The sequence below is a fragment of the Scleropages formosus genome, chromosome 10 (genome assembly GCF_900964775.1).
Source record: "Scleropages formosus chromosome 10, fSclFor1.1, whole genome shotgun sequence".
Classification (NCBI taxonomy): domain Eukaryota; kingdom Metazoa; phylum Chordata; class Actinopteri; order Osteoglossiformes; family Osteoglossidae; genus Scleropages; species Scleropages formosus.
Window position 1 is genome coordinate 14,868,342 of NC_041815.1, and position 101,326 is coordinate 14,969,667.

General features: G+C 42.6%; 5 protein-coding genes across 10 annotated transcripts; 4 read left to right on the forward strand and 1 right to left on the reverse strand.

Moving 5' to 3' along the window:
• Window positions 1-318: 318 nt before the first annotated feature.
• aifm4 (apoptosis inducing factor mitochondria associated 4) lies at window positions 319-8,224 on the reverse strand. Its single transcript, XM_029255671.1, has 19 exons — window positions 7,790-8,224; window positions 6,943-7,021; window positions 6,144-6,253; window positions 5,622-5,731; window positions 5,354-5,398; window positions 5,181-5,262; window positions 4,632-4,744; window positions 4,435-4,521; window positions 4,166-4,257; window positions 3,817-3,947; window positions 2,232-2,347; window positions 2,030-2,101; window positions 1,872-1,935; window positions 1,641-1,717; window positions 1,384-1,501; window positions 1,164-1,262; window positions 996-1,071; window positions 772-876; window positions 319-561 (listed from the first exon to the last, which is right to left on the reverse strand). Exons 1-19 carry the CDS (start codon window positions 7,806-7,808, stop codon window positions 528-530), a joined length of 1,629 nt encoding a protein of 542 aa, XP_029111504.1. The 5' UTR covers window positions 7,809-8,224; the 3' UTR covers window positions 319-527.
• Window positions 8,225-15,720: 7,496 nt separating this feature from the next.
• Window positions 15,721-31,759, forward strand: tlcd2 (TLC domain containing 2). The gene is made up of 4 exons (XM_018732472.2): window positions 15,721-16,286; window positions 16,644-16,726; window positions 20,069-20,151; window positions 29,196-31,759. The coding sequence occupies exons 1-4, from the start codon at window positions 16,108-16,110 to the stop codon at window positions 29,571-29,573; spliced, it is 723 nt and encodes a 240-aa protein (XP_018587988.1). The 5' UTR covers window positions 15,721-16,107; the 3' UTR covers window positions 29,574-31,759.
• A 10,834-nt stretch (window positions 31,760-42,593) lies between these two features.
• On the forward strand, window positions 42,594-53,347 carry ccdc92ba (coiled-coil domain containing 92Ba). 3 transcript variants are annotated; one of them, XM_029255291.1, is made up of 5 exons: window positions 42,594-42,614; window positions 43,606-43,733; window positions 45,180-45,322; window positions 46,904-46,951; window positions 49,982-53,347. In XM_029255291.1, exons 3-5 carry the CDS (start codon window positions 45,193-45,195, stop codon window positions 50,704-50,706), a joined length of 903 nt encoding a protein of 300 aa, XP_029111124.1. In that variant the 5' UTR covers window positions 42,594-42,614; window positions 43,606-43,733; window positions 45,180-45,192; the 3' UTR covers window positions 50,707-53,347. The 3 variants fall into 3 exon arrangements, with proteins under 3 accessions (XP_029111124.1, XP_029111123.1, XP_029111125.1); XM_029255290.1 differs by lacking the exon at window positions 42,594-42,614 and adding an exon at window positions 43,204-43,262; XM_029255292.1 differs by lacking the exons at window positions 42,594-42,614; window positions 46,904-46,951 and having other exon boundaries at window positions 43,236-43,733.
• An 859-nt stretch (window positions 53,348-54,206) lies between these two features.
• Window positions 54,207-72,958, forward strand: cluha (clustered mitochondria (cluA/CLU1) homolog a). 4 transcript variants are annotated; one of them, XM_018732637.2, is made up of 26 exons: window positions 54,207-54,494; window positions 60,661-60,854; window positions 60,947-61,118; window positions 61,205-61,348; window positions 61,444-61,571; window positions 61,922-62,076; window positions 62,261-62,386; window positions 62,629-62,776; window positions 62,895-62,987; window positions 63,125-63,819; window positions 63,921-64,222; window positions 65,063-65,164; window positions 65,247-65,347; window positions 65,472-65,624; window positions 66,301-66,363; window positions 66,628-66,872; window positions 67,074-67,158; window positions 67,309-67,462; window positions 67,562-67,701; window positions 67,863-67,943; window positions 68,039-68,164; window positions 68,452-68,573; window positions 68,683-68,776; window positions 69,034-69,168; window positions 69,256-69,329; window positions 69,531-72,958. In XM_018732637.2, exons 1-26 carry the CDS (start codon window positions 54,365-54,367, stop codon window positions 69,655-69,657), a joined length of 4,089 nt encoding a protein of 1,362 aa, XP_018588153.1. In that variant the 5' UTR covers window positions 54,207-54,364; the 3' UTR covers window positions 69,658-72,958. The 4 variants fall into 4 exon arrangements, with proteins under 4 accessions (XP_018588153.1, XP_018588156.1, XP_018588154.1 ...); XM_018732640.2 differs by having other exon boundaries at window positions 63,921-64,135; XM_018732638.2 differs by having other exon boundaries at window positions 60,661-60,782.
• An 801-nt stretch (window positions 72,959-73,759) lies between these two features.
• LOC108922369 (platelet-activating factor acetylhydrolase IB subunit alpha) lies at window positions 73,760-99,234 on the forward strand. Its single transcript, XM_018732470.2, has 11 exons — window positions 73,760-73,917; window positions 79,910-80,152; window positions 88,754-88,838; window positions 90,694-90,768; window positions 91,194-91,400; window positions 93,288-93,456; window positions 95,396-95,498; window positions 95,813-96,041; window positions 97,010-97,111; window positions 97,283-97,439; window positions 98,118-99,234. Exons 2-11 carry the CDS (start codon window positions 80,121-80,123, stop codon window positions 98,189-98,191), a joined length of 1,233 nt encoding a protein of 410 aa, XP_018587986.1. The 5' UTR covers window positions 73,760-73,917; window positions 79,910-80,120; the 3' UTR covers window positions 98,192-99,234.
• The last annotated feature ends 2,092 nt before the right edge of the window (window positions 99,235-101,326 follow it).

Sequence of the window (101,326 nt, forward strand, 5' to 3'; positions counted from 1 at the left end):
CCCCCACTAACAAGAGTAATGCAAAACAAAACAATTACAACTAATAGTCAGGTTTTTAGCCGTCTTATTAATATGTCAGTGTGTTTCAGGAAATGTCACAAACCCTACAATCAGCCAGTAAATATCAGGCATCTCAAAGCACAATACAATATAGATCCTAGCGTGTGTTCCCTGGAAGGTCCAGGTCAGGTCACATTAAAGGAGGACAAGATTTATTGAAAAGTAGATCACTCAGTGTTACCTACACATTTATATTTGTTGTAATATACACAACTGTTGCCTTCACATTTTATTATTCCTCTTTCCAAAAAAAAAAAAAAAAAAAATCTATAGTACTTTTACACGTTCTATGTACGCAAGACTGAATTTAGAAGTCTTAGAGATGAAAGATAAATCATATTAAGTGTGTCATACTATTAATTCCATGATCCAAAATGATACAAATGTAGGTCATACAAATGCATCTGAATGGAGACAGCCTCTGTACTTTGGGATGAAGCACAGCCATTTCCCCACGACAGCAGGAATCATGGTAGTTTAAGCCAGCTGAGGTCTTCAGATCTTCAAGGGCATTGAAAAACATAATCATAATGTGCAGCATTTCACATACTGTATCTGCCACATTATCCACATGACATTGCCATTGAGTAAAACATGTACTGCGAAATTATACTGTGGCCAGAAGCGCGCGCACGCGCACACACACACACACACACACACACACACACACACGTAACAAGAACATCCCCCAGCTATGCCCAAACCACTCACTCAGCTTGCTCCTTGGTGGTTTGCTTCCCTGCTGCGATCCTTTCTGCAAACTGGGAAACTGCGGGGTCAGAGTTCAAGCTGGCTGCAGCCACCACTTCATCGTCCCTGAAGGTGTTAAAGTGAGTGCGATATGCAATATTAACGCTCATGCTTTTGTATCATGATATCTGAGTGAAGTCTTTAGATATTGGAAGTAATGGTTTAATAAAATGTGCCTTATTTACTTGACATAAAATGCAAGAAACTTCAATTCCTCCACTTTGCCTTTCAGTATAACTTGAGTATATCCTTCCCCATAACCTGAATAAAACAAATGCACAATAAAGTGACTGTTAAAGTGCAAATAATTGCTGAGGTGACATTTCATTTTGCCTGGTGGATCAAAGACTTACCTGCATATCTGATGCTCTTCCCTGCCAAAACAGTCCAGTAGAAAGGAACAGATTTCATTTCTGCTGGTTTGTTCAGCATGTTTAAGGCTGCCACTCTTCCTGAATGACACAAAACAAGGAAAAAAAAAAAAAAAAACCCACTCACTCTGTTCATTTGAGCCTCCACATGTACAGCGATTCTGTAGTTAGTCATTAAGAGTACAGATTTTTGAGTAAGTACCTTGAGTTTGTGCCAGATGCCAGTGGCCCAGACTAACTCTCTGGTTCTCATAGGCAGCCAAGGGGAAGGATGTAACATCTCCAGCAGAGAAGACATCTGGGACGTTGGTCTTCATGAACTACATGAGAATAAAGAAAAAGGGCGATGTTTGTCACTCATAACTTAAATTGCAGGACCTGCAGAAGTGAGAAATATGCCAGTGCAGCACAAAAAACACTGGCAAACACAAGAGATACCAGTTTGTTTGCTGACTTTACCTTGTCTACAATGACCATGTTCCTGGAGTCCAGATTTACAGAGCTCCCAAACAGGAACTCAGAATTCGGGATTACTCCTTAAAAGATGTGTAGTTCAATTAAAAAAAAAAAAATCTAAAGTTAATACAGCTAATGTACTGGTATTTAAAACAAAAATTCACCATAGTAAAGTTATAACCTGAGCAGAGCTGAAATATTTCTCACTCAGAATATGTCACAGTTAGTACATACCTATTCCTGCAATCACAATGTCAGCTGGCAGGACTACACCACTTTTTAGAATGACCTCTTTAACCTGCAGAAAGCAGTGTTCAATAGGTATATACTTTGTAAATGCTTTTACTTTACAAGTGTGCATGTATATAATATATTATATATAAAATCGTTACCTTTCCATTTTCTCCCTTGATCTCAGTGACACAGTCTTTCATGTAGAACTTTACTTTCTTCTCTTGCAAGATCTGCAACAGAGAAGGACCAACATATCTGGCATTATATAATCGATTGTGGGAAATGACACAAGGAGGATCAATCTGAAGACACAAACTCAGGCATTAAGACTGAAAATATGAATGGAGTCAGTTTACTGACCTGCATGGTAATCATCCCAACTTCTGGGCCCAGTATTCTTTCATAAGGGAACTTACTACTACCAATTACTGTGACACTGGCAGCTTTATCTGCCAGGTAGGATGCCACCTCCATACCTGGCAGGAAAAAAGAAAAATTCTCTTTTCTGGCATTTGCAAAATTATGACTCAGATTTGAAATGTTTATTCCCATCAATAGGAAGAAAAAGAAAAAAAAAAAGTTGTAGAACCCAAAATAACTAAACTCTAACTTAAGCCTCTAAACCCAACATATTTAACATGTAATTGAACAACAAATCTGCATTAGTAAAATGCTTTTAAAAGCTAATCTTTAATCACCACAACAAAATACACTAGGAAACAATTTTTACATTAATATTTATTAGAAGCACCAAAATCTAGCATAAATCTTAATTGGAGTTAACAGTATTAGGATTTACAGGGAATATAAGAAATTAAGATGGCCAACATATTTTCTCTATTTTACACATCTCTTCTTTTATCATTTACCTGTTATTTAAAAGAATTCAAAATGTTCATGGAAACATTCTCAAACACCAGTTCTGATATCATCATGTACCATCTGATACAACCAGATCTCGAAAACACTATATCTAAACCTTCTCTTAGATTATTTGACATGTAATAGGATAGGACAGGATACAATAAGTACTTCTTTAATCCCTACAGGAAAATTCACACAAACAGCAGTTTACCACATGACATTCAACAGGGTGCATAGTTATACCCAAACAAAATAAACAGCAAATAATAATTAAAAAAAATAAAATAGAATATGCACTACAGAATTAAACAAATGCAACACCCTCAAGGTCACAAGGCTCTCTTATGCTTCTCTGTATCAAGGAGCTAATAGGTTCTTGAGTGGCATTACAGAGGTGAATGGCTGTTTATAAGATCCCCAAAATCACTTCTTTGTACAGGTAGCCCCCAACTTACGATGGTTTGACTTACGATTTTTCTCAACGTTTCGATGGTGAGCTGGCAATAGACCTAGATAGAAACCGTACTTCGAATTTTGATTTTTTTCCTGGGCAAGGGGATATGCGATGCAATACTCTCTTGCGATGCTGGACAGCGGCAGCGATCCGCATCTCAGTCTGTCACGCAGAGGTGTGTATTAAATGCATTTTCGAATTACAATATTTTCGACTTAAGTTGGGTTTTGTGGAACGTAATCCCATCGCAAGTCAGGGACCACCTGTACTCTGTAGTTGAGCAATTCGGTGGCTAAAGAAGTTCATGGCCTTAATGACCAAAAAAATAATGGTCTTATTTATAGTAGTTTCCTCCCCATTTATATTTAGCTGAAACTTTACTCCAAAGCAACTTACAATGTTATTATAATTATAAGCTTACAGTTATTTACCCATTTATACAGGTAGGTAATTGTACTAGAGCAATTTAGGGTAAGTATTATGGTCAAGGGTACTACAGCCAGAGGTGGGGCTCAAACCTGTAACCTTTAGAGCCAAAGGCAGTAGCTCTAACCACTATGCAACCAGCTGTCCATAACATTTATTTGTTATGGTTTCAGAATTATTAATAGGTGCCAGCAATGTTACCTATAAAGGAAGACCCGATGATGACCGCTCTGCAGTTTATGCTGCCGTGGTGGATTTTTCTGGCATCCTCAGGAACACGCAGCAAGGTCACGTTCTCCAAGTCGGCGCCGGGGCACTCTAGGTCCCGGGCCCTAGATGACCATGTGGTTCAAGGGAAAAACAAGTTTAGTCAGTTTTGGCAACAAGAACAAACATGTTCTTAGTTGCATGTCAAAAGGGGAAAAGTGAAATTATCCAAATTACCCAAGAGGCAATATCCTGTAAACAATTCAAAGGCACAACCAGTTCCATGAAAGTGTTTTCTTTGTTGGGGAATTAATAACTGGAAGCCTGAATGCAAGACACTGACCTGCTGCCTGTGGCAATTAACAACTGGTCATAGTGATGCTGAGAGCTGTCATTCAGCATCACTGTCTTCTTGTCTGTGTTCACAAATTTGACCTTAAAAGAAGGGGGGGGGGGAGAAGAAAAAAAAAATTAAATTTACATGGTGGAAAATACTGTATTTTCCACCTTGTGCCTCAAAGCTTAATGAGTCCCAGGGTAAAACAGCACCCGTCTACAAAAGGTTGCGCAACATGTTTTCAGCTGACACAGCTCTCTAAAGACTGTCTTTACCTCTTTGTTCATCCACACCTCAATGTCATACTCATGGAAAAACTCCATCCGTCGAAGGAGGATACTGTCATTTTCTGTATTCATTGCCTGGGGAGGAGTGATTACTGTTACAATCCAAGTAAAACACATCTGTAACATTACTGTTTGTTGTCTGACACTAAAAACCAGCAGCCTTGCCCCTCTTTTTTGGAACGCGCCTTGCTCAGCTTGGTCCTGTCGTAAGGCGGTAAGTCATCTTTGGTTATCATGATGATTCTGCCTCCATAGTTTTCCTGGCGAAGGGTCTCAGCACAGACCAAAGCAGCAGGTCCTGTAAGTATGAAAGCACGGTTATTTATCCTCAACACCACTAAAGACAGAAAAGCGTCACAATTTACATACACACCTCTCAACTTATGCAAATAGACCGTTCTTCAACCTCTTACGTAAATCAAAAGTTACATGTCAGATTCCCCCTCCAATCAACATCACCACGTGCTCCTTTATATACGCAGCATCCTTCACTATCATACTCACACTCGATATGGCTAAACCCCCTTCCTGTGCTATAGACGATAATCTCTGTCCACCTTCGTACTCCCTTATTATTTTCAGTTTCATCTCCAAATCGATAGCCGTACGCTTGCGAGACGGTTCTCGGTTTCCTTCAAGTGCACGTTTACCACCAAGCATTATGAATAATGAAATGGGTTTTAAAAAAGAAGCACTACACCATTGAAAGGAGAAGAGATGCGTTCACGGCTCACCTCCTCCCACCAGCAGCACTGTGTGGGTTATTGCTGGTACTCTGCGGCCCATCGCCTTCACCCGTTTGGGCTGCTTCAGCGACTGCAAGAACACAGGATCTCGCCATGACTTACGCAAGCACAAACTGACACCGATACACAAACACGCACATGCAGAAGGACCAGCAACTCACCTTTATCTTTGCAGATACATACACTTTATTGTTCTCAATTGTTACCTTTTAAAAATAGAGAAAAAGAGTTTAATAGGAATCTTGAATAAGAGGGAAATGACAACATCCCCAAAAGTCCTGCACATACCGTCTTTCCGGACAGAATTTTTGTCAAAGATGGACAGACAGCTGCAAATAGAGTTCCTTCCCATACACATCTTGATAGAGGTCATTTCCCTCATTAGTGATGCTGTAGGAATCTGCAGATGATAGAGGGGCTTCAACTTACCTTGTGATGTGCTACACAGTCCAGGCCAGGATACTCCTCTATATCACCAGTCTTGACGTTGAAGCAGGCCCCGTGCCAGGGGCAGCGCACTCTGCCTCCAGAAAGTGCCCCTGCCATCAAAAATCTTTTGACCCCCTTTATTATACCCCATATGAAAATATGTACGCTTGCCCTCCTTAACTCCAAGTGCCATGTGCTATGCATACGTTTGTGCTTCATCAAACACTGTTCATTGTTATTTGTGGCTCCGTGTTCCTCACTATAACAACTACTTAAAGGGACTTAACCATAACTATATGGCTGCATGAATGCAGGAGAAGGATTCTGTCATGAATCAAGTTGCTGCTGAAGGATCAAGAGGAGGCACTTCAGCGAGCATTGTACACAGTTCTCAACGTGCGAATGTGTTACATTATTGTTGCTATGAAATGTTTGAAAACCTTGCTCAGAATGAGCACGCCAAGAGCACGTGGGATACCGGGCCATCCCCTGCATGGATCATGGCATACTGTTAACTCTTACCTTTGCTGAGCGGAGCACCATAGTGTGTGCAGCTGTTTCCTATAGCGCTGTACACCCCACCACTGCGCACCAAGAGGACTTTGTGTTGCCCAACCTCCACTTCCATCATCCTGAAGGTGAGAAGACATGAGTATATACCACATTCCTAATGAATGAACGAACGAACGAACGAACAAGTGGAGGTATATTTGGAAGTGTCCATAACAAATACAGAACTGCCCTTCCACTACCTCTCTCCTCTGAGGCTGGGAAGAGCTTAATGTGTGCAGCTGGTGAAACACAACAATTGTTCCCCACCCTGGTCCTGGCATACCACTATACATGCTAGTTAAGCATGACTAAGCTGAAATCCAACACCAGGGTTTGGAACAGAGTGGCCGTTAAAGAAATGTACATGTGATCAAAGTATAACTCCTCATAGGGAAACTATTGTTGTACCCTCACGCAAGCTGCCGAGCCTTATACTTCTGTAAAATGTTGCAATTTGAATAATAAAGGCATCCTATGAGAAAATACAATAGATAACATAAGGCAACATAGCCTGATATCAGTAAAGAGTTGATAAAAATGCTGTTTCTTCTTCTTTTCCTAGATCAGGAGCTGCATGCTGAAGTTTTCTACTAATGTGGCTGCTTCAAGAAAACAGCATGTCCTTAAAGTGCGAGTAAATACCCGTCGGGCAACTCCTGTGAGCAATTCCCCCGATACCCATTACCTGATGTACAGTACACAAACAACAGAGGTGGCTTACACTGACAGTCGATACAAGATAGAAACGGAAGAGCACACTCGATCTTACTGTCCCTCCTGCAGATCAGACTCATGGCACACCTCCTCCGTGAGCACCTCTTCGGTGTGGGGCTCAACATCGTCCACAGCTGAGGGACACACGTCAAAACCAGTCAAAGCCCATCCATTTTTATCGCTACTGCAAATACAGACATCTTTTCTCTGTGCTGGCTCTGCAGCCTGTTTGAATTTCCAGTAGTACTGCAATTCTTTATAGCTTTTCCTTTAAAACCAGAATATTCACTTACTCACTTAGCTGACAAACTTCTCCAAAACAACTTACGATGTTCAGCAACTCACTTATTTATACAGCTGGTAGCAGTGGTTGGAACTGCTCTCTGGACCCAATGGTTACAGGTTTGATTCCCACCACCAGCTGTACTCTTGAGCAAGGTACTTACCTTAAAATTGCTCCACTAAAATTACCCAGCTGTGTAAATAATTGTAAGTGGCTTTGGAGAAAGAAGTGTCAGCTAAGTTAATGTAAGTTTACTAGAGTAATTTAGGGTAAGCACCCTACTACAACAGTACGCGAGATTTGAAGTGGCAACCTTAAGGCTTAGATCGGAAGGCAGCAGCTGTAACGGCAAGGCTGTCAGCTGCCTATTCCTGAAATTGTGCCCTATGCTTCCGGAATAGGCTCCGGACCACCGCGACCCCGTACTGGACAGGCAGTAACGTAACGAGGAACACGCGAATGGGGTGTGTTTGTTTGTTTGTTTGTTTGTTTGTTTGTTTGTTTTTGAGCGGCACTCTCGGACCGCACGGTGCGCAGGTGTCACCGAACTGCTGAGTTTCACTTTCAGTAAGAAACGTGTGAATAAAAAGTCAAGTGTGTATAATTCCGCTTCACTTACTCGTTCGCCGCTCAGCCATCGCAGCAGCAAGGACGCCGGGCACCGACCGTGTACCTGCCTGGCAGGTTGGCGGAGACGAAGGCAGTTTATATCATGGGAGCAGGTGGGGAGGAGCCGAGCCGAGCCGAGCCGAGCCGATCGAGTCGCGTGCGGCGACACTCCAGAGCCCGTCGTTCCGGACACAGGGAGGGGAAGGGGGGGCAGCGCTGGGAAGGCGCCTCCCCGGCGAAACCGGCGGCGCGGAGCGCTCTCTAGTCCGCAGATTAGATCATAGACTATATAATCCGACGTGACCGGTACGAGTGAAAAAAGTCACTCCCGTCTCGGTTGGCTGAGCTACACTAAGACTTAGTACTAGTAGTAAGTAAAACGCAAACGCGCCCCGTTTTTTGCTCCAGCTTGTGACAGATCATACGACGAGCGAACGACGGAGAAGCGGAGCTTCCTGGTCGGCGAGGAGGCGGGCTTTACACGGGGCGATCACACCTCGTGGGCAGTACACAGGACAGGGCAGCGGGGATTACTGTGTCACAATGGATTATAACACGGTGGCGCAGCGGGTAGCGCTGATGCCTCATTGCTCCTGCCTGGCCTTTGGGTTCTGACATGGTATGCAGCTCATTCCGTGTGGAGTTTACACGTCCTGCTCGTTTTTGCTCCGGTTTCCTCCCACAGCCCAGACACACGTTTCGGGTGCACTGTCGATTCTAAAATTGCCCTCGGTGTGAATCTGTGTGTGATTGAGATTGATCGATGTCCCATTTTGCGTGTCTTTACATTATGGCCTGCTCTTCCAGGATGGGCTCGGAACCACTGCGACCCTCCATTAGACAGATGGATTTTTTTTTCATTGCCTGGAAACGTATAAATTCTTATCACAACAGCACTGTCCGACTGACCGACTTTCATATTTACACTGGCTCTTTAACTCATGAACAACTTACGATTGGGACCAGAAATCATTTTGTAACATAGTATATACATTATAATTATAATGATAATTTATAACTTCACAAATGATAACATTTACATTTCCCATTTACATTTATTCATTTAGCAGATGCTTTTTCCAAAGCGACGTACATCTCAGAGAACAATGGAAAGAGTGCATTACATCAACAGAAAGAGAGATCTGGATGCAGGCACGTGATTTTAGAGTTCAGTTCATTTGTCACATTCCACCATATAAATCAGCGCACATCACACGAGTAGCTGCATATAAGCTTTTCCATCATTAAACAAATTGTTGTTCAGATTTTTTAAACATAACACGCACATACATATTCACTGAGAGCTTAGGAGGTCAATGGAAAACCGAGTGTGAAAGAGTTAACTTTTGAGACCCTTCTTAAACGTAGAGAGATTTGGCAGTTCTCAGTGAAACTACGTAAAATTACTGAAAAAGGAATCAGTCATTTCCACAACCTCATTTTAGTCCCAGCAATTCACTGATTCATCCCAGTAGTGTCTACAATGTTCAGCAGCTTCTGGTCACTTTCAGCTTTATTATCTACACAATCACTCACTTCCAATAACCATTTGTCCTCATCAGGATTACTGTAATTTGGGCTTATCCCAAAACCACTGGGAAAAAAGCCAGGATGGATACCCCATACACAGGACACCAGTCCGTCGCAGTGTAGTCTCACATACATACACTCACTCACCCACTCATACACTGCAGCATCGCCAATTCACCTGAACTCCATGTCTTCACTGAATTCCACTCCATTTCCTGTCCAGTCTTTGGAGACTGTGCATGGGAGGAAACCAGAGTACCTGGAGGAAACCCACACGGACACAGAGCAAACATGAACTTCACAGGTACTCTGAGGTGGCAGTGTTACCTGCCCTGCCATAGTGCCACCCTCTACACAGTCAAAAGGTTAATAATAGTTACCTCTTGATTTATTTACAGGTTTAGTTGTGCAAAAGCTTCAGATGAAAGCATAACATACAAAAATACTTTGATATTTTACTTTAAAATTTGTATCAGCTTTGAACTACTTTAAAATTAAAACCAATATTTTAATTTTACATTTATTCCTTCAGTTGATGCTTTTCTCCACAGTGACTCATAATGTCAAGCTATATACAAAGGTGGATAATTTTTAGGGTAAGTACCTTGCTGAAGGGCACTTCAGCAGATGGAATTTGAACCTACAACCTTCAGAGCCAAGGCAGTGCTTCTAACCACAATGAAATACTGTCCGGATCAGCGCTACGCTTTCCAGCTCACTCGCTGTTCCAGCCGCCTCTGTAATGCCTATATTTCACTCCTAATGCCCTGGGCTCTCCATGCTTGCTTGTCCTTGGTGTATCCTGATATAATTGCCTTCTCCTCTGTGCCAAACATCTCTGCAGCCAAACTAATGACCACGGTTGTTATCGTTAGAAGACTATTATCTACATCACCCTCCGCATCTTATCTGTGTCTTCATAAAATCAGCACCGCTCTTTCCTCTCGCTGGCTCATGGTCACCAGATACAGCACCTTTCTAGCACCTTTCACTTACGGATCAGGCTTGTGGAGGTTCTCAGCACTTTGATTTACCTCCATGTCCCAGTGTCTGAGCCTTTTTCTACTTCCTTTTTTTCTGAGGCTGTGAGTCATTCAGCCCCCCGAAGGCTGTACTGGGGCTTATTTAAAGTGACTGAAAAATAATTTCCACAAACTGCTATTTCATGGTGGGTGGCGCAATGAGTTGGACCGGGTCCTGCTCTCTGGTGGGTCTGGGGTTCAAGCCCTGCTTGGGGTGCCTTGCGACGGACTGGCGTCCTGTCCTGGGTGTGTTCCCTCCCCCTCCGGCCTTATGCCCCGCGCTGCCGGGTTGGACTCTGGCTCCCCCCCCCGACCCCATATGGGACAAGTGGTTCAGAAAGTGTGTGTGTGTGTGTGTTGACTGGTTGTTCCCATTAACACGTGTAGAGTTCATCACCTAATTATCACTGATACTTCATTAATTTATTCAATTCCCTTCCACAGTATTTACTGCACCAGACATGAGCTGTAACGCGGTGCAAGGTGTGGTGGAAGAATTGAATTGTGTATCTATTTCAACTATGGAGAAGTAAACCATGAGAAGTGCATGTGTCTACAGAAAATTGTGCTGAGCAAAATAATTGCAGGGCAGGATGTTGTTACTCAGGAAGTTGTAAAATCAAGGTATATAACTGCCTGCAAGATAAAGGCCAGAAGAGTGGCTTAGCAGAATAGGGAAAGGGCCTCAGGGTTCGGAGATGAGAGCAGTCCTTACGAGATAAGACCATTCCTTCGGAAAAGACAGCTTCCATTGCCAGAACTGCCTGTGTAACTTAAATGTAACCAATGGGAAATAGGAAAAACAACCTTCTAGCCAATGGAATGTATGAGTTGATAATTTTACAAGAATAGCTTTGATATTACCTATATAAAAATTGATTTCTTCATTTTCACTTGATTGTCTATAAAGCATTTAACAGTCCTTGTGAGTTTTCAAAATTATCCAGATGTGGTCAGTTCTGTAGCTTCTTCCATCTGAACACATATATTACTTTGAGACTTTCAGTAAAGACTAAAGATGATCTTATCCTAAAGATTATCTTTTAATACATTTTGATTTTAATTAATTTTGTTCATACGGGAATGTGGCAGGTCTGGGGTTCGAGTCCTGCTTAGGGTGCGGTGGCCCTGTCTTTCTCCCTGTGTTTGCCTCCCCCGCCATGCAGAGGAAGGACCTGGCAACCCACCTCTGTTTCCTCCCTTGACATGCCATGAAAACCACGCGAGTGGTCGCTATGGGTCGGCTTCGACTCGGCACTTACCGTACCATACCATACTGGAACTAGCCAAAATACTTCCTTTACATTTATTCATTTAGCAGATATTTTTCTTCATAACAATATTGAATAACTAATATGTAGTATTTAGCTGAGTCTTTTGTCCAAGGTGACTTACAGTGTTAGATTGACTGCAGTGAACTCCCTAGATTCATTCACCCAACTATACAACACACACACACACATACCTTCACACACAAAGGGCAATTTAGAGTCCCCAGTTAACCTGATACACATCTCTGGACTGTGGGAGGAAACCAGAGCGCTTAGAGGAAGCACATGTAAACTTCATACAGACTGAGCAGGGATCAACCCAGAACCAGACGCAGCATCCAGGTATTGTGAATAACCAGGAACGGTGAGAAACTATCCGCTACACTGCTGTGTTGCCCTTTAACCAGCATGTGAAAATACTGTATCTGACAGAGTGGGAGGCAGGAGCCTGAGCATACCGTCCCTGTATGACCACGCCGACTCCATGCATGACCACACCCACTACTCCGTCCATGATCAGGCACAGTCCGTGCATGGCCACACCCATTCCCTTGCCTAACCATGCCCATTAGCTGCCTAACCAGACTTGTCACCCCTGGAAGGGACTCTATAACAAAGGACAAGCAACAGGTGTGGCCAGCTGAGAGTTCTGTTAAAGACAGAATACCAAAAGGAGAGTGTTGAGGGGTTGTGAGGACTGGTTTTGAGTTCTGTAGAGCCTTTGTTGAGATAGAAGTTGTGGTAATGGTCTGTTTTTTTGATGGTATTGTTTGTTCCTTAATTTGAGCCAAAAGGCTCTTTTGTTTGGTTGTGTTTCTATAATAATGATACCACTGCATAGAGTTCATTGGAAGTTGCTTTGGAGAAAAGTGTCTGCTAAATAAATAAATGCAAATGTATGAATGCATAACTTTAGAAAAAAGCATTTGTTTTTCTGACAGTGTTATAATGTGGGGGAGGAATAAAAACAGCAGATCATTGTACCATTGTTTCCTTGCCAAGTCGCTCAGAGAAACTAACATGTCCTGTTGTGCCACAATTACTACTGTTGATTGTCTGATAAAATACCCTCGCTTATTCTTTTACAGTAACAAAATCTATAAGCTTTCAAATTCTGCAGAATTATTTGAAAACAAATTTTCTGTGAAAGACTAATAGACTGAATATAAATTTTCTGGGAAGAGTTTCAAACATTCTTTATAAAGTTTATTGTATTACAGATTAAACCTGTATGATGGGACACATTTCATACAAGTAACTAGAATGACTACTTATGGAAATTGATGGAATTTTGTCAAAATGACATTCATGAAAAAAGGGAGTGGTGCTAACCACAAAAAATTGGGATTAAACATCCAAAACTTATAGCTGTAACCCTTAGTCTAGCTAATTTTTTAAAAGGTTTAAAAATTAAGCACATTGAAGTCTCTGTGGTAAAGGTGTCAAGGATTAAAAAAGGCTGAAAATGCCTGTTTCAAAGATTTAGTGATACGTTATTGTGTTATTTGTAATTTGACACAGGAAGGTTCGAATTGAGCCATTGAGGAATATGAAGACCTTTAAGCGTTAATGAGATTACAGTAATTCATTTCAATTCAATTTATTTTTATAGAGCACTCTTCTCACGCAGTGACACACAGCGCTTTAACACAGGCATAAGGCAAGAAAAATAATTAGAAAAATAATTTAAAAAATGTCTGGCTAGCTGACTAACAGCAGTAGGTCAGCCACTGGTTTCCCTGTTAATTTGTCATCATTTAGGTAGATATCAATACCTTATGAAAAAATTCAGTAGTTAATAATTACATTAAATGCCTAAACCATTAATGGACATTTGGTGTTTTTTAGTGTATTAAGTATATATAACTACATGGAGTACTGTGCATAATATTCAGTCCCCCCAAAACCTCTCAAGTTGTTTCTAGGTGACAGAATACCGTAGAACACCTGCTAATTTACTCATCTTTGATCGTGATGATTCTGTTACATTAAAGTCCATTGAAATTCTCTCCTCGGTCCAGAAATTCTCTTCTCGGTCTCCTGAAATTCTACCCTCGATCCTCAACCTCCTTGACCTGTCTGCAGCATTTGGCATTGTCAACCACCGGATTCTGCTCTCCTCTTAGTCAACTTGGGATGAAAGGAGCGGCACTAAGATGGTCTGAGTCCTACCTATCTGACAGATCCTATCAGGTGGTCTGGCGGAGCTCTCGTTCTTCTCCTCTGCCTCTCTCAACCAGCATCCTGCAGGGCTCGGTACTAGGTCCTCTTCTCTTCTCAATCTACACCTCCACCCTTGGCCCGGTCATAGCCTCCCATGGATTCAATTACCACTGTTATGCTGATGATACCCAACGCTTCCTATCCTTTACCTGGAGCATCAGACATTTCTGCACACATTGCTGCCTGCCTGTCAGACATCTCTGCATGGATGTCTGATCATCACCTGCGACTCAACCTCTCCAAAACAGAGATTCTTCACCTCCCAGCTGACCTGTCCTCCTGTCGCAATCTATCGATCAAACTGGACAACCCACTCATGCCTACCTCCTCAGCTAAGAGTCCGGGAGTGACGATTGACTCAAGTCTTTCTCTCGGCACATTGAAGCCACAATCCGGTCCTGCAGATACAGAGAAAAGCTTGGAGAAAAGCATCTGCTAAGTGAATAAATGTAAATGTAAATTCAGGGTCTGAAATGCATTTATGACTTTTTTCAAATTCTAACCCTATTCAGTTTCACTCAGGAGAAATGTTCACAATAGAAGTGAGCATCAAAATGTTTTTACTCTCTGCAAAGTTTTTTATTTTTTTAAAGTAGTATCTTTCCTTTTGAAATGGACGGTAGCAGGAAGGCAATTTTTTTCTTTTAGGCAATTTTTCTATAATTTGAAAGATTAATTTGAGAATAGTTCTGGTTTCAACATTGCTTCAAGTAAAAACGGTTTTGTTTTCATTTTATTTCTTCTTAATATGAGAAAATATTTGTTAGTGTGTGTGTACTGTTCAATAGTTTAAGGCTTAGTTCTCTAATGTGCTTTAATAGTTTTATTTTGAATTTATCATGTCAGTGAAATTTATATCTGCTGTGTAAAATACACAAAAAAAATGTAAGTATCAAGTATACTGTAATCTACTGATCATTTAGTTTCAGTTATCAAACATTTATGACATAATATTGAAAAAGGCTTAAATTTCTGTATTGGTTCCAGTGTTTTCCCAACGTTTTCCATTTATTGAATCATCTACGGGTATTTATACACTTTGGATGAAGCAGCTTTTGTTTTTCTACTCGTATATCACACAGTAACATCCTTTGAAAACATTTTCGCACAAAAGAGTGTCAAATATAATTAATTACGGAGGCCAGGCCACTAATACATTATTCCTGCAGCACTGTGACACATCGTTTCCTCTATGTTTGTCGCGGTGTTTCGTAAGTCATTGAATTAGTTATGAAATAATTTACATGGCGCCAGTTCCACTTATTCCCACACGGTGTCGCTTATTTCTGCCTGAAACACAAACAGGTGTGTGGTTCTTGTCGTTAACTGACAAACTGACTTAAAAAATGAAAAAGTCGTTAACTGGCATGTATTGTAATGTAAAAGGTCGCAGGGCTGATTTTCCGGACACGCGTTATGGAAAATATTGGACTATTAACGTCAGAGTTTTTTTTTTTTTTTTTTTAACAGTCTATGAGTCGACTTCATTTGTATGTGGAAGCAGGTTTTAAAATTGTTTCGAAACTGCTGAAGCAGATTTATAATTACTGCGATGGACTGGCTTCCCGGCCAGAGTTAACGCTACTGCTGAGCTCCGTGCTTCAGGAACTGAGATTTCTAAGTTGTATAATTTATGTTGCAAAGCGCATACATGCAACATGGAGCTTACAATTTGTATCAGGCACCTCTCTCACACACACACATTTTTTTCTAAACATAAATGTATATATAGTTTTATCACTAGTCGTCTAGACAAATATACTGTATTTCTATATTTGTGAGACGTTTGAATAAGTTGAACTACATTTCCCATAATGCCGAGCAGCGCGCTTAAAGGGGGTGGTCAGTCATCAATGAGCTTCACCCGCGCCTCTTGGTAGTAAGGCGGAGATTTGTGTTGTCAAGTTACAGTAAAGGCAGAAAGTTACACAATGTAGCAGCAGCAGCTTTTATAATGCGCTCTCAGCAGACACGTGTGCTTCTGATCCTCGGCCACTCGTCGTTGTTTCCTTAGAAGGAAAATTTGATTTCAGTGGAGGCAAAATCGTTTAATTGGTCTTTTTTTATCCGGACAGAAGTCACTATGTAACGTCGGGTAAACAGAGTTTGCTGTGAATGGTTTCTCAATGAGTTGCTGCTCGGAATAGCGTAAAAATCGAGGTTGAACCAGGATGGCGTTTTTAACGGTAGACATTCAGGGGTAAACGTCGAGGGTTGTTAGCGCGCGAATTTCAGAAATTTTATCATAATCATCTCAGGAGAAGACATCGAGGACTGCGGGGATGGATGTTCATTCGGTCTTCTTGACCACAGGAGGCTCCGTGCTTCTTTTCCGACTGCTGAACAGCGGGTTGAACAGGCTCTACATACCAGAGTCCGCCCGGAGAAACCCGTGGAAATGGAGAAACATCTTGACTTCGTTCTTCCACAGCCTTCTCACAGGAATGTGGTCTGTCCTTTGGTGAGTCACCGTGCACATCTTTACCATTGTTACTGCTGTACAGAGTATATATACACTTCGAGGTGTACAGAAGTGCCGATCGATCCCCTAGTTTGACAAGTCGTGGGAAAAAGCACGAGTTCGCGGGGTGTTTTTTCCCTTCTCCATTTGATAACAGTAGCGCTTTGTAAGCGCGATGAAATGAGTATTTAACTGCACTTTCCAAGTGATACCTGCCTTGAGCTGCGCGATCGGGCACTTCACTTTTTTTTTTTTTTTTTTTCTTTTTTTGCGCAAACGAACCTCAGCGAATGTACGACGATGCGCTTTTTTGTTTTGTTTCCATCATCATTCTTTTTTCTACCTGCTTTCCCGCAGTTTCTACTTGCATCCGCAAATGGCAGAAGACCTGATCTCCACGCACTCGGTGTTCTCCCACGCGCTGGTCAGCGTGTCTATCGGTGAGTGTCACGGGGGCAGCAGCGCGAGGCCGCCTGGACGTCGCGCTCCCTTTGCACGAGTGATGCGCGTGTCACGCTGCGCATGTCATGCTGTCGCACTACACGCTCTTGTAGTATGGAAGCTCCAGCAGAGCCCACACTCGCTGTCAATTGGGTATCATTTTAAACTGCTCCTACTAGTTATCTGACACCTCTGTGCAAAAAAAACTGAGTATGTTTATCAGTTTTGCAAAGATTTCCTGGGTTTATATAGGCAGCTGTTCTTACTGGGTAAGTACATTGCTGAAGGGCACAGCAGCTGGAGATGGGATTCGAACCTGTGACCTCTGGGTCTAAGGTAGCAGTTTAGCCACTGCACTACCAGCTGTCCCTATTATTCCACCTGCTGCTTGTTTTCTGATCGAGTCACGTGGAGAGCAAGATTTTTGCTGAGTTGCTGTTGAGGTTTAGACAGGTTTCCCCGTCAGAGTTATAATTTAGGGCAAACTGAGTTATGAAGTGTAATGTCAGGGGCGGCTGATAGTGTGGTTACAGCTGCTGCCCTTGGACCCAAAGGTCACAGGTTCAGATCCCACCTCTAGCTGTAGCACTTGCCCTGAATTGCTCCAGTTAAATTGCCCAGCTGTGTAAATTGGTAAATAATTCTAAGAAACATTGTATGTTGCTTTGGAGAAAAGTGTCAGCTAAATGAATAAATGTATTGTGTACATATATTTTTTTGTCGTTCAAAAGTTCACACATCCACTGGTCAGCGTGTTCAGTCTCTAAAATAATTCCGATGCAGAATGGTTCTAGTAAAAGCTGTAGTTTACTTTGTACAATTTGTTCACGAAATTTTACAAGTTCTTGTAAAAAGTAGTTGTGTTACAAGTACTGTACAGTTCCAGCACGGGACTGTAAAAGCTGCATTTTAGCTTGTCCCTGTCAGTTAAATGTTACAGATGTCAAGAAGTCCCTTCGTTACAATACACACAGACACATCATCTGAGACGCTTATGCCATACGGGGTCGCGGGGAGCCAGAGCCTAACCCGGCAACACAGGGCGTAAGGCTGGATGGGGAGGAGACACACCCAGGACGGGACGCCAGTCTGTCACAAGGCACCCCAAGCGGGACTTGAACCCCAGACCCACCAGAGAGCAGGACCCGGTCCAACCCGGAGAATCGCCGCGCCCCCCCGTTACAATACAAAGAATTTTTTTTCCTCTGCCTAGCTGGAAGACCGGTACTGTTAGAAATACGAGTAAAACAAATGGGAAAGTACCACTTGTCCCATAGTTCTACTCACGCCTCATGTCATCATTGTCACAGTTTTTCAGTGAGTCGTTTTAAAAGGAAAAGGTTATGGTTAGTAATAGTTATATGTATTGACAGTATGGTGAAGCTTAACCTAATTCATGTAACATTTTTGATCAAAATTGCCTGCTGGTAGTGTAGTGGTTAGAGTTACTGCCTTTGGATCCAAAGGTTGCAGGTTTGATCTCCACCTCCAGTACCCTTGAGAAAGGTACTTACCCTAAAATTGCTCCAGTAAAAAAAGTACCCAGCTGTATAAATGGTTGTTTCGTAACTGAAACCTTAACGCTGTAAGTTGCTTTGGAGAAAAGTGTCAGCTAAAAGAATAAATGTAAAATAATCTTTAAATCAAGAATATTCTCCTCCGTGGAACAGTAAACTTCCACTCAATTTTTAGACTTTTTTTTTTTTTAAACTTGTTAAATTGAGTCAAGCCTCAGAATAGTCAGCCTGTTTGAGCCCACGTGAACCGTTCAGCTGCCGCACTGTCAAAGTGTAGTGTTGTGTTAGTGCTAAACAGCCCCTTTACTGCTTTGTGGGCTTGCAGCAAGGCCCACTGAATTCCCAGGATTGCTCAAATTCTTGGAAGAATCCCACTCCTCGAGTTGGCAGAGCTGTCGGCTGGGGCTGGGGAATGAATGGGGGGCTTTATGATCCGTCCCAGGCACCGCATTTAACCCTGCGTTTCATGTGACCTCCTCAAGAAGGATGCTGCGGCTCCCAACGGGATCATTTATTATTTTTCCCCTTCAGTTAAAATGCCTTTTCCTAACAGGCTGTGAAGTCTCAGTAAGGAGGTTAGATCCTACATAAGACTTTTTGCTAAAGTCGATCCATCTGAAGTCCTCTGTCAGAACTATTGTTGGAGATGTCATGGATGGAGACTTGGTTTAGTCCAGACACCTGGAAACATGCCAGTTTATTTTAGATTTACTCAGGATGTCGCTGCTTTCTTTTATCATTTTCCATCTGTGTTAATACTTATATCGCTAGTATATATCATATGGTTATGTCACAAATAAGTGTTGAAGTCTCTCAGCTTCCTGTTTCCACTGTTATACATAACTTCTGAAATGTTTACCGGGGTGTGGTTTTAAGATCCATTATAGTGATAACTGTTGAGTGCAGTGAATTACCTCACCCTGCATGTGAGCTTTCTGCTGATTTGATTGTGAATAATCTAATAATGAAAATGTCTGGTACCTGGTCATCAGACCTTCTGATAGGCTGCAAGCAGTCTTGGGCCGGCCTAGTCCCGCATTCATCATTTTGCTACGAGAAAACTACAGACCACACTAAAGACCATGATGGCTGAATCTAACCTTGTCAGAGCTGAAGAGCCTGGAGCAACATTTTATCGCTCGCCACTATATGGCTGCTGAGTTGAATATCTGTGTCTCATGTGTCTGACTCTGTTCTCCAAAAATGAATAGTCCTGAGCCAGTCAACAACCATCAGAAATCTTGTTGTGATGCTGGACTTTGTTTTGTTTTCTGTAACAGAATATATGGGGCTTACAAAACATCTAGCAGACTCTTGGAAAGATGATGAGAGCACCTGAGTGTAATTTGGCCCAAAAAAATTGAGATGAGTAGTTTTGGATGTGGTTCTCACTACCTTCTACCAAAGTTTTACATGATAGAATAGACATTAGGCCTAATTTTCCCATAAGGTGACTGAATATTCCTGACTCAACGGTAACTGAACATGGACAGTGTGAACTATGGAGATGCATGCTATGCTTCCACCTTCAGCCCAACAATATTGTAGTAGAATATGGACCATGACCTGATCCTCTTGTGTCAACTGAGGAGCCACAGATGAAATCAGTATTTCATAAGTCTTTGGCAGTCAGGGATGTGGAATAGTTTATTTTGTGGAAGAATTTTCCAGTTGAATGCTCTGCTATCCAAAAAATGACATGTTTGTACAAGGTCAGTGTGGTGTCAAATATCTTGGTAACTTTTGACAAAGTTCATGTAGGTGATTCATATGCTCAAGAACTTTCTTACATACAAATCATAATGCCTCCTTTTTTCTTCCAAGGGTACTTCATTTACGACTTCTTTGACATGGTCCTCAGCCAGAAAATCAGCCAGTCCTGGGAACTCCTTTTTCACCACATGGTGGTAAGTACTCATGCAAGACCTTGTTGTGCACTGTGAGTTGTGCATGTGAACTGCCTGGGCCTCTCTTCTGAGACATGTTACTGAAACCACCTGTATGGTTGAGCTTTTTATTCACCTCCTTGTCTTGCTCAGTGCTGTATTGCGAAGAGGTCAAAGATCTTAGCTATTCAGGAGGTCTGAGATGTTCTGAAATGTCTCTCTGAGAACTAGTTTTCTGTTGTGTGGTGAACTGTTCACTTTGCGTGTAACTGACTGAGGGAGAACGCGACTCGTGTCCTAATGTATGGCTGCAGCCAGCTGGAGTTCCAGCCCGAGATGCACATTCATACCAGTACGTTCTTGGCTGTGCTTCCACTCGCATTGCGTCATCTCTTGCTCTTCTCTCTTCAAGGAAAGTAGGTCATTTTTTTTTTTTCTGTTTTCTTCCCCCCCGTTTTTGTTGTTCTTTCCTCATTGCTAAAACTTTGAAAAAGTGCCTCCATGGTGTCAGTAAGCACGCATGCACACACACGCTGTCTGAAACTGCTTGTCCCATACGGGGTGGCGGGGAGCCGGACCCTAACCTGGCAACGTAGGGCGTAAGGCTGGAGGGGGAGGGGACGCACCCCGGACAGGACGCCAGTCCGTCGCAAGGTACCCCTAGCGGGACTCGAACCCCAGACCCACCAGCAAGCAGGACTCGGCCAAACCCGCTGCGCCACCGCACCCCCTCAGTAAGCACGATAAATGGATATTTTCTCTTGCTATTACTCCTTATCTTTACCTGACACCCTCACGCACACACACTCTACCTGCTCTTTCACTATCGCGGCCAGACACGACCGACAGAATGAGATGGTACGTTTTAGGAAGAGTAAGAGCGGAATGCTCTCTTGATCGACATGCTGCGCATTCCTCACCAAACTGGCCGTGCTTTATCATAAACATTTCTAGGTTGCGTCACTGAATGTTTGCTTTTCTGCGGAGCAAAGTGTTTGTGCTCAGAATGCATTGTTCAGGGACGTCGGCGTCCACGCTACACATCGTAGTAGCGTCTGGTGGAAGCGGAACGGCCGGTCAGACGTTCCATGGGAACAGTCAGTCGTTCCTCAGAAACTCCGGTGGTGTGGATTTTGCCAACGAGGCTCCAGCTCTCTGCCAGCAATGACTTATGGGTACTGGCAGGCGACCAAACGCCACTGAAACCCTTCTAGACCCCAAGTCCTGACAACCTGCTTGCTTTGGGAAATGGGAAGTCCTGTTATCTGTGCCAGAGTGGGGGCTTGTTCCTTAACCAAGTTCAGAGTTCATCCTTATTAGTTTACTGCTCGTACTTCTCTGGGAGAAATTGTTCTCCACTCCTTGGGTAACAGCAGTTCTTCAGTTTATATATCCATAATTTTTTTTTTTTTTTTTTTTTTTTTTTTTTCCTCCCCCCCACCCTCCTCCTACATGCTCTGGGTGGAATAGCAGATTTTTACAGCCTCTGGAAAATGTTTTCATTAAGGTTGTACGAGTTGCCATGAGTTTTTGTAAAAGTTCTAGGAAGGGGTACCGACGTGGACCATAGTACTCTGTTAATGAGCAGTGTAATGGCTTCTTTGGAAACGCACTCTGATCAGATTCAGGGGTTTATATGAGTCGTAAAAAACTCAATGCACACTTTGTTTAGGGATGTATGGCAGGTACTGACCTGTGAAAATCCATTCAGTAAGGTTAAGTGCTGAAGACTATATGAATGCTTGAACCTGGTATCAACATATACTGCACTCTCCACTAATTGTTCTTGAATGTGTGTCTGTCCTCGCTAATCCAAAATCACAGTGGCATTCAGGACAAACTATACAGTCTGAGAAACATCATTTTATGTCCGACACACCAAAATACACTTAACTTTGCTGAAATTGCTCAAAGTCTCAATAGCGTAAAGCTCAAAGCAATTATTTGGTGAACTTCATGAAAGAGTGTATCTGTGATACACGGCCACATTGTCCGAATGAAAGAACTGAAAGGGGTGTGTTTTCTTTATCACAAATCCTCTCGGCAAAAACCGCAAGCAAAATAATGTTCAGATAAAAAACATACCGTATCTGTCATTTGGAATAGGTGGATTGATCCTTTATGCCATCTTATTGAAATTAAGTTTTTTTTTTTTTTTTTTTAAATATGTAAAGAATTTATTTGGAATCTAGGATTGGAATGAAATCTTTAAAATGGACAAAATATTTCTGCATGCAAGTCCCATGGATGAACATTTTATAAAAAAAAAAAAAAAAAGCTTTCTTTGAAAAGAGTGGTCCTGTAGGGTATGCAATTACCATGTTCCTTTCTTACTTTCTGTATCTTGACTCCTGGAATCCAGTGGTTAATTTTGCTTTATTGCTCTGAACATTTTGACCCATTTTTCAGATGGAATTCAGCCTGGTAAACAGATCTGTCACGAGGGACAGGGACATCTGGTTATTCACCATCCGTCACCAGCTCAATCTTTTACGTGCTTGTGGTTTTCAGTTGGCATTCTGGTCTTTACTAAAATAGCTCTCATCCGTTTCTCATTTAACACAACTGAGCTTGTCGGTTAGACTGGGATGTCTCCACGTGCAACAGAGGGGTCATGTTGTTGTTGTGTGACAGTGACCCCCCCCCCGTCAAAAAGGCAGTAAGATTTTATCTTAGACATTTGACCGAGATGCTGTGGTTTGTTCAGAGGTGAGACTGTTTGATTTTAGGAACAAAGCAGGGACTCGGGTTCAGGTCTCTGGATATGCTCATAGCTGGGACAGCTGGTAGCGTAGTGGTTAGCGGCTGCAGCCTTTGGAACTGAAGGTTGTGGCTTTGAACCTCACTTTTGGCTGTTGTACCCTTGAGCAGGGTACTTTACCTTAAATTCCTGGGTGCCCGGCGCTTTCGTGCTGCGTCACTTGATGTGCTGTACTTTCTCTACGAGATGTATGTTGCTTTGGAGAAAAGCATCTGCTAAATGAATAAATATAAACGTAAACAGTCTGACTTTCAGTATAAAGGTCCATATATAATATAATTTTAATACATGAAGCACCTGCATATAATAATATATGCAGATAATGAATGACACAACTGCGATGTTCTGTATGTTGTCACAGAGGCCGCATCCCTGACCCAGCTCAGCTCAAACTGCGGGACCAGAGCTGCTGCTTCTGGTGCAGGACTGACGTGCCCAACGCCGCTGAACGAGACTGGGAATGGCATGTGGCACGTGAGGGTGGCAGCTGTGTGCCCACAGAGTGCGCTGCTGGCTTCCTCTGCTGTAGCTGTGTCATTGTTTCCTCTCCTGGCTCCAGTGCCACTGCCACACTGCAGCATCCTGTGTCACCCTGTGGAAAGTGGCTGTCTTATATGGGTGATGCGAGGTGACCGGGGCAAGACCCTTACATTGATTTCCAACGTACGATCAGAAAACTCCCACTGGCTCGGTATTAATTTAACTTTTTAGTCCTCAAAAAGGGAGATGCGCGGCGAGGAACGTTCCGGATGACAGTTGCAGTATCTTGGAGTCCAGCTGTGCCCTCAGTGGTTGTGGCGCTTTATGTCACACTGATGACACACTTGACCAGCAGCATGAGTGAGAGGTATTTAGACACCACCATTGATGTTTTGTTCCGTTTGTTGCGGTGTTGTTGTGTGTCAGTGATGCAGTTCGCTTAGGAAAACGCAATATGTGTAGCTCTGTGTCACAAGCAGTTCCAGATTTGGTGTTGCTGGGTGATGAATCACTGGAAAATGTGTAAAACATACTGTTCACTTCCACAGTATTTCTGTGCACGTTGCCTGGCAACAATAGGCTTCGGAACACATGATAAATTCTGTCTCATCTCTGGAGTCTTATTTCTTTGTCCATGGACTTACCTGGAGGAGTATCTGTAGTTTTACATCTATTCCTCCGACACACTTTTAGTCAGAGTGTTCAAAAATGCAGTGAACAATAAACCATAAGCTGTAGCTATAAACACCCAGGTATCATGCTCCTGCCATTTCGCTTGTACACGCCACTCAAGAAGGTGTATACAGAAGTGAAATTCAAATGGGGAAATTTGTCAATGATTGTAGCAGATGCTACTGGATAAGTTTAAGTGAGAAGTGATGCTGCAAGGCATTGGTTTTCAGACCTTTCTTGAAAGTTAGGAGGGATTCAGCAGTTCTGAGGGACCGACTGAGTTTGTTTCATCACTTCGGGGTCTAAACCAAAAACGGGTGGGCTTTTGTTTTTGGATCACTTGTGGCTGGGACAAGTCAGTGCCCAATGGTGGAGGACCACACGGCTTTTGTTGGGGTTTGGATCCAGCCGCAGTTATTTTTGTGTCAGAACACTTCTTATTTTAGTGTTCTACTGGGGCAGCTGGTAGCGTAATGGCTAGAGCTGCTGCCTTTTGACCCAAAGGTTATAGCTATGAATCCCACATCCAGCTGTAGTACCCTTGAGCATAGTACTTAACCTGAGTTGCCCCAGTAAAATTACCCGGTTGCATAAACGGGTAAATAATTGTCAATACCTTAATATCGTAAGTCACTTTGGGGGGGGGGGGGAAAGCGTCAGCTAAATGAATAAATGTAAATGCATTATTATGGCTATAGTTAGAGATTAGCAGCAGATTAATTTACCATCATATCTGATTTGGGGGGGAAACTCACTTATTTCTCATAGTTGGGATGAGTTGTTGCTTTGTGCTGTCTTAGGGGTGATTTGCAAAGTGTTGACCTCTCTGCCCTCCATGTGTTACCTGACAGGCCTGATGCATGGTTGCTATGTCATTCTTGAGTGTTTTATGGACCATTTGTGGCTTTGTCTTTCACGTGTGGACTTTGCCCAAACCCACCCGCCGAGGACGTGCGCACACAAAAGCCTGTAGCCTAATGCTTTATCTTGTGGAAACCTGTTGCAAGTTGAAATAGATATTGTGATATTTTTCCCCTTTCACCCCTCCTCTTGCCCGGATCTCCAAGCCTCATGATTACAGCGTTAGATGGAATGTAGAATGAGCCTCTATGGGGTTGCAGGATTCCATAGTGTGGTTTTCATCGCCGACTTATTCGTGTTCCTCCTCAGCAGACAAGGAGATGGAGAAGGATGTGTCCTCAGCTCATCGGACAGGTTGTGCAACCGCTGTTGTCTCGTCTTCAGTTCCGGAGTCCATTGTTAAACAGGGAAGCAAATGATAGTTGTCCAATGTTTTAAATCCCTCAAACTCCTTTTTGTTTTCTTTAGGAAAAAAAATGCATCTCGAGTGATGTCACACTGTACAGGTTGCCCTTATGTGGAATTTAAAGTAAGGAGATGCCATGTTGTCCGTAGTGTGTTATTTTTGGAGTGAGTCTTTTTTTTTTTTTTTTTTTTTTTTGGGGTCCTTCTTACTGAAACACACGTGGGGAGATGCGGTAGCACAATGGGTTTGACCGGGTCCTGCTCTCCGATGGGTCTGGAGTTCAAGTTCTGCTTGGGGTGCCTTGCGATGGACTGGTGCCCCGTCCTGGGTGTGTCCCCTCCCCCTCCGGCCTTGCGCCCTGTGTTGCCGGGTTGGACTCCGGCTCTCCGCGACTCTGCATGGGACAAGCGGTTTCAGACAATACGTGTGCGTGCGAGACTGAGAAGTGCACATATTTATGTCCACCAGGACTTCACCCTTTTGTTGTGGGTGCACGTTCTGTTTCAAAGCCAGTAGTTTTGGGGGGGGTCCACAGTGTGGACTCCCTCTGCCCCCTCCCACCACACATATCACAGAAGTCCAGGGTCACAAGGACAGAGTGTGTCCCAGCATGCGACCCTGGGACGGGGGTGAAGACTCTGGTGTCTGATACTCGCTCTTCAAAATGTTCTTCCCCATACACCATTTTACTTTCCCCACACACACACACACACACGTGCGCGCACATACGTTCTCCCAGTGCTTACTGCATCTCCAGAGTGCTGCTTTTATACACAGCACACCTCAGGACGTGTCCTAAATTTTCCAAGGGAACGGGAGGACAGCTTCCCCACGCTGCCCTCGGTGCATCTTGCCGAATAACACTGGCTCAGCTTCACCATCTGAAGATGTAACGTGGTGCAGTTGGGTTGCGGCAGTGGCTGGAGCAGGAAGAGGGAGTCTGCAGGGCCACGCAGTACTGCTGTGGGATGTAGTAATTGGCCCTGCAGGGACATCATAATGGGGTGCAAATAAGTCCAACAGTGCTCTACTTCTGCTTCTGCTCCCAAGTGAGCTAATGGTCTTCTGGGGGTTGGAAGGGGGTCTCTTTTAAATAAGAATTTCCATCCTTAGACTCAGAACACGTGTCTGTGAAGAAAACGGTCCAACATAAGGACCTGTGTTCTTAACCATGGCGGTGTTGGTGTGAATCCCATATTTCAGCTGGAAAATTACATAAGGGTTAGTAGTTGGTGTGGTTAAGGATCTACTTTTCTCACGAAAGCATGGGAGGTCTTCCTGTGTTGTGTTGCGTGGATCTACATCAGAGTGTGAGGAGGACAAACGTCCACGGCTAGCTCCTGCGTACGAGACCATCTAGTCAGAACTTGGGAAGTCGTGGAAGCGGTGATGCATCATGGGAAATAAATGTGATTGCGCAAGATACTAATTCTGTGCACTTGATTAATCGTGTGTCCTGATGGAGAGAGTGGACCACAGCCATTCTCTCCTGGGTTCTTAATGGACTTGCACAACATTAATGGAATGGTTAAGAGCATCCTGGATGTCTCCTCAACTATCTCTGTTGCCTGTGGCCCTTGCAGCAGTCGAACTGACAGCGTATTGCTTTCGAGAGTGTTGTCGAAAGACCCGTAACTTAACGTCTGTGGTTTTCATCGATCTCGTCAGTCCAGGATGCTGTCTGGGTGCTGTTAGTCACACCGTTGCTAGGGTGGTAAACAGTCACATTTTCACTTATTTTCCTCTTCCTACATTGACGTTTTCTGTGAACTTTGGCACAGAAGCTTCTGCCAGCCAAACATCTGCTCTTCCGCTCTGTTCAGGAGCCCCTGCGTTCTGCACCGGTGGTCTTTGCCACCGAGCAACAAGTGGTTTGCATGCCGAAGGTCTCCTTGTCCAGGACCTCGTATCTGCAATAACAGGAAGCGACGGGAGTGTTTTTCCTAAATGAGCAATAGAGGCGTCCGGTTAGACTCTCGTACGGTGGCCTCGCCAGTGTAGAGTTTTGTCTTGGGGTCGTGATATGCTGCGTTGAAGATTAGAAGATGGCACAGATCCCCGCTGGTGTCAGCCATTGAGGGCACCGGGGCCTCCTTTACGGAGCCTTTCCTTCTGCGAAAAGTGGTCGAGTGCCAGGCAGCCTTGACTGGAGCACCGCTGAGGATGTACGCTGTCTTTGTTTCGCTTGCGTTTGCTCGTTTAGCAGACGCTCGTCTCCGAAGAGCTGTACGACTCGGGGAGTGCTGAAGTCGTCCCGGTACGCTTTACTTGAGTAGCTGAAAACATCATGTATCCCATGCTGGGAAGATTCAAATATTATATTACATTTATTTATTTAGCTTATGCATTTATCTAAATTGACTTAGAATGTTGATTTATTTACAGTTATTTACCAGTTTATAGAGCTGCTGATTTATTGGAGTAATTTAGGGTAAGTACCTTGCTTAAGGGTACTACAGCTGGAGGTGTGAGTCAAACCTGTAGCCTTTGGGGCCAAAGAGAGCAGCTCTAACCACTACGCTACCAGCTGCCCCATATACATTGGCAGTGTTACCAAGTGGCATTGAACAAATGTAAGTTGCTGTCAGGACACATGGAGAGAAAGGGGACCTTCTGCACCGTCTTACCGGCTACACCGTCGTTTTTCCTGCATAACCTTTGTTGTAACCTCCAGCCCTAAAGGTCGGCACGGCGACATCCGAGCGAAGGTGTTTTTCATGTTGCCCCGGCGACCTCCTGCTGGGAATTTTTTCTGTGAAATTCCCTAGTGGGACTGTTTACATGTTTGAGACCGAGTCATGCTCATAAAAGGTTATTATCCGGTCTGCTGTGTGTGCATATGATACAAACCTGAGCCAAATTATCTGATTAGATGAAGGGCTAGAGATTCTGGGCTGCATTAAGGTGATGGAGCTGTGCCTAAAACCAAAGACCCCCTTTTTTTTTTTTAAATATTTAACTCATTCTCTTATTACATTTGTAGCTGACTACACTTACAACAAAGAGGGTGTGGTGGCGCAGCAGGTTTGACCTGTGCCTGCTCTCTGGTGGGTCTGGGGTTCGAGTCCTTCTTGGGGTGCCTTGCAATGGACTGGCGTCCTGTCCTGTCCTGGGTGTGTCCCCTCCCTCCCTGTGTTGCTGGGTTAGACTCCAGGTTGCTGCGACCCCGCTTGGGACAAGTGGTTTCAGTGTGTGTGTACAGTTGCAACATCCCACTGAAGCGATGGCAAGTGGAAAGTATATTAAAGTAAAATCTGTTGTGGCCCCTTGTGCCTGTCATGGATTTGCCATCTGCCGTCTCTTCCTCAAACTGCAAGTTTTGTGACTCCTCCACCCCCCTGGTAAAAATCACTTTTTACCCCGTTCCTTCATTCTACCCTTCCAGTATAACATTGCACTGACCTCCTCATTAGTTGCAGTCTGATAATTTATTAAGTAATATTTCCAATTCGCAGATGTGACATATTTTTGCGTTTGCCTTACAAAGAAGGGAGTGTGCAGATTCTGTGCCAAGATCACGCGAAGCACCATATCTTGTTTGGTCGGACTCCACGTGATGCCAGTCATGAGATTTTTGAGAATTTTGTGATTTCAGCTTTGAGTGAAGTTTTATTCAGTTAAAATAAATTGAAAGAGTTGTCAGTTGGTGTAGCTTCAGAGCTATAGGACCCCATGGTATTCCTTTTCTTCACTACTCTTAATTTTTTTGGGTTTGACTTTTTTGGAGATTAACTGTGCGTGTGTGTGTGTGTGTGTGTGTGTGTGTGTGTGTGTGTGTGTGTGTGCGCGCGCGCAGGTAGGTCAGTCAGTTCTATGTGAAATGTTCTTGCTATGAAGGCCCCATTTTCTGTGTGCTCATCTTCTTTCTCTTCTCTTTGTGTCCAGGTCATTACGTGTTTCAGTATCTCGGTGCTCACCGGCCGCTATGTGGGCTTTGCTGTGGTCGCATTGCTGGTTGAGATCAATTCCATCTTCCTGCACTTGCGCCAGGTTCTCCGCATGGCCGGCCTGGCCAAGAGCACCATGTACCGGCTCAATAGCATGGTGAACCTGGGCACCTACGTGGTGTTCCGCATAAGCACCCTCGCCTGGATGACCCGCTGGCTGGTGTTGAACCGAGACCACATCCCACTCATCAGCTACACAGTGGGGAGCGTGGGCATGGCCATCATGACTGCCATGAACATCGTTCTCTTCTACCGACTGCTACGCAGTGATTTCCTCAAGAGCAGTCGCGAAGGGTGGAAGGAGAAGGATACGTAGTAGAAGGAATCAAGTCCCTCGGCCACCAAATTTCTGCCCCATTTCTCGCATCTGGACCACAAAACTCAGCACCATGGGATGCCTTATTTTGTCAAACTGCAAAAAGTGTCAAGTGGTTGAACATGATTTTTTTTTTCCCCCCCTCTGTTTTCTATCACTATTAATCTTCTTCTAGTAAGATAACAATCACAAAACGGGGCATTAAGCCGCATCAGATTTGACTATTGGCACGGATGAGTTTGAGGAGCAAGTGCCTTCCAGTTGAAGTAAATGACATGTACTGTCCATGTTTCAGAAGCAGCTTTTAAAATGAATAAAAATGACAAACCTGCCAATAGCTGAAGTTTAATTATACTGGATGCACACTGTAAAAAATTACAATATCAAAATACACCAAAATTCCTGATACGTTGTATGCCGAAAAAGGCCAATATAACCAATAAACAAAGTGATGCTTTGTGTAAATCTTAAGTCGAATGGCATCGAAGGCTTTCCAGATTGAACCATGTGTATTTAAAGCACTGACTGCTGCAGTTAATGTAGGAAACCCTTCAGACCAGACCTTTCTAAGTGTCCGTGCTGGGAGAATGTTAATTGAAAGTAGCACTGAGTGTTCCTGTTGGTCTGCTAAAAAGCCTCATAAAGCATGAATCTGCTACCTCAGAGACATGTAGCTGCTGCGTGGGTTTTCTAATATAAGCTTTATTAGCTCCAGGACTATGTCTTGTGCCTCCCGTGAGGCAACGATGTGGGTATACATTTTGCGTTTGCGTTGGAAGCAGTGCTTGACTGTTTGTGGCACAGAATAAAACTGCGGAGCAACTATGGTATGGAATCAAAAGAAAGGTTTCACTCGGTCCTTTCAAGATGTGAACCAGTCACACTGCGGGTGCACAGCAAGTTGACGTGATGACTGGAAAGCAAAGATTCTGTTTTTCCTCACTTTGTTGGCGCTCGAGAGCAAAAGGCCGCACGTCCGGCAGCCGTTGCTGTTCCAGTAACTGTTGCCATGGTTACCAAGATGTCGTAATGGGATGCTCGCTCATGCTGATATTCGGTACGATGGATCAATCAGCTGATGTGAAGGAACACCGCTAGAAGTTAAGGGCACCTGAATTGCATGAGACATTTTTATGAAATATGCTGCATGCAAACGGCAAATATTACAGGCAAAGCTGTTTATTCAGGAACAAATGTTAGCAAAAAAGAATAACTTTAGAACATGCTGTACAGTATGTTTATAACAGTGAAATTTTTAATGGTTTTGTTTTACTTTTTGTTCATCGTAATTTATTAATTTTATACATTTTCTGGTTTGAACTGAACTGTTTGATACAATTTCAGGACATTTTCAGTTTGAAGTTTGGCAGAGTGACTTAGGGGTCTTGTATGTGGTCATGCAACTGTAGACAAAAAAATGTTTTCAGGGTTAACATTTAGATTATCTTAGAAACGGTTTTAAAACTCAGTCCACAGAGGGCTGCACAACTGCCTTTTTCAGTCCTTAAGTGCTCTGTTAAAGCAAACAGTTGTAATATTTTATTTTTGCATAAATGACCTTTGAGTATTGCACCACTTGTATCTCATATTAAATATTGTATTCAGCTTACCTGATGTATGAGTTATGCTGAAATGTAAAATGGTACTGAAGCTCTTTGACTTATAATGGATCACACAGCATTGTGATTCATAATCTGAGAGTAACTGAGACGTCTCTTGTACTGGTTGTACATCTGATGCAGTTCTTAAAGTTGGCCTACTGAGTGTAATTAGTTTGCTTTTAACATGGATCTCTCAATTTTAATCTCCTGTTTAAAAGGTTATTTAACGTGTGTTAAGCTACTTTTGAAAAACTTGTAGGTATTAGAACATTTGACATCATAATATTGTATTTTGTTCAGTCATTATGAATGTAGCATACAGCTCAGCCTTGGTTAAGAAGGGAGCAGTAAGCTTGTAATTACATCATGATTGTCTGCAACTAAAATGAAGAAAATTTCTAATCAGTTGGTTAGTAACGGGTTAATAACTGGACTGCAATTGCGATCTATGACCACAAGGGGGTGCACTGGTACGTTGGACGAGTCCCAACAATATTACCATGTAGCCAATAGACGTACATTTTCATTTGATAATCCTTCTGTGTCACTGGTTTAAAAACTATCTGGATACTTATATTTTTATAGTTCAACCACAATTTAAAATGGATTTTTTTGTTCAATATTATTAACTTGAATTGTGAATGAATAAAATTTCTTACATTTTCAAATGATTATGAATGTATCTAGTTAAAAACATAGCAAAAGAAGTCTTGCCTTCATGCGTAATATATCATGTGATATGAAAAATTTAACAGGATCTTGTTTAAGCCTAAAATAAAATTTTTATTCACTTTTAATAACACTTTATAATGAATAAAGCTTGTATATTGTATAATGTATGTTTCCTTGTAATTGTAACATAATGGTTTACTATTAAAGAATGTATAAGTTATTGTCCCCATGTTTTATTGTTTAGATTCAATGCTCTTTAAATACTAAGGTTTTTCTTGCAAATAATTATTAGATATTCTTTCCCCACCTTATGAAGGTAATTTATTGAAAACCTTTGTAAGGTCAATTCTCATAACTGAAATAGTATTTACCATTAGGGGGTGCGGTGGTGCAGTGAGTTTGGCTGGGTCCCACTCTCTGGTGGGCTTGGGGTTCAAGTCCTACTTGGGGTGCCTTGCGATGGAATGGCGTCCCATCCGGGGTGTCCCCCCCGAGCCTTGCGCCCTGCGTTGCCAGGTTAGGCTCCGGTTCGCTGCGACCCTGCTCGGAACAAATGGTTTCAGACTGCGTGTGTGTGTATTTACCATTAGTTTCAATGGTAGAAAAAGCACTGCTGAGTCCCCAAATCGATACCCATTTTTGCTAGAATATCATGAAATCCCATCAAAATAGACACTGTTAATTCAGTAGTTATTACCTACAACATAGACAAACTTGGTAGCTGATATCATAGTGGTTAGAGCTGCTGCCGTTGGACCCAAAGATTACAGGTTTGCGTCTCGCCTCCAGCTGCGGTACCCTTAAGCAAGGCACTTGCCCTGAATTGCTAAAGTAAAATTGCCCACCTGTATAAATTAGTAAATAATTGTATCGGTATATTAATTTATACTGTATATATATTTAAATTTATATTATTTATATTTGTTTTCCTTTGAATGAAAAAAAAACAAATGTATCCAGTAATTCTTTCTTTCATCCATCCATCCAACCTTTCATTCATCCAGTTTCAATAACTGCATGTCCTGAGCAGGTCTGTCTTCTGTTGCCAATACAGGCCCCCTTCTCAATGGAAGTAAATGGTTTTATGTATTTTAGACATCTATAGCAGAATCTAAAGCATTTAAAAAAAGCTGCCCTAGAAATATGATGACAGGAAATTTTAAGTTAATGGAAAATGTATTTGAGTTAAGCTGTTTGATGGAATAAACAGTGTTTGGCATGTAGTCTTATTTGCCTACTTATGATATGTTTTGGCTTGTATTTAAGAGGTCAGAGTCTGCTCCACATATTTTAACACTATTATATCCAGTGTTACTGGCCAAGTGGCGTATTTGGTTATTCAGATATGTTTTGGGTCAGCAAACCTGTTGTGAAAAGTAGGGAGTGAAAAATAGTGGTTTTTTTATACAGCAGGACATGGCAAAACCACACTTGATTTGACTGGAATACCCTACTCATTAATTAGAATACCTGGCTCCACTTAACCTCTTTTCAAAATGTTATTTTCCAAGCGGTCGACATTCTTTTTTTCGTCAATGTCCTTGTTTGTTTAAAACATTTGTTCAATAAAGATATGGCAATGTAAAATATTTTGTGTGTTGGTTAAATTATACAGTTTATTATTATGATTTAGATGAAGGTTAGATTACTTTTAAATTATTTTTAGGTGCCATTGATGCAGAAATATATATAATTCCAAAGGATCACAAACTGTATATAAAAACAAAAAAAACTGAGTTTAGTCTCGAACATTCGGGTATTGACACAGCATGCCAAAGACTCTGATGACCTCAAGGATGCAATTGTTTCTGCTCATCAGCCTGCAAATGGTTGTTAAGTCATTTTTAAATAATGGGGAATCTATCACTCTACAGTGACAAAGATTTACAAATGGAGTACATGCAAGATTGCTACCAATTTGGTCAGAAGTGGGCTGCAAGTTCACACCAACATCAGACTGTAAGGTGCACAGAGGAATTTCGAAGCACCTAAATGTTAAATCTAGGGAGTTAGAGGCTTTGTGATAAATTAATGTTGAATTTCATGAAAGAATGAAAAAGTATGGTTTTCATGAAAACAGTAGCTATGAGAAAACCCAATCTCTCCACATAGACCATTGCAGTATGGCTTAGCAAAAATGCTCTTGAATGAACCACAACCCTTCTGGGACACTGTCCTCTGGACAGATGAAACCAAAGTGAAGCTATTAAGCTGAAATGCAGACTCAAACACTGTATATTACCCCAAGAACCGTGAAGTACAGTGGTGGATATGATATCAAGCGATTGTTGTCGCATCAAGCTTTTTTCCTTCAAATTGAATACGTCAAATAGATTGAAAAACATTTATTTAGTGGAAAGGATAATTAGGCCTAACCCAAATCCCATGTGGTCCTGCGTTAACCTGTGAACATGCAAATTTGTCTTTTTTCTTGTCCAACAATACATAGTTTTTTTGGTGACCTGAAAAATATTTGGGGGCTAATTCATCTGAAACAAAGAGGTGTAGTCTACAGGTGATTTTAGATAAATGGGCTAACATGGACTCCATCACTGGAACGTCATTTCGTAGAATCCAGCACATAATTTTACCCCCCACTGAAGTCTCACCGTCGGGGTGCGGTGGTGCAGTGGGTTGGACTGGGTCCTGCTCTCCAGTGGGTCTGGGGTTCAAGTCCTGCTTGGGGTGCCTTGCGGCGGACTGGCGTCCCATCCTGGGTGTGTCCCCTCCCCCTCTGGCCTTACGCCCTGTGTTGCCGGGTAGGCTCCGGTTCCCCGCGACCCCATATGGGACAAGCGGTTCAGAAAATGTGTGTGTGTGAAGTCTCATCATGTCCCACTTGCTGCCTCATCTCCTTCAATGTTCCCAAATTACATACTTTTTCTGGCAAATCTTGACTACCAAAAGCATCTCTAGTACACACACACTGACTGAAACTGCTTGTCCCAAGTAGGGTTACACCAAGCTGGAGCCTAACCCAGCAACATAGTGTGCAAAGCTTGAGGGGGAAGGGGACACACCCAGGACAGGGTACCAGTCCATTGCAGGGCACCCCAAGCAAGACTCGAACCCCAGACCCACCAGAGAGCAGGCACAGGCCAGACCTACTGTGCCACCATGCCCCCACACTCTCCTGCATCTCTAGTATCAAAACAAAATTGTACTCGGTAGCTTAAAAATTCAAGTCCCAGATGTGATAACTATTTGCTTAAGTTTTAATACCTTATGTTCAGTTTATTCAAAATATCTGTCTTCAGTAAGGAAAAATCTGGAGACCTGTGTTTCTGTCAGCCTATGAGAAATATGTTTCCTGAAGATCTGTCTACCTCATAAAAGGCTTAAGATATCTTACTACATCACTATAAGTTCCATATGTGTTGTGAATCCCATCATTTCTTACTGTTTTGCTGGGACCGCTGTTAAGGTACACAATCTAAATGGATCAATGAACAAAGTTTTCATGTCGTGTAGGATTTTAGTCAAAACATCAAGTGCCTCGGAATTCGATTTATAGCACGGGGTAGTGGTGCCGCAGTAGGCTTGGCCGAATTCTGCTTAATTTCACAGATTCCACGATCTCCTGCTTGTTTCTTGAATTACGGCTTTTGGATTTCCCTTTTGGTTTCATTTGTACATTGGCGACCCTTGGCTTGTTTTTGAGTACGGTTTTTTTGGATTTCCCTGTTAAATTCTGACACTCTGCACGTGGGTCTAACAGCTTCCTTCCGGTGTGCCAGCGTGACAGAAGGTTCCACCTTTCACCCAGTGGAGTAAGAGCGCTTCCAGCAAGCGCTGTCTCGCCAGGGATCGCTGCAAGGAGCGTATGAACAGACGCTCAACGGTCTGATCACTGCATTTCAGAATCTGGTAAGCGCTCTGCAGGCTACAGGGCAGCTCACTCCTACTGATCCAGGTGAGAAGACGACTACCCTAGCAACTCTTACCACGCCACCCGAACATAACCCATGGCTGGCATTGCCTATCAGGTATGATGGCTCTCCGTCTCGGTGCTTGGGCTTCCTGCTGCAGCTCGAGCTAGTTTTTGCAACTCTGCCCCAATTTTTTGGAAGGCACATAGCCGGATTGAATTTTTAATCTCTCTCCTGACCGGCAAAGCGCTCGACTGGGCCGCTGCCTCCTGGAAGAGCAGTGCCCAGTGCATGTACCAGGAATTTAAAGCTCATTTCACTGCTATGTTTGATGTCACCTCCGCCAACCAGGTCCTCGATGAGCTACTTCTGGAGATTGAGCAAGACGACCGCCCCACCGCGGAGCATACAGTTCCAGATCCTAGCTGAGCGCAGCGGCTGGGATAAGAACGCTCTGCTGGCTTGTTTCAGGCATGGACTGAACCCTCGGCTGAGAAAGGAACTGCCGTTCCGGGCCAAAAAGTGGACACTCAATCAGTTTATCAAGACCGCCGTTACTCTTGACAACCAAGCCCGGGACCATGAGCTCTGCCCGAGACCCATTCCGACGACATGTTCCCTGTCGTGGAAAGTTTCAGAACCCCTGCAGCTAGGGCATGGCCGCCTCACTACAGAGGAACGACAGCAGAGATTCCACGGCCCTCTATGTCTCTTTTGTGGAGACCCAGGGCATCTCCGTGATGACTGCCCAGTCTGTACGGAGCCCCAGGTGAGTGGAACCCTTACATGCAACAGACTCATGGTCACCATTGTTCTGTCCTGGGGCACTACCACGGTGGAAACACAAGCATTAGTGGGATATGGGGCTGCCGGTTGCTTCATGGACACCATGTTTGCAAGGAACCACCAGGTTCCCCGGCATGTGTGTGAGTTCCGGATGAGGGTGAACACCGTAGACGGTCAGCCGTTGGGAAAGGGATTTGTGAACACCCAGACCAGGCCTCGACGCTTGGAGGTGGGGGCTTGTCACAAAGAACAGTTACAGTTCTACTTGATTCCTTCGCCCGAGGCCCCAGTCATTCTCAGTTTCCTGTGGCTCTCCCTGCATGACCCGGTGTTCCAATGGAGCACAGGAGAACTGGTGTCATGGGGGCCACAATGTCAAGGGACATGTTTGTGGCTTCCCTGCCACTTCTGTCGAGTGCTCTGACTCTACCCGCAGGTCGATATCCTCCCAGAATATCAGGACCTGGCAGAGGTATTCAGCAAAGAGCAAGCAGCAGTACTTCCTCCACATTGGTCCTGGGACTGCTCTATCGATCTCCTCCCTGGGGCAACACCTCCCCGAGGCCGGGTATACCCTTTCACCATTCAGGAACAGCAGACCATGCAGCGTTACATCACCGAGCCCTTTCGGCAGGTATCAGCCATCCCTCCTCCTCTCTGGCTTCGGCCAGATTTTTCTTCGTAGAAAAAAAGGACAGGGGCCTCCGCAGAGTCACGGTGAAGTACCCTCACCTCTTACCTCTTATCTCAGCTGCCCTGGAACACGTCCACTAGGCCCAGTGGTTTACAAAGCTAAATTTGCGCAGCACATATAACCTCATCCGTATCTGCGAGGGTGACAAATGGAAGACTGCATTTGGCACCTCCCTGGGTCATTATGAATATTTGGTTATGCTGTTTGGGCTTGCTAACGCTCCCAAGGTTTTTCAGGCTTTTGTAAACCACGTCCTAGGAGACCTCATCAGCAATGGCGTTTTGGTTTACTTCGACGACATCCTCTTCTACTCCTTCTCCCAGGAACAACAGGTGGAGTTGGTCGATCAGGTGCTGCATTGATTGCTGAAGCATCGCCTCTTTGTTAAGGCAGAGAAGTGCCTTTTCCACCAAACGCAGGTCTCTTTCTTGGGGTTTGTTTTCAGTAAAAATGGCCTCACCATGGATCCGGACAAGGTCCGGGCTGTCCTTCAATGGCCAAAACCCACCACCGTAAAAACCCTCCAACGCTTTCTCGGGTTTGCTAACTTTCACTGACATTTTATTAGGGCTTTCAGCACTCTGGCTTCCCCGTTGACGACCTTAACCTCCACCAAGACGGCACGGCTCCCCAAGACTGAGGAACCACAACAAGACTTTGAGGCCCTAAAACACTGGTTCACAGTGGCCCCTATCCTCTGACACCTGGATCTGGACAAACCTTTCATGATGGAAGTGGACGCCTCTGAGACAGGGGTCGAGGCCGTGCTTTTCTAATGTCAGGGAAATCCTCCCAAGCTGTATCTGTGTGCCTTTTTCTCCAGGAAAATGTCCCAGGTGGAAAGAAACTACGACATCGGGAACCGGGAGCTCTTGGCTGTGAAGTTAGCCTTGAAGGAGTAGAGACACTGGCTTGAGGGGGCCCAACACCCATTCGTCGCTCTCACAGATCATAAGAATCTGGAAAATCTGCAGATGGCTAGATGACTTAACCCCCGACAAGCCAGGTGGGCCCTCTTCTTTACTCGGTTTAACTTCATGGTAACCTACCTGCCCGGCAGTAAGAATTCCAAGGCTGACGCTTTATCCCGCATATACAAGCGGGAACCCACAGAACGAGACCCAGGCTTTATCCTGCCCCAGACCTGCTTCGTGGCTCCCATCCAATGGGACTTTGCACAAGACCTCACCCGGGTCCAGACAACTGAGCCTGAATCCCCAGGTAACCCCACCGGGAAGCAATATGTGCCTCCACAGATGAGAGACACTGTCCTGAAGTGGATCCACGATCATCCCGCATCAGGCCACCCAGGAATCAGTAAGACTCAGATGCTCCTGCAGAAATACTTCTGGTGGCCGTCGTTTGCAGAGGACACACAAGACTACATCCGGGCATGTCAGGTCTGCACCCAACCCAAGCTTTCAAACCAGTGACCCCGCTGGACTACTAGAACCCCTACCGGTTCCAAACCGCCCCTGGTCTCACATCGCACTGGACTTCTTGGTGGATCTTCCTAATTCAGATGGTAAGACAACCTTCCTGACTGTGGTTGACAGGGTTTCAAAGGCCTGCCGGTTGGTGCCCCTCCCTAAACTCCCAACTGCTCTGAAGACAGCAGAACTCCTGTTCCTCCACATGTTTTGTCTCTTCGGACTACCAGAAGATATTGTTTCTGAGTGAGGACCACAGTTCACATCCCGACTATGGAAAACCTTTTGGGGAAAGTTGGGAGTGTCCGTCAGTTTGACCTCGGGGTACCATCCACAGGCGAATGGACAGGTCGAATGACTGCAGCAGGACATCAGCCGGTTCCTGCACAGTTATTGCTCAGCTCAACCACAAACTTGGGTAGAGTACTTACCATGAGCCGAGTATGCCCATAACTCATTGCCTCATGTGTCCACAGGATATTCCCCGTTCCAATGTATGCTGGGTTACCAGCCCCCTTTGTTTCCCTGGCAACTCGGCCCCAGTGACATTCCAGCCATCGACATCTGGTATCGGGACAGTGCAAAAGTATGTCAAACTGTTCAACAACACCTCCTACACAGCCAGGCCCAAGCGAAGCGACAGGCGGACCGCCAGAGGCATCCGCTCTCCTTCTTGCCCGGGCAACAGGTCTGGCTCTCCACCAGAGGTCTCCGGGGATCATACATGTCAAAGAAACTCAGCCCCCGATACATCGGTATATTCAAAATCCTGCGTTGCGTTACTCCAGTCTCTTACTGCCTCCAGCTGCCGCAGCACCTGAGGATCCAGCCGACCTTTCACGCATCCTTTCTCAAGCCCTACGCCGTATCCCTGCACCAACCGCAGCTGGACTCTCCTCCTCCGCTTCCCCTGCAGGATGGCGGAGCCGCCGCCTTTGCAGTCTGGGCACTGCTAGACTCCATCGGCGGGGTGGTGTCCTGAGTACCTGGTAGACTGGCAGGGCTATGGACCTGAGGAACGCTGCTGGGTGGCAGCTCGCGATGTACTAGACCCGGACCTCATCAGAGCTTTCCATAGGGACCACCCGGACCGTCCCGCACCCAGACCCTGCAGCCGTCCGCCTGGTCGCTGCCGAGCGGCTGGGGCTGCTCATGGAAGGGGGGGGTTACTATCACACCCCCCTCGGCGCAACAAGGATCACCTGCGGCGGATCAGGGAACAGGCACATAAAAGGGAGGCTCAGAGCGCATGCAGAGGCGTAACCTTGTTTCAGTCTTGCTCATTGCTCTTTGTATGTGCTCATTGTCTTACCTACCTTCCTCGTTCCACTCGTTCCCTTGCCTGTTCTCCCGTCTCCTCTCCTGCCCTTCTCTTGATTTCACGGATTCCATTCTCCTGCTTGTTTCTCGTATTACGGCTTTTGGATTTCCCCTTTTGTTTCGTTTGTCCATTGGTGACTCTTGACTTGTTTTTGACTACGGTTTTTTGGATTTCCCCGTTAAACTCTGACGCTCTGCACTTGGGTCTGACAGCTTCCTTCCGGTGCACCAGCATGACAGTTCCACTGTAGTTGTTATATACTGTACTGTATATTGTAAACTATACTGCAATGTATACACATTTAACTACTTAGAAAAATGAAAATTTTTTTAAAAATTCTATTTATATCACAGGGGTTTGGTGCAGCAGCAGGCTTGGCCGGGTCCTGCTCGCTGGCGCGTCTGGGGTTTGAGTCCCACTTGGGGTGCCCTGTGACGGACTGGCATCCTGTCCTGGGTGCGTTTCTTCCCCCTCCAGCCGTACGCCCTGTGTTGTCGGGTTAGGCTCCGGCTCCCCGCAACCGTGTATGGGACAAGCGGTTTCAGATAGATAGATATACTTTATTGATCCCACAAGGGAAATTATTATGTTACTCTCTCTCTCTCTCTGTGTGTGTGTGTGTGTGTGTGTGTGTGTGTGTGTGTGTGTGTGTGTGTGTGTGTGTGTGTGTCCGACAGGTTTTAGCCTGAAAGGTTCATCGGTTCGATTTCCGAAACATTTCTTTCTGGAACAACTCGTTTGAGTTCCGAATTGTATGAGTTCAAAAGCGTTCGAGTTACATGGTTCCACTATCCACAGTCAGATGCTGGATTAGCCAGCCCATCAGCTCAGGTTCCATAAAATCAATGTAAAAAAATGCCAGTTGGAATCCAGATTGGTCTGAGATCAACAACAAATGTTTGCCAATGTCAAGTGAAAGAAACCCGTCTTCTGTCAGAGAATAAAGTGATAGAAAATATAGCCCAGGATAAATTTTGTACCTAAAATGGTTGGTTGATTGCTGGTGAAGCTTTAATCCAAGGGTCTCAAACTGATGGCCCACGGGCCAATACTGGCCCACAAGATGTTGTAATACAGCGCTCATTATGTTGCACAGAGTCAATGCAATCCAGCCCACGAGTAAACTCAATTACTGTGAAACCACAAAAAGACTGAAAAAAGCACTTTGCTGTGTCTGCTTTGAGTACCAGTTATTGTTTTTATTATTATACCGTAAGTCGCTTTGGAGAAAAATGTCAGCTAAATGAATAAATGTAATGGCAGTTTATCTTCATTAATTACTCTGCAATGCTCTCTGGCTGTTTACCTGTGTGCCTCCTTTCCTAGCTATGATGTACCCATACACTTAAACAGAGTTGTACATACATATCATATCCAGCATTTATGTAGCAATTCAACCTTTAATCCAAAAGACTCAAAAATCTATGAAAACAACGTACACTCACAGAACAAGCTGAAATTGCTTGGATTTCCCAAATGGGGGAAATTACTATATCAGACTAAAGCAAGCAAGACCTAATGGAGGCTAAGATCTTAATAGAGCTGGAGCCAAAATGTTAAATGAATAAATGTAAATGTACATGTCTTGGGCAGCTCAGCTGTCAAGTAGCACCCAAAATCTATAGTTAGTCCTCATAAATGGACAGAAATGCCCGATAAATGGCCCCGTGGTTACAACTGTTACCTTCCAGTCTGACCACATTGTGCTTTATTTGCTGTATAAACTTCACTCCACCTGCACTGGTCTGATACTGGAGCCACCTCTCTCCTTCAGCACTGACAGATTTCCTGAAACACCAGGATAGCATGGATACGACTCATAAGGTTGTTTATGTCTTTATTCATTCTTTAAATCCCCAGGAGTGTTACAGAAAGAAATAAGAAAAAATGTAAATAATGACTGGCAGCAATACACCGAGTTTATTGGAAAAAAAGGTTGTAGAATAATTTTGATAACTTTTCCTATTTGTGCCAGTTAAAAAAATCCCTGTAAATAAATGTACACAGTATTACAGTATGTACAGGTACTGTATTCAGGTAGCAGGCAGTCTGCATTAGTGCTGCCACTTTGGAAGCAGACAGTTCCTGTTTAGAATGCTGTTCCTGCTGAAATACCCTTGATCAAGGTCCCCTGAACTTGTGATACAGGAAGAATATGCTGCTGTATAAATGGGTAAATCATTGTAAGTGTATTAGCTAAATGAGAATCGTATTGGACAAGGCAGTCCGATTAGTAATCAAAAGTAAGGAGCGTGTACGTACACACACACACAGAGACTACAAGGCCCCAAGTTAAAACACACGTTATACACACACGTTCCTTCCTGCCACGTGACCTTCACCGTCAGTCAATCAATACGGGCAATACTATCCCCAGATCAGATGCGCTCACGTGTCACACATCTGCCTGCCGAAGGAAGCAAAAAATGAACAGGCGAAATAAAAAGCAACGTGCGTATGAGACACAGATTTAACCGACTAAGGGGGTTTCGGACAATGAAACGAAATAGCCGTGCGGATTTATCTGCTTCTTATTATCTGAGACGTGAGGTGCGGCGACGTTGACTCGTCGCGATACTCGCACGTGCACGTGACCCTTGACTCAGAGAAGTCGCCTCACAGAGTTTGAGCTCACTGGACGAAAAAGGAGCGATCAAAATTTGCTAATGTAAAAAAAAACCTATATTTTCTGTTTTTTTTAAAGAGGTTAAGCAGCACATAAACACTATCGAGGAGTGTGATAATAAGAAGGCCATTAAGTTAAGACTGTTTATTATTCTTGTAATATTTAAGGTCTTGATGTATGGTATATTGGAGTGTTTTGTAATTTTTAGGTGTTTTTTTTCCCCCTCTGCTAGATTGACTGTTCTGAATTAACCGTAACGTTCTTGTATTGTGTGTGATTTGTTCAATAATATATAAAAAAGATAATACTCATTCGAAAAAAAAAACAGCCGATGTGATGTCGTTTACCTCAGAAATAATAGCAGGTACCGGGACAGTTACGGTCAGTGAGGGTGTCTGAAAACATGAAACGTCGCGCACACCAGACAATGCAGAACATGTTCTCATGCTACTGCAGCTGTTTACAATAATGGGGATGGCGAGCATTCATTTTCTGTAAAGGAGACACACAAACGCTCTTTGTAAAGTGAATCCAGCTGCGCTGGCGCGAGGAGGGCAAGGTGGCGCGCGCCAATGAGCTGCACTGTCGTTACGCGTCCGCAGCGCGTGTTCCGGTCACGATGCCTTGTTTTCATCGCGGTCCGCATCTTCCGGCTCCCGCTCCAAGGGCGAATGGTGCTACATTCCAGCTGTAGGTGTCTCGGTCGTCCTGCGGCGAGAAGCCCGCTTTTGCGCATCGAAGAGGCGGCGCCAGTCGCGGTGTGGCGCAGCGATATGTGAAGGGCTATCGCGATAAGCGGTGATACGCTGTGACCCGGGATGCGCGCGGGTTGGATGTGCGCGTCGCACGAGCTCGACAGATGCTGCGCGCTGTTTCGGTGCTGTTCTGACACGTCCTGGATTTAACGCATCATTCCGTGGCTGCGCGTTCCACTTGTTTCCTGCGTCAACATCCTGAAGTGGAAATATCGCGTGTGTGTCGTGTCCGACAGAGGAGTTAGCTGCCGCGGAACTTACTGCGCTGTCTCTCTTAGGATGAAAGAGAACAACTGAGGACGCAGGCTAAGGTTTGGGCTCAAGGACTGTTCTCCATGAGGCAGAAGAGCGCGTCGTCCTGAATTCGGCGCTGCTGCTGTGTCGCTCGTCCACCCCAACTGACGAGGTAGGCTAGCGAGGAAACCGCGCGGCGTTCATTCTACCACAGGAACGCGGGGGTGTTGGGATCATCATGTTGTTGTGTTGTGTTGTTTGCTGGGTTCGGACAGTTGTGCTCACGCGGACCGTCCGTGTCCACTGCCGCCGCTGCGCATCTCCGCCGGCGAGTCGCGTAACGGTAACGCAGCGAACACTGAGACAGTGTAACATTCATCACATGTCGCCCCGTCACATCTCTCTCTGTTCTCCTAGCCTAATGTAATGGCAGAGAACATGATACACATGATTCTCCGAAGATAACATTTTGGCTGGTGGTGGTGGTGTAAAAACAGGTTGGAGTGTTACATAATCATCTCCTCAACGATTTACTCATTAGTTCAAGCCTTGAATCAAGGTAGTATGAGTTCACGGTAAGTAGTAAAGCGAGAGTGGGCTTCACAGAGAACTTTCCGACATGATCCCAGGCTTTCCAACCTGGGGCGGGAAAGGGATATCCAGTTCTGTATTCAAAAGTAAAGTAAAGTGCTATAATATTTACTGGGCTGATAGCTGGAGTTGGCAGCCAAGACACATAGCACAGAGCCTCCTCTACCTTGATTATTTGCAGCAAAGCCTTAGCAAGTATGTCAATTTTATCCATGTATTAGAGATGGGGGGGGGGAAAACAAACCCATTCATCGTTCAAGCCAAGGCCGCATCATTTTTTTTCTTGTGAATTCTGAACCATGACAACTTGTCATAGGTCCCTGCAGTTCATATAGATATACACAGTGCTTATTTTGGAGCGCAATCAGAAAAGGCTAACGAAATGTAATCATAAGTTTTAAGCTCCATATTATATAATAATCTTCTTAGAGTAAAACTCAGGGGTGGCCTTGGATATGTCCAAATGAATTTTGTCAGCATCTCTTAAAACAGGTTAAAATAAGACATTTTCTTATACTAAGTAATGTACTTTAAGCATGTTAAAAATGTATCGAATACTTACCATAATGCTTTTGCATCAGATGGCTTATGCATATTTAAAGCAGTGAAGATGTACCATGTAGTCTAGCAGCTGAACTGCAGTAGTCTAAACTCTCATCTAAATCTGATCGTTAGCAAAATTCCCTTTTTTTTTTTGAAAAACTGTAGCAGTGAGGTTGTGGTTGGAATTGAAGACGGTCCAGATTTTCATTGTTGAACCCAAGCTGCTAGTGTTATATCGGGTTTTTCATTGTGGAACAGCTGGTTCTGACAATGATACCGGTTAGAACATCAAAGTGTTCGTGATTTGAAGGCTTTCGGAAACCCTGTCAAAAACTCCAACTGAATGGCCTGCCTGGAATTCACAGGACAATCTGAAGTTGGCTATTCTTAAATAATTGATGAAATCGCATTTACGAGTGCCATGCACTTGCAGGGTTGCAGGGTTTTGTAGTCACTGACCCCAGAGTTGCTCTCTGATGGACAGGGTGTGGGTCACCATGGAAACAAGCTCCTTGGCACGGCAGGTGGAAAGTGTGGAGAGGAGTGTGGCATTCCTGCGGAGGGAGCAGCTGGCCTTGCTGCATGGTCTGCACCTGGAGATCCTGTCTTTACAGAAGCGCTGTGCTGGTCAGTATGTCACATGTTCCTGCCACTTGAACCATCACATGACCTGCTGCTTCCTCCTATTCATTTATCGACAGGCCATCATACACAGCCATACACAGGTACATAGTCGCAACACTGCAGAACAACTTAGTAATGCAGTGAGTCATTCATGTACCATCTTAAAAAAATATATATTTTTTATATATATAATAATATAGTAAACATGCTAGTCAGCATATAATTGCATGCAGTCATACACACAGGTCTAGGAAGGGAGGTAAGATGACAGGATATATAGAAGGTTGACAGATGTGTTTGACATCAAACCACAGAGTGAGCTGAGACTCAGAGGCCCCATTAAGACTTAATGGAGTCAGTCTGCAGCAGAATAAAATCTCAGATGCAGAACACACCATTTGTATGATTCCTGTCTTCCTCTGCATTGTGTACAATTCAACTCCAGAGGAACCTCTCCACTCCTTCCTTGCCTTTGTCCCTTCTTGTTAAGTCACTTGATGTGTCGTATGTGACAGCTCTCCAGTAGCTTTGTAACATGTAGTGTAGTAGGTGACTGTTAAGGCAAAAAAAAATCCCCTTTAATCTATTTTTTTTCTTAAATTCGCCTAATGAAAGAATTCGGCATAAAGTGTGCTTTTGTCTTCTGCAAAAGATGAAATTTAAGGTAAACTGCAGAAATCTAGATTGCAGTTAGGGAATAAAAGTAAGGCTGTAATCATTAAAAATAATAAATGTTTGAAAAATATTGAGTCTTTAATAAACCATAAATGGAAAATATAAAACAAGCATGCATTGTTTGGAAAACTTAAACAGTGCTATATTGAAATAGAAACTAAAATATCCCTGCACTGTGGTAATCAGACTCGGGAACTTTTAAAAACATGGTGTGAAATATTCTATAATCTCTGTCTCACTGGTACTGGTCCTGATAACTTATCCTGTAGTCTGCCTTTGGATATCATGTCAAAGACTTTGGATGAAGTAGGTGAAGGGCTGTTTATTTATTTATTTTTTTTTTAAAAATTCAGTAGCGAGATTCCTGAAAGAGCCCTGAAGTCAATATCTTCCTGGCAGTCCAGGAGTCCTATTCTCCCCCTTGAGTAATTCAGTAAGCGGCTTGTCCATCCATCCTACTACCCCCACCCCACCCTTTTTTTTTTTTTTCCCCCCAGCGGATATGCTGAGCTGGCTGGGTAGATGGAGAGTGGGTGAGGGGGCTGTCAGTCTGCTGGCGAGGTTTGTTTTGAGGGGGTGGGCTCTCATTTTGCCTTGCCCTTCAGTCTAAGCTGAGTGCAGCTCAAACTGAGGGTTGTGTTTGCTGATAGATCATTTGCACAGCACTGGAAAATGAACCAGCCAGGCGCCACTTAACATTACATCTCATGAAACCATCACTTCAGTCAGCTGTGGGTGGAACTCAGAGTGAATGCAACAGAAGATTAAAATAAAAAATCTTCCCATAGGTTTGCTAAATAAATCTAATTCCCTTGCCTCATAGCTGGCATGAAACTTGTTTGCTCAACAAAATAATTAGCTGGCTGGATGATGCTTATTTTAGTTCTAATCTCTTTGCTGGTTCCTCAGAACTGACCTGTGAGCTGAATGTGAAGCCCCCAGGAAGGACCCAAGCAGGTGAGCCCTTAAATCTTTCTCTTCCTCCTTGGGTCATGATCCTTCCTTGATTTAGTCTGAGGCTCTGCTTATTTGACAGTGCTGAAGGGCTGACTAGTTTTTTCATAGTATTGTAAACATCTGTAGAATATCTGAAAAAAACATTGCAGCTGGAAAACACTAGAATTTTGGAGGCTATGTTCACAGACTGCAACAGGGCAGCCTACTGTGTTCATAGGCCCTGGAAGTAGCTGCGAGGTCTTTTAGCATGTACTGTATCAGATGAAATTGGTACTGCTGGTCAGCAGGCTACAGCTGACCATGTGAGCTGGTCCTATAGTCCGTGACTGTTCCTTCCACCAGATATTTTGCAATTGATCTGTCTGTCTCTCCTCTCAGTCCATTGCCTGTGCTTGTGTGTTTTTCTGTCTGTGTGTCCTGGAGGAGGGGTTTCCATTACTGCTCATGTGCAGGCAAGAGATCAAGATGTAGGAGTGGCTGATTTGAGAGGTCACTAGAGAGTGGTTGCACAGACCTACACAAAGAGGGAATGAGAGAAAGAGCGAGGAAGACAGGAAGGTCAAATTACACAGCATTTTCTATTTTTGCAGCATGACTTCACATGGGAAGGTGGGAGGCACTGTCTGTGACTGGGGATAAAACAGTGGGTGGGGGCAGGATGGGGAATGTTGCATTAATTGATCCAGAAGGAGCAAGAGTTACCCACCCTGAGAGAGCGGGGCTGAAAAGCACTTTGTATTGTATTACTTTTAAGCCACGCCAACAAGGATCTGTGTAGCACTTGATGCAATGGTGGCCTTAAAACATCGAAAACAGCTGTGCTGCCATTAATTGTTGACAAATTAGACAATATAATCCTGCATTGGCTCTTTCATGATGCTGCTGGGAGGTCAGAAGTCACACATGGCTAATGAAACAGCATGGCAAAATTCCCCCAAGTCTAAATTCCATGGTGACAGATGGCATGGCCTGTCAGTAGCCCCTTTTATTGGGGATTGAGAAGGCTGGGATCTGCTTGGCAGACAAAATGCCCTCTAATCTGTGTCCATATGCACCCTGTCTGCAGTCTCTGTCCATGACTGATCTAGGATCCTCTCAGTTAAGTTAGTGGTTTTTGAGCTTTTGAGGAAGATTGATAAAAATAGACTATAGTCTTTCCAAGTCTTTCAATATATTCTTTCATATTTCATAATTTTTCATTTTTCACAATTTGGAGGAATGCAATTAGGAAGTTTGCCCCTCACTCCATTTATTCAAAACATCAAGCTCATTTTTCTTGCTTAATCACAATCAATAACAGACACATAATACAGGTGTCTCTCCATTTATTCATAGGCTAGCTTCTGTAAAAATGTCAGGTAATGCTAAAATAAATGGAAATGTTACAGGATGTTTTCCATCTATCCTTTTTGAATAACTGCTTGTGCAGTACAGGGTTGCTGAGGTTTCGAGCCTATTCTAAAAGCATAGGATGCAAAGCAGGGCACAGTCATTACAGTGTAACATTTTTATTTTCATTAACTTAAAATTAAAATACATGTAAAATTAAAATAAAAATGAAAAAATGAATTATCCTTGCAAGTTCCTATTCAGTCCTGGTTTCTGATTGATGCAGGTGTAACATTCATCAGCTTTAGTCTTTCCTCTTTATTATCAGCACAATCCAAAAAATTTAATAACAGATGGTACAACTTAATAACAAGCACAGCTGGTAGTGTAGTGGTTAGAGCTGCTGTCTTTGGACCCAAAGGTTGCAGGTTTGATTCCCACTATCAGCTGTAGTATGCTTGATAAAGGTAATTACTCTATTCTATTTAAATGAGTAAATAATTGTAAGTACCTTAATACTGTAAGACCCTTTGGAGAAAGTGTTAGCAAAATGAATAATTCTAATAATATGGATGTCTATTTACAGGTTAGAATCTGTAAAAATCTTAGCTATAATAAAAATACTTTGACTTCTGATTTTATCATTTTTATTAACTTCGAGCTGTAATCAGTTATCATTGAGAAATTCATCCCTTGAACATTCAACATTCCTCATAGTTACTGGTTATCAACTCTCAGTAACATCAAGCACGAGCTGTAAACACTGGGTTGAAAGAAGGCAGTCTCACTCACATCTTACTGCCAACTCTCAGCTGAGTGTAGACATGCATGTTTGTGACTCTAATATTACAAATAACACAGGGAAGTATTATGTAGTTATAAATAACAGAATAACATCCAAATTCAGAGATACTTAAGGTGTTGGATATATATATTTTTTAAATGGGAAATAATTTAATTCATAACATCAAATTGTGGAACATGATGTACATGAATGAATTCAAAATTAAATCTATGAAAGTATCAATGTGTTTACAAATCTCATTTTATATTTACATTTATTCATTCAGCAGATGCTTTTCTCCAAAGTTGATGTATATCTCACAGAAAAGTATGAGTGCATTACATCAACAGAAAGAGACTTTATATGGTTTTAAAGTCACTGGTTAGCATGTATAAATCTTCTGTAAGTCAAAATAAGTCTCCTATAAAATTTACCTGGCCAGGGAGAAAAATTAACCAGTGAAAATTGCAAATTTTGCCAGGAAGAGCCAAAATTATGCCATTTACCCAATGAGCCAAAAAGGCTTGTAAAACAGGAGTATGCCAAGACTTTATACCCAGCACACCACAGATATTGATGAGGAGAAACTGATGCAGCTCAGCTTAGCAGTCTCTGCAGGAAATGCACACAATATGACATGACAATGAAATCAATGAAAGATGATACACAAAAATCAGTAAGTAAACCAAAGCAAACCATTTTACATAAATGCAAAACAGAAATTCAAAAATTCTCATTACAAGTAATAGTCTCGCATCGGTACTTTGATGCTACAGAATTCCTCCTGGTTTGGTCTATGAACACAACAGTCTCATCAAAAGACATCCTTAAAAAAAACCTAGTTTGTCTTTCAGAGGAAGGTAATGTTTGCAACACGAAAATGCCTCACAAGCACTTATCCTACATGTGCCCCTCAGAGGTGGAGGAGGAGGAAAAGCTGCTGGAGACCAGGTGTCAAGAGGTGGAGGCCCAGCTCAGGGAGCAGCAGCGTACTTTGGATGAGCTGCGCACAGAACTGAGCCACAAGGGGGCACTCGTGGGGGCACTGCGGGCCAGCCTGAAGGACAAAGAGAGGTGCTTTCTAGAGGAGTTGAAACGGCGAAGCCACCGGAGCACGGTGCTCAACACAGAGCTGCAGAAGCAAACGGAGGTGGCAGCCTACCTCTCCTTTCAGCTGCACACCACCAGGCAGAAGCTGCACCAGCAGCAGCAGTTGCAGAAGCAACAGCAACTGCAGCAGCAGCAGCAGCAGCTACCGCACCAGCAGAAGACACACCCCCGAGCTGCAGAACGGCTTCCCTCAGCCGCTCTGCTGCCTGCTGCGTCGGCCCGACCCAAACGCCGTGGCCACAAGCTAGCGGCGCAACTGCGGGCAGAGCGGGCCAGAGAGTGTGTCCCCCGCGAGAGGGTGACGGGCCCTGAGGAGCCCACCGCCATGCCGGACCCCGCTCTCTTCCTCTACCCTCGCAGGCATAGGCCCCACCTCCGCCTGACCACAGCACACAGACAGCAGCAGCCGCAAGCAACAGAGGAGGCTAGAGATCAGCCAGAGACTCTGGAAGAACTGGAGGAGGTAGAGGACCAGGCGGCATGCCTGATGACCACAGCCCCTACCGCTGCTACCGAAACACAGGCTGAATAGCCACATTGTGGCTGTATCCACCCCAAGGCCCTGTCTTCATTATGATCACATTCACCATTATCACTGTTAATGGTGATGTGAAAGTCATTTTAGAATACCTATCAGCAACCATTGTTATCAAACCGTCATAAATAATCAGGTGGTAACCTTTCAAGTCTATAGATGTCATTATACTGTAATTCTGTGTAAAAAGGAAGTGGAGAAAAAGGAAATGGAGTGTCTGTAGTTGGTTCCTGCTCTGATTTCTCCAAGTTTTTGTGCCTCTTTCCCTATAGAATTTCTAGGTTTACCATGTTGTTCTGCAGTTTACTGTGAGGTCCCTCTGTATGGACCCTTCACAATGACCTACAGTTGCTCTCGGGAGCAGTAAAATTCGAAAACTCTAGATGGTCCGCATTCCCTGTTACAATGAAACACATTTCCTGTTATCACAATGATTATGTGTCTATTTAATCTGCTGAGGGAGGGCTGGTAGGGATGAGCTGTTTTATGAACAGGCTGGCTGACTTGTTAATCCTGCTCGTCGCTAACCCCTGTATATTCAATTAACTCACATTAATTGGCTTTATTTAATAAGTGGTTCACAAACTCAATTTAAATTTATCATTAGTTAACACTGTAGGAGGAGAGAATGCTCAGGAGGTTAGAATTCTGCAGTACTTAGTACATATGCTTACAGCCCTACTCCATTATGAGCTGTGTCTAACCTGCCAGGCCCTATGAATAGCATTGACCTGACGCCACTCAGTGGTGACATGTGGGCATTGCACCCTGAAGACTAAGGCCAGCAGTATGACCAACAGTGTTTTAGATGTCTTGGGTTTGTTGATGTAAAGATGTTTTGCTGTAGAAAATGAATCTTGTATCTTTTTAGCAGGTAAACTAAAATAGCTGAAATATCACAAGTAATCAATAATATTGGAAATAGCTTTTTATAACTATATTTAATGCATTGTATTATAGTTGAAGTGGATTAACTCAACTTAATTTTATTTACAGTGTATAAGTTGGGGCATCTCAAGGATATGTGCAATCTGGAATGGCAACCAACTTTTAATTTTTAGCAGGATGAACTTCACTACTGTGTGGCTAAATAAACCTGTAATAACATGATTTAACTTAAATTAGAAGGGCAATTTGGACTTGAAAAAGACTACAATTTTTTTGTAAAACTTGTATCATCAATAATGATAAATTTTCAAATTTTGTGCCTATTATTATTTTCTTGTTTTGTTGAAACTTTCCTATACCTTCATGTGACTTGAGTAAGATAAACAGGCAACGAGACACTGTAATATTCACATTTTTCTTTGAGAATTGTAACGTTGCATGCCTTTTCCCTGCAGAGCAAGACTGTTGAAATGTCTTGTAAAAGAGCTGGCATTGGCTGCTGCTCCTTTATCTCAGAAGCAGAAGGAAGGGGAGAGGTGCAGATGGCCTACTGGCCAACATCTCACATGTGGTGCCAGGGATCCTGGAAATGCTTTATTGCACTTCAGAAGTGAGGCAAACCTTGAGGCTGCAGTGGAGCCTGTGTTCAAGGCCTGCCGCATGCTGAACTTCAGTCCTATGTTTTACACTAGTATGTTTGTGGCAGTGCACTGCTTTTGAAGAAACCGGTGGGCGTTGGTTTCTCACTCCGTCCTGTCCACCATGCTGCACGTGTTCTGGGCTTTTTGAGCTCTCGCTCTGGCTTGAAAATGGCTGGCCATTTCCTGGCTCTGCAGAGAGCTTCTCACTGTGATGTCACACAATTGAAAATAAGCATTGTACAAAAATTTTAAAGTTACTGCAGTTTATCTGTTGTCATATGACTTGTTCCTTTGTTCATTATTAATCCCTGACTAGTATTTATCTAAGTAATCTACAGTCTTATGTTTTTGATGAATATAAGCAGAGGTCACTCTAAAGGAACATGTTCCCAGAGACTATGAGCTGGACTTCCAGATGAAAGGAGTAATCTGACATGATAAAGTTTTGTACTTGTCATTTTCAATAGGGTAATTTCGCTTAACACGTTCTATTTAATCTTTGGATTTATATTACACAAATACAATAATTTTATTTAAAAGTCATTTCAGATGTTTTGTTTTGGTTATTACTGCTGCACAATTTCTATAAAGTAGCAAATTTAGCAATGGAACATTGTCATGTCATATTTGAACAAAAATCTTATTTTTCCATTTTAAATGTTTGAAACTGCACATTCAAAAACTACTTATTTCTTCATGTACGGTATACATTATGATATTTATTATCATGGAATTTGTTTGATAATTCCTTGTTAAGTTTTTCTTCACAAGTTGCAGCTACTCCAGACTAACATAGAGGCAATGATTTGAAAAGTTTTTTTATTTGAATAATATGCGATTTTCTTTCAGACGTAAGCCTTTATACATTCTAACTTACCCAGTAACTTGCCCACAAAATAAATAAAAGCAGTTCTACTCATTGCTTATTTTATTTGTTAGCAGTTTCTAGCAATAATACATAGCATCCTTTCTGCCGTACGAGGTATATTGAAAAAGATTAGCTCCCAGGATGCATCCGCTGGAAAAGCTGAAATTCAGTGGTGTCCTTACTGGCTGAGATTCCTCTGATTTGTCTTTACCGCACATACTGTGGTTGATTTACAGAGAGCTTACAGCTGTACACTTATTTTAATAAAATTCTGAATTGACAAAAAATGGTCAAGGGTATGGGGTTTATTTGCTGTCTAAACTTTGTTCACTATACACTGGTCTGATAGTGGAGCTGCATGTGTTAAAAAAGTGATACATTTTGGATGGAGCAGACTGTCAACAGCAAGACTTTATTCATTTTTACAATCTTCTACAATGTATGTGTATAACTGAATTAAATAAGCAATAGAATGAAAATGTGATTCATAGTAGTATTGCAGATTTGCGACGGACAAGTGTCCCATCCAAGGTCTGCCCCCACCCCCCAGCCTTGCGCCCAGTGATTCTGGAACAGGCTCCAGACCAGGATGAGGGTTTAATACAAATCAGTGAGTACACTGGGATTAAATTTACTGGCAACTGGTTATTTAATCAGCTTTATAATTCATTAAATATTATTTATTTGGGCCAACTAACAATTAAAGGCCAATGCAGTTAATAAATACACAGTGTCTACATGTACTGTAGTATGGGCAAAAGCTAGTGTTCTTTTACAGCACTTATCTTGCAGTCTGAAGGTCTCAAGTTTTCAATCATTCCCTCCTCCTGTGCCCTTGGACCAGATACTTACCTTAAATTGCTCCACTACAAATATGCTAGTGCACAAAAAGGGTAAAACATTGTAAAGCTTATTATCTAACACTGTCTGTCGCCTGGGAAATAAATAAACGTTGATAAACAATATGTTTATTTTCAAGAACCTATTTCCTTCAGCAGCATAATAGTAAAACGCGGATTCTGGCAATGTCCCAGTAGGCTCCCCGTAGGCGAACTTCCGGGGGCGGGACTCACCAAAGGCAAAAGGGTCAGAAGGAGGACGGACCACGTGGGACTGGCAAGTTCAGTTCTGTCCTTCTTGGCTACTTGTTTTTGTGCGGTCGTTTCCTGTTCATGTGGGCAGGTAGTTTGGTGTAAGAAAGCAAATTGTAATTTTCGCGCGGACTGAAAAGTAACTTAAAGACTGCGACTCGGGAATCATGGTGAGCAAGACAGATGACATCCCGGCGACGGTGCCCAGCAGCACAGAGAAGACGAAGCCGGGGGATCATGAAGAAAGAAAGGCTGACAGCAGAGAGGCAGTCACTGCATTGCCCGGGGATCCTTCTGGTATCACCTTGTCCTTAAACTCTATCATTTTACAGTTTTATTACCTGTTTTAAACTACACACTGTACGGACATGATGATTCATTCATGACATGTCTTTTTTCACTCAGTCTGTGTGTGTGCGCTGTTGTTACCTCTGAATACCAATGAATGGACTTGGAGTTCAGTTCACTAGCGTCATTTATTGAAACCTAACCTTGAAACCTTAACACCTCTCTTTGGTGTATTAAAATCGGACCTTGTGGCTTGTTAGTTACGGAAACCTTCGCTTCGCAGAGACTGTCTTTACCAAGTTACCCGTGACGTGGGACAAGAATGAACCGATTCATCACACATGAAAAAATGTACGACATAATTATATCCGCCTTTCTAATTTCAGTATTGCAGTAGGAATACTTTCTACTTACATGTTATTAGCATGAAGACTTATGGAAAGATCAGGTGCTTGAGTGAGTGTGGAGTCAGTGCTGGAGGCTGAATTAGCGATAATATTTACATAGATTCAGCTGCTAGAAAGCATGAGATAATGCAAATTGTCACCGAATGCTAGTACTGAGTGTAATAAGTGGACGGGTAATACCAATTATTCTGCAGAAAATGTATTCCAGACTAGGCTAGGCGCACAATACGGCACTAGCAACAGCCACATATTGCAGCCCGTTAACCAGCCAGGAGCTACACATGTGCGGAGCGGAACGCATGAATGAACTGAAGGTCACCTTCATTCGAGCCGAACTATTCCAGTTAGAATGGGGGGTGCGAGGTAACCAAATGCCTTTAATATTTATTTAGTATAAGCTCAGTTTCAATTGAAATCGTTATATTCTCCGTTACTGATTCAAACACTCTTATTATAATGTTTCGAGCCAGAGTAGCAACAGTAGTCCAGGTAGACTAGAGTGTATTTTTTTGTATTCCCCCTCACATTTGGAACTGAGGAGGTGGTGCGCTCTGCGACCGGAAGCGGAAGTAGTACCTCCGTTATAAAGTCATGGTGCATGTATTATTGGAAGGTTACTGTGAACATACACACAGCGGGTCCTGAAGTGGGTAGGTCTCATTTTATAAAGTTATTGGCTCACTTTCTGGGGTCACGTAGCTTGTAGTCTGTCACAGCGAAGCACCCTCCCTGCCTTTTTTTTTTTTTTTTTTTTGCGGTTTTAGTGCGGTGTTATTCCAAGTGCGAGCTGGCTCAATGTTTTGGGCCGCTAGACTAGTGAAGTTACACAACTTCGTCTGGCATGATCTCTAGTCTGCAGCGATGCCGGTCTGCTCGCTTTTGACCGTCCTTCTCCCATTTCAATACAGTTGTCTCAAGCTTTCTGTACCGTTTCAACACGATGCCTTAACTACCCTGAAAATTATAGCATTTTTTAATGCAAATATGGAGTTTGTATTTGTTGAGGGGTGTGTTGTTCGAATATCTACTTCAAGTTCTTCAGAACATGATCTAGTTTGTTTACGCCGGTGCAGCCCTCAGACCCCACGACCCCGTCCGCCGCTCTGAGAGTCGAGCCGTTGCCCCGGATGCTCGGCGATGCGCACTCAGTCAGTGTGGGCCCGCAGTGTTACACGTGCTCCATCATCATCATCATCATCATCATCATCATCCCCCTGCTGCTCTTCGCATGTTATGTTTGGTCAACGTGTTTTCCCCCGTGAGAATCTTAGAACAATCTATCTATGTTCTGTAGCAAGGCACAGGATTTTTTCTTTTTCTCCCCATAACTTTTTTGATTACATGATGATTATTTTAAGTGTTTTGCAGTGAGTCTCAGTGTGAGCTAATGGAGAATCTCATCTGGCTCTGAAACTCTGGACCACCAGTATGTATCCTGCTCTTTCTTGGAAAGAGTGTACAAGATTTGACAAATTTGTACACATTTGTGCTGGTTGGTGTATGATTGTTTATTAACATTCTTACACTGGACACTCATTCATGAGTTCTGTTACGCATCACGTGGCGTAATGTCTAACTGGTGCCTTATGAAGGTTCCTGGTTTGCATCCCTCTCTGGCCGTTGTACCCTTGATCAGGGTCCATACTCTTGAGTTGATATGTTAAGAGTAACATGCTGTGTAAATATCTATACAGTTGTGAAGTTGATTATCTAACCTTGTCAGTTGCCTTAGACAAAGGTGTCACTTTTCACTGAAATGTCTCCTGCATTCAGTTTGCTTCCTGGTTAATGCGGTGGCTCCTATGTGATCAGTCCTGCAGCAGAAATTCTAGTAGGTTCAGACTCAGTGTAGCATTGAGTTGCATGCACTTCGTCCACATGTGTTGAACCCTTGCAGTCCTGGTATTATCTGTCTAAGACCCAGTATTGGGGTGCAAGTGAGCTCTGGGTGAAAAGCTTTTCTTCTGCCGAAAGGTTTGTTGGTCCCAGCTGATGTTCGGATCGCTCTCTGGTCTTTCTTGCTCACATCTCTTGTCCTGTACTTCACTGCCACACCAGATTTTTTTCTCTGGTTGCAATAAGTGCTGTAATATTACAGCCACATGCAGTTTTTTTTTTTTTTTTTTTTTTTTTTTTAAAAGGCAACCAGAGGCATAGTGGTTAAAGATGTGGGTTTGCAGCAAAAAATTTTTAGCCAGTTAAGTTTCAGGATGGACCTGGCTTTAAACCTTTAAAAATGAGTTCTCTAAATAACTCCGATGTAAGCAACACTTCGTAACTGGCCCCTCCCTATTCCACGGCAAGTAAATAATGCAATGTCATGCAGTAAGAAAAACAATTAGGGCTCATTGTTTGACAGAGTGAAAGATTTCGGTGTTACCTTGTGTTTCCCTGTGGTGTAGTGTTGCATGGAATAACATGAGGTCAGATGACTGCAAACTGGATTTCATTTACAGAGATACGTTGCACACAAACTTGTGTGCCATCGGCCACCCCAAACCTCTTTTAAATGTTCCTATTTTACTATGAAGGAATTCTTCAATAATTAATTAGCAGTCAAAGCAAATGCATTCTGTTATGAGTAAACCATGCAGAGTTCCAACCATAAGTTAAATTCAAAAGGCTCATGATGCAGCTGATGCTTTTTTTTTTTTTTTTTTTTTTTTTTTTTTTAACTTAAACGTCACTCTTTTATGCATAAGTAATGGTGATAAATGGTTGTACAAAAGATGTAGCTGGTGGGTATAATGAATAGTCAGATGTAAGTGTTAATATTTTTAGATTAGATTTTCTGTTTAAAAGCACTTAAATATTGTTTGATTTATTTTGGAATTAGTGCTTGAAAGTTTGACTCATTTGGGTATGTGTTGTGTAATTTCTGTGGGATGGAGTAAAAATGATTTCCTAGCCACTGTTGAGCTTTATGCAGGACATTAAGCAACAGTTTTGGGTCTACTTACTGTAGGGAAGACTTAGATTTTTATGGTTTATGTATGAAGACTACAGAAAGTTTCGTTGTGGGCTTATACACCATGCCTGTCGTCATGTCTGGACAGACAGGCGGATACATGTCTACAGTCACTTCACTTGTTTTAACTCTTATCTAGAAACTTTACATTTTTTCATATTTTGCTACTTTTATATTCATCTGTCACATATCAGTATCTTTAGAAAGCTCTGCAGAGGCAAGGGAAGCAAGGTGGAGAGGACTGAAGTTTCTGCACTTTGTAAGTGCTCAGTCTGTTCCTCCCCTCCACATAGTTGCTACAACTACATCCAGTCCTAGTGTTTGGGTCTCTCTTGCTTTCATGGTTTGAACCAACAGCTACCTTTTTGTTTCCGTTTTCAGCCTCACTTGTGGGAGGTGTGTGCACTTTCCCTAGTGCTTATTTTGGTCGCCTACAGTGGCTCCATACCTTCACGTGGGAAGTGGGTGGAAGTGTGCAGACATGTCATAGACACAATTCTTGATGCTCCTTCCCATGCATTTTTTTTTTTTCCCCCCCTCCCCTCCTTCCAGGTTTCTGAGTGGTTTGAGAGTCTCACTTGGTATACCAAGAGTGGTGAATACTGAAGGACAAGAGTCCAGGAATGGAGGTTTTGTAACATGCAGTCTGCTGGCCTCATGCCCCATTCTCTTGTGTTTTATTTACTGTAAAGTTTGCTTTTGCAACACTTTGCTGAGGTGCACCAGAAACTTTGTCCTTTTTAGGTCCCTTTGGCCTGATGCCTTATACAGGGGATATTCACTTATGCATTTATTACTGCATTTTTTTTTTCTTCTTCCGGCTGCAGTATAAAAGCTTTGTATTATTGTTCCTCCCAAAGCAACCTGATGGTACTTTTTAGGTTTTACCTTCAGTGTAAAGTACCTTTAATCAAACTGAGAAGAAAGCTTGTATGATTATTTTCTATTTTTTTTATTTTTTTAGGGCATGGGCCGCCTTAGAAATAATTGACTAAATGGATTTTGTGCTTTGTGTTTCTGTTGGGAGGGAAAGTGACCCTAGTCAGTGATGGAGGAATCTGACTCGGCAGAACTAGGACGCAGAGAGCCAAGGTCCATGTAAGCTCTTGAAATCCTCTCTTTCTGTCTGAGGAGGTTAGGGAAACTTGAGGACACCTTTGTAGACAGTTCCAAAGCTCGATCGTTTCCTTAAACCCTCTAATTGTTTAACATAATCCAGGTGTAACATGCAGTGGCCAATGTTAACAGTACCTTTCAATTTGTGTCTATTGAAATGCATTTGGACTTTTGTTTTTTGTGTGGTGCTGAGGAAGTGTTAGCTGTTCAATCCATTAGACACAGTCTGCTTGAGGAAGTCAGAATTTACCTCCCTGCCAACCCTGATACCTCATGCCATTGGCAGTAAACAAGGACAGCCAGTGCTGGCCTGAAAGCCAGCAGCTGGTTGTAGCAGGTTTGCCAAGTAACCCTAAATGTGAAGCAAGAAAGTAGGAAGAGCACATTCTGTTAAATCAGACTTTCGTTATATTTTCACTACTTAACAGCTGAAGGACACCAAGATGTTCAGGAAGTCCCCCCTCTTTCCCCATTCCCTCCACCTTCAGCCTTTGTTAAATAAGGAGTATCTGTTCAGTCTGGTTCTTGTGGTGACTGGAGGGCACAGTCCTCCAAACACACTAGTTGACAGAGTGACCACGGTGAACCCCTGTGTACACTGTGCTGGACCACGGATATACAGGTGCTCCTTGATTTACAATTGGCTTACATTCTCCGAAACCCATCAGAAGTTGAAAATGCATTTAATACACACCTCTGCATGACAGACTGGGAGATGTGGATCGCTGCTGTTGCCCAGAATTGCGAGACAGTATCGCTCCGCATATCGCTTTCCCGGGAAAAAAAATCAAAATTCAAAATCTGAAGTACGGTTTCTACTGAATGTCTATCGCCAGCTCACCATCGTAAAGTCAAAAAAATTGTTGAACCATCGTAAATCAGGAACTACCTGTAGTTTGCTCTAAATGAGGGATGAAGATTGTCTGGGACACTCGCTGGAACGTGCCGAATAACAGAGACCCCCCCTCCCCACCAACTTTTACTGTTGTTACATACGTATGACAGAGCAATAAGAAATAATGGTTTGTGAGGTGGGTGTGGCTAGAGAATTTTAGTTTTGTTTCCTTGGGGTTACAGTGAAGGATCCGCCCCCTCCGTCCATGCAATTTACCTGACACTCAAGGTGACAGTGCAGTTGAAAGAGTCTGTGGAGGCTGGGCAGATGATGCTGTTTGTGGTGGGAAGGCTATTTCCAGCTTTGTCCAGACATAAGTGGGCACTACACTGCTTTTCAGCACAGCTTTGTGTTTGTTTACAGAGGAGTTGAGCTGTTTTTGGTTGCTTATCTAACCTAGTCCTGTGAAAGGTTAGTAAAACAGACTGCAGCCATGGCACAAGGAAGGTCTTTCGTGTTGTCAGAATGGCCTTGTGTAAACATGGTCATAAGTCTTAAATTTTGTGTCTGTTTGACATGGTCATGTAAGGTAATTTTAATGTTTCCTTGCTGTGTCTGTTACTGTTTTTGTTTTGTTCTCCCTGATGTTCATTTAAAGATTGGTTGTCCACCTTTTGAATCATTATTTCACATAGTGTTATGCAGGACATGGTTATCAAGCATGTGTCTGTATGAATGAGCATCTAAACAGTGCTTGATCTTGATTGTTCATTATCTTGCCAAAACTGGCTGCTTGACATATGGATTGGTGTGACATTGCTGTACTATCTTCTGTCCTCCCCATCACAGGTTACAGTACAGACAGGGCAGTGATGAACGGGGATGGGGAGCACAGTCAGACTGAGCAAACTGAGTCCAAACAGGATGGTGGTGGGGACACGGAGCAAGGGGAGGACCCTAATGAACAGGAGGTGATTGTAATTCAGGACACAGGATTTACCGTCAAAATCCAGGCTCCTGGAACAGACACCTTTGACCTGCAGGTACTGACTAGCCGTCATAGGTCATATATGATGCTTTGTGCATGGTTGTGACTTGGTACCTGACTGTCACTTTTCTTCCTTACCTTCTGCAGGTGTCACCCCAGGAAATGGTGCAAGAGATCCACCAGGTTCTAATGGATCGTGAGGACACCTGCCATCGCACGTGTTTCTCCCTTCAGTTGGATGGCAATGTGTTGGACAACTTTGCAGAGCTCAAGTCTATTGAAGGTCTTCAGGAAGGCTCTTTACTAAAAGTGGTAGAAGGTGAGCTTGGTCAGATCCAGTACTGCATTTAACATGTGCTTCTGGGGGGTTCTGGGTTGTTGACCAGTGTTACTGCTGTCCTTTAGAGCCCTACACAGTTCGTGAGGCTCGCATCCATGTACGCCACATTCGAGATCTGCTCAAGAGCCTTGATCCCTCAGATGCGTATAATGGGGTTGACTGCAACTCCCTCTCCTTCCTGAGTGTTTTCACTGATGGGGACCTGGGAGGTAAGTTTGAGTGGGTTAAGGTCTGCGAGCTGGAAGACAGTCATGCTGTTAATAACACAGCAGTGACAACCGACCTCTCTGCTGCTCCACCCCAGAGAGTGAGAAGCGCAAGAAGAAAGGCAGTGAGCTAGAGCAGATTGACTGTACCCCACCTGAGCACATTCTGCCTGGCAGCAAAGAGCACCCATTGGTGCCACTTCAACCTCAAAACAAAGATTGGAAGGTATTTTGCACTTCTCAGGGTATCAAATCTCCAAGTGAAAGTTTTTGTTAAGGCCATCAGCTGTCGCTCTAATAATTAATACTATCTGCTGGCAAGAAGTAGGTTTCCAGTGACCACATGGTAGTTTATTTGCACTCGTGAGCTTTTGGAACATTCATTTGATTCAGTCTTCAAGTTCTTAGTGCTGTCTTACAGTAAGGCTTTATGATTTTTATTAATGGTTCTATTAAGTCTAACTTGATGCATCACCCCCCACCGCTTTTGTGGTCTGGCCATCCGGTGAGAGTTGCGGCCATTCATGTTGTTTTGTAAGTTGATGGATTTTACTCTGAAATTTTCTCCTGGGGCAGCCCTTGCAGTGCCTGAAGGTCCTGACGATGAGTGGCTGGAACCCTCCTCCAGGCAACAGAAAAATGCATGGTGACCTCATGTATCTGTACATAGTGACTGTGGAGGAACGTCATGTCAGCATCACCGCCTCCACTCGTGGATTCTACCTCAATCAGTGAGTGACTTCTGATCCCAGTATAGCTCAAAAGGTCCCGTTGAATGAACTATAGCTACTAGCTATCTTGCTTGTTAGCTCATCATAAACCCTTTAGTTGCTAGGACTATAGGGTATGACTTGATGGATGCCAGGGTGCAGTCATACTCCCAGAAAACCAAACTTCCTCTGTCTTCCCTTGAAGGTCCACCACCTATATGTTCAACCCCAAGCCAGCCAACCCCAGTTTCCTGAGTCACTCGCTGGTGGAGCTTCTGAGCCAGATCAGTCCAGCTTTCAAGAGGAACTTTACTGCCCTCCAGAAGAAGAGGCAAGTTCTGCCTGCTACTGTCATGTTTCTGCATTTGATTTCTTTTGCCTTCTGAAGATCTTTCTGTGATGAAATTAAAAAAAAAAAAAACCTGACACACACTTTTTAAAACATTGAGCAAAAATAATGATGGGTGTATTAATCTATAAATGAAACTGGTCTTGAAGTCCAGCACCCTTGTAATGATGCTATATATAGGAGTATTTTGCAGTAACTTGAAAAGACTTTTTCATCTACTTCAGAGTTCAGAGGCATCCATTTGAGAGAATAGCCACACCCTTCCAGGTATACAGCTGGACTGCACCTCAGGTGGATCATGCCATGGATTGCGTGAGAGCAGAGGATGCTTACACCTCCCGTCTGGGCTATGAGGAGCACATACCTGGACAGGTATGTTGGTGCCACTATCGAAGTTGCCATAGAGAATTTCATCCTCTTAATCTCTCTCAGCTAAATATCAGGGCTAAATGCTTTTGGGATAGCTGGTCAATTCTATCCATCTCTGTAGACACGAGACTGGAATGAAGAGCTCCAAACAACTCGGGAGCTGGGTCGCAAGAACTTACCTGAGCGCCTGCTCAGGGAGCGGGCAATCTTCAAGGTGAGGCTGCCTAGAACTTGGGTGTCAGATGTTAGGTATGTGAGTATGGGTGTCATTGATACTTTATAGATGAGTCAGAAGTATAGCTGATTTCACATCTGTCTGCTGTGGATACTAAATGCTCAAACTCAATTCAGGTGCACAGCGACTTTGCTGCAGCAGCCACTCGTGGGGCAATGGCTGTGATTGATGGCAATGTGATGGCCATCAACCCAGGTGAAGAGACCCGTATGCAGATGTTCATCTGGAACAACATCTTCTTCAGTTTGGGCTTTGATGTTCGGGACCATTACCGCGAGCTGGGAGGGGACAGTGCTGCACACGCTGCACCCACTAACGACTTGAACGGTGTCCGGGCCTATGGAGCTGTGGATGTAGAGGGTCTGTACACACTGGGCACTGTGGTTGTGGACTATCGGGGCTACCGTGTCACTGCCCAGTCCATCATCCCTGGTATCCTTGAGCGCGAGCAGGAGCAGAGTGTTATCTATGGCTCCATTGATTTTGGCAAAACTGTGGTGTCTCACCCCAAGTATTTGGAGCTACTGGAAAAGACCAGCCGACCGCTCAAGGTGCACCGTCATGCTGTGCTCAATGAAAAGGATGAGCCTGTGGAGCTCTGCTCCTCTGTGGAGTGCAAGGGCATTATTGGTAATGATGGACGACACTACATCCTAGACCTTCTGCGCACCTTTCCCCCTGACCTCAATTTCCTGCCAGTGGAGGGAGAGGAGCTGCCAACTGAATGTCAGCAGCTGGGCTTTCCCCGCCAGCACCGTCATCGCCTTGCCTGCCTGCGGCAGGAACTCATAGAAGCCTTCGTGGAACACAGGTATAAATGCCTTTGGTTTTCCATCTCGGGTGATCTCAGTGTAATCTGAAGTCTGCAAAGAGGTGAAGTGGTACAGTGCCTTTCTGTATTGTATCTTCCAGGTACCTAGTCTTTATGAAGATGGCAGCAATGCAGCTGATGCAGCAGAAGGCCAGCAAGGAGAGTGGGACATCAGCTGCAGCCCTTTCTGTGGCCCCTCCTCCACAGGAGGACAGTGTTGCTGCCAGTGCTGCTGCCTGCGATCCTGCTGCTAATACTAATGGTTCCGCTGCCCCTGTGTTAGTCGAGAAGCAGGAGAGCCAGAGCCCCTTGGAGGGTAAGGAGGCAGAGGAGAGTATCCCGGGCCTAGCCCAGGTTAAAGAACTGGCACACTCCCTAGTGACAGAAGATGGATTTGGTATTGGTACGTTCTATGAGCAAACGTGCTGTGGGAGAGTGGGAGCGGGAGTGAGGTGAGGCATTCCTGGTGGAGAGGTGTGCTTTTTTTTTTACTTGGTTAAATTAGTCTTAATCTTTCTTGGATTCTTTTAATAAAGTGAAAGTCCTGAACGAGGAATTTGGTCATCCAATGCTGTACCGGAGACTAACCAGCAGTGCAGCTCCCTGCACGTCTCTCCACTGGGGATCGTGACCCTGTCCCATCTCTGGCATCTTCACAGAAGAGAGGAAGTCTGCATGCCCTATGACTCCTCTATCATTTTTCACGTCCAACTTGTTTCTTTAAATTAAAAAAAAAAAAAAAAAAAAAACTGTTAATCATTGGGATTTTGGTCCTACTGTCCTTCTCCCACCCACCCTGTAAGATTGTCATGATTTTATGTTCATGCTTTAATACTTGGTGACACTTGATGTCAAGGGTTCGTAGGGATGATTTTCTGGTTTTGTAGTGTTTTTGTCCTGCTTTTTTTCTTGTATGCAAAGGAATGTCTTCCAGTATCTGGGTGCGATGCATGGCTCTTGCCTTTGGGTTTGATCACATGGGCACAGTGATTCAGTGCTACTCCCTATCTGTTTGCTGGGATTAGTTGTAGGAATTCTGAATAAAATTTACCCAAATGGTTCTGCTGCCTTGCCGTAGATTTAATTTCAAAGCTGTCAGCATGATGGAACATTTCATACGTAATAAGAGCCGATATTACATTTGCAGTGTACAGTTTGTGGTCTTTGGATCTTAACTGATTTCAGCCTCTCTTCTTTCTTTCTGTCGTCTGCTCTGTGATGGAACATTCTGGTCCCTCAACAGATCCCAAAAGCAGAGAAGTGGTTGTTAATGCCTGCAAAGCTGTGGGCTCAATCAGCAACACCTCCTTCGACATCCGCTTCAACCCTGACATCTTCTCCCCAGGTTAGCCCTGTGTTTCAGTATGAGTGTGGTGGGAGCTGGGTGGTCTCCACTGTCATGCTCAGATACTGTTGCTCTACTGCAGGAGTCCGTTTCTCTGATGACAACACTGAGGACATCAAGAAACAAAAACAGCTGCTGAAGGATGCTGGTGCTTTCCTTGTGTCCTGTCAAATTCCCTCACTGGTAAGTCCCTGAAGCAACTTTAAACCACCGTTCTTGGTCTTACCCTGAGGATCCCACCTCAGCCAGGATGCACTCTCTGGATCTGGGCTACACAGTTGACCTGTGTGGTTTTTGTGTGTTTCAGGTGAAAGACTGTTTGGACCACACTGCCCTACCTATGGATGGTGCCACTCTGACTGAGGCCTTTCATCAGCGTGGCATTAATGTGCGCTACCTTGGCACTGTGCTGGAGTTTATTGACAAGGCCCCAACAAGGGCACAGCTGGACCATGTCTTTGTGAGTAAAGCTCCTCGCTGCTCTCCGCATTATACAGTGATACTGGAAGCATGATGATTAGCTAATGCAGTGGCAGATTTTTGAATTACAGTGACTGACATAGCACAATTCAATTATCACTAGTTTTCTTTATGATAATGTTGCACTAGTATAAATTAATATAAATTTAAGGTTTTGCTGATGACCACTGTAGTGATTCTTAAATTTGATTTTGAACTTGTCAGAGTGATTCTGTGGCATGAGAACTGGCTGTCAGGTGTAACGGGGAGCACTAAGTAAATGTACATTCAGATACCCTGTAACATGGCGGCACGGTGGCAGAGGAAGTAGTGCTGCTGTTGCACAACGCCTGGGTGGTGCGAGAGGACGCGGGTTCAATCCCCACTCAGTCTGTGTGGAGTTTGTATGTTCTCCCTGTGTCTGCGTGGGTTTCCTCCAGGTCCACTGCTTTCCTCCCACAGTCCAAAGACATACTGTTCAGGTTCCCCATGTGTTCCTCTCATGAATGGATAAGTGACTCATTGTGAATAGTGTATCTAGCAGTGTAAATCACCACCCACATAAGGTGTGTGGGCTGGTAACACTACATAGTATCCATTGTAAGTCACTTTGGAGAAAAGCATCTGCTAAATAAATGTAAATATAAACTTTCTAAATATTTCCTCCCCCCCTTTAGAGAATTGGAATTACTGAACTGATCACTAGATGTGCAAAACACATCTTTAAAACATACCTTCAGGTAAGTAACCATGACTTCCCCTCTCTGGTTACAATACAACTGTATTGTCTGTGTATTTTAATACAACTTGTACTCCATTGGATTGACTTCTGTGCTTTTTTTTTTTCCTTTTGAAAAATGTTAGTTGTTGGTATCCCCTGAATGGCAACATGTAAATCGTGATCATAAAACTCTTTGGGGATGTAGCCATGGCTACATTTGGTAGAGATACTTCTGTGAAGCAGTGCACCAGAACTTCAGTGATACGACTGTGTCCTGTTCCAGGGAGTGGAGCTGTCTGCCCTCTCTGTGGCTGTAAGCCACTTCCTCAATTGCTTCCTGAGCTCCTTTCCTGATGTAGTTGCCCACTTGCCTGTTGACGAGTTGGCGTCACGACGAAAGAATCGCCGACGCCGCAACCGGGTGGCAGGTGGTGGGGACAACACAGCATGGGCCAGCTTGACTCCTAGTGACCTATGGAGGAATATTGTCTCAGAAGCACAGGAATATTATCATTTCACCTTACAGTGGTGAGGATTTCCTGCTGCTTAGAGTGTGCCGGAGCTGCTCAGATCAGAGTGTTTAGTTGCATAATAATTAATAATTATTTCAATAGTTGTAAGATGGAATAATTAATGTTTAGGGGAATGTGTAAGGTGACCTGGCTTGTAGTTGTTGGAGGCTGGCTTTACAGTTTTCCTGTTAGTAATGTCTTAAATGTTTATGTGCAGTGAGAGCGTAGACCAGGCGGTGGAGAGATACGGACTGCAGAAGATCACTCTGCTGAGGGAGATTTCACTCAAAGCTGGCATTCAGGTTTGTCTTCATGAATCTAGGATGTCTGCCTGATCATTCTTGCACAGTTTTAGGTCAGATGCTTTTTTTTTCTTTTTAAAAAAAAAAAAAAGAAAAACCCTCTTCCCTGTCTGCCCACTTTTGACATGCTTTTGGTCTTGCATCTCCCAGGTTCTTTTGAAGGAATACAACTTTGATAGCCGCCACAAGCCAAGTTTCACGGAAGAAGATATCTTAAACATTTTTCCTGTTGTCAAACATGTTAACCCCAAAGCTTCTGATGCTTTCCACTTCTTCCAAAGTGGCCAGGCCAAGGTTCAGCAAGGTAAGCAACCAAGGAAGTATGTAGCTGTATAATTGTGATTGCAAGAGAAAGCAGCTGTAGCTTGCATGCAGCTGAGTATACTTTGGTTTCTGTTGTCAGGATTCCTGAAGGAAGGCTGTGAACTTATCAATGAGGCACTCAATCTCTTCAACAATGTCTATGGAGCCATGCATGTAGAGATCTGTGCCTGCCTTCGCCTACTGGCACGCCTCAACTACATCATGGGTGATCATCCTGAGGTATGGAAACTAGCTAAGATGTGTCTGCCCTCCAGAGTGAGTGCGACAGTTTGCAAAGTGAGATGCTTGCCCTGTGAAATGTTGGTGATGACAGTAGAAAGCTTTTTTTTTTTTTCTTTTTTTTTTTTTTCTTCTTCCCCCCCTCCCGTTTTTCATCACAGGCTCTCAGTAATCAGCAGAAGGCTGTCTTGATGAGTGAGAGAGTGCTGGGCATCGAGCATCCCAATACGATACAGGAATATGTGAGTTTATGGGCCTCCCACCTTACTATTTTTTGTTGCCACACATTCCCCAGTGGGATACCTTTTGTTTAGTGACTTGCATTGTTTTTTTGCAGATGCACCTTGCCCTCTACTGCTTTGCCAATGGCCAGCTGTCCACGGCCCTGAAACTGTTGTACCGTGCCCGCTATCTGATGCTGCTGGTGTGTGGAGAAGACCACCCAGAGATGGCACTCTTGGATGTATGTCTGTGATGCTTTGGTCTTGTCCTTGACTTTTTTTTTTTTTTTTTTTTTTTTTTTTTTTTTTAAAAAAAAAAAGCACCAGAAGCATTTCAATCTTGGTGGTGCTCGTAAAGCTAGTCATAAGGTCAGAATTTTAAATTAAACAATACATGTACAATTAAGCACATTAATTCAATATATGGCCCCTGATTTCCAGCAATGGTAATGTTACAAGCATCCTAAGCAGAATACACTCTTGTTGGAGGTTGTTGACTGATTAAAATGCTTCCTTGTGACTCCTGCAGAGTAACATTGGCCTGGTCCTTCATGGAGTAATGGAGTATGACCTTTCTCTTCGTTTCCTGGAGAACGCCCTGCTCATAAACTCCAAGTACCATGGGCCCCGCTCCCTCAAAGTGGCTCTCAGGTAAGAGTAGTCAGTCACACTTGGACTAAAATTGTTTCACCCAGCAAGTATGGTGCATGTGCCAGTCTAGATTGCATGCCCAACTGTTAACTGCCCTTTTGTCTTCTAGCCATCACTTGGTAGCACGTGTTTATGAAAGTAAGGCAGAGTTTCGCTCTGCACTGCAGCATGAGAAGGAGGGCTACACCATTTATAAAAACCAGGTGAGTTGGTGTATCTGGATGTCATCACAGATTAGAATCTTACTCAGCATTTACACTAGTAGGACAGTAGGTTATGTTAGCGCTGTTGCCATGCAGTCAAAAGGTTTCTATTTTAAATCCCACTCAGACTGTATCATTGATCAAAGGTGCTAACATCCCACTGTATAAATCATTTTAAGTTACTTATCTAACATTGGACAAATAAAATATCAGTGTAAACTATGTTTGAGCTTTAAAAACAAAAAATTGTCTCCTAGGTAGGAGAAGCCCATGAGAAGACAAAGGAAAGCTCAGAGTACCTTAAATACCTGACTCAGCAGGCAGTAGCACTACAAAGGACCATGAACGAGATCTACAAGAATGGCTCCAATGCCAGCATCATGCCTCTCAAAGTTAGTGCCTTCAATGTTTGGCCTTATTTGGGCTCTGTGTGTCATTCTGGTCATGATGGTGTCATTTTTCGCTCTGCTTTTGTGTAGTTTACTGCACCAAGCATGGCCAGTGTCCTGGAACAGCTTAATGTCATCAATGGAATCATCTTTATTCCTCTTAGGTGAGAGTTAACCTATAACTTGAAAAATGATTACGTTTTTGTAAAGAAGTGTTTCCTGGTTGTTTTGAATGTTTGTTGCTGAGCGTTTTTTATTATAAAGCAATCCAGTATATGTATGCTGCTTTGGGGGGAGAAAAAAAGAATCTGTGAAATTTAATAAATGTTGCATTTCTTCATCTTCACCAATTTTCCTTTGTGTAGCCAAAAAGACTTGGAGAACCTAAAAGCAGAGGTACAGAGGCGGCAACAACTTCAAGAGTCAGGGAAGAACGAGGAGCAACTGGAGAACAGTCAGCTTGAGCTGGAAGACAAACTACCTGTTGATTAACAAGGCACCCCTTTTTATCGAGGAGGCTAGTTGGCCCAGAACCTGTGTAATTTAAAAGTGTGAAAGGTGGGGTGGGTAGGTAGAGATGTGCAGTCGGGACACTCAAAATATCTATGTAAAAGAAAATAAGGTTTTGGTTTGTTTTGGGAGGGTTGAGGGGGGATATGGTTAAAGATGTCTTCATGTGCAATCAAGCATGATCAGTCAGAACCTTTGAGAAGGAGCTGAATGAATGTCACCATGTTTCTGCCATTGTGTTTTGAGGTGGGCTTTGGGGAACTGTATTGGTGGGGTGAGAAGGATTAAGGCGGTAATGTGAAACTAAGGCCTTATCCAAGTTTTCACACCCGCCCCCAAATCTTGGTCCCTGTGGTTCCTTGTACCCAGTCCATGGAGCACCAGCAAGGCCTGATGCCACTTGCATCCATGCAGGCCCACCTGTGCATCCTTTTTCTGAAACTCAGGTGATTCTGTTGTGCACTAGATGAGACAATGGCTCAGTCAGTAAACTACTTAAACTTTGAGGAAGCTTGAGAATGTAAAATGTATTTCGGACCTTGTCACCCACCCAGCTGTATTAACAGTCTGATCCTGTCCTCTAGGTGGCTTCAGCTAATCTTCTGGGAAGCAGAACCCCTTTTGGGTGGCTTGTTAGCAGGTTTAAACTTTTTGATATGTTAATGAACAATCCACAAAATGTATCTAAGCCCATGTTATTGTTTAAACGGATTGACTTTTAACATTTAATGGGAGGGAAATAGAAGCCATTTAAGTCATTTACTTGTCTCAGTCTCACCAATTTCTTTTATATATCTATATATGTGGATATCTGTGTCTGTGGGGTAAGACATACTTAACGCTGATGGGGGGAAAAGCTGATTTGACACGTCCAGTTCCCACTTTTGAAGAAAAATCTTAGCTGCTTTCAGTATTGCTGTGTAGTTTGTGTATTCATGTGTGTCTTGATAAATGCAAGGGGATGAGCTGCTGCTGCTTGCTGCAATTTCATTCAGACATACTGAGCCTTCCTTCCAAATATTCCTTCAGTGTTAAGATTAAGGCCATTTTATCACTGATGCAACCTTTCATAAACCTTACTGCCAAAATGGTTTTCTTATAGATTTGCTGTTTGACAGCCAAATCATCCCCGTTTCACTGGCAGATGGACGAAACTAGGGTGTCCCATGATCAAAATACAGGTGATAATTTTCCCTAATTTGTCTGGAATGGTTTCTCTGTAGTCTTGCCGTTGTTCACACACCAGCAGTTTAATCACCTATTTGTATCTTTTGGTGATACTCTGTGTACTTGACTGCTGGGTTGTTAAATACCGTATGAACACACAATGCTTGGTTGAGAAATCCCTCTTAACATGATAAACCAAAAAGTATGAACAAACTATTACATGTGTATTTTACCTTTTTTATTTTTTTTTTTTTTCCTTTCCATGTGATGTTTGTGTAAGTTGTATGTGTTGAAAGCAATGGATAAATTTGAACTAAAAGTCTGTGAGGGAAGTTTCTTTTTTATACAGGCTTGGTTTTTGGTCTTGCTTAAAAGGTAATGAGCTGTTAAGGCTGTAGTGATCTCATTCATGATTGTATTGAGCAAGCATAACAAAAGGGAACAAAACAAATCATTAATGGGGAACGATGGTGTCTGTTGATGGTTTTGTAGGAAACCGGAGTGGTTTTTAAATGTGGAACTTCATATTGGATTCAAAAGTCACATTGCTGCTTGATTTGCTACATTGCAATTATGACAGGAACAGTGTTGGAAACATTGCCTTTCAAGCTGACCAGCATGATGCATCTTCAATGTTGCACTGCTTTTGTCAAGATGGTCTCCTCCAGTAATACCAACAGCAGCCTGTAGGCTGTGCTTTGGTGACTTCTCAATCATAATACTAACCAGTTTTTGAAGTGCACAGGTGCAATTTTGTGAATACAGTACATACTTGTATGATACCAGATGTGTATTGTACTGCAGAAGACAAATAATGTAAAGACTTGTTTGTAATGGACATACCGTAGTGGTAAGCTCTAAAGCAGAACACCCCTCATGATGGCTTGTTTGTGCGAAGAGTGGTATTAAAAAAAACTCTGAGCAAGAAATAGGTCCAGCTCAAAGATTTGTAGTTTGCTGGGCCAGAAAATTAAGGTGCTTTTTTAGGATCAGTCGAGGTAAGCTTTTCTAGTTGTTCCAGTGCTGTAATTGAGGTATGGAAAGACTTCATAATAGTTTGACAGTTGATTGCATGAGAGACCATTTTTTTTTTGTTATTTTAAATGCTTTGTATCTCAACTTGGTACTAGCGTGTGAACAATGCAATAACAAAGCCATCTAGTGAATTTTGTACCCATAAAGCCAGATGACACATCTTTGTACTATTTTAATCTTGTCAGGTGAACATTTTTAAGTCAGAATAACAATGTGTATCAAATATTTGTATATACAAAACAATATAAAGTCTGAAAGAGGATGATGTAACTTCAATGCTATGATTCTTTGTGAAAGCTTAAGTCAGTGATATATCATTTTCACATGCAGGTACAATACTTGGGTTTTGACATTTTGTCAACTTGTGTCATGTGAATTCTCAGCCTGAGCAACTGTGGAATTTTGAGAATTTGTTCAGAATCATGTAAAGAAATTCCATCTGAAATTTGTATGGTGGTTTTTTGCAGTCTAACCACAACATATACACAAGTAGTTTCTTTTATCCTGTAGAGCTAAAGATGTAGGGGCTGTTACTGGTTTTAATATTGGAAAACGGAATACAGTTTGTGGTCTGGCAAAATTAAGACGCCCCTGACGCACACAAACGCATCACAAGAAAACATTTTGTTCTCTTATTGAACTGGGCACATGTTAAGCAGTTTGATAGTCCTGTTTAGTTACAGAGCTGCTGCTGCTGCTTCCACCACTTATATGGTTTCTGTGACAACCTGAGCTGCCCTGGTGCCTAACTGACCCCCTGTTGGTGTGTCCCCTTCCAGAAAGTCACTTGTGTGGAAGCTGGGGGCTTTGACAGTTCAGCAATACCTCCTTGGACTGCATGGGCTGCTGTCAAATGCACACAAATGTACACGGCAGTGTTTTGGTAACAGGAATGGGCAAGGTGGGGGTACACGTACCCCTTTCCGCTGCCTTTGACTGAGGGAAAACCTTTCTACAGCGCTTATATCTGCTTCTCTTTCCTTGCTGTGTGTCTCATGCCGTGCTTTCCTCTACCAATAACAGCCTAATTTTTCTGGTCTGAGTATGCTTTTATATTAAAATAAATAAAACTAGCAAGTGAGCAGTGGTTTGAGTGTTTGTAAAAATGGAAATCAATTCACTCTGAAGAGTAACATCAAGAACTTTGCCAGTTTCAGGCTCATTCTGTAGATTAATCACTTGAATTCACCTAGTCCAAGCCAAGGTTCTGGTGGTTACGCTCTAATGAATTATACAGCTAGTACAGATATTAAAAAAAAAAAAAATCATTTAGTTACAAATCAGTTACATTAATCCGTTTAGGATGTATGAGGTACTCGCAACACACAGTCGTTTTCACACACGAATATATTAAGTTTTTACGTTTGAAGGTTGAATGTAGCTCTACATGATTACAACTCAACTGTATGCGGACCCTCTGCTTAACCCATTCATGTTTAAGCAGAATCGATGTAGTTCTTTGGAACAAGTATACCATTACGAAATGTTAACATGTGCGCGTATCACTAATACACACACAGTATTATAGTGTTTAGCAGTTTTTTGCTTTCCCGGTTTTATGAAATACTGCAAAGCCACCACACTTGGTCCCTGCGACATTCAGGGAAGCTGATGTGTGCAACGTGCCCTTAAGAGCTGAAAATAATTCAAACGCATAATAGGTTTTCCTTCAAATAATGTTTTAATGGCAGCTTTTCCAGAATCCTGACCAGCCACTGCTGCTCCACAAAAAAAGACACGATTTCATGACGTTTAACGTAACGCAAGATCGCGACGTGAGGGAGAAGGCTGTGCACGAGCCACGAGAACGGCGACGCGCCTTGCCTCGCCTTGCTGTCAGCGTGGCCCACGTCACTCCGTGCGCATGCCCGGCTCTCCGAAGGCGAATGCGGTACAGAAAACAAGGACCGTAGGGAGGGCAGACGGTACGTTTAGATTTTGAAATTAGAAGATTCGCAAGCCGAAGACGAAAAAATACGTTTTGCTCCACTGTATGTGAGCGTCAGCTTTCGGCGAAGGAGACAAGAGCGATATAATATGGTAAGATTTTCACGGTTTGTCTTCCGCCGGCGGTTCGCCGTGGAGGAGAAGGAGAGGGTGAAACTGACGATGTGGCTGTAACATTTTGCGCCTCCTTTCTGTGTCTCAAAATGGCGGACAGGCCGTCAGTGCTGCAGCGGGGTTGCTGTTTAGTTAGCCACTTGTTTTGAACAAAACAGAAGAGGAATACCTACTTAGTTTGCTTCGCTCATTTGTGCCATCGATTTTTTGACACTTGACTAACACAGTGTTGATTGAAGACCACGTTACTTTAAAAGTACCGGGTAACTGTTAGCTCTCTCGTCTCGCATCTGGATTCTCTGGCTAAACTTTTCGCTAGCTTCTTCTGGACAGGTATGTTGTTAACGTTTTCTTACGAGGCGGGTTACAGACGCGGGTTTTGCTGTGGTCGCCCAGTGGCAAATGCTGGAAGCTGACATCGTTGTGTTACCTTAACCCTTACAACCGAAATGTAGGTCATCATTTTAACGCCTAGTAGTACTAGTTAAGCCGCCGTTATGTGCAAGAGACGCTGGAAAACCGAAGAATAACTCGAAGTTTGAGTGGGGAAGGTCGAAGTGGGGTATGCTAGTCTTTTTGGCACGTTTTCATTCAAACAGAGATGTTTTGGAGGTTGATTCAGCGGGAGGGCGGCTTTGCTTTGCTAATTCATGAACGGCACACGATGATGCCTCCTCCTCCTCATGATCAGAGTAAATCATTAGCGGCAGTTAAGTTAATCATAATGTCCGGTGTTACATATCGATGGCGTTCGCACCGACGACTGACTCCACGTCTGAAATGTCATTTCCCTCCCTCCGCTACCACAAAAATTCAGAATCAACGACAACTTCCAAAACGGGACAGGTGTGATAAGGGGGTTCTGTTTGTACAGCTTGAGCTTGAGGACATGTCTTGTCTTAGTTAGTATGAACTTGAAGTATTATACGTTAAAAACACTGCCGACGGGCTACGCCGGTGTGACCCGGCCGCGGAGCGGAGTTCCGATACGGCGGAGCTTCTGGAAGCGATGGCGACCTTGAAATGTTCCCTTGGGTAACACACACCTTTAGTGTATTTGTCCGTTTGGTAAGATGTCGGGTGTCGGACGAAAAGCCGCCTCAGTAGCTGTGTTTTGGTGACTTATCTATCATCCCGATCGTGGTGACTTGTAGTGGAATGATATGTAATGAAGAAATCGCACTGGGGTGCAATGACAGGGTGGTTTTTTTTTTCTTTTTCTTTTTCTTGACGGCCGTAGCTGCGCCCGTACTCAGCCGCGCGCTCTCTTGTCTCGGCGCGCGGGGGTTAGGAGCGCGTGTGGACTGCTGAATACTGGACGTAGTCGAGGAGGATTTTGAAATGTGTCTGTATTGTTATTGTGGCATAACCGCAAGACGCTTGTTTTAGAAAGAGGGCAGGGCCAGATTGGTCTGTTTAGGCATCACAGCTCCAGTGTGGAATGATGAAATGGCAACATGGGTTGAAGTGCATTTTAACCCTGAGTTGTCATTGAGTTGTAGTTTTATGTATTTGCTTGTTTGTGTTCCTTTCTCATTTCTTTGCTGCTTTTGCAGTAAAGGTGAGGATACCTAAACCAGGCAGCAGGAGAACAGGGAGGGTGATGGGCCAGTACCATGACCTGTCATTTTTTTTCCATTTTTGTTGAATTTAAATTTAACCCCCCTCACCATGTGTTATGCTCTGATAGTGATATATATAGGCCCCAATAACATGGCAGATGGATTCCTTTAGCCTTTTGTCAGACACATTTTTACTCTTTTCTTTTTTGCATAGTTTAACTTCCTGTTGAAGTACTTGGCACCACCCTCCCATTCATTGCTGTCCATGGTACCCATTTACAGGTTTCTATTTTTGACTCATTATTGAGGAGTCCATTTAAATGTTCTCTTTTACTCACTGCAAAAATAGACAATGTAGATGCAACAGCACAGCTGATAGTGCTGCTCTCACGGTGCTTGGGTGGTCCAAGAGAACGCACATATGGTCCCTGCTCAGTCTTTGGGATTTCCATGTTGTTCTTGTGTTTGCATAGGTCTCCTGTGGGTGCTCCGGTTTCCCCTCACAGTTCAAAGACATGCCTTTGGCACCGTAACAATGGCAGCCTGAGTGAATTTTCCCCACGGGGATTAATAAAGTATGATCATTATCAAGAAGTCAGTCCTCCTTGTGATCCTAAGCAGCTGATACAACCAAAAAGCTAGTTTTTAATGCTCAGATGAGGCATGTGATAACTTGTGTTTCACCCTTTAGGACTACATGTTATTACATTGGACATGACTCTTTGATTTGCAAGCAAGTGGAAATACAGCAGGCAAACATTTAATAAGAGTATGTCAAATTGTGTTCATAAAGCCTTCTTAAAGACCACGTGTCTTATTCTCTCCTGAAATTATTTGTTCAACTGTGACCTAATATCCCAGAGCAGGTACAATGTTAGACTTGTATTGGAACAACAGTTAAATTATTTAATCTCTGAAACATGAAATTTTAAAGTAATTTTCAGTCTAATGTCTTTCTTTTTAGACTAATTTATTTAGTTTTTAGTGCCTTATGAATGTTTCCTTAATCCAAGTGTGTCTGTAGTGATGGCTTTTTGTTTTAGACAGTGTTGTACATTTAATTGAATTATGTGATTTTTGCCTAGTTATGGATCAGGTAAATGAGTTTTTGAATTAAATTTGTATATTAACTGTGCTTCTGCTTCCAAATTGCAGATGCTATTGGTGTCTTACGGTGAAAGCTTTTGATGCTTCTTTCATGTAGCATGTTTGGTCCTAATGAGGGTCTGCTTTGCTGCCCAGCTGACCTGAGATGGTGTGTGTTTCTGAATTTTGCTGCACATCAATCTTGCTTGTGTTCCAGACTCTGTTTAGAAGTGCATGCTTTTTGGGATTTGGCAACAAGTATTGGCATGGGGGTATCTGTCCTTGAAATCTGAACCCTTCAGATGGCACTGGAGGTGAATTTAAGCAAAAATCTGTATTGAAAACTGTTTTGTGTACATTTTTAAAATATCTGTCAGGTTTTATAGTGTGGTGCAGGTGTGCTCTCTTTGAAGAAGTACCATTTTTCATGTATATTTGTATAATGCTTATTTCTCGAAATGCATAGAGTGTAGGCAGTTAATAGCAGTGTTGTTGAAGTGCTTTATGCTTGAATAATCTAAGTTATCATTGTTTGCCATATTGATCGGTTATAGCAGAATTTAAAGGACTAGCTGAGCATCTTAACTTTTCTTTCTACTGGTAATAAATATAAGGCTTTGATTGGTGTGTCTGAACATACTCTTGACAGATTTTGCAGCATCTCACTGATTCATTCATATTTCTAAATGATGACAGTCATAATAAGAAACTGAGAGGGGCAATAATTGCTCTTTACTTTATTGCTATTTTGTCTGCCAGGTTGGTGCAGTGTCATCTGTTGCAAGAGACAGGGTTTTCTTTTGCCATCTGTCTTGATTGTGCCACAGTATATGCATTCTGGAAAGTAGATGATGGTTGATGTTGTCAGTAGCTTTTCTAAGTCATCTTATCTGTTTGAAGTCTGTTTCAAGGAATGGCTTTTGCAACAAAATGAATGTGTTAATTCAGATGTACCTGGAAATATTGCTTTTGTTAAACTAACAGCTAAGAGCATGCCATAACAGATTTTTGTGTAGTGTCTGCAATGCACTGTGCAGTTCATTGAAATGCAACTGATTTTTGTTAGTAATTTTTGCTGGTTGAATTTGTTAGGAATACTGAAGGGTTAAATATGGGAACATGTAAGATGGAAGACTATAACCCTTAATCTAGTGTGCTCATTAACTTATGAAGGTCTGTGTGCTATATAAGATTTACTGGTTTTGGATAGTTGTGTAAATTCAGCACGTCTTCCTATTGACTACAAATAAGTGGTCTGTTTTCTAATCACATTGTGTCTGAAAGTGTTTCTCGTATGGGTGTCGAACCAGTATGTTTATAGAAGCAGCAGGACTCATTCTCTTGGGTTTTGTCAGTTGCTAAGTCAGTCCTCCCCACCCTTCTGTGCAGTAGTGCTTCTATCAGGGTTTGGCATGCTATGAGTTACAAGGAAAATTGTGCCAATTACTGAAGTGCTAGTTAGTGATATGTTTTGGGTTGAAAGTTATGTGTTCTGAGTACAGTAACCAAAGTTGCAGGTTTGCAGCTTTGCTCTTTTTAAACTCGGATGCGGTTCTTTTGGTTTCTTTCACTTCAAATTTTTTTTTTTGGCTGTCAGTTACTTTTTAATCTGTGTTTAAGCATCCTTGTATTTCTTGCCATCATTGTGTTTCTGGATATACTTACTGGGTTTCTCTGCAGTGCTGAAAACATTATCTCGAAATTTAAATCTGTATGAGTTGTTACAGTGAGAAAAATACATCGCACAGCCACCAACAGAAGCTTTTGTGTGCCTTCCCAGTGACAGGGATGCAGTGATATGATATGGTGTGCTTGTAATCACAATTTTAAATCCCACAGCAATCCTGTGACACAGTTTGTGAAGGCTCTTAATTTCATGGGGCAGATATTGGGGCAGCCCTAAACTGCTGACAGCAGGTCTGCCAATAGAATTCATGGCCTGGCAGTATTTGTTTGCTTCTTTCCTGGGAGGGGGTAGTAGTGGGGTGTTTGCTTTATTCAAATGAGAGTTGTTCTTGTGTAACTTTTATTGCCATCATATTCAGAGCAGAGAGCATCCAGGCCAAGCTGTCCTCAAATGCTGGCACTGTGGGTGCTTGGTGTTGCTGCTATGCCATTCTGAGCTTGCTGTGAGGCTGCTACCATCAAAACAACGTCAGTTAAAAAGCTACCTTTTTAAGGAAGTATCCTGGAATAAATTATGAAATGCTGGAAATGAGCTTTCATCTCCGCTGGATGAATACAAAGCACTCGTGCTCTTCCTTTGTACTTCTTTTTGAGAGTATTATAGATTTGTATAGTCAGTGGCAAGAGCAGGCTTAGCAGTGATGTCAGCGTTCAGAGGTTAGGTGACGTTAGAAGGCAAGGCTCATGCTTATCTTCTCCTGATAATGTCCTCTCAATGAAAGTGTTAAGTCCATGTTCAGTAAAGATTTTGCTTTTCATTTTGTAGATATTTTTCTATAATAAGCATTTCCAGTCTTGGAAACCTTAACTAGCTGTGCTTTCATTCCTGTTAGTTTACTGTTTACCTTTTTCGTGTACGTTCTGCATATTTTTTAACAGAATGAAACTGTTTTTCACAAGCGATTCATTGACTTCAGCGTTAAAGGGTGAATAATCCCGATTTCTGGAATAGTGTCTTTACCACTCTCTATCCTCATTTCTCCAGTCTGGAATAGTGACAGGGTTCTATCCTTTTTCTTTTTACCAGACTGGATTCTTTCGTCCTCGTCTTTGTGGGCTAAGAAGCTTAAGGTGCCTGTCGCCACATATCATCAAGCTGTGTTGCTTTAGCTGTAATTCTAATAGAATGTTGGTTATTGGAGAAGATTCTGTTAGCTGAGGTTTCTGCTGAACTTAAATGATATTTTTACCTGGTTTTAGAGCTTTCTCAGCGAACAGTTCCCCCCCGCCAAGGTTTTCGATAATGAATTGATACGTTTTATTGTGTTGCTTTTAGAGTCCTTCCCTTTTTCTTGCTGTACTTTATAGTGCCCAGCAGGAGATGAGAGCAGATGTAAAGAAGGTGACTTGATGGGGAAGACAATGAGTGGAAGGCAGGGGATTGGTAGGAGGTTGCTAAACTGATGCCACACCTGATAGAATCTACATTTTCCCTGTCAGCTGCTGTCGCTCTGCTGAAAGCTTTGTGGAGGGCAGGGTCAGGCATTTGATCCAACTGCTGGTGTTCCAGTAAAGGAGACAAGGTCCATTGTACTTGTTCCCTTCACACACTTGTCCTTGTTACATTGTGGCGTGGCTCTTATGGCACTCCTGATGTTAACACTTCATCTCCCTATTTCTTGCTTTCTCTCTCCCAGATGAAGTGAAGGTCTGCTATACTGGATGTCCTTGAACTGTTTACAAGCCTTGTTCCTGGAGTCAAATTTTGGGGGAAGCTTGCACGTGTGCAAGAAGAAAACCCCCAGGTGGAGGACCCCCCAGTGAGCCAGAGCCAGTGTAGGATCAGTGACCTCCTGCCAGGGGAGAGAGCAACAGCTGCCCAGCCTTCACCAGACCTCCATAGCCACCATGGTGCTGTCACAAAGACAACGAGATGAACTGTGAGTACCTACCTTTTTTCTGTCCCTTCCCATCTCTTTTTCGTCTGTTCTGCATGCTAGCAACAGACTTACTTTGCCCTTAGGTATTGTGTTTCGTATGCCCCAAGTGCAGAGGTCAGGTTTTTGGCTTTCTGAGGTGCAGAGCAACATGTGAACTACTTAGAAAATTGTGATTGACACTGGTTCTAGCAATACAGACTAAATAGTAAGCATTCTAAAATTCTGCTTTGTGAGGATTCTTTCAATCATGCAGGCATATTTTAAATTCCTCAGGGCATCATTTCCAAATAATTTTGGTGGCCAGATCTCCCTCTAGATTACACAAAATTAGTTTTATGTCTTTAAGGGGGCATAAAATGATAACCATTTGTCATTTGTATTTTGGTTGAAGTATTTTATTATGGTAATTAAGAGGAATTTAATCAACTTTGGGACCATCTCTAATTTACCAGTATCTCACAGTGTCTTATGCTGTTATGGGTGGATATAATTCATATCTGTTCATTTAAAATGAAGAATTAATCCTTTGTGAATTTTCTTTTGGAAAAATTGAAATGGAAGAAATATTCATTTTTAATCTTAATGTATATAACAATGATATAGGATTCATTGGATGGATATTGTTTGGGGAAACTATTTTGCTTGTGTGGTTAATGATCAGGAGAAGTAAGGTATGCGTTCATGGTAGCACTACCTGGATACAAGATAGGGTGTGATCAACCCTGGTTGGATTACCTGGACAAGGGTGTCTGATGTTGAAAGACCCGAAGTGCCCAGAGACTACAAGTTACACCATTAGTGTTTGTAGATGCGTTGGAGATGCATGATATAAATTTGTTCACATTTATATCATATTATATGTTCATTTGCCACAGTTTCACGTTTTCTTTGTGTTCCACAGGACACCTGACTAGTTTGGGTGTTATGACATCATCATAGTGTCAAAAGGACATCTAATTGTAGACCAGCTCACTGTTTTATGTGTTCCTCAATAACTCATGGGCTGTTTGTCAAATGAAATATGCATGTCCTTTGGACTGACTTCTGAATCAGATCCAAAGAAAATTTTTTTTAGTTCCCTAAGAATCAACAGAATGAAGTTATAAAATTTCCCTATTGTGGTTCCTTAAGGGTTATGAAACTAAGAATGCAGGATCATCTCCTGTCACCCAGTGAAATATCCTGCATTCAAAGCTTTACAAGGTCAAGTCATACATTTAATTTTTTCTGTAAAACTGTGGCATTCACTCAAGGCTCATGTTAGCTATGACCCAACTGTCCCCCCGTCTAGAAATTATTAGCCAGTTGTCAGTTGGCAGAACAGACTTTGAGTTGGACATTATTGAAATGCCATACTGTCATCAGTGAAATCAGTGAAGAGTGCCTGCAGCTTTGTACACAAAGCAATTAATTCTTAATGCATCTTGAAGGAAATGGATCAGAAGTCAGATCAGACTTGTGTCACATTCAGGTTTGGTTGGTGTTTGAAAGATTTGTCAGTAGTTTCATTAACAGTTTTAATTCTTCAGGCTAGAGGTGTTTTAATTATAATGACAGTCAAGATTTAGCATCTCTCTGATGCAGCTGTTGTCCAGTTTCCCGCTTTAGGATTAGTGCATTTTATTTTTTTCCCCGCTGTTGCAGAATTGTGATTTGTGATCCATTTGAATTAGTATAATACGTATACAGCAAAGCTTATTTAAAATTTGCTTTAAAAGGGCAGCTGGCAATATAACAAATTAATGATCTTCTATATTTGATTCTTTGTTGGTTAATTGTCCATGTTAGTGTGGTGTCTGAGTAGTTCAGTATAAAAAGTGGGCTAACTGGATGGTAGTTATTTTAACTACATGGCTTCCGTAGTAGATGTCTTTGTGAAGGTTCTTTTATCCTTTCTCTGTTTTGTTTCCGATTGTCAGTAAAACAAAAACAGCAGTTTGCCTGAATCTTGTGTACGTTGAGTTGTACGAAACAAAACAGGCATTTAGTTATGGGCTCATTCTGACATGATGAGGAAATTACAGCCGTGAAATTTATCATAAAGAGCATGGCTCTTAAATGTTCTTCACAGGAGGTGCTTGTTAGGATTCGGTTTATTGATTCAACAATGTAATATTGGCATAACAGTTCTTTCACGTGAAAAATTCTCCACCAAGTTTGATATTATGCATGCTGTGTGAGGATTCTCTTAAGGGCTGTTTATGATGGAGAACTGATTTAGGCTGTCATTGGAAATAAGCTGTCCATTTAAGGAGTTGCCATTGCCTTGTGTTTGACAGAGTCAGCAGGAGGTTGCTAACATCTCTTTGCATCTTGCAACTGCAGGCTACTCTGCAAGTTCTGTTGGGGACACTGAACCATTTTGATTCATTACTATTAAAACAATGGCAAGCGAAAAATGGTAACAGTGATCAGCTGAGTCCTCGTCTGAATGGCCTTTTCACTAGTTCTACTAACAGAAAACAATTGGTTTTATGTTGTGGTTTAGTCCTCTTTCCCCAGGTTTTTAGTTGCCAAATTGTTTTGTATAGAGATTATCCCTGTTAGTTTGTGTTGTTTGAATGGGTTTCTTTTCACAGTACAAAGATGTGTTGGATTGATGACTCTAAATTTGCACATAATGCATAAGTGTGTGTGGACTTGCTATGGACTGATGTCCTGTTTTGGGTATACCCTTCCTAGCCTATTGCCCTATGCTTCAATCTTGCTTTTGACAAATAGTTATCAATAGCGAGTGGCTGAGATACCACACAATTGCTGTAGAAATGCTATTTTCTCCACTTTTGATGCTTATGTTTGAAATTAATAGGCCTAAATGTTTGGAAGGTCATCATTCATAGTTTGGTTATTTGGCATTGAATGCATTTGTTTCCAAGAGTTTGGTGAACATGCCTTAAAGCAGTATCTTTCTTTTGGCTAAAAAAGGTTTTCAAGGCACTTCTGGTTGATCTGCATCTTTGTAGCCAAAAGGTCTGTGAACAAGCGTGTTTTGTTCTTATGTGTGCTGATTCTTTTGAGAGAACTCCTAGGTCCTGGAGCAGTTTGTTAAAAACAACTGGATCAGACAGAAGGACTTTAATTTGCCTTCTTAGTGTATACACTTTTTGTCTTCCTTTTATCAGTTGATTCCTTTAAAATGTCTTTTTTTTTTCTTTTTTTTTTTTTGCCTTGTTCGGAGTTGTCTGTCAAAGTTCACTGTAAAGTACAGCACACTACCCCTGACTATGTTGTTTGCCCCAGTCTGACTTGAAACTGGTGGTCATTAATACCAGTATACAGAATACAAAAAGTAAAAAGCTGCCTGCAGCAGATAAGGCTAGAATAAGCCTACAGTCCACAAGGAACTGTTCATTTTAGGGGCTACTGACCTTTCATTCATGCATTACCCTTTCGTACATTCCTGTATTTGTGACTTGTATAATATCCTCTAGCTGTCCATATGAATTGTTTCATGCAGAGTCTCAGTTATTTAGGTCTTCTGGGTGTGGTTGCTGGGATGAAGTCAAGCATGGGATCTTTCTGTTTGTGCCCAGAGGTATACAGGGTGTGTTCCAATGTCTGCTCTTGGCAGAGCAGGGTCAGGGTTAGCTCATGGTGTTCTGGGCATAGAACGTTGGCCTGGCTGACAGCATGGTGCCTTTCAGTGCTATGGATTTAGTCTGTTGCCTGTCAGGCCCACAAGGTGATGCGCACCTCTTGTTCTTCCCTGGACTCACTTCACATCCTGTAACAGTTCATTTGCCTTCAAAATGGATTTTTTGAACCTCTATCTTAAAACGTGAGCGAAGGGAACTTCAGGTTTGAGATAGCTAGTCCTCTGTAAATGAGAATAAAGTTTGATTTCCCAAAACAGTGGAAGACTATTAAGTGAAATATCTTATCTTATACCTGCAAGCTCTGATCTTACCATGCACTTAAGTTTTTGTCCCTTCCCCCTTCATATTTGTGCCTGGATAAGGAGCACAGAACCCACAAAAACACAGTATTTCTTTTCCTTGTGGTTGTTGGGGGGGGGTGCGCCGGTGCCCCAAATCTCATTAATGCTGCTGTCCGTGCTTTGACAGCTGGCAGCACCATCACATGCTGCGCAAACACACATGGCCCAGGCCGCGTGTCCCGGGGTTGTCATGGCAACTAGGGTGTGCGCAGTGTCTCTATGTGGTAAATGCAAGCAGGGCTGCAGTCTACTTAAGTAAGGATCCCAAAGAATCAAGCTCCTTGCTTAAGAAGAGTTGATTTCTCCTGCGGAGACTAAATCCCTCACAAATTTTGTCTCTAATCTGGTACCTATGGAAAGTCTGTTTTTGAAATTGACTTCCCAAAAATCTGAAGGTGTTAAGTCTGTGACTTGAACTAAAGATTTGTCCTGTTTTCAAAGCGGATGAGTTGCTGTTTAATGTCTGATATGCTTTCTAAGATAGTACTTCAGATATGGTTGAAATGAAAGACAAACCCTCCCTGTTCATACCCCCGTTCCGTGATTCTCACAGCACTATACCAAAGCAACACAGTAGGTTAATCTGTATTTACGTTGATAGAAAGGCATGGCTACCCATAGCATAGTTAAGAACAGCTTACAAAAAAATTTGAAGCCGTAATACTCCTTCCAGAAAGATTTTGTTAGACTAAAGCATATTTTATTGAAGTATTTAACTACATTTGTGTTGTGGCTGTGCATACGTAAAGCTTGTTTGCTTTCTTTCAGAAAATGCTTAAGTAAAAAACAGCCTATGGAAGCAAACATGATTTGTGTATCTTCATTGTTGAAAGTAAATAGACCTGTTAAAATATGTAAAATTGGAGGAGGAAAGTTTACTGCATTTTTGCATTTTCATTTGTACTTTATTTGCTTTAGTAGAACTCAGAGCTGTGAAAACATGTTTTAATAATAGGAGTTCTTTGTCAGATTGCTGGCGGTTTTTTTCTATTTTGGTGAAGTCTTCCTGGTACGAAATTCTTTCTTTCTAAGCCTTAGGAGAAATGCAAGCACAGTTTAGTCATGTCACATTGTAAATACAAATAGTCCAAGCATTGTATTTTTATTTCCTTGTAGGGTCGAGCCAAGTTAACTCAGTTGTACTGAAACTCATACAGGAGCAAAGAATGTACATAAAAGCACTTTTAGGATAGTAGAACTAGAAAATTAATAAACAAGAACTGGTGATGGCCGCATGGTCTTTCTGTGCTATTTGTATTTATTCTGATTGGGAAGTTTGTCAGTGAACCTTAGGTGGGTTGGGATAGATATTTTTGACTACATTTTAAAAATGTTTTTTCTTTGTTAAATGCAGTGTGTAAAAGCAGTTAAATCCAGTCCTCTTGCTGGCATTTTGGTAAAGTTTTAACTCCTTTTGCTTAGTGTACAAGTCTTATTTTCTCAATTTAATTCCAGATCTACTCAACCCTGGGCTAAACACATGGGATATGTGAGTTTTTGAGTCAACTCATCCATCTCTAATTATAGGGGTAGTGAGCCAAGCACCATCTAGGAACAAGACTATGTAAACACAACATTGCAACACTGTGGTGCAGGGGGTAATGTCAGTGGCTCACTCTGAACTTTTTTGGGTATAGTTTCGAATTAGGCTTAGTGTATGGAAATTTGTGCATGGTTTGTTCTATGATAAATTTAGAATCATTATCCACAAAACATACTACATAGTTTGTGATAGATTCCTGTTTCAAGTCATGATGGTACATTCTGTAGTTTGTCTGATTTTATGAGCAGCTCCCACATAACTACTGTAGGAGAGTCAAATGGTTATAATGTAATGCTGTTAGTTTTTTTTTATTTCTTTCTTATGAATAGCAAAACTTGTATGTGCAACCTTTCAATCCTAGATGCTGAAAGAAGAAAATGTCCGGTGTCTGGCAGCCACTAAGCTTTGTGTTGCCATTAATTGCTTGTTCAAGAACAAAAAAGTAGTCCTAATTCTTTCTCTTTTTTTAATATAAATGTGCAAAAATTAAGTATTACTGCTGGCTTCCCCACCTTCCCAGGCAGAAAGTAATCCCCACTTCATGCAAACACTCTCACCTTTTCTACCTTGTCTTTATTACTCATTTAGCACTCTGCATTTAATAGATTAGCACTCAAACCCTAGTTCATTTGTCTTTATTATTGGCATTTAACAGTTTACATTTATTTAATTAGCTGACAACTATTCTCCAAAGCGACTTACAGTGTTAAGCTACTTACAATTATTTATCAATTTATACAGCTGGGTAATTTTACTGGAACAATTTTGGGGTAAGTACTCTTTTAAGCTAACGGGTACTACAGCTGGAGCTGAGATACGAACTGACAACCTTTGGGTCCAAAGACAGCAACTCTAACCGTTTGCTTGAGATGGTTTATTTCTCAGATATCAAAACATGACTAGATCCAAACAGTAGGTATTTCCAAAATGTATGTTATGTAGTTAATGTTGGCTAGTTAGTTATGTAGAGATTTCTGGTATCATTTGAATGGTGGCTGGTGTTTCTGGGTTCAGAACACTACTGTTCATGTGGGGGGCAAAGAGCAGTGCTGAAGGCAGCTGATTAAAACACAGTGCTGTGTCAAACAGTGACAAAGTGCACCATATTACACGGTGATCTTTTGAAGCAGTCCACACAACACTCTATATGAAGCAGCGTTTTGTTTCTTTTGAGTAGTTCAGGCGGTATGTACTTTGTTGAGATTGTGATATCTGACTTGTTAGCAAGCAGTAGCTTGTTTAGAGAACATGAAGTTGTCCAATACATATGGAGGTGAATGAGTGCAAGCTCCAGGAAGATATGTGTATATGTGCTCTATCCCTGTTACTGTTTGATCCTTATGTTATCCCACTCATTCCTTTGGAGAGCTGGACTGGCTGTGGGTTGATCTCCATGGAAACACAAATACAGTCACTCATGCACAGTATGTCTGTGCTGTGTTCCCCCCCCTCATTCTGCATGCTCTTCTCTAATCACAAAGGTGAAGTCACTTCAGCATAAGGATACTTTTTTCAGTACAACACCTGGCTGAGACAGTATCTTCAAGTGCTTGGGTGTAACATCAGTTTTCCAGTTTGGCAGTCAGCGAAGAACACTGTTGGAAGTGGGCTTTTGAATACCGTGTACCCCTCTTAAACTACCTCCTATTTGTATGGTGGTAATCCATCTGAGCACTGGGTAATATGGAATGGCATTTGGAGTTGGAGTGAGAAGCAGATGGGAGTCATCTTAAGGTCCGCCTAGGCCATTCTAAGGCTGGCCAGCAAAAAGGCTCTAAGCTCCCACATGATTGCAAGTGTTCAGCTGGCACTACCAGGTGTGGGTCTATGTCCCAATGCTGAGATTCAGAACCAGTGTATCTAACATGACTGTTGCTGAAAGCTTTTTGTACAAACTTACTACATTGGGGGTTTCTCTTCAAAAGTTTTGTTTGCGTTGAGATTTAAATTAGCTGTCCCTTTCAGTTGAGCCAGAAATACTACATCCGCTGTAGCTGTGTTGATGCATAAACCTTTAAACTGGTATATTCAGTGCCCTTATTTGAGTCCTCGGGCACAATCCAGACCTAGTTCTGTTCTAGTTTCACATGGTTTTTTTTTTTTTTTTTGTTTTTCTCTCCTTACAAATATCAGCTATGTTTGCTTAGTTCAAATTCACAAATGAGCATTTTGTTTTAACATCACCCCTGGATAAAAATCGGAAAAGCCTCTCCTATTGAGCATTCTGGGAGCAAGCAGAGTGATTCCCCCCCCCCACCTTCCGTCAGCTTCTCATGCTTCCAACAGTGAGCAGCCTGTCACATGAGCAATAACCTCTAGGTAACCTTCACTGAACAGACTAGTTCACTTCCTTTGTCAGTGGTTTTTAAATAGCAATGGATAGTGGGTTAGCAGTCCTCCAGTTCTAAACAGTACATTCAGGCTTTCTTATAAACACTGTCCAGTACCATACATATTCAGGTACTTGATAAGGTAGTCTAGTCTTACGTGACCTTCAGTGTTCTTTTGTTAGCCAAAAAAAACTGGATTTTTGGTTTACTGTGTGGAAGATTGGTCAATTGCATGCTGCTGCTGACAATTTTAACTTAAAATGATTAAAGTATCAGATTTCCTGGGTAATGATAAAGATGTTGGTCTCCACAGTAATTCTGAATTTTTCCTTTGTGTGATCCATTTAAAGCATTCTGAGGCTATTGTCTGGACTGAAGAATTGTATTTATTGAACACCTAAAGGCTCTACACCATCAGGAATTATGTGTTCTAATGTGTATTACAAATGTCCCTGTACTTTGCTAAGATAACCAGGTTTTTCTTATTTATCCTGACTTCAGGTGATCTGTTTGTGAATTATTTTAATGGAAGTCCCTAGACAGCAGTGGATTTAGATTTTTGCCAAAAGCAACATAAGCTGTTCATAAAGACCACCTTCTAGAAAACTGCAGAGGCATGTGAAACTGGGGGGCTTTGGCTGTGTTTCAAATGTTTCTTTGTCTTTGACAAATTTTACTCTCTATTATACCATTGTTGAATTACTGACTAATGGCTTTTTTGAATGATTGACAGTTAAAAGATTTATCAGTCTGCATATCAAGAGAACTAATTAGCTCCTTTTATTTTCCAGAAATCGAGCGATAGCTGATTACCTTCGTTCCAATGGTTACGAAGAGGCATATTCAGTTTTCAAGAAGGAAGCAGAATTAGATATGGTAAGTTTGGGCTCCCTCAAACACATTTAAGAACAATATGCTTTAATTTAGCATTTTAAGTTTGATTGACATTGGCAATATGAAAGTGACAGAATGAATGTGCCCCTCAATGGTTTTGATGAAGAATAGTAATTCCACCTTTGGTGACAGTGCGGGGGAAGTGGTTTGTTGTGACAGATTCTGCAACAGCGTGCAGTTTCCTCTGGGGGCCCCGCCTGTTTCTCCTATGGGATAGAGCCTCAAACAAAGAACCCTCTTTAAAGACCAAACCACGCCAAAGATCTGAATGTTTCTTTCCAGCCTTTTTCATCCATCTGGCGAGACATTTCAAACATGAGGTTTTCACTTGGTAGAAACATGGTCAAAAACATAGTATTAGGCTGGAAGACGATGCTCGGATGTGCTTGTAATGTCCCTCTGAGCAATGCCATGGTGTCTGACACATTCCTTATTGTCCTTTATGTATAGTTTAATGTTTAGTTTGGAATAACTGTCTCTATAAGGTTTGACATGTTGCCATCCTGCATGAAGTGACACGTGCCTTGGGCCACCTTGCCAGGGTGCTGTCCTGCTTTGATGGACTGATAGCCTGCAGTGATTAGGGCATACAGTGCCAGTATGTCCTGTTGGCCAGGCAAGATGGCAGAGGGCCCTAGCAGATGGCAGGTCAGACAACATCACGCAGTCTAAGCAAGTGACGTGGCCCCTGACATCTTTCTTCAATGAAATCCTCTCAAACCACACCAGTGTGCGCTTCCAGTGGTAGGAAGTTGTAGCTCTAGTACTTGTCAAAACTATGTAGCAGTTATGGTACTTACACCCTCCATTGCAATCATAAAAGCAGGTCATCCCTCTGAGATTTCAGTCATCATTGTGTTTATGTACAGTGTGCAGGCAGAATACTCTCTACTGTAAGCTATTCAGAGATGCATTATATAAATATTCACATTAGCTGCTGCAAGCCCTAGCTTTTTTCAGCTGTTCACATGCATATGACAAACCACAATTTTGAGCCCTGGGTTTTTTAAGGGCAAACAGCATTACTCTTTATTTACTTTTTGAAACCCCAATGTTACAAAGGTGAGTTAAAAAGAATGATCTGACATTGGAAGCAGCATGGCACTGTAGCTGATTACCACATTAAAGAACAGTAAACAGCTGCTACACATAACTGTAGCTGAAAGCCATATCCAAAATTATTTTGTCACCAAGGGGTGCTGTGTCTAACTGCCTTTTCTGCAGCTTTTCCCTCATGTTCCTCCTTACTAAAAAGTACTTTGTAATGGTTGTAGTGTTATGGTTTAAATCAAAGAATTTGAGGTTGTACAAACAAACACATTTTTCACAAGCATGTGTTTGCTGTTTTTTGGGGGGGGGGGGAGTTTGTTTTTGGTCATATTGGGTTTAATGCAAATGGAAACTTCATCAGTGTAGTTTTTCTTAAAATATGGGAATCTGTAAGGTACTCTCAAAACTAGAAGTTTTTATCCATATAAGCCTGAAAAAGCTTATTATAAGATCTGACCCCCACCCTTAATACACACTTTCATGGCCTACAGTAACTGCCAGGCACCCTGAAGGTAATTTTTCCACAGTGTAGTGTTTCTGAAATTGTAATCTTTGTAAGCTCCCTTGTCTGTAGAAGATTAACCCATGTGAAGGGATTAAAAGTGGAATTTACTGTTGCCTCCTGCAGTTCTGTGTATGGCCCACTGTCTTGTTGGAGGTTTTTTCCATTTTGATTTCACCTTATTCCGAGGCTTCAATACATTTTCCGTTAGTCCAGAGGGAATGGTTTTTCAAATTGATTGCATTGGGTTCTCACAGATCATATTCATCCTTTCTCCCCAACTAGAATGAGGAGCTGGATAAGAAGTATGCTGGCCTTTTGGAAAAGAAATGGACTTCAGTCATCAGATTACAGAAGAAGGTTTGTAGTGTTTTGTTCAGGTGATACCCTGTTGGATTTGCTTGCCTAGATCACTCCTGAGTGCCGTCGTGTTCATTCGCAGGTATATCAGCAAACCAGTATGCATCATTTATGATTGACATCTGTATTGTTCAGCAGTGATGTAGAAGAACCCTAAACATATTAGCATAGATGTTTTAATTTGTAAACTTTTATTGGACCTGTTTTCTTCATCACAAATACACAGAACATTCAGATTTAAATGTTACTTTTCAAGATATGCTTTATGACTAGCAGTAACGGTAATTAATATTTTTGTAGTTGTGGTTGTTTAGATTGCAGTAATTTGTGGTGCCTGTAGTGTAGTGGTGAGATGAAGTTTTAATCATCATGCACCAGAGACTTTGTGTCTTTGTGTGCTCACTTGTTTTACTGGTACCTGGTAGGTGATGGAACTGGAGTCAAAGCTGAATGAGGCTAAAGAGGAAATCACTTCAGGAGGACCCGTTGGTCAGAAACGAGACCCCAAAGAATGGATTCCACGACCCCCTGAAAAGTATGCCTTGAGTGGTCATAGGAGCCCTGTCACTCGTGTCATATTTCACCCTGTCTTCAGTCTTATGGTCTCTGCCTCTGAGGACGCAACAATAAAGGTGGGTTTCCATTCCCGCTGGTGCAAATCAAGCATCTGATGGCTCTCTCTCCTCTCTATTGAAAGTTGTATAATCTGCAAAATTTTATTCATTGTTTTTGTCTCTTTGAGCGGATTTTGAAAGAGAGATGCGCAAGAGGAACAGTGTGCTGGCTGTTTGTGTACTGTCTTCAGTTATTGAATACTACTTTGCAGGCTTAGTGACATCATTGTAACACAAGCCACTTCTATTGCTGGGCAGGCACTGGCCTTAACCAGACCTTTTTCCTGTTGGCTCAAATGTACACATCACAAGCATGTATGTGTATGCTTTTCCTTAGTTGTTCCGGCTATTTATATAGTCAGTTCTTTTCCAACTGCGATGTCCCAGTTTGGGATAAATATTTTTGTCCATGATTTATTCATAGAATCTGAAAAAGCTCACTTCCATTTGGCTGCAGTCCCTCAAGAGGGATCCTCTGCCTTTCTAGCCACTGGCTTCACAATGAATCCATCTTCCGCTTCAGCACCAGTAGCTAGGATAGCCTATGTCGGGGCAGGCAGACGGTGGGGGCAGAGAGGGCAATGTAAAACCTTCTCCCCTCCTCAGTGCCCTACTTTTCAGCTCAAGCAATCTTGTTCACAATGTTGATATGCCTGTACCAGCATGCCGCCGGTGGCCAGCTCGACAGAACGACCTGTTTTTTTTTTTTTTTTTTTGCCTGTGCCGTGCTCTTCCACGATCATGCTTAGTCCACCATTCTAGTACGGGAACACTGCATCAAGCAAATTAAGAGCAAATGGCTTCCCTTACTTTACGTTCTAACATTTCACCATGCATTCATGTTTATCGACAGCAAACAAAATGCAGTTCTTACAGCAGTTCATGTCTGTCTTGGCTGACTCAAGGTGAACTTGAACTGGCTCTTTTCTAAAGGCTGGTCTCTGTGAGTGTGTCTCAGAAGTAGGGCCTTTTCAAGTATAGCAGATTTCTTCCATATTCTCTACCCTATCTTTCGCTTTAGGAAATAATTGTGTAGGCATACATGGTGTGCCCCATACAGATTTCTTCTGTCTTTACAAGGGTTTCTATACTATCCAGAGTCCCCTCTATTAATATGAATATGATGATTTATTTAGCTTATGTTTTTGTCCAAGGTTCTGTGAAATCTTGGTAATGCCAAGAAAAAGTCCAGACAAGGTCACTAGATGATAATCTGATAAAATTGCAGCAAACACAAAATCACTGAGAGATTGCAGTAGTATTCACTTAAAATAAAAGAAGTAAACTTCAAGAACAAAGCTTTTTACCCTCACACACACAGCCTTATTGAAGTTTATTATTTGTCTTTAAATAAACTTGGCCTGCTAATCATCACAAGAGGGGAAAAAATAAAACTTTCCCATAGAAATAGTGCTGGTTTTCAATTGATCGCTCTAGAATGTACTTCAGCAATCTGAGTATCACCTTTCCTAAATTTCTAAGCAGAAATTTTTACCCGTTGCTTTCATAATGCGATTTGACACGTTTAGTGGGACATTACAGAAAGCAGTCCATTCTGACTCCCAGGTATTGCATTAGTTTTACAAGGCTTATTAGTCACACAGTACACTGTTGCCAAGATCAGTGGCACATTCCCGATGGCGTGGTCAGCCTCTCTAATGGGTCATTGTGTTACTTGCTGTAGATTAAAGGGAAAGCCTTGCTTGGTTTCATTGTGTAAGCCTGTCTGAACATGCCTTCTGCAAGCTGTGCCTGTGTTTTGCTTGACTGAATATGCAGGTGAAGTGACAGACGGGGCCTGAGGGGTTGCAAATTAAGGGGAGGTGTGATTAAGAGGCCAGTTTTCTGTAGAATAGGAAGGCAGGACACACTGAAGCCTAGGGTTCCCTTACTCTCTCTTCTCAGGTGTGGGACTATGAGACGGGGGACTTTGAACGCACGTTGAAGGGCCACACAGACTCTGTTCAGGACATCTCCTTTGACCAGACTGGGAAGCTGCTGGCCTCCTGTTCTGCTGACATGACCATCAAGCTGTGGGACTTCCAAGGCTTTGAGTGCATCAGAACCATGCATGGTAAGGGAATAGGGGGTGGGGTGGTCTGAGGTATAAAATCGCAGATGGAGGTGAGTATCTAGGCAAGTTGTTGGGCGGTAGTATAGGTGGATATGATGGCTACAGATGCTGGTTCATTAACACTTCAGGTATTGCGTGAAACCAGTGGGGGTACAATCTGCTATCAAATTTCGCTCTGAACATATTTAACTGCCTCTATGCGATACACATCTAAATACATTTCAGGAAGCTATTTTACAGCCCCCCTGTTCCTTTATACATTACAGGAATATAACTCCCCCAGGACTTTTCAATATATTCTATTAGAAGTGCAATTATTAGTAGGCTTTTTATCATTTGTGGTGGTATAGGAGCAAAGTGAGAAGCCCAGTGGTTATTTGAGAAGTCGCACCTTACTCCTTGTATGAAATGTCCTGAATTACAAACACATTGGTCTTCTGGCAGCGGCCCTGTTAAATCCTAATTGCTTCACAAATTGCCGTGGCATATCTAATAATGTTCCTTCAGGCCCACAAGATACAAGATCACTTAGGTAGTGGATTTTTGCTTTAACGCTCTGGTATTTAAATGTAGTCACATCTGGGTGCATTTCCAGTGTTTTCATTATTAGTGTTGTGCAGTTTCAGGAAGAGAAAATATGATTTTCCATCTAACGAACCTGTTTCACAGAAAATAATTTCAGATAAATTAATGCCACACATTTAAGTAAATTTCACTGATTTTGATCAGTGTCACTACATGTAAAATGTATATTAAGAAGAATCATGTAAAAAAAAAAAAAAAAAAAAAAAAAATTTTTTTTTTCCCCCCTCTCTTCTCTTTCCCCATGGGGTAACAATTTTGGGGCAAGTTTTAATTCATTTCATTTTACACTCCATCAAATAAAATGAAATAGGACTATGAAGCAGACTGAGGCATGAACAGATATGAAATGAGCACAGGGATCTCTGCTTTCCACTTGGTCTGTTCCACAGTGCCAGTTGAAGTCATCCAGGAGAATCCCAGTCTCCATTCTGGTATTCCTTCAGGAATCCTAACACACTGCCTCCACAGATTGGCTGGTTTGGCCAAGGATTATGAGCTTTTGGATGGGGGTTTAATTATCCCTCCTCAAGACAAGATAACATTTTGTGTGGTTCAGCTCATATTTAAGCCTACTTTTTTCTGAGGCTATTTACTGATTCATCAGCTGTTTAGCTGCTTAAAAATGTCAGCCTGTGTAATTAGCTTTTTTCCCCCAGAACAAAGCCAGCCGTGACAAATGAAGAGCTTCCATTTATTTAATTGCCTAATTTATTTAAATCACTTCTGTGGTCTTAGCCATTCATCAAGTGGCTCTCTGGTTAAAAAGGGCATTGAGGGCAGAACCAAAGAAGAACTTCAGTCAAGATCTGCTGCTTTGTAGTTTTATATGTAATATATGTGATTTAATTTTATGCTTATCTAAATTAGATTCTGATTCCAGATCAGTACTAAATTTTGTTGTATCCAAATCCTCTTCTGTTGTCAATTGTGGCAATAATTATCTACATAGAGTAAGTTAGCGCTTTACTTCAGTGGCATTCATCATAATGTGCATGTTTCCTTCAGTGCGATTCTGAATTTATGAATGTTTGAAATGTCATTTTTTTTCATGTCCTGGTTGATTATAAATTGGAAGTTCTCAATTTCTCTGTTTTCTCATTGCTACTTTTTAATTTTTATTTTTTTTTTTTTAGTTTTTGTCTGGTGCAGCACAAATGGTAGGCCAGTAGAACAATAATTTACTTAACAGTGATATATTCATGTATACTTCATGATGTGTTTACTAGATCAGTTTAGAGAAGTACAGTGATCAGGAATGCTACCTTCAGATTGGTTCATCTTTTTAATTTGCAATTGTTTTTTTTTTTTTTTTTTTTTTTTTTTCCCTCTCTCCCCTTATTTTCCCCCCTGTCAGGACATGACCACAATGTTTCTTCTGTAGCCATCATGCCTAATGGAGACCATATAGTATCTGCTTCAAGGGATAAGACCATTAAAATGTGGGAGGTTGCAACTGGGTAAGCAGTAACATGGTGAACATCTTGCTTTTGTGAATTTTGCTGTTTTTCACCTTCCCATACTCTCAAGGCTGTAGTAAAACCTTCAGTGATGAAAAAAGTAGTTGTTGCTGCAAGTGACCACTGAGTTACCTATGAAGGTGCTCCTGGGACCTGGTGGTATAACCCATACAGTGTTCTACAGTGGGAGTTTTATTTTTGAGTCAAATTAACTGATTTGCTTTAGCAGACCTAAAGAATGTGAATAAATGTGTAAAAGGAGGGGGAAGGGACAATATCACGTACGTAAGTGTTGTTACCTGTCTTGCCTCTAGGTACTGCGTGAAGACCTTCACTGGCCACCGGGAGTGGGTGCGCATGGTTCGTCCAAACCAGGATGGAACACTGATCGCTAGTTGCTCTAATGATCAGACAGTGCGTGTATGGGTGGCAGCCACCAAGGAGTGCAAGGCAGAGCTGCGGGAACATGAGCACGTGGTGGAGTGCATCTCTTGGGCACCAGAGAGTGCTTATTCCACTATCCTGGAGGCCACAGGTTCAGAGGTCAGAAATCCAAGTCATAGATGTTATAACAGTTTCTTCTTCAGCTGCTCTGTGCCTAGTTGACTGATTCCTGATAATTTATGATGGTGGTTGCTGTAGCTACTGACTGAAAAAGACTGGGATGTAGGTCTTGAACTCTGGATGTGTTTTAAGCCACATAATAAGGAATTTACTTTCTCTTGTCACCTGGTTTTGTGGAAGCAAGTGTGATTAGCCATAGATTTGCCCTTCAGCCTTAGCTGTGAATTATACTATCTTGGTAATTTCTGATCATTCATCATCTTGTGATCTACCATGACGAATGTGATAAAAATAAATTTTCCTGCCCGCAAGCCAGGTACTTGTAGGAATTAAATACTTCTGCACAGCTAAGTGACATGTTGTATTTGTGTTCTCTTTGTACCCAAAAGTTGGTAATGTCAAAGACCAAATGACTAAAACATTTTGATGATATATGGTGTGATTCGTGGAATATTCTACAAAATCTGTCATGTCTGGCATAGTGAGTTGTACTTGGTACAAGGCAACACAGGCTATTTTGACAGGAGTTTTGAGAGAGTATATTAAAAATCATTATCATCTGATCTGTTTATCTAGTACACTGGTAGAGAACATTTTGTGATATTTTTTATTTGCTGTGAAGCCCATTGATCATCCAGAGCTTTCTTTGTCGTGCAGTTATCCTCTTTATGGTGCAGAGACTTGTTACACACGCACACAGCAAATATCAAATTTCACAATGAGTCTAGTATGAGTTCTTGTGTTGTTTAAAGGTCTTAATTTAAAATATGTAACACATGTGCTTAATGAGAGAACCAGGCTTCCAGTGTTTGACTGTCCTTTTTAAATCTTTTGAAGGGTGCGCAAATTGAACAGTACAAATGAATAAAGAGAAAGTGGCAGGGTGGCAGTGCTTAGTTCATCCAATAACCACTCTTCACTCACCTCTCTCTGTCTGTGTGCCTTAGACTAAGAAGAGTGGCAAGCCTGGCCCCTTCCTGTTGTCGGGATCCCGGGATAAAACCATCAAGATGTGGGATGTCAGCACTGGCATGTGCCTTATGACACTGGTGAGTGAGTGAGTGAGTGTGTGTGTGTGTGTGTGTGTGTGTGTGTGTGTGTGTGTGTGTATTTCTGTGTTGTATGTGTTGGCTGGACTATTTTTTCATTAGGGAAATGGGGTTGTGCATGTCACCGTATGCACTTCTGAGTATGTGACCTAGTTGGGGCTGTATCCCCAGGTTGGCCATGATAACTGGGTGCGAGGTATGATGGTACATCCTGGAGGGAAGTTCATAGTGAGCTGTGCAGATGACAAGACCCTGCGGATCTGGGACTACAAGAACAAGCGCTGCATGAAGACATTGAGTGCTCATGAACATTTTGTTACCTCTCTGGGTAAGCAGCAGGAAGACGACTGACTATATTTGACACCACTCATTTGAATTTTTTGTTATAAGCCAGCATGCAATAGTAAGGTCCTGAAAATGGGCTAGTGTTTCCCTCTGGCTGAATCATTAAATGGGTTCCATCGGGGAGACAGTGGTTCAGTGAGTTTATTTTTGGAGTTTGTGTGGTTTCCCTGATTTTTGTCTTGGGGCTGCTTGGAGTTGGTTGAAGAGGTGAGTTTGGTCTGTTAAGAATCCCACTGCTGTCTAAGTTTGGGGTTTCAAACAGGCCAAGGCTGAGTAGCTCTTCAGGGCTGTAGTGAGGGTTGATGGAAGCTGCTTTCAGAAGGTCTTCCATTACCTTTAGCTATTTTTCTGTACTCATTGTGTTCTTAAAGAAGATAAATGCACAGATAATATGTTCTGTTGTATGGTCAGTTTTCTATAGAAAATTCCAGTTTAAACAAGTGAAACGAAGACTTGTTCTATTTGTAGATTATGTGTAGTAGGCTAATACGGAGTAGTGTGTTGCATAAAGACTGCCACTGACATTTCTTTATATATTTGCCTAGTCCTGGCAGTGTAGAATTAATCTTCAGTTCTTTTGCAGAAATCTCACTCCGTATCACAAATGGCATTTTTCCTGCTGTTATGTCTAATTGCATCATGTCCTCTCTCTCTCTCTTAGATTTCCACAAGACTGCTCCTTATGTTGTCACTGGGAGCGTAGATCAAACAGTAAAAGTCTGGGAGTGCCGCTGATTTCACCTGCAGGAGACATGCCCTACCCCACCACCACACCTTACCCCACCCTTTTCCGTCTTTTCTTCTGGATGCACTCAGTTACCATGGTTATTCCCCATTGAGCTGTTTAAATAACTATTGTCCTTTTATGTAAATTATTCTGGATGTAGATTGAGCTATTAAATGTTACACAAAAAGTATTCTTGCATGGTGAATCCAAAATTGTATACTGTAAATTTGCATAACGTTGTTTAGAAGTACCATAGGTTTAACACAGGCTGGGAGTTTTCACCCAGCCTAACCTACTGAAGGCAGATGTTTTGAGTAAAAGTAGGGCACTAAACTGATAATTTAATGACAGTGTCGTTCTTACTTGTCAGATAATTATGTCTGTCTATTTTTTTATTTAGGGTTTTGCTTAATTTTTTTCCACTGTCGTAGTCTTGGTGCCTAGCTTGGTGACCTTTTGAGGGTAATAAGAGAGCAGAGAGACTGTAATCCCTTGGTGCAGATTTGACTGTCTGTGGGGCTCGTATTTGGAATAATCTGTAGCTGTGTAACATCGCCTCTGAAGTGTGCTTACCATTCTCTTATTGTAAAACTAGATGATATATTACTGGCTGCATCTAAGAACATGTTTTGAAATTGTTGTTGTTAGACTGTTGAGTGGAAATAAGGGCTTGGTACTCTTGTCATGGTACGTCATTGAGGAAAGCCTATGCTTGAATTGGAACATAAAGATCTTCAGTAGCTCCATTTACCTGAGTAAGTGGCCCAGCGTACATCAGCTCAACCTTGCTCAGGGGGTGTCTTATGGTTGCTAGAGCAACAGCGCTGCAGGCTGTTTGGCTGGAAGATGTGATCATTGATGTCCCTGTTGACATAGCCATGCTCTGAGCCTACAGAAACCGCCAGAACTCAGTCTCATAGGAGCAGGATGGATCTTGAACATCAAACATACCGCACCTTTGAACCTGCAGCATTTACAAGTTGGACCTTAGGCAGCTTCTTTTGTAGAGTCCCCCCACCCCTACCTTTTTTGTAGTTTTTTTTTTTTTTTTTTGGGGATGTCTTAATTTTTTTTCCTTAATTTGTGTTGTGTGTGTGTGTGTGTGTGTGTGTGTGTGTTTTTTTTTTTTTTTTTTACTGTGCTGATCCACGATTCTAAACCACTGATATCTTCTTAATTTGTTTAAACTCTTTTGTCTATTTTGCTGCTCTGTTGTGGTATAGGTGCAAATGGATAGTTAAATGGCCAAGGTGTATTGGTATGCCACGTTTAATGCCATTGAGCTTAAACAGATGTACACCATGACAAAGTTCCTAAGTCTCCACTCCAACAGTTGCCTGTAAGGGGATGTGCAAAAACCTCTACTCAAAGAGAAAGGTAAAGGATGAAATATTAAAATTGGAGAAAGTGGCTTTTTGTGGGGGATTTAAATGGCACTTTTCTTGAAGGAGATAAGCAAATCTTTGACCAGCAGGTTTTTAACAGGAATTTATTTGTAAATTTAATAGAAGCGGGGGATTTGAAATGGTTGTAGCTGGGCTCCTGCTCAAACTGCCTGTGCTCACTGTCATGGGACCTAGGGGGGGCTTGACAAGATGGTTGGAGGTGCTCTTCTGCCTGCCTGCACCCCCCCAGGCAAGTGCAGTTAGTTCTAATAGAGACACAACCACCACATTCTTTCCTTCTGTGTTTATCTGCTGATTCAGCTTGATAAACACAAAATAGAAAAAAGACTAAGGAATTGTTTGAATAAATCCCATCAATTGAGATGGCCAATTCCACTTCTCTGAAATTCCCTGCTGCTGACTCAACAGCAAGCCAACGAAAATCCAATTAATTTGCACATCCCTGCCCTTGTTAAATCTTTGGTCGTGTCTGACTGAAGGTTTAGGCAATCAGAAAATAAAAAAATGCGTACGCAGATATCGTTTTAATTAGCCTTTTCATTAAAATGCAATTATATAATAAAGAATTCCACTGCTTAACCAATCTATTATCTAGCTTTTTGCTGATTTCCTGTGGTGTGTACTGGTTGTACCTGCTGCTCAGAATCTGATAGTGGCTAGTATATGAGATTTGTAATTGTCAACATTGTACTGCTGCATGAACCAGTACTGGGTCTTGAGCTGTCTGTGAGGGCCTCTGGTTCAAAGAGCTTCTGATGCCTGAGTGTACCAGCTGCCTGATATGGTTTATTGCAGGCCATTTGGCTGTCACTCATTTGCAGAGGCAGATTGGTCCTGTCAGCAGCTAATACTGTCTGAAAGTCATGCTCTCTTATTGAAGAGGTGTATATATAACCTTAACGGATGGCAAAAAAATGGCTCCCTATACAGATGCCCTCCCAGATGGGTCAGCCAGCATGCTAATTGCAGACAGCTCGACATGGTGGTAGAAAGATTTGGTTTGTATGTTGCTGTAGGAAAGAGGAACGACTCACATGACAAATCGGACTCCTCTTTCTTCACCGATGGGATTGTGGCAGACCGAAAGCCCTGTGGGTGTGGTCCCTCAACCCCCCAATGCAAACACCATTGATGCCTTCTGTAGAGTTCTTTCTTGTTCAGAGAGGGAAGGCTCCAGATGGCGGTACTCGGATCAGTACTTGAGTTTTGTAGTCTGTTTTCTTATGTTCACAGTCCTGCCATCGTAGTGGGAGGGAAATTGAATCGGTTTGCCTTGGGACCCTATATAGCTCAAGGTGCCCTCAGCTGTGTAGGATGGGAGTAAACAGAGACTACGCCATAGGGTGTATTTTCCGCTATGTTGTGCAGAAGTTCTGTACTTTGTAAACAATTTAAGCCAAAAAAATTAATATAGTAGATTATGTTCTACACTTGCCTAGATTTTTCTACTGCCTGTTTTGACCAGTGGTCTCCACAGTTTAGTGCTCTATAAAATGAACCATCCTTAAAATTTTGCCCACTCCTCCCTTGCAATTGCAGGACATAAGGGCTTTTATTCAAAATTGCAGATCAGAGCTAGAGTGGGAGGTCAGTCTTGTGTATCCTTGATTTGTTTCCAAAAGAAAGGGAGCACAATGACTGGGAGAAGCATTCTTTTTTTCTCCCATGGTGATCTGTTCTCAATGGATGCTCTGAAGCATTGAGTATTGTCCAGAGAGTTATGACCTATGCCGTTTG

What these genes read in the sequence shown, in the direction of transcription:
- tlcd2 (XM_018732472.2), top strand. Translation starts at nt 16,108, where the DNA reads ATGGATGTTCATTCGGTCTTCTTGACCACAGGAGGCTCCGTGCTTCTT. An exon ending in GCTGGTCAGCGTGTCTATCG is followed by an intron (nt 16,727 to 20,068) that starts GTGAGTGTCACG and finishes TTTTCTTCCAAG; the next exon opens with GGTACTTCATTTACGACTTC. An exon ending in TCCTTTTTCACCACATGGTG is followed by an intron (nt 20,152 to 29,195) that starts GTAAGTACTCAT and finishes CTTTGTGTCCAG; the next exon opens with GTCATTACGTGTTTCAGTAT.
- cluha (XM_018732637.2), top strand. Translation starts at nt 54,365, where the DNA reads ATGGTGAGCAAGACAGATGACATCCCGGCGACGGTGCCCAGCAGCACA. An exon ending in GAAGCCTTCGTGGAACACAG is followed by an intron (nt 63,820 to 63,920) that starts GTATAAATGCCT and finishes TGTATCTTCCAG; the next exon opens with GTACCTAGTCTTTATGAAGA. An exon ending in ACACCATTTATAAAAACCAG is followed by an intron (nt 68,777 to 69,033) that starts GTGAGTTGGTGT and finishes ATTGTCTCCTAG; the next exon opens with GTAGGAGAAGCCCATGAGAA.
- aifm4 (XM_029255671.1), bottom strand. An exon ending in ACTGTGTAGCACATCACAAG is followed by an intron (nt 5,399 to 5,621) that starts GTAAGTTGAAGC and finishes TATTTTTAAAAG; the next exon opens with GTAACAATTGAGAACAATAA. An exon ending in CATCGGGTCTTCCTTTATAG is followed by an intron (nt 2,348 to 3,816) that starts GTAACATTGCTG and finishes TTTTCCTGCCAG; the next exon opens with GTATGGAGGTGGCATCCTAC.
- LOC108922369 (XM_018732470.2), top strand. Translation starts at nt 80,121, where the DNA reads ATGGTGCTGTCACAAAGACAACGAGATGAACT. An exon ending in ATGTGGGAGGTTGCAACTGG is followed by an intron (nt 95,499 to 95,812) that starts GTAAGCAGTAAC and finishes TCTTGCCTCTAG; the next exon opens with GTACTGCGTGAAGACCTTCA. An exon ending in GCATGTGCCTTATGACACTG is followed by an intron (nt 97,112 to 97,282) that starts GTGAGTGAGTGA and finishes CTGTATCCCCAG; the next exon opens with GTTGGCCATGATAACTGGGT.
- ccdc92ba (XM_029255291.1), top strand. Translation starts at nt 45,193, where the DNA reads ATGGAAACAAGCTCCTTGGCACGGCAGGTGGAAAGTGTGGAGAGGAGT. An exon ending in TTTACAGAAGCGCTGTGCTG is followed by an intron (nt 45,323 to 46,903) that starts GTCAGTATGTCA and finishes CTGGTTCCTCAG; the next exon opens with AACTGACCTGTGAGCTGAAT. An exon ending in CCCAGGAAGGACCCAAGCAG is followed by an intron (nt 46,952 to 49,981) that starts GTGAGCCCTTAA and finishes TGTGCCCCTCAG; the next exon opens with AGGTGGAGGAGGAGGAAAAG.